This window comes from Mchenga conophoros, linkage group LG23 (genome assembly GCF_057382185.1).
Source record: "Mchenga conophoros isolate Kocher_MC1m ecotype Shallow Benthic linkage group LG23, M_conophoros_male_GT1.1, whole genome shotgun sequence".
NCBI lineage: Eukaryota > Metazoa > Chordata > Actinopteri > Cichliformes > Cichlidae > Mchenga > Mchenga conophoros.
The window spans coordinates 18,428,760-18,572,938 of NC_140547.1; the positions used below are offsets into that span (position 1 = coordinate 18,428,760).

The window sequence follows — 144,179 nt, forward strand, 5'->3', positions numbered from 1 at the left end:
GAAACAAGCCTTAAAAAAGAATGCACACATAATTTAGTTAAGCATGCTAGATGCAAAAACTGCTTTAACTGCTTAAAAATCATTATTTTTGTATGAGGTATATTTCATGTTAACCAGTGATAAGTAATTATAACAAATATTTATCACAGCACTACTAAATGTAGTCTATTAAGTGTGATAACAGAAGACAGAGGGGCGACATCAAACTAAAGTTGCTCAGTCTTTGTTCCTATTCTGTGCTAGTAAACAAATGGATGATAACGCGGTGATAACTGCATTAGCTATATTCAGAGTTAACGACAATATTGTCATTTTACACAACACTGCTACGGTTAGGTACTGAGTCTGGTGTTGCTCATAGACACCAGAATGCTTGTCGGAGCTGCTAGCTCAACTACAACACTAGTACTAAGAGCAATTTCTGAATACTGTAATACATAAATAAAGTAAATGCATAAATACATGAATAAAGTAATACATAAAAATACTACCAAAAACACATTAACACTAATGAAATATGGCACTAAAGCCAAGAACTAATACTAAAATTAAGGGTAGGATGTGTTAGCAAGACTGTTACGTTAAGGTTAGCTAGGTATAGTTAAGCAGTAATTAACAGTGCTTAAACTCAAAGCTCCTATTTAACTCATATATTTTATATAAATTCAGTGTTTCACATTCTTCCAGAAACCCGACATATTTTCAGTACATTAAGATAAACTGGTAAATCATACTTACTGTAAGGTCTGACAACATACTAGGCAACGTAACCTCCATCTTTGTCTCCTTTGTCTCAGTGGCGCAAAACGATAGCGCCCCCTTCCCGCCGCTGGTATGTCATGTTACTGGGCAGAATTTGTTTTAACACATCAAGTGTGTTAAGCTTTTTACACATTTTTCATGTGTTTACACGGCATGGGAGTCGGGGGCGCACAGGGATTTATTGTTGTTTGATTATTTACTTCACTGTAAATAAATGCAATGTCTTCATTAAAGAGTCCGGCCAGGGCTCTAGAGTGCGACCAATTTGGTCGCAAATACGACCAAATTTTTCAGTGGTGCGACTAAAAAAAAATATTTGGTTGCACCTGTGCGACCAACTGTTCGGGTAGCAAAAAAAAAAAAAAAAAAAAAAAAATCTGCAACCTTCCCTGTGGTCAACAACAGACACACATTATGCCCCTATCGTGGACTAAACCAATCAGAGATAGTAAGGGGCAGGACCTCTCTGATTGGCCGTGGTCCAGTTGAAAGTGCAGGTGGAAGTGGGAGGTGAGTAGCTTGAATAAAGCGATATCAATTCATTAAATCCTGAATCGACTTTTAAATATAACTGTGTTTTGCCAGAAACGTCAGATTCTCAGATTAAAGCTCACAAAACCATTTCAACAACAACCAAACAGTAAATGAGAGCAGGTACACGGATTCCACACAAAGACGTAAACACAGAACGGACCGACGCATCAGAATCAACTTTGTCTTTCTCGGCTTTCTAACCCGACGGCCCGTAGACGGACACGCTGTCGGAGGTTAGCGGTTCTGATGCGTCCGGTCCGCGCTGATTCTGAGCTGCAGGTTTTGTCTCTCTCCAACCAAAATTCACCGAGCCAGCAGCAAAAGAAGCAGCAAACTGCGCTTCACATTTGATCAATGTCGTCATGAATTTTGCCGTTTTGCTTCCATGACTATTACTCCATGCACAGCTAGCTCTCTCTCTATCTCTCTCTGTACTTCAAGAACAGTCTCCAATCTCTGTTTTCTGTATTATTCATTCGCTTATTACCCACCAGTCTACCGTTGTTTACAGCGCTGTCGGCTGCTGGCTTTTTCTTTTCTTTTTCTTTTTTTCACTTAAATGACCTCGGACAAGAAAGCCTATTTTTTCTGTTGTTCAATACTGAAGAAATTTAAACTTTATATGCAGAACATTGTAGAATATTTTTAAGGTTATCTGCTATAAAAAGCCAGACCAGGAAAATCTCCTTCATGTTTTTCTGTGTTTTATTCTCAGTTACTTTCACACAAAGGCATCTGCTGTGATGTTCACAATTCTGATGAAGTCAGTACTGATAAATGATCAGAATTATAATATTTCTGACTGTCTGAGGCTAAGTTGAATCGAATTGGGACTTTGAAAATCGGAATCGAATGGATTATAGAAATCAGTGATGATACCCAGCCCTAGTGAGCAGCCTAGGCACGACAGAAGTGGATGTAGCTGTAATAGGAAAAGAACTATTGCTAACTTTTCTGTTAAGGCCTGATCCTTCTGAAATTCATAGCCAGTGCTCTGACACGGTGTCATCAATCTTTGAATGCTGAAAAAGCACAGTGTATCCAGAAAAACACATTATATTATATAAATTATTATAAAATTTGTGTGCGCCTAACTTTTGTGCCAGTACGCCTAACTTTAAAAAGTTAGGCGTACCGGTACGCCCATGGCAAAAAGTTAGTCTAGAGCCCTGCCGGCGTTTGGGTCCTCTTTCCCCACATCTCCACGGTCTGCCATCGCATACGATAAAATTTTTACCAGTATTTCTAGTACCATGTTCGTCCACTGCAACATAATCTGTCCCGACAGAAAATCATCTTACAATAAAATGTTATTGTGATTCTGCTCTGTGAATATGAACGGAAAGAAATGACCAAAAATTAAAAACTTTTACCATTTCAAGTAACCTCTTTATTCTGAAGATTTTCCCTTGTAATACATTCATTGTATCCAGCTCTTCAGTGTTTAAAGTCACATTAATGTCAGATTATCTTCCTTGTGCAGCTTTATTTATTTCTTCAGTCTATTCAGTTTCTTTTCTCTGCAGCATGGAGGATGGCAGCACTGCTGTCTTTGGCTTCATGCAGCAGTTCTGACGCTCTCTTCTGGGTCTGCAGCAGAAACAAAAAAAACGAGTTATTCACAAGCAGAGCATATCAACAGCAACATTGAAGAACCTCATGGACACACTTACTGCTGCTCTGAAGGCTTCATCTGTGATGTCTTTGAGGTTGATCGTGACATTGTAGTATGCTCCAAAAACAGCTGTTTCTAAAGCTTTAGCTGCTACCTGAGACCAGAAATAAAACATGACAGGTGGGCTTATTTACAGCTTTGCTGTTGCAGGCGATGTTTGACAGAAAAGTGGGAGTAAAGACTAAAAGATTTAATATGCATTCATGTTTTAACACACCACTAATAAAAGACAAAGTTCCTCTCAGTTTATATCACCATGATGCTGAAGGTGCACTTTATAACCTTCAGAGAATCTGAGCAGAACAAGTAGAAATGAGTGTTTTTTCACACCTGAGCATCAGACTTGCAGCTAAAATTTCCGTAGACAACCATTTCTTTAAGAGATGGCCAAAGGATGCTGATCCTCTCAGCAAGAGCCAATGGGACGGCAACAGCTTGCTTCAGTCCTTCCTGCATCGCAGCTTCTCTCCTGATGAGAACAACAAACAAATAAACAGGAAGTGTTTCTGCAGCTGACAGAAATGAAATTAGTTTTGACCTTTTCAGCTGTAAAAAGAACAAAGTGAATATTTGATTATTTAAAAAAATGATCACAGGTGGAAACGTGGTTCTGAAAGTTACAAGGACATTTTAAAGACGTTTAAAAAATGTAACCTGACGGCATTCAGTCATTAGCAGTAATTGGTGGTCTTAAAGTCTTGAGTATTCACCTTTTCATTTCCTCTGCAGTTTTCTTTGGCATTTTCAGTGCTGCCTACAACATGAGACGAATATGATCAACTCAAATCTGACATGAAGACAAAACATAATCACACTCTGGTTACAGTGAAAGAAGTAAAGAGTGGAAATGGTTCCGGGTGCCTGCAGATGTTTCTGAGGCTCTGCAGCTGTTGGACCTTCCTCCTCACCATGTAGCTGTTGAAGGCGGAGGAGTCGGCATCCACCATGTCCAGCAATTCATTCATGGCCTGATAAAATGGAGGAATCAGCCTCCTCATCACACTGTCCAGATTCTCAAACTGCCTCTTCCCATACGTCATCTGACCAACCATGGCACCCAGTGCGGCCCCCTACAAGAGGGATACGAAATAAAATAAGTAACTAAAAGTAAAATTGTATCATTTTGTTATGAACCTAAAAGCTCGTACCATTGCACCAACTGCTGCAGAAACTGATCCTCCTCCGGGAGCTGCTGTCCGAGCACCAACGCTCTGAACAAACTGCCGCAGAGACAAAGACACCAGCTGTCCATCCTCCTGTGACTTCACCATGTACCTGCACAGGTGATACACACCACACCTACTTTTAACAAGATATCATCATCATTTATCATCTACTATATAATACTGACAAATAATGTTATATATAGCTTTTGTTTTATTTTAAAATATTCTGGGTTTGTCACAGGATTGATGCTGGATGTTGTTGAGGTTTAAATTTATAATCTTAAATGTTTATATGCTAATTATATTGCTTTATATAAGAAAGGCCTAACTCTGAGTACACTCTGTGCCAAAAGTGCTGACACGAAACTGCATGCTTTTGCAGAAGCATTGTAATTGCAGTAGAAAGTGAAACCAACTAGGCTGTTTGATCGAAACTTAAAGTGTGGTGTGACGTAGAGAGCAAGTATATAAATACCTAGGCTGCCGTTTGTGCTTCAGACCTGGGGTTGTGTGTTTTGTGTTCAGGTCTCATTATCCTGGATATGTAAAATAAAGATAATTTTTAAAGTAAAAGGACCACTTTTGAGCCATGTCTTTCTTGGCCCTAAAGAATCCAAAAGAACCGGAATTTAATACTTGGTGCCAGTGACCCGGATTCTTTTGCGGCTGAGGGGACTAATTTGGACCTTAAGGTACGATCTGATATGAGGTGGACAACAGACCACCTCATACCTATACAAAAGAGTATAGGTAAGCGCAAGCCTGTTGAAAATTGTGCACATTGGATGAATTCTAAATTAGTTGTCCACTGAATTGATGATTATTACCATTAAAGTGGCTCAGTAGTGGAAATTAAACTAAATTATAAAATCTATTAAGTAGATCTCAGGTGACATGTCCATGATACCTTTGGGTAATTAGAAATAAATACAGGTAAAGTTTGGGGATATTTGATAAAATTTATTGTGATTAATTTTAGGGTGAAGTTGAAAGTTGTTGTGATGTATGTTTGAAGTTGGTGTGTTATGTGTGTGTTAAGTCAGCCAAGAAAAGAGATTAGATTAGGACATTTGGTCAGGGAATTTTATTCCCACATTGATTATAGGGTGGGACCCGGGCATCAGATAATAAACTGGCGGTTATAGTCCACAGTGATGCTTCCAGAATTATTTAAAGTACTTAGGAAGGGAATTTGGACTTCCTAGGGGTGCAAAATGTTCTGAGGGTTATGCCTCCACTCTGTTCCGGACGCAGAACATTGTCCTTGGGCGAGAGGGTTAATTCAGCTGGCAACTGCGAGCACTGGGGACGCTCGTTAATAGCTAGTGGTCAAGCACCACTTTTCTTGCACCATTTGACCGACAGGGGTGGGGCCCCCGGGCGTGACCATTTTAAACGTGGCTCACATGTAAGCTTTACATAAAGCTTCAGGCGCCAGCACGACGCTGGGCATTCATGAGGTGGAGCTTCTTGTCGAGCTGCGTGAAGCTCTTATAGATTAAGATAGGACTTAGTAATCGGGCCGCTGTCCCGGACAGATAACGGCTACAATTGACCAGCAAGGTGGGTGAACCTGGGCTTAGATGCTTTTAAATTAGTCGAAATGGTAGGATGACTAGTACTAGAGGAAGATGAAGTGAAGATGTGAATATGGTAATGGAAATAATTTATCTTGGCAGTTACTGGGAGTCTTTTGTTATATATAAATGTGTGAATGTATAAGTGAAGTGTAAAATTGTCATTTGGAATGAATGATTAAAGGTGAACATTGTTTTGAGAAAAAAGTGTGTGTGAGACGACGAAGTTCAGGGAAGTGTGTAAAATGCTGATGAAAGTATTGCGTGAATGATGCTACAAAACTGAGCTGAAAGAATGGTGATATGTGTGGAAAATTGTTAATTGTCCTGATGTCTGAAAGAGCTTTGCTGGGCACGCTGAAGATTTGGTGTGAATGCTGGCAAATGAAAGAGCTTAGTATATTTAAGTGTGTGTGTGCGTGAAATAAGGGCACATTGTCTTTAGATCAAGACTTAGCAGCAGTGTTGGTCAAGTTACTTGAAAAAAGTAATCAGTAACTAATTACTGATTACTTCCCCCAAAAATTAATCCTGTTACTTTACTGATTACTTATTTTCAAAATTAATTAATTACTTAGTTACTTAGTTACTTTTTAAAAACACGATTTACAACCTGAAGAGGTAATAAAGCGATAGATCTTTCAGTCCAATTCTACTTTTTCTGCATAATCCATCATACAAAATGTAATCAAATGGAAAAGTCTCTTTTTTTTAACTTGTTTTATCAGTTTTAATCTTTTAACTTTATGCATCAAGCAAAAATTTAATTATATGCAACATTCTCTGAGTTGAATAAATTAGTTTAACATTTAAACCTATTTTCTACACATTCCAGCACATAAAATAAAATATTTTTTGTGTTTACACTCACTCTTTCAAATAGATGCAAGTAAAACACAGCAGAACATAAAAAAAGTCAAAGACTCAGCGGTCCTGTTGCTCTATTTTCACCTGTAAAGCAGGACTGCGGTAGGCGGAGGTTTACCCTGGTGCAGGTGTGCCGCGGTCAGTTGAAGAATCCGCGAGTTTCTCTGTGAGTTTCCCATTACATCGTTGCGCACTCGGTGCTTGCTTGGAAGTTTAGGAAGTTTTTTCGTTGTAAAAAGAAGTTTTCTTCCCACGCACGATGGACACTAATGTTTTTGTCACTTTTTATGGAATCAAACTCAAAGTAAGGTCAGTACTTCCACGCTTTAAACGCTGCACGCTCATACTCTCTCCCACAATCGATATGTGATCCATTGTTGATCTGCACACAGCTGTTGTCACTAACGGCGCACTCGCTTACGTCACTGTCGTGAGACATTCTCGCACGAAATCACGGTTTTAGTAACGCAGTAACACAGCGTTCCTACGGGAAAGTAACGGTAATCTAATTACCGTTTTTGCAATAGTAATCCCTTACTTTACTCGTTACTTGAAAAAAAGTAATCAGATTACAGTAATGCGTTACAAGTAACGCGTTACTGCCCATCTCTGACGTTCACCATATCACAACAATGAGGTTATACAAAACACACATATACAAAGGGTTACATGTGAAATTACTTTTGGGGAGAAGCAGAATTGAGATAGTTTGAATCCACAGCTCAGTGCAAAGAGGCATGAGTTAAACCTGATTATAAAATACATATGCAATGAAGAAGCAGCTTACACTCCATTAACATGACCACATAACATGAACGCAAGGAAGAACACGCTTACATTTATCAAGGTGAATACATGAAATAAATTGGTATTTCTGGCCGGAGAGAGAGAAGTGGGTCATTTAAGCACTCATGATAATAATGAAAATGTCTCAGTTTTGTTATTTTTAGGTGTAAAGCAGACCTGGATCAATTTTCCACATGCAGCGGTCGGAAGAAACTTATAGGTAAACATCACTGGAAACGTTCAGGCCGAGTTTCTGGTTGAATTGGCTGAAGACAAGGAATGCTGTTATTTAAGGTGGGACATCAAAATTTGGGTTAGTAAACTTGGGGAAGAGAAAACTGACTGCTTAAGTGGGAAAACACTGCAAAAAGAAACATACAAAATCACACACACAAACAGAAAATGCATTAACCTTACAACTACGAGAGAGCTCATGAAGATTAGACAGCATGTTGAGCATGTGAGTCTGTTTATTAGTGTTAAAATAGTGTGAATTTAACACACTTAAACTCTGAAGTTGAGGAATAACTCAGAAAAGCTCCATGACAAGAGAGTGACGTTGGTGAAAATGAAAAAGTGATTAAGAGCTTGAAGTAGTTTTAAAATAGTGAATTGGAAATGCTCTTGTGTCGATTGAGCAAAACAAGTGATTTTTCTAGGAAGGAATAAAATAATTTAATAATGTGGTAAGATTTAAATATGCCTTTCTCTTGTCATGGTAACTTCTTGAGATATGACTCAGTATGCAAATTAGCTGAAATGAGTGGTGAGAAAGAAGCTTCCTGTGTGGCTGTGTGTCTGAGGCTTTCAATGAAGGAAACATAGCAGAGACTGAGGAGGATTACTTGGTGAAAGATATAATAGCAAAGTAACAGGATAATAAATTAAGGTGGTCAGGTCTGTTCAGAAGGGCAGATTTGGACAAGAAATTTATAATTTAGTGATGACACATTGTTATAACGGGTTTATATCTTATGCTAAATCTATGTATGTTAAAGTGCTAAAAGGGGAACATAACTGTGTGGCTTTTAACAAGATTTTTTGTGTGTATTTAGCAGGTGAAATTATGTCAGTTGACCTCGGACTCTCAGGACGCTGTGGAATCTGAGGCCAACCACTGAGATATGATGTGGGGAAGAATGAACAGAGGGAGTGATTTTAAGTCTGATTTCAGACTATGTAAGTATTAATTAAACCAAGAGTAGGGCAAAATTTTTGTGGCCCTGAAGTTTTAATCTCCATAACATATTGATAGATTAATAAGCAACATTTTTGTGTGTTTAAGATTCTTGGGGTTGTTGTTTGAGTGATGGGTGGATTCTGTCAGTTAGATTTGGGTTGTTTTCTTATTTTATTAGAGGGAGTTTTAGTAAACATGGACATGTCTAGAATTGGGCCCTTTAAAATTGTAACAGTGCACTTAGAGAAAACCTGTCAGGTGATTATGTGTTGTGTTTTGATGAGCTAATAATCAGCTCTCTTTTTTTTCATTTTTTGTAAGCAGGCCTTCAAGATTGAATTAACAGCGCTGAAAAGCGCCAAGCAAACTACTGTTTTGGACGCTTGGCCTCAAATTAGGTGAACCACAGCCTCACAGATCTGGGACTATGGACCATACGGATCGGGCTCTCATTGGCATGTTTCAAATTTTTTTTTTTTTTTTTTGCCTCAGATGAAGACAGATGAACTGCTCCATCTACAAAGTGGAATTTCTGAGCACCTGAATAGAGAAACTCTAAATCCCCCAACAGGACCTTCATGAAAATCATAACATATTTGACCTCTTTTCTAGTGACGGCACTGCTAGTGAGAGACGTACGGTTTTTGATATTGTCATTGCAGAACAAACTGACATTGATACAAGATATCAGATATCACTGATACAAATATGATTGATATGGAACCACTGATATCAGTAACTACTGGAGGGACTACTATAAAAAAAAATAACTGATTCAACCAACAGATTCTGTCTGCCATGATTCTTTTTAAGACATGTCCCACCTTAACACTGTACAAGAAATGGTTCTCACATTTGTTGAAATATGGTCCTTAAAAGACACCAAAATACAACAGATGCTGGCATCATCTCAGTGGAAAAGAAGCATCCGACTGGTGTGCTAGGGTTCAGAAGTTCAGAAACATGATGTAAAATCTGGTACCAGAGACAACCTACTAACCCTCAATGATTATTAGGTGGGTTTGGCAGTTTTCTCAATCCACTCCACAAATGTTCTAGAGACTTTAAAAGGATTTATAATGTCCTTCTGCTTTCTGTTTATTTATTACTCACAGATAAAATGTAATCCTGTCATTATAAGGGCTGAATGTTCTTCGATGTTCTTATATATTTTTCGGGATATAAAGTATATAATGAATCAGCTGACTACATCACAGTTTGTAAATACTCACTCTATGATTCTCTCCTTTGGATTAAACAGACCGAGGGAGTCGAGGCCAAGTTTACTGATCACCTGACAACAAACAAACAAACAATCAGAGCCTATAATTTATTAAAATATCTTAAAAAAAAAAAAAAAAAGAGTCATCTGCTGACCAGTCGGACTTTATGCTCCTCTTTGATAATGAAGAGTCGTTCTCTCTGGATGTAAAAGTCAGCAGAGTCCAGCAGAGCCTTCAGAGGGATCAGGCCGACAATCTGAGAGCCGACCACAGGCAAGTTTAGGTCCTAAAAGACAATTTCAATAAAAGAAAAAATTAAGTCAGTAACAGTCTAAGGATTTGTTGGTCTTTACTTAACCCTTTAAGACCTACCATAGTCTGCCAGAGCTTATATTTATATTTTTACATGCTGTAGTTCCCTTTTTGGGAGCATTTTAAGTTGCTATACGTTAATACAACAGTTATAGCTCAAATTTTAATAATATGTATGCATTAAGTCCATAGTAACCACAAAAATTGCAAAAAAGTGCAATAAACCACAAAAGAAATTAAAATCGTTTTTAGTTTTTTTTTTTACATATATTTATAGTTAGAGAAATTTAACCTCTTAAGCACCAAGGGGGGTTTCTGAACTTCCTGCTCGAAAATGTAATGCCCAAATTTAATTGATTATTTCTCTCCAATTACAAACTCTGTCCTTACAATCTTGGTATCAAAATAAAGCTAACGCTCACCAGAGGTGTAAATATTGAAGCAGATATTACTGTGTCAAAGTTCCTGAGACTGGAACACAGGAAAAGTAAGTATATTTTATCCTCGCCTAATTTTTTTTTTTTTTTTAATTTTTAGCATATAACCCTTTTAAAAATATGCCTCAGATCACATTTGGTTCCAGGATTTCAGTAACCAACATATAAACATCATCTGTGCAAAGATTTATGTTTCTAAAGTGAAACAGTGAAAAATTATTGCCCTGTCAATACATCAATATCCAGACGTAGTACAAAAATGACCAAATTTGGCACATAATTGGACACCATGCCAGTTGAATTTTTTTAGGTATTAAAGAGCAGAAATTAATAAATTTTATTATCAGGCCTAAAAATGCTCTTTTTTAAAATATATTTTTGAAGAATTAACCACACATTTACATGGTAATGGCCCTTTTCTGCAGTGCGCATGAAGCGTTTAAATGGTCTCTGGCCCTTTAAACTCCGAGGGGCTGTAACTTTGGTTTCTTTTGGTCAATTTGCATGATTGACACCTCTTTTTAATTGTTTTAGACAATAGAATCAAAGTAACGATGCCACGTTCACGTCACTTCAACCAATCAGACGTGGGCCCAAATTTGCTGCATGTGGCGTCTGTCCAGTCACGTGTCTGTAGGTGGGTCTAAAATGGAGGTTGTTGACAGAAAACGGCTCTGATGCGGCTAGGTAGGCATGGTAACTACTGGTAATCACGTGGCTACCGGCTACCAGCGAAAATAACGGAGGAAATCGGGATGGTAAGCCAATCTCTGTCTTAGCGCATTTGCACCACTCTGTGTTTTAGTGGTCTTCTTTTGCGGCTCATTCAGTGAATTTTGGTCTGATCGTGGTGAAACTTGGTGTGTGGAGTCAGTGATAGCTCTGGAAGCTAACCAGCCTATCTTTAGCCGGTTACATGAAGTCTGGAGAATTTCCGGTTCAGTTTTGTTTGTTTAGCGGTCTTCTGTGCATTTACGTAACTGCTTGTTTAATCATGGCTTGTTTTCAATGTGTTTGGTGGTTGTAGAAATGGTTTATATGACATTTTAGCTGAGATTCTGAGGTTTCTGTGGATACCACACATGTCTGGACTTATATTTCTCATCCTGTGTTATAACTGATTAAACGAGATGTCCTCCTTTTTGCCCCCGGTACCGGGGGCGTGGGGCTTAAGTGGTTTTAAGAGGTTTATCCCTCAAAACTGTAAATAAAAAAAAGTTGTACAAAAAAGTTTCCAACAACAGGAAATTTATTTTGAGTGTCTTCATAATTTTATTTTTGAGATACATCAATTTTTATATACTACAGGAAAAATGAAAATGAGTATTATAATGCTAATTTGCAAAAAAAACAGCATGTGCATCAAAATAAACTATTTCCAGCAGTGTAATTTGAGTTCTAAGCATCCCAGAAACGACACAAAGTACACAGCTCTAACCTCCGCATCTCTGCAGATCTCCTCATACACAGCATGGAGGGGCGTCACCTCATAGTCCAGAATGTTGGTGGAAACCTGAGCAAGGTTAGCCTCATCCAGGTACCAACCAATCCCCTGCACCTTCTTCAGCTGCCCAGGCTTATGAACACAGAGAAGAAGAAAAAAAGATTTTAATACTTAGTTTTATATCAAGTCCTATTTAATTAAGTAAACCTTTCAAACAAACATAAGAAATTCAAAAATAATCGGAAATTTCAACAAATTCTCCAAAAAGTGGAAAATATTAGAAAAAAATTGATTTAAAAAAGAAAAATCTGAAAAATTCATCAACAAAACAGGAAGAAAGAAATCCTAAAAGGACATTTTAATCATGTCATGACAGCGAGCAACACCCACAGCATGAAAAGCTAAATAAATAACCCAGATTCCCAGGACGCACCTGGTCCTTCCCTCGACCCTGCTCCCGGATGTCCAGTGCTATGCGATGAGCCTGTTCTTTAGTGCTGATCAGGTTCACATTATAGGCAATGAGGAACTTACGAGCACCAGTTACTGTTGCGCCCCAAGATGGTACAAAGTCGGCGGGGCCAAAGTCAGGGGCCCATTCATCACGTTTCAACTGGAGGGAGAAAAACATTGTAATTGGAAATAGAGACAATTTTCTTGTGGTTAACCATATTTCAAGTTAAAAATTAAAATCAATCACTGACCCTGCTGTTACAAAGAAACCTTTTTTTTTTTTTTTAGAAATCATTCTCAGAAGTTAGAGCCACACAACACTAAATGAGCGAAGAAGAAAGGAGATAATGATTTGATGAGTCCTCACCTTTTCAGGCAAAGCTTCGTACTCTCCTGTTCGCACAGATGGGAGGCTTCTCCTGGTCTCTGTTCGAGCTGCTTCTCCATAAAGATACACTGTGGAAAAAGAACCTTATTTACTTCTTAATTTGAATTTAAACCAAAAACAGTGTATAGTAAGCTGAGACTTGAATCTCGGGTTTATTGCTGAGAGGGTGAAGCCTCCCTTTTGGTTCTAATGTAAAAACATTTTGTGGTTTTTAAAAATCAGAGCAGTCAGGAAAAACCCCCCAAATCATTTTACCTCATTAACCTTCCAGTTCTGTGCTCCCCCATCCCCCTTACTTTAGTGTTCTCATTCAAAATTGACCAGTCTGTTTTAACAGCTCTTAAAAGAATGACCAGGAATACAGTGCCACCCACTCATTTGCACTTCTGGAGTTTTGTTCTGGGCTCAGCATGCACTGGAGCTGACGTCCAAATGTTTGCATTTGTAGTGACAAAGTTGCTCTCTGACTTTGGCAGCAATTTATTGACAACTCAGTAAGAACATGGTAATAGTGTGGAGTGTGGCATAAAGGGAAAATAGTTCCATAATACCGTATACCACTATGCAATTACAATATAATAACTAGTAATAGCTTGTTTCATTGGCTTTTAGCTTTTGCATGCAGCATAGTAGAAATGGTAGTCTTATATTTAGTTGCACTGATTTATAGTTATTATATAAAAACTACCACACAAGTACACCACAGCATCAAATATAAAATATTTGAATATTATTACATTCAAACAAAGGACCCTTTTTAAGGTATATGGAAAATTCATTTCACATATAAATATTGTAATATTATCCTAATATATGAAAACACCAACGTGCATTATTATCTTATTATCATGCCATTACTACCACATCACTGTTATTATAAATGTATTCCCATAATTCTGCACAGAAATTACTATTTTATTGCTCACAGCTTCTCTTATTCTTAGAAAAATATTACTGTACTGTTACTAACAGCTTTACCCTCACAGGCATCATTATTCTATGCTATACATTTCGGCCAATAGTGGTCAACTAAAAATTACTTTGTTTATTATCTTGTATGTACATTAAAATTAAATAGTAATACGTAGTTCCCACTCTTTTATTGCCACATTATTGGCCCAGGATTATGTTATTATTGGGCTCTAACATAAAGTGTTTTATTTTCATCTCAGAAGTCAAGATAAGATAAGACTTTTGACTCAGTTAAGAAACAATAAATAAATCAACTTCTGACTCTTTGGCTTCATTTGAATGCGACAGGTGATTTTTTTTTTCATGTACTTGGTCTCTCACCACTGATACAACACTAGCATCTGTGCAATCGGTCTCCGTACAGCTCTTATAGTCCTGAATAACAAACCAAAACCTTCCACTTCAGTCTGATTTCCTCAGCTACAAAAGACATTAAATTCCAGACTTATTTACTTACAATATGAAATTCTGAATTAAGTAGCACCTCTGTCATTTACCTAACTCACACAAAAATTCTGGGCACTGATCAGCACCTTCCACAAAACAAGGAGACATTGTTGCCATCATTAGAAAACCACTGGGTGGAGAAAAAGGCTTAACAACAAAAACCTCACAACTGTGAAACATTGCAGGTTGTCATAAGTCTGTCTGTGTTACTTGCTTTTTGTGCTTTATGTCTCGTCTGTCTTATCCAGGTATTGCTGTTTTTTGTTTTTTTTTAGTTTTCCTAATAAACAATAAAAATTGACTATTTTTTTTAAATTTTACATTGGCATTTAGTTTTATAATTTTATTCTGTTTCTCATTCTTGTTTTCTTGCATGTTTGACTGCAATAAAGCTGAAGCTGTTTTTTTTAATGAGCCTCACCGGGCACATGCAGCATCTCTGCCAGTTTCTGTCCGAACACGTTGGCACACTGCACGCAGTTGTCCATGCTGACGTTCTGGACGGGGATGAAGGGACAAACGTCCATGGCCCCGGTCCGAGGATGTTCACCTGGACAGGAAACATGTTAATGCCTTGATGTTAGGAAGCAGCTCCCTGAGATGAGCTGCTGGGCTCAGACACACCTGAATGTTTTCTCATGTCAATAAGGCTGAAGGCCTGGCGGGCGGCGTTCAGCGCCCCCTCCACCACTGCCTCAGGAGAGCCCACAAAGGTGTAGACGGTGCGGTTAGTGGAGGCTCCAGGGTCGACGTCCAGCAGGCTGCAGCCGGGTGTGCTGGAGATGGCTGCTGAGATGGCATCGATCACCTAAACAGTTCATAGAGAAGTTGTAATAATGTGGCTCACCTGCTTTAGTTAGTCAAGCTCAAAGGAAATATTGTGTTAATAAAGAGCAAGAACACTTTGGATTGCGAGTAAGGATACTGTGGTGGCCAGAGTTTAGACTGTAATAATGGCTCTAATGAGCATCACAATGAAGTGAATGACCAGAATTTTATGCAGAATTGATTCTATAACTGTAGAAATTTACACTCAGCTGTCATTGAAATAAAATGGAAACAATTTGAAATGATTTAAAACCCGCATTAAACTGGAAATAGAACAAAGATAACATCAAAAAATTGAGAATTTGTGTTAGCAACAAGTATCAAAATCTTAAATTAGGAACATGTTTCTCGGCTCTATTTATTTATTTATTTATTTATTTACATTGTTATGAGGACACCAGTTGCTGCAGTTTGAAAACGACATACGTCCTTTCTCTTTCATAAAGTTGGGTTTCAGCTTCACCTGTTTTGTATTTTTGGTATCATAAAGCATCAGATGCTTTCAGTGAGTGTCCAATTTGGACTGTACTCTGGTTTGATTGGCAGCTGATTTTTTACAAACCAGTGCTGCTGGAATATGAGAACAGTGTAGTTTGTCAAAAAACAAGCATATTCTGTGGTTAAACAGAAAATCAGCTGATTATTTAATGTTCCCACTTCCGTGGAACTGTTTTCCTCTTGTGGGAACAGAGGGCAAAGGTCAGTACACAGCTTTACTCTGGAGTGAATCTTTAATGTCTGTTTAACGAATGTTTCAACAGATAATCTGAACTCAAGAGCACCTCACTCACACGTTAAACACATCAGTCTCCTGCAGATTTCATGTTGAGACATTTAAACTGTTTTCAGAGCAGTTTAAAGATATTTTGTTTGTTTAAAGATAAAAAGATTAGCTGTTTAATGTTTAATGACATATCTCATTACTCTAAACCATATCTTGGTCACTTTTTACTGAACCGCAGTTTTTGACAGTTTAAGTTATATTCTAGCATTTTATGCACTTCCTGTTCAGTAAAGATCCAGAAATCTGTCAATATTTTTATTTTAAATTCAAAGGCAAATGAAGAATGAAGTCTAGGATCTTGCTATGCTCTTCTTTTCTCTTTTCCTTTCTCCTCAGATGGCTGTTCCTCTGAGGGAGGCTACTTCCTGTAAGATGAAGTTCTTCCTCCCCACTGTCACCAAGTGCTGTTCACAGGGAATCATCCGATTCTCTCTCTCTCATGATCTCAAACTGCCAAAAGAGCCTAAAGTTTTTTCTGATTTTTTAAAATCATCTCAATGTCAAAGATGTATAAACTATTAAATCAAACACACAGATCAAAGCAGCAAATACAAACACTTGCAGTTGTAACTTTAAAACTAAAGTCAAACAGCATTTCAATTCACAATGAGCACATTTATACTTGAATCACATTTTGCTGATAATACTCACACACCTTTACTTATTTACTTTAAACTGTTTAAATGTTAATTAGGCAGAAAAGTCCTCCTCTCACCTCTTTGTTTCGGCCCTCGGAGAAGTTGGGGACACACTCCACCAGCCGAGCCATGGTGCCTGCTAACTGAATGAAAACCCAAAGAGTTCAGTTTCACCCAAGTCCAACCTCACATAGCCCCCTCCAAAAACCTCTGAACCCCTCAGACAGACACTGAGCAGCGGTTCAATCATTAACTGTGTGCAGCAGATCAGTATGTAGGTCACCTGACAATGATTACCACCTCTGCACACAGACACTCTTTCAAATGCCAGCAGATTTTTTCTACATAAGAGAACTCTGTCTCAGTTTCTGATCACAGGCTGCGCTCTTGAGATAGTCCAGTCCAGAAGGGCAGAAAAAGCATGTTTCCTTCTATTCCTAAATCCTTGACCAACCAATCAGCATACTTCAAGACATTACTGATGCTGAATTTGTGAAAACTAAAATAAAACATAGACTTTTCATTCTAATAATTTTATCCTTTAGCTCTATGTTCACTGAGATCTGTCTCGCTAGCGTCCTGTAGCTGAATTTTTGCCAATTTCAGTACAGTGTGAGACATATAAGGATAGCCATAAACATCTGGGCTCTGTGCTGTGAAACAAATTCAACATACTCAGAATAACTTCCAGTTACCTGGATTTATGGCTTTACCCTACCCTAACATCATCAGTCAGACAAAGAGGCCATAAGAAAGTAGGTATCAACATTAGGTTAAACCAGGTCAGTCTAGGTACAAGTGCTGTAAAATGACAAGGGTGGCTTTGGCAGCATGTGACCAATTTGCCACCTAGCCGAAAACCCGTAGTGATCACGTACGTGTCTGTAGTATTGGAAGAGTTGAGACACATTTTTTTATAAACACTGCATCTCTGTGGCTTTTAAACCCCAAAACACGCTGCACCAAAAATTAGCCCACTCCAAGAATCGGGTCTCCCGACACAAACAGAGTAAGATAGTGTACGCTGTTAAGTGCCAAGAGGATTGCCAGGATTTATCTATTGGAGAAACCAAACAACCTCTGCCAAAGCAGATGGCACAACACAGAAGAGCTACCTCATCAAACCAAGACGCTGCGGTCTATTTACACGTACAGGCCAGTGCACACTCTTTCAATGATGAGGATGTACACATCCTGGACAGGGAGGAATGCTGGTTTGAGTGCGGAGTCAAGGAGGCCATTTACGTGAAAAGGCGAGGAATCCAGGCGGGGGCCTATGGGTACATCTTTCACTATCTTACAATGCTGTGATTGCAGCCATTCCCCAGCTCTCTGTAAATGGTACTCATGGCCATTGATCAGTCGTCTTTGATCAGTGGTCTTTGATCAATGATCTTTGATCACTAGTTGTTGATCAATGGTCATGAGAATTTGCATAATTATGATGAAGAAACTAACCTCCCAGCCTACTGTTCCTTCAGTGGTGCTAGTTTCTCATTATACAAATGTACTGTTTATAAGATTGGGGAAACCTGCAGTCAGCTGAGACTGAAGAAGTCACTTAGATGAGTGACGAAACGTTTCTCCCACTGAAAACGCTACGTCCAGATGAACAGAATCAACTTTTTGGGACTTGGAGTTGATGTTCCTCACTTTTGCCTAATAATGATTTACATTTCAGGTGTAGAGAGGTTGACCCAAACATGGAAGCTTTTTTGTTCCATTTAACTCATAAGGAGCAGTGGGCAGCCACCAGCATGGTCAGCATCAGTGGTCATTACTTGTTTTCTCTGTACATTTGAATTCTGGGTTAAATTGTCCTAAAACAAAACTCCCCCTACTGAATAATTTACAGCCAGTCCCTGTAAACTGGCTCTAAATTATTAGAGTGGGTGTCAAATGTAAGGCTCGAGGCTCACAGTCGGCTCATAAATGTTCGATTTTAACTGTATTTTCATGAGTTTTACTGCTTGTCCTGCTGATAAAGACCTCCCCCATGTGCATTCATACCACACTAAAGTAATTAAGTAATAGATAAAAAGTTCAATGACAGAAAAGTTACATTTTCTTTGTGTACTATAGAAATCTCTCTGTTATTTATTTATTTATTTTACAATCGGCTCATAATAATAATAATAATAATAATAATAATAATAATAAAAAGGTAGAGGACAGTGCGCTACCAGGACGTCTCTGTAATTTTACAAAATGATTGTTTAAAGTTTAAACCCAAAGAGTCATGCTGACAGATTTCTTTGATTAACTACATTAGCATTTCTCTATCATGTAGAAAAAAAAGACATACGATTGTAGCAACACTTCTTTTTCCCGTATTAAGATATCTCATGGATTGCAGTTAAACTTCTGTACAGTGACAAAAAGAAGGGTTTCACTGGTCAGGACCACTTAAAGGCAAAGTGGGTGGTGCATGGTCCATGATGTAAAATGAGTTGGACATCACTGCTATACAGTATTATGGTGTTTCTATTATTTTGACCTGTTTTTGATGAACACGTGTTACCTTTACCTTCACTGCTGCTGACTGTAGGTCCTTGATCGTTTTACAATAAAAACAAAAACGACATTAAAAGTTTGCAGATACTGAGATTTACCAGTGACACTTCAGGTTTCACACTGTGCACCTTCCCTACGGTAAATCACACCATATTTATTGATTTAGCACCTTTTACGAAGGTGGACTGCAGTTCAAAGTCCTTTATAGGTAACATATGAGCAAAGACAGTCGATACAGGAACTTTTTCCTGAAAAAAACGTGCAGTAAAACAATCATGTGTTATATGATCTGGTGGCTCATTGTGAAGCAGAATAATGCAGCTGAATGGTTTCATGCAGACTCACAGAGTGGCGTCTTTAAATATGTAAACTTTTACCAAACCGGACAAACAGGAAATCTGATTTGCAGCAGCTCAACATCATGGATGGCTGGGTTTGGCTCGTTTTCACTCTGGGTAAGAACAACTGAGTTTATCTGATTGTTGCTGGCATTTCTGGAGTTGTTAGTGAGACACAGTGTGACCTAAGTCACATCATATGATACCATAAAACACAATTTCTACTGTATTTTTTCCTTGACAACAATAACTATTATTTTAGTCATCACTGAAATCTCATCTAAGTCAAACTTGATTTTTCTTAATTTTAGATAAATAAGGTTAAACTAATGTTTACAGTATGAACAGATAAGTTATGCATGCAATATATAAAATTATTTATATAATTTGTCTATTTTTTTTTTGCTTTTCTCAGACTTAACCCAACAATTAAAAACATCTCAGCAACAGAATGGAAAAACATGTCATTTTATTGTTTTGGTTAATTTGTCATTCCCCAAAAGTTGATTCTGTTCATCTGGACGTAGCGTTTTCAGTGGGCGAAACATTTCCTCCTAAGTCATCCAAGTGACTTATTTAGTCTCAGGTGACTGGTGGATTCCCCAACCTTATAAACAGTACATTTTTTTGTTTTCTTTAGGTCACGAGCAGTTGTCCAAGCATTTCACTACATATCGTACTGTGTATGACTGTGTATGTGACAAATAAAAAAAATTTGAATTTGAATTTGATTTGCACAATGACTGATACCAGCCCACTGAATGAAAAATGGGCTGGGAGGTCAGTTCCTTGATTGTTAATATAAAAATTGTGAGACTAAAGAAATCACTTTGATGACTGCTGTTTCTTCCACTAAAGATGCTACATCCAAATGAACAGACTCAAGTTTTTGGGATTTCCTTGCCTGGATGATTGAGCATGTATCAAGACTTTTCTTTGTCATTATCTTTATAACTAGCAAACTCTGTGATATATATACCTGTATATACACACACGAGTGCAGAATTTGTATTAATTATTTTTCTACATCATATAGATGTTGATGCTCACAGTGATCTATGCAGTGTCTGTTAAACACTTTTTTTTTCTATTTTTTATGTCACTGCTCGAGATTAATTGTTTGCAAAACTATGACTGTTATGTGTGTCCCATAATCATAATGAGCAGTGCCCAGCTATAAAACATAACAGTTCATCATAAAACAGCCCAGATTTTCTCTGTGGATCAAGCCTAGGCATCATTATCAAGTAAAGAGTTATTAATTAGTTGCAACACTAGATTGTAGACTTGTACTTAATTGACACATTGGTGTTTTTCTTAAAAAAGTTATAGAAAACAGAAGTGTTACACAATAAATCGTTCGCTATTACCTTTCAGGAGCTCCATATTAATAGATTTTAGTACTGAGTGCATTTTTGTCATTCAGACTTTTATTTCAGACTGAAAAAAACATTACTGGATATCAGGGTTCAGATGTTCATGTCCCCTCAGGTTGAAATTGAATGACCTGAGTAGTCCTGATTCTACCTGTACTGCTACCATCAGATCATCATTTTAATGTGCAGTACCTGTAAAACTATCTGTATCAGCCTAAGCTGTGCATTGTGTTTAATAACAACACACTAAAGTCATGGTAAGCACAGAAAATACTCTACATTTAATTTGTAGTACTTTTATAGTATTTGTTTTTTACATATCACTTCTGCTGACAATCACTAATTACAAAGCATGTTAACATTGCTAATGTCAAACTGATCATTGTAATGCTGATGCGTTTCCCACATCTGTTCCTTTAGCCTCCTCCACAGCTGGAGCAGAGTTGACTGCAATAACAGACATCCCTGATACTGCAACTACTGCACTCCTGCCCACTGCTCTTCCTGATCATTCTACTACCTCACAAAATATTACTACTACACCAAGCTTCACCGCTTCACAAAGCATTACTGCACCAAGCCTTACTACTACACAAAACATTAGTACTGCATCAAGCATTACTACTGCCACACAAAACATTACTACTGCATCAAGCATTACTACTGCCACACAAAACATTGCTACTGCACCAAGCATTACTACTGCTACACAAAACATTACTACTGCATCAAGCATTACTACTGCCACACAAAACATTACTACTGCATCAAGCATCACTACTGCCACACAAAACATTACTACTGCACCAAGCATTACTACTGCTACACAAAACATTACTACTGCATCAAGCATTACTACTGCCACACAAAACATTACTAGTACTACACAAAACATTTCTACTGCACCAAGTGCTACTGCTACTACTACACAACACATTGCTACTACTCCAAGCACTACTGCTACTATTACACAAAACATTACTACTGCATCAAGCATTACTACTGCCACACAAAACATTGCTACTGCACCAAGCATTACTACTGCTACACAAAACATTACTACTGCATCAAGCATTACTACTGCCACACAAAACATTACTACTGCATCAAGCATCACTACTGCCACACAAAACATTACTACTGCACCAAGCATTACTACTGCTACACAAAACATTACTACTGCATCAAGCATTACTACTGCCACACAAAACATTACTAGTACTACACAAAACATTTCTACTGCACCAAGTGCTACTGCTACTACTACACAACACATTGCTACTACTCCAAGCACTACTGCTACTATTACACAAAACATTGCTACTGTACCAAGCATTACAAATACTACACAAAACATTACTATTGCACCGAGCATCACTACTGCTACACAAAACATTACTACTGCACCAATCATCACTACTGCTACACAAAACATTACTAGTACTACACAAAACATTACTACTGCACCAAGCATCACTACTGCTACACAAAACATTACAAGTACTACACAAAACATTACTACTGCACCAAGCCTTACTACTACACAAAACATTACTACTGCATCAAGCATTACTACTGCTACACAAAACATTACTACTGCACCAAGCCTTACTACTACACAAAACATTACTACTGCATCAAGCATTACTACTGCTACACAAAACATTACTACTGCCACACAAAACATTACCACTGCACCAAGCATCACTACTGCTACACAAAACATTACTAGTACTACACAAAACATTACTAGTACTCCAAGCACTACTGCTACTACTACACAAAAAATTACTGCAACTACACAAAACATTACTACTGCACCAAATGTTACTACTATTACACAAAACTTTACTACTTCCCCAACAATTCCTATTACTACATCTAAAACTTACACTACACCTTCTACTTCTACTAGTACTACATCTCCAACTTCAGTTACCCCGCCTACCACCACTGCCCTGAAATGTGATAATGGAGGGGAAAACGTAAACGGTGTCTGCCTCTGTCCTGATGAATGGACTGGAGAGACATGCTCAGAAGGTAAGAACAAACAAACAAACAAAGAAGGTTGAATTTTTTGTTCACTTTTTAGATTTGCAGAAAACAGCAACTATGTGATGCTATTAGCCGCAAGCTGATGCTTTGTGTCAGTAATTTACTTTTATATTTGTTGTTACATTAAAGTTTACATAAATTACATTTTTTCTGTGATATAAAGATGTGGGAAACCACAACCAGATCGTTAACTGAAATAAATAACTAACCAACACTTTGAGCAGTCATTACATGTCCAAACTTAGGATCTTCGGGTCTTTACTTTATTGTGTGATCCAGCTTTTAAACTACAAAAATCCTGTCTCAGTTATAAAACAAAACAAAACAATAAGAGAGGGTTATGCAAATGCAATTTTAAAAGAACATGCCATTGGAGTCCGCTCAAATGTGATTGGTCAACAGTCAACAGCATTCAGATTGTAAATAATCACTGAAACTCAAATTCTTTCTCTAAACATGGATCATCGATTTTTTTCCACTTTTGTATTTTTATATAAATAACTAATTATATGTTTTTTCTGCCTATATTTTAATACCTTTGTCTTCTTAGTAAATTTCTGCGCAGCCCAACGATTTGAAGGATTCAGGTTCCCCCGTACACCCATTGGTTGGTTCGCATATTCTGATGAAATATGTGAAGTGGGAACAAGTGGCGGTAAGTCATCCCTTCAGTCCAACATCACTTTGTCAGGTACACCCCAATGTAGTGATGTTTGTCTTTCTATCCCCACTCAGCTGGAAAACCTCAGGCTTCAACCAGATGCTTGTTCATGAGCGAATCACCAGGTTTCAACACTCTACATATCTTCCAGTGTAACCTGACACTCAGTGATATACAACAAAATGTAAGAACTGTTTTTATTCTTCTGAAGACTTATTACTTGATGGTCTTATACAGTTGCAGCTTGAACTGAGTATTTTATGTAATCCGGTAAAAAGGCAGCAAGACATGCACAGGATTACACATTCATTTAAGGACCACAAAAAAAAAAGAAAAAACTTATTTCTTCCACTCAGCTGACCAGTCCAGCTGATTTAGAGATGCTGGCAACCAGCACTCAGATTCTGACATCCAACCCAGAAGAGCTGACGGCCGAAAATGTTACAGCAGCGGCTGAGATCGCCAACACACTGCTGCTGTCTGCAAACGCCACAGAGGTACAAACAGTCAACAAAACTTAAGAAAAAACCCTGCTGTAGCATCAGTAGTTACTGACTGTAGCATCCTGGTTCATGTTTGTGTTGCAGAGTGTCAGAGTGGCAGCAGTAGCAACGGTCAGTCAGCTGCTGAACACCACTGTATCAGATGACACAGAGGAAAACAACACAACTCTGGGGTGAAGTACTAAGAATAAAATATTAATCTATTAACTCATATGACGTCTTCAATTGTGTTTAGCTTAAATTAGCCGCTTTTCCTGGTTTAAAGCAACTATACTCACTAGGTACTTCATTAAATACACATTGATTGTTGCAGGTTGGACTGATGCTCTTTTAACTTCAGAACTGCATAGATTCAACAATTTGCTGGAAATGTTCCTCAAATTTTGGTCCATATTGTCATGATAGCATTGCACAATTGCTAGAGATTTTTTGGTTGCACACCCATAAACCCTTTTTCAGGCTGTTTTCTGTAAACTCGACATTTAAAGAGAACACCCGTTTTAAGCAAATATCCCAGCAGATCATCAGTTTCCAAAATACTCAGACCAGTGCATTTGACACCAAAAAACTACATTCAAAGTCCCAACCTGTCCCCATTCTAATGATTAGTTTGAAATCCAAGATGGTCATCTTGACTATGTCTATATGCATGCATGTACTGAGTCACTGCCATGTGATTTGCTAATTAGATACTTTCATTAATGAGCAATTTTGTAAATGTATCTAACAGACCAGTGAGTGTAAGACAGCCTGTTTTGTGGTTGCTTTTGTTTGTTATGTCCAGGCTGACGGTGACTCTGGACCAGCTCTCAGTGAACCTCAGCCTCAGTCTCAATGCATCTCAATCTCAGGTGGTTCAGCCAAACCTGGTGGTCCAGTCGGCACAGATCCCTGCTGCAAACACTCAGGGAGTCCAGTTCACTTCTCTTAGAGGTCAGTGAGAAACGGTGTTAAAGAAAAGTAATCCTCCAATTTTTTAATTTTTTTCCCCCATTTTACTGCTTTTCATCCCTTACATACAGTTTGGTTCAAATTTGACTAAATTTGACACTAATAAAAATACGCTAATAAAACTTTTAACATTCAAGGCATATCTGTTCAGATAGATATTAGATCCACCGGTGTGCGTCAAGTCAAGAAATATTGTGGTTTTAGGGAATCTTTAAACTGTAAAACTGTGTTGAAGTGGGGACAGTTAACAGAACTGTTTGTGTTCCCCCACAGTTGTCCAGGTTCTTGCATGGACAGGCACCCACAGGTCTCCTCTCAGAATATCATGATGTAGTGGAACAATTTCAATATTTGTAGCTTTAAGATTAAAGATCCAGTGGTAAGGTTCTGCATTTTTTATTATGTGATCACAAACAGCTCACTTCTTTTGCTGCTACAGGGACATCTGGCAGTTTTGTAGCTGAGAGAATTCAGCTGAACACAAATGCAACACAGGTTGTGGTGGAAAACAGTTTCATAGCTGATGCCCTCATTTATGTAAGATTCCCTCAAGGTGAGTTTTCTAGACTTACACAGTCTTACAACAGAACTTGTTAAGATGCTTAAGGTGTCACTAAGAGGTATTTAAGAGAGCTGTTTTAGTTTGTTATTAATAAAAATGGAGCACTTCTATTTCAGACATTGTCAGTTCTTGTTACACCCACACAAAAGTTTACCAACTGCAGTGGATTTCTTTCTCTTATGTCAGGCAAAGGTGTCAGAAGTCGTCAGACAGACTCAAACGTCTCTCTGGGTTTCGTTCTCTATCAGAACGATCGTTTCTTCCGTTCAAAACTCTACATGAGGCGACGGGCCACCATCAGGGTCCTGTCAGCCAGCGTCAGAGGGCAGGAACCCAACATGGTGCCACAACATGTGGAGATGATGTTCAGGCCAAGAGTAAGAAATCCAGCATTTCAAATTAAAGTCAATTTTAATATTTGTTGACCTATTTTAAGTCAGTTTTATCTTCAAGATTTCAGATAATGGTGACCACTGGACAGCTTTTCCTTCAATAACTTGTGATCTCACCTGACAATGTATCATGTTTGACCTTTATCTGCAGGTTTAGGGCACACAGATAGTGAGCAGTGTTTATGGTGTTTTTTATGAGACAGATAAATTAATAAACTTGCAGTAGCTGTAGCAGCTGTGATAATGGTGTAAAAATAGAACAATACCAATATACACATCACAAAGTAAAATATTCATACCTAACTTATGACCAGTTGTGTTTTTATTGTTAAAATGGTTCTGTGTTATTTTCAAAGAACTGCATATGTGCTATAAACTCTAAAAATGTGAAACATACCATCTGCTTTTGAAAGCAAATTGTATGTTTACATGTAAATCAGAGTTGTGGATTTCTGAGTAAGGCTGTGTATTTCTGTTTCAGAACATAAGTGGGACGTCTCTGTACGACTTCTCTTGTGTTTTCTGGAACTACAGTCAGAAGGACTGGAGCACCAGTGGCTGCTCTAAAGGAAACACTTCAGATGGACTCATGAGGTGTTTCTGTAACCACACCACCAACTTTGCTGCTCTCTGGGTGAGGGTCACAAGTTTTCAGGGCAATAGATGACGTTACAGTGTTGGGTTGCAAATTTTGAAGCCTATATGATAACCTTCAGATCCAATTAAAACCAAAACACTCAGAAAGATCCTCTGGAAAAGACTAGAATTCTTGGAACAGAGTTTATTAAACAGTGTCATATGAAGAGCAGAACAGTACATTTACAGCAAAAAAAAACACATGGAAAGCAAGCAAAGCAAACCCTGGGGTGTAGGGTCTTAAAGCACAAACAGCAACAACACACAAAATGACAAAAAGGAAAAAAGCAGCAGTCTGGGGCATATCGACCCTCCTCTTACAAAGGATCAGTGACCGCTCCTCCTGTTGTTTGGTAAATTTCCACCCAACAGCAGGAGGAGGAGCAGGAATTTCCGATCAAATCTACAAATGTCAATATTATCTCAATTATTGATACTTTTCTCCAATCCATTGTTAATCATACTTGCACCTTGCTCCTTTCTTTTAATCTTACACTTATGTTACATACCTTTCTGACCCTACCCCATAACTTTTCAAGCACCAGTCTTACATCCATCATTTTGAAATGTGTCCCTTCATCGGTTTTATGGCCAAAGTGATTCCAAAAGTTTGCAAAACGGCAGCTAACAGTTAATCAATTTGACAATTTTGTCAGGTGCACTTGTCAGAAGTAAACTGGTATCTATGCTAAGAAAGGGTTTTTCTCATCTTCTGGCGGCTGATGCGAGAAACTGAATCCCAGGTGCATGCCCACCGGGGCCAGGTTTGTTTACCGTATAGGTAATGAAAGGGCTGGACACAACGTGGAGCAAAAAAGATGAGCACGGAGAAAAAGGGTCCCAGGTGCATGCTTTAGCAGTGCCAAGTTTAATTAACCCTATGTTTGGACTAGTCACCATTGGCCTTAACACAATCAAAGGTTACTTACTGATCCTAATTACTACATTTTCAAACAGTATTGAACAACATGTGTTCATACAACAAGTGGCACAAACTTCATTAATATAATTAGAGATAATATTTGACTTAAATATGTGGGTCTTGTGATCTCGAACATGTGATTCCATTATATAAAATACTCCAGTATAGGTATATATATATATAAAAAAAAACACCCAGCACGCCCCCCTGCGGGCGGTTTATCCTTCAAGCTCGGGTCCTCTACCAGAGGCCTGGGAGCTTGAGGGTCCTGCGCAGTATCTTAGCTGTTATATATATATATATATATATATATATATATATATATATATATATATATACAGTGTTGGGAAGGTTACTTTTAAAATGTATTCCATTACAGAATACATGCCCCAAAATGTATTCTGTAACGTATTCCGTTACGTTACTCAATGACAGTAACGTATTCTGAATACTTTGGATTACTTAATATATTATCATGCTTTTTACAACAACGTGAATGTACTATTGCTGTGTGATTTATTACTATTACTGAAGGTCCGCGACTCCGAACTGTAGTAAAGGGACCTCTGACTAATACGGCGGGGTCCCTGTCAGCTCGTAGCTGAAAAATAGCTTTACTTTGTTGTGTGGGTCAACTTTTCTTGCGAGAGACAGAGAGAGGCGTTGAAAGGCTGCTCCAACGGAACTTATTGTTTCGGAGGAAAACACGAACACGGTGTACAGTCGAGTCTTCATAGCTTACTTACAACTGGGCTCGTCAGGCACTCTTCTTGGCTGCAGTGGTTATTATTATATTTACATGCTTCCAGCTCCCGTTTTTCCTCAGTGACAACTCGTACCTTTCCACTCCCCTTTTTCTCCCTCCTAGCGCTCACAGACCCCTAACGTGTATGGCAGTCCATTCTCCCTGCAACACGGAATACACTGCCCATGATGCTACATTCTTTAGAGCTATGCTTGTAGCATTCTGCCTGTTAGCTTAGCACAACAAAAACGAAAAGGCGCTCTCTCACCCAGGAAACACACAGTCGCAGAGAGAGAGAGAGAGCGTCGCCCGGTAACCATGGCAACCGTAACACTGCCGCCTGGAACAACAGAACGTAGCTGTCAAACAAAACCCAAACAGTCCTGACCCGCGACAAAATGAAACAGGAAAGTACCGCAGTGTAATCCATTTATTTCAACAAAGTAACTGTATTCTGAATACCACCTTTTTAAACGGTAACTGTAACGGAATACAGTTACTCATATTTTGTATTTTAAATATGTAACGGCGGTACATGTATTCCGTTACTCCCCAAAACTGTATATATATATATATATATATATATATATAGTGTATATGAGTATATATGATTACATAGTATATATGTGAGTATATGTCAAGTGTATACAGGTATATATGTCATATATATCATACAAAAAAACCTCAACAACAGCTTGTTAAACCTTGGTCATGAAAATGGTTCAAAATGTAAATCTAACTCATCGCAGATATTTTATGAGTTTAAATCTGAATCCTATTTTTCAGTCATACAGAGAGAACTACGAGTATGCAGAAGCTCTGGGTGTGATCTCCATTGTGGGACTTTCTCTTTCTATTCTGGGTTTGGTTGTGACGATCATTTATCACATTAAAGAAAAGTAAGTTTGGGTTACTTCACAGATAAGAAATGATGTTTAATTATGCTGCATTAAAATTCTCTCATCACATTTACCAAACACTTCTAGTTGTTATTTAACAAACTGAAACTTTCTTGGATGCAACAAATAGTTATTTTTATTTTACATTAATGCTTTGATTATTTTATTTGACCTATAAAGTCTAAAAGTAGTAAAATTGCTGTCTGTCTGTTTTTATATATATTTTTTTGTGGTGTTTTTCTTTAAGAAATACCAAAACTTAAAAGATATTAAAACTTCTTTGTTATTTTTCTCTCTGTAGCTTCTTCAGCAAGTCTCATGGGCAGCCAAGTAACTTGAATTCAAAGCTGGCTCTGCTGTGCATCTACCTCAGCCTGCTGGCCTTCATCATCACCTTCCTCTCTGGAGTCCAAAACTCCAGCAGACAGAACGACACTAAGGTGCAGAGTGATGATCGGATCAACAACATCTTGAACTCTGATGAACACATAGAACCAGACCGCGGCTCGTGTACGGCTGTAGCAGCTCTGCTGCACTTCCTCCTGATGGCCACCTTCATGTGGAACAGTGTATACAGCACTCAACTGGTGCTGCTGGTCCGGTCAATGCGCCGCAGCCTGCCAACACACTGGACTCCACTGAGTGTGACTCTGGGATGGGGTAGGACATTCAGAAAGAAAACAAAAATGCCAAATTTGAAATATTTTAGAAGAACTTTAAAGTAGTATAATTAGAAGGAAAAAAGTCATAACATTAAGGAATGCAGATACACAGCACTGTGCTAAAATCTTGAGCTTCTTATCATTTATTTTAGTTTAAAACAAAATTAAAATAAAAACTGAACATTTTGCAGTGATACACAGTTACATCCGCAAACCCCCGGCACATCATTTTCAGATCACCGCGGTCTTACGCTACTCAGGTTAAATTTCATTTTACTTAAACTGTTGTTTTGATTTGTTGTGTCCTGTTAGGAATGCCAGCGTGTTTCATGGTCATCACACTGGGGGTGAGCTACAGGGTGGACAATCCGCTGGGATATAGACAAGAGGAATTGTGGGTAATCTGTGAAATTCTCCACCCTACAATGACCTAAATTCCCAGTTTGGATTATAGAATAGTTTATATATTGTGAAATTTATGGAAGACCACAAAAGCCACGCGCATCAAAATGAAGAATTCTGTGCTTGAATAATAAATTGTAGAATAAATTCTGCATTTGCAAATTTATTTTTGAATTCCACATTAGAAAACTGATTTTTAAAATGTTTTTTAAAAAATTCATTTCAAAAACCTTTTCCGAATTCCAATTTAAAAAACTTATTTTCAAAATGCTTTTTAAATTCCACTTCTCATTTCAAAATCCATTTCCCTTTCCTGTTCGCTCACGGATTAGCTCAGGGATTTACATTTGCATTAGCAACTGGATTAGTAACTTCATTTTAAAAATCTTGCTGCAATACAAATTAGCCACACCGTGAGATGTAAGGAGCTCTCTGATTGGTTGGACAGACACAGGCTGCCAGCCTGAATTTTTCTTGCTCATAGCTTTGCCCTGCTAAGAGGCGTGTGTGCTTGTACAAAGGCCGTTCAGCCTCGGGATTTACACTCGGCTCGACACGGATATGTGAAGAATGAAGGGACCCTGCAGCGAAACGGAGAGCTGAACCTCTGACTGTGTGCCTCTTTACTCAGTCTGACCACCTGTTGAAGGTAACGTGCTAACATCGCTAATGCTAGCATCACCGCACGTATCCCTGTTATTTTAAGGTCATCTTAGCTTATGAATCTTTTACGTCGCAGCTGTACAAGCTAGCTACGTTTTTTTTACGCTGCTGTGGTCTTCACAAATAAAGCTTGAAGCAGCTCAGACTATTAGCACTGAGCCCTATTACATTTATACAGTGTTAGAGCATTAGAGCTGCGACCTACAGCCTTTAAACTAGCGATTAAAATGCTGACAGTAAACTCATCAGTCCAGATGTTACCAGATTACTTTATGATACTTAGAATTAAAACAACTAAGACAGGCTGATTAAAATAACAGCTGTCAGTTCTCTCATTCCTTATATCAAAACTGGAGATCACACTACTGATTTCAGTTCATTTAATATGTGAGTGCACAGATTCATTCTCAACTGGACATAAATGATGATCAAAGGTTGTATATATGATGAATTCATCAAATCCCAGCCTCTAACACAGTGTGCTGAATCTTAGCATTTAATGTCCAGTATATTCTAATCAGCACACTTTAAGCATTCACTGCAACTACAGTATCTACACCTCTGTGGCAAATGTGTGGTAAAGATGCAGATCACGACATGTAATTATTAATAAAATATGCATAATGAAAAACACAAGATGAAATTGATTGAGTACAGGGTGGGCCATTTATATGGCTACACCGTAATAAAATGGGAATGGTTGGTGATATTAAAGTCCTGTTTGTGACACATTAGTATATGTGAAGGGGCAAACTCCTCAAGATGGGTGGTCACCATGGTGGTCATTTAGAAGTCGGCCATCTTGGATACAACTTTTGTTTTTTCAATAGGAAGAGGGCCATGTGACACATCAAACTTATTGGTAATGTCACAAGAAAAACAATGGTGTGCTTGGTTTCAACGTAACTTTATTCTTTCATGAGTTATTTACAAGTTTCTCTTTGTTCTAAGCCATTGACATGTCGAAGAGGTTAACACGTGAGGAGTGGATCAAAATTGTGTTGATATCTGTTGAAAGCAGTAACCGGGTCATTGCAGCAGATTTAAATGCAAGACATCCTACGAGACCACCCATCTCCCATGCTACAGTTAGCAAACTGCTTGCTAAGTTTCGTGAAACTGGTTCAGTGTTGGATTTGCCAAAATGTGGACGCAAGAAAACTGTCACTAATGAAGAAACATCAGTGGCTGTCCTAGCTTCATTCAGCAAGAGCCCACAGCGTAGCACTTGCCGCATGTCACTGGAGAGTGGCATTAGTCGGATATTAGCTACTCACAAATGGCACCCTTACAAACTACAGCTACTGCAGCATCTCAACGAGGATGACCCAGATCGGTGCACAGAATTTTCAGAATGGGCAAAACAAAAATTGGAACAGGACCCTCAGTTGACGCACAAGATTTTGTTCAGTGATGAGGCAAACTTTTATGTAATACTTGCTCTTGACGAAGGCTGTCGCACTTTTCTCCTCTCCTCCTCCTCTCCCTTAGCTTCCCTGCTTAGCCTCTTGTGTCCTTGTCTAGGCTCGTGTTTTTTGTATTACTTTTCCCTGGAACACTCTCTCACAGTCTGTTCTCTAAAACCTAAAAGAGGAATTATGGATTTGATCAACTGGTCCTTGAATGCAATTGACACCCTTTTCTCAATGAGAAGTTTGGGCTCGGGTGAGCCTGAGTGCTGAAGATATCTACCTATTAGGAAGCATGATAACAGGGTTCTTGCTGATCGGAGCTGGCTTGGCCCTGACTTATCGAAGAATCAAGAAAGTGGAACCGGCTGTTTAAACCCCCACAAGGCTGTCCGCTGGGATTGAAACGATGGAACGAGGCGTGAGTTTCTCAAAATGGGCTCATTGAGTGCAGCACGGATAAGATCTTGGAGAAGCTTACGGCTGCCGTGAATACTCAGAATAAGACCTCTGAGCGCAAATTGGATCACATCTTGGAGAAGCTCACTGCGGTCATGAGTTCTCAGAATCGGCTCTTTGAGCACAAGAATGACAACATCACGGAGCGTAAGTTTGATAACATCATGGAGAAGCTCACGGCTCTCCAACGGGAGCTTGAAAGACCAGTGTCGGACTGTTAGAACAGCTTTGAAATTCTCATGAGTTGTTCGCACTAAAGTAAAAACCAGCATTACTACATGTGGATATCCCTTCAGCGCCAGCTGCCGTCTCAAGGCTGGAGCTGAACAAAAACACCCTGATAACGACTGTGTTTAGACTGTTCTTCCCATTCTATGCAAGGCTACCTGGGTTGGCTGGAAGACTGTTTACTTAGCCTGGCAGGGCGAAGGACACTGTCTCAGCTCTAGACACATACACACACACACAGACATATATACACATGCAGATGTACACTCATCCCCCCTCCCCCCTCCAAACGCCTTTGACGCTTATTCCCCTCCGATGCTGACAGTGGATCAAGGAGACCAGCGCTTATGCTGCAGGCCTGGATGCACTGTCTACATTGGCTGTCTCTCACCCTTTACCCACCCCTGTGTCTTCTCATGTGTTTCTTTGGTGTATTAAGAGTTTTTTTCATGTGCTATGTGCAGAGGTGTTTTTTTATTGTTCTCAAACTGATCTCCCTGTTGGAGCTCAGTCTGGGGGGAGTTATTTCTTTTCTCCTGATCTTTCCTCATGTTGTGCATTTTCCATTGTTATACCTCTCTGACCTGTCTTCCCCATGTGATGTTTGTGTCATGTATGTATGGTCAGAAGGGTAAGGTCGGCAGCCTTAACCCAATTTCCTTCGGGGTCAACCTTCAGGATCAATAAAGTTTTATTGAATTGAATTGATTTGAAAATTGAAGTTAACAAACAAAACCTCCGCTATTGGTCTGACACTAACCCACATTGGATGGATCCCTCCAAGACTGTTGGAACAACAAAAGTGATGGTTTGGTGTGGTATATGGGGTACATTCTTCATCAATGGAAACCTCAAGGCCACTGGATATTTGAAATTGCTGCATGATGATGTGTTTCCCTCTTTATGCACTGAAGCTGGCACGTTCCCTGAGTTTTTCCAGCAAGATGATGCACCACCACATTATGGGTGCCAGGTCCGAGCATTCCTAGATGAACAGTTTCCTGGAAAGTGGATTGGTCATCGTGGGCCAGTTGAATGGCCCCCAAGGTCTCCCAATCTGACCCCTTAGACTTTTATCTTTGGGGTCATCTGAAGGCAATTGTCTATGGTGTGAAGATAGGAGATGTGCAGCACCTGAAACTACGGATACTGGATGCCTGTGCTGGCATTTCTCCTGCGGTGTTGCTATCAGTGTGTGAAGAGTGGGAGAAGAGGGTTGCATTGACAATCAAACACAATGGGCAGCACATTGACCACATTTTATAAGTGGTCAGAAACTTGTAAATAACTCATGAAAGAATAAAGTTACCTTGAAACCAAGCACACCATTGTTTTTCTTGTGACATTACCAATAAGTTTGATGTGTGACATGGCCCTCTTCCTATTGAAAAAACAAAAGTTGTATCCAAGATGGCCGACTTCTAAATGGCCACCATGGTCACCACCCATCTTGAGGAGTTTGCCCCCTCACATATAGTAATGTGCCACAAACAGGACTTTAATATCACCAACCATTCCCATTTTATTACGGTGGCCCACCCTGTACTTTTCTCTGTATGCTCTGTGCTTATAAAGGCCTTGAATTCTGTGATATACACTGTAAATGATGTGAAAATTATTTTCACAGAGGTCTTAAAGTAGTTAAATCACTGCTGATAGCCTGGTTGTTTATAGTATCAATGTTTTTGTGTCTGTAGGTCTGTTTGATAACAATTTGGACTCCTCTGGGAGATGAGGATACACCCACATCTGTTCCATACCGCAGTCATGGATGGTGTTATGGCTCTGAGTCAGCTTTGGGGCATCAGACACACACACGGGGAAACCAGCACCTGGACTTCATGAAGGAAAAACTGCCTCAGTGATGACTGACTGGCTCTTTCTTCTTTAACACACAATTAAAATCACTCCAAAAGAGTGTAAACCTACTGAGGAAGTCTGTAACTTTTTACACATTTGTACTTTTACTTGTTTTATGAGTTATATTTAAGAAGAGTAAAGTTATTCACATAAAGTTTTTATTCTTTTGTAATATGTACCACAGTCATACTGAAGTTAGAAAAAAATATGTCTACATATCATATAAATATATATATATATATATATGTGTGTGTGTGTGTGTGTGTGTGTGTGTGATCTACAGTATCAAAAGCGGAGCTGAGATCCAACAGAACCAGAACTCTGTACTCTCCATCAAGATATCACTAGATACTCTAAGTAAAGCCGTTTCAGTAGAATGTAATTTACGAAAACCAGCATTTTTATCCAGGAAATAGTCAAGTTGTTCTACTACTATTTTTTCTAAAATCTTTGATACAAAGGGCAATTTGGATATTGGCCTATAACTGTTAGGAAGAGATGGATCCAGGTGGGGTTTCTTTAATATTGGTTCAACAACAGCTTGTTTAAAGAATCTGGGAACTGAGCCAGTATAGAGAGAAATATTTATCACTTCCACAATACAGGGGCTAATGGAATTAAACACGCTAATGAAAAGTGAGGCAGGTAGGACATCAAGAGGCTTGAAGTCTGTTTCATATGACAAAATAGGACTCTGATGTCCTGTAATGTGTAAAAGAGGACCAAGTATCAGAGCAAATTGTAAGTTTAATACTGAGAAGATGAAGGAGAGATATTTGACCTCATGGCAGTGACGTTATTTGAGAAATTGATTAATTGTCTTAATTGTATTAAATTGGAATTCGAAAATGGATTTTGAAATGAAGTTTCTAAAAAGCATTTTAAAAATCAGTTTTTTAATGTGGAGTTCAAAAATGAATTTACAAATGCAGAATTTATTCTACAGTTCATTAAGAACAGAATTCTTTATTTTGATGAGGGTGGCTCTTGTGGTCCTCCATAGAAATTACATCCACTGCCTAAAAAAAATGTCATTTTCAGTAAATAAAGTATTTATAAAATTTTGATCAACACGTAGACAAAAGTGTTTTTTTATGTTCTTTTCCTCTCGCTGTAGTTGTTGGCTGGCAGCGTTGGATAAGAACAAACATTTCAACTTTGGAAAACCGATGTTTTGGGCTTTCCTTCTTCCAATCGGCCTGATCCTGATTTACAACATCGTCTTGTTGGTTATTACCTCCATGACTACATGCAAAGTTGAACCCAGACTGACCAGGTAACATCTAAAGCTGCTGTTGTTTCAAAAAATATTTCAAAAATAAATTACCCAAATTTAAGTGGCTGTTAAAAGGTGCAATTCTCAGATATAAATATATTAAGAAAACCAACATTTAAAAATGAGAAATGAAAAAGAAAAACTTTGAACACAATTTAACTGTGAGCAAAACAAAATGGCTTTATTTCTTTTTGTTAATAATAACACTAATAACCAATAACAGTAATGCTCCATCTTTGTCTTCAGGAGAGGTGTATCAATGCATACACTCCATTTTCACAGATGTGATGAAAAGATTATGCAGAATCCTTTCTGACTAGCTTCCATGTGGATTTTAACTCTGTTTTTACTGTAGCAACAAGAAGTCATCTTTAAGCAGGAAGTTCCTCATTAGTTTATCTCTGGCGGTGTTACTCGGTCTGTCCTGGACTCTGGGATATTTCGTGCTGCTCAGTTCAGAAAAAACACACCTGATCTTCAGCATTTTGTTCTACATCTGTACAACCACACAGGTACGACTCCTTCCACTTCATTCTAGAACTGAGATTAAAGGTGTCATGAGCTTCTCAGACTTCAGGTAAACACATAAAATGCAAAAAAACAAAAACAAATGGGAGGTGATTGTTGAAAGTTTTATATTTAATTCATGGTATATCGAAGGGAACAAGGAAAACTGAAACATTTTAACTGAAGCAGTAGTAGTAATAAAAGTACGAAAATGCTGGTAACTCTTGCAAATATTAGGATATTAGAATAGAATAGAATTAGAATTCAACTTTATTGTCATTGCACATGCACAGGTACAGGGCAACGAAATGCAGTTTGCATCAATCCAGAAGTGCTTTAGTGATATAGATATATTACAATATATATTAGCAATAATATAGATATGTGAGTATATTACAGAATGGGTCTATTATGGTATGTTATAATGTACACGGTATGAAGTATGTTGTGAATATTCTATAACTATAAGTATGTACAGGCTGTAGTGAGTACAAGCTATGTACAGGATATGGACAGGATATAAATATGAAAAACTACAGAATATGAAATAAATAACTTTACAGAATCTGAGATATACAGCTATACAGAAATGGGAACTATGCAAGTTGTAAACAGTTGTAGGATTAAAGATTATCGAATGTACAGAATGATTATTTACACAGAGCTATACAGTAGTGCAGTTAAGATAAGTGAGGGTGTAGATAGTTTCTACAGAGGCTATATAAAGTGCTAGTGGTTGTGAGTGGTGGTTCAGTCCATGTTATTATTGTGTGTTTGAGGGTACAGTTGTCCATTGTGGGTGTGTGTATGTTCAGTCCATGAGTTTAACGTGGGTCAGATGTCAGGAGGCAGAGTTCAGGAGTCTGACAGCTGTGGGGAAGAAGCTGTTCCGGTACCTGGTGGTCTTAGTCCGGAGGCTCCTGTGGCGCCTCCCAGAGGGCAGGAGGGTGAAGAGTCCATGTGATGGGTGACTGGGGTCTTTGATGATTTTCCCAGCCCTTTTCAGACACCGCTTCCTGTAGATGTCTTTTATGGCAGGAAGTGGTGCTCCGGCGATGCGCTGGGCAGTTTTCACGACCCTCTGCAATGCCTTCCGGTCCAAGGCAGAGCAGTTCCCGTACCAGACTGTTACACAGTTGGTCAGGATGCTCTCGATGGTGCAACGATAGAAGTTCACCAGGATGTCTGAGGACAGGTGGTTCTTCCTCAGAGTCCTCAAGAAGAAGAGGCGCCGGTGAGCCTTCTTGATCAGCTTGGAGCAGTTGGTCGTCCAGGTGAGATCCTCGGAGATGTGGACTCCCAGGAACTTGAAGCTGCTCACACGCTCCACAGCCGTCCCCTTAATGTGGATGGGTGGATGTGGGTCAGCATTCCTCCTGTAGTCCACGATGAGCTCCTTGGTCTTCTCGGTGTTAAGCAGCAGGTTGTTTCTGTCGCACCACTCAGCCAGACGATCCACCTCCTCCCTGTAGGCGGCCTCATCGTTGTCACTGATGAGGCCAATCACCGTGGTGTCGTCTGCAAACTTAATGATGGTGTTGGAACCATCAGCAGGTCTGCAGTCGTGGGTGAAGAGGGAGTAGAGGAAAGGGCTCATCACACAGCCTTGTGGTACACCGGTATTATTAGTATTATATTAGTGACAAAGCCAAGAAAAACAAAGGTTCATCTCAGTAACCACAGCATTTAAAGAGGATGCCACACCCGAGTTTCAGTCGCTGTTGACAACTGACTGCAAGTAGCTCTGGTATCCAATTGCATCACCATTTTAAAAAGATAGCCTGGTGGGAGGCAACCTGTCTTCAAACAATCATGGCCTGACTTGAACTTCTGTTCTGCAGCAAGTACGTCACTATTTGTGGAGGAATTTCTATCATGGTACTGGGTCTGTGACCCAGTGTTTTGTGTTTGTTTAAGTTATATTCCTTGATTATTTGTTATTCATGACTTTGGTTTTCTTGGTGGTTTGCTGTTCATGTTATATTTGTAGTTCTAGGTCCTAGTTTTGGTCACTGTGTCTTCCCTGTGTTCCATGTTGCATATACAGTCAGTCATGTCTCAGTGTCAAGTCCTTGGCTGTATCCCAATTCAGGATCTGCATCCTTTCGCAGTCTTCGTGGGCCGGGTCCTCCAAAGACCGAGAAGGCCCGAAGTGCCAGTCTTGTCAAATGGGACCATCTAGCCTCTGTCACGCTGCTCAGGTTGCCTAGCAACCATGATACTAACCGCTGGAAACGTTTCATACAGCATTGTTTGACAGAAATGAAGGAGACATTTCTTTTGTTCATCTGTTTGTTTTTACATGAGCTTTGTTTGATTTGATAAGTATCTGAGGCTGAGACCACAGGACTGTAAAACATGATTGTTGGGCTTCATTTCTGTACTGAACAGTCATTTAAAGATTAGCTAGTAAATAACAATTAGCTAATGTTGTTCATGAGACTAAAGTCATCTCACTTTGGTAATGTAAATACAATATGGCCAATATTAAATTAACTATTATATTAATTATTATTAGGTATTACAGCAGTGAACCTGAACTCTGTATCAAATACTGGGCTTCAGTAAAGATTCAAGTTGCAGTTATTTATATTTCCTAAAACCTTATATCTTCACTCAAAGACAAGTATCTTTTACAGTGTATATATAGATGTATTATATATTGTTCTTTTAATATGTTGGCTGATAGGTTTGTAGCATAAACCTATTCGCTGGAACGTTCAAGACAATTCTACTACACAGCAAAGCAAGACACAAGCAGGCAAAGTTCTTTATGTTTCTCGTATACAAGAAAGACCAACTGGACAAACACCGTTCCTTCGCTTGACCCCAGTTGCTCTTGTCTGCTCCCTCGTAACGCTGCTCTTTTATTGCGGTTACATGAATATACATAGGCTCATTTACATAGGTACACATGTAAACAAAGAGTACTGTCTGTGTGTGTGTGTGTGGGGGGGTCAGAATGTGACCACATAAACAACTTCCCTAACCCTGCTGGTCTGGAAGTCCAGCAGTTCATCTAAACAAAAGGCACTTATACTAAAACAGATATAGATGTGTTTGCTGTACCATATATCAGTAAGAGAAGATACAAGATCTCTCATGACCCTAGGGTGTGAGTGTGTATGCCAGAACACTCTGGAATGCACACAAAGTCTTTGCAGACTACTAAGAATCACACATCTTATCACTACACAATCGATTATACACCTCTAAGGTCTGGTTAAATATTTCTAAGCATAAATGACAATCAACAATATAAACCTGACATTGGCATTAGTAAATATGTCTGAATCCTTACATATATGTGTAAAAAGAAAATGTACGACCTGTGATAACTGTTTCTGATAGAATGAAGAGTAGACTGATATATGAAATATTCCTTTATTGGGTGAGAAAATCAGACTATGTCATAACTGCTTTAAGTCATACAGAATAGATATCAGAGCCTTAAACAGGCTGACTTCTGCTAAATGGGTCAAACTGGGCACAAAGTATACAAACACATAACATCCTTATAGAATATGATGTAACACTATAGATCAACTTACCTCAGAATATATAAAGCATATAAACAATTACAGCAATATGATACAACAAACACAGCAGTGCTACTAATCCAAAATACTCAAAGCTTCATAGAACTGAAACAAACATTTTTTTTTAGGTCCATTCTGCTGCTGATACATACTTTAGGTTTCTGAATATTAAACTTGTTGCTGCCTTTCATAGTGTGTAACTTGAAGACCCTGAGTACTTTCCCCCACACTGAAAACATTTGAATGATAAAATTATTTTATCATTACCTAATAAGACTGATTCAGGACAGACAATTAGTTATTTTAAACTTTCCTAGCAGTCATTCACAAACAGGGAACAGTCTGTCTATTCCCTCCATCTGTCAGCTGCTGCTGGCTCTTCCTCACACACTGCTGAGTTTGTCCTGGTGGATCATCAGGGGTGCAATGCTGGACATTTGCAGTTTTCACACATGGAATTCAAATGTGTGATAAGCTGCAGGATTCAAACACAACACACAAGAATTTACAAAGTAATAAGAAAAATCTTGCAAAATAATTTCAGGTACTTTACTAATAACTATAAAGAATAATTTGTCAAACATGTCATCAAACATGACATTACTTACAAAAATAAAGAGAGTAACCATCATCTTCCCTTTCTGTTTTTTAGGGTTTACAAATTTTCCTCCTCTTCACAGCTCGAACACGGGCCTTCAGAGCCTCCATGTCACGGTCCATGCAGTACATTTCCTCAATCAACATCCCTCTGAACAACACAAAGTACAATCTGTGGAAGAAGTGGAATACCTGGAATATGAGCCAATCGGAGACCTACAGGGATCTGAGTGACATCGAAATGACCACCAGCAAAACCCTGTAGGACCTGAGGAGGACTTACAAAAAAGCCTCTTGCAGTAAAAACTTGTCATGTTGACAAGGATTACATGCATACATCACAATGAAAATTCATATTTTTCAGTGTAAGCTAATAGCTGGGAATATTGCTGAAGTCTCCTGGATGAGCTTCTGATTTTTTAAGTGTATTTTTGACTGACTGAACTGCATTTCCCAGAATTTCCAACATGCTGTTCTGCCATCAGAGGAAGAAGCGGTTGGATTTCCTGACTGCTTTGACAGTCTCTCGTTCTCTACATGAAAGACGACAGAGATGACATAGATTATAAAGACTGCTCTTCTACGCACTTTCTATCCAAAATTATGATCCTAAGTTGGCATTTTTCCTTCACAGCTATCTATAAGTTCACTGTATCTTGTATAAAAGACAATGTTTTGTTCATCACATAAATAGGCAACATAAATAAATATTTGTTGTCAGGTGGTAAAGTTCATATTTTATCCAATTCTTTACTTTCCACCTATAAATTAGAAATACAAAAATTGAAGGCTCTGAAAATGTGCTGAGGTTTGTTCATGCTTTTTGTACAATACTGATGCACTGTTATTTTTAGTGTTTGTTTTTGTGCTGTTATTTATGTCCAGCAGAAACTCTTGTTTCTGTATTCATTATGAATTCAAGGTGCTGCGCTGGTGTCCAAGCAGCTCTTCATACTGATCTGAAGTGATTAATGATGGTGAATGTGTCTTTTTAAAAACTGGTGACCCAGCTGGACAAAGCAGTGATCATTGCTGCCTCCAGGTGGTGACAGTTAGTTTGTTTTGACTTCAAAGTTCACAGCAGAGCTGAATGATAAACGTTTTATTTTACCAGAGAATAATGTTTATCATCATTTAAATTGTACTGGAAGCTTTTGAAATGTTGGAAATGTCACACCTTTTAATTTTAAAATTGCACTTTTTTCTTTAATGAATTACAGTTATTTGTATTTTAAGCTTTGGCTTGTGTCTGAAAACATTTAGCTGTCCACTAATTTCAGATTTGCAGCCTAAAAAGTATTATCAACACTTTGAAAGGAGCCAATCTGCATTTCTACTCGAAGTTTTGAGCCTTTAATTTGTCATTTTAATTTTAAAAGATTTGTCTTTAGTGGCGTATTGTTATTTCGTTATGTTGTCTACTAATCCAACAGCTTGTGGTTTAATATGAAATGTGAAGTTTTTGATATGATTTTTGTATTGAACAACTTTGTGACAGAAAAATGACACTTAATTGGAGAACATAGTTGTCTTTAAAAACTGATTTCCACTTTAAATAATTTTTTGTGTTATTTTGTTTGCTGTCTTTTTTATTTTCTTTCTTATACTCTAATGTGGTCTTCATGATTTAACAGTTCACTGGCATAAACAGGTTTTTCAGTGTTCTGTAATGGAAATGGCAGAAATATTCTTTTTTGCATTATATATTCTTATTTTAAAAGGTCTGAATTATTTCTAAATCTTCTAAAGTTATTACTAAAAACTTTATTTAAATAATTCCTCCACGGTGCTGTAAGACACATTGCCAGTTATTGCAAATGCTTGATTGCAGTTATTGCTTCTAAAACCAGTTATTAGGTGCAACTAGTTAGGTTATTATTATTAGGTTTAGGGGGCAATCACTTTTTCATACAGGGCCCTTAATAATAAATGCCTTCATTTAAAAACTGGATTTTTGTTTACTTGTGTTATTTTTGTTTAATATTAAATTTTTTGATGATCTGAAACATTTAAGTGTGACACGATATATACAGAACCTCATATGGGTATTTTGCAATCGCTACATTTATACGTTTACATATCACAGCAGTACTGCTGTATATCAAATGATCAGCGGATGTCAGTACATCATGCATTGTATGATTTACCTTTTGGTGGGAAAAAAAATTCACAGGCATTTATCATACCATCACTAGTTGTGAGAGTCCCAGTCACCAGGGGCAAGGGTTTCCTCTATCCACAGTTTCCAGTAGATGTCTGTAGACGATGCATGTCAGACATGACCACTTTTGTAACACTTTTATTCTTGGCTGCAGCGTTCCAGCTGCCAGCCACACATACACCAACAACTTCAGTCAGGACCCAGTACAGACTTAAATGCAGGGGAAGTGTGATGAGCTCTGCCTCCCCACAGCTGCGCCACAGACCCACCACAATGTCTTAAATAGAGAAGGTGTTGAAGCTTTGCTCTGATTTCAAAGAAAGTGTTATGACCCAGGTCATGATTTTGTGTGTTGCTTTTGCTCGCCACACCTGAGGGTGGCGTTGTTTGTTCTCTGTCTTGTTTGCTAAGAAACATCTCCAAACTGCGAACTTTGCTGTCTAAATCTGAGTTGGAAATGGTTATTCATGCTTTTATTTCATCTCGCTTAGATTATTGTAACAACCTTTTTCTTTGTTTGAGCAAAAGGAATCTTGACCGTGTCCAGTTAGTCCAGAATGCTGCTGCAAGGCTTTTAACTAAGACGCGAAAAAGAGAGCACATTACACCAGTGTTACGTTCATTACACTGGCTTCCAGTACATTTCAGAATTCATTTTAAAATCTTGGTACTGACTTTTAAAGCTTTGAATTGTGATGCCCCTGCTTACATTTCTGATCTTTTAGAACCCCACGCTCCCTCTCGCAGCCTGAGATCATCTAATCAAAGGCTGTTGGTAGTCCCTCGCACATATTTTAAAACCAGAGGTGATAGATCTTTTAGAGCGGTGGCCCCCAGGTTGTGGAATGCTCTCCCTCCATCATTACGTTGCCTTGATTGTATTTATTCTTTTAAAAAGCAGCTTAAGACTCATTTATTTAGATTGGCTTTTAATTAGATTTGTGCTGTGTGTTTTATTATTTATGTATTTTATGTATTTCTGTTTTATATTACTGTGAAGCACTTTGTGGTTTTTATCCTGTGAAAAGTGCTATATAAATAAATTGATTTGATTTTGATTTTGTGCTTGTTTAAGTTCCAGATGGAGACTGACCATTAGTGGAAGAGTGAGGCTGTGTCCCAATCCAGCGACCGCACGCTTTGGTGAATAGTAAATGCCAAGATGAATCTTGTGACACCTGTTGGAACCACATTATCGTAAATGCACAGTCCCGCAAATCTGTGAATCATTTTCCAGACAGAAGGCAGTATGAATAGAAGTATCACCACTACAAGTGTAATCAATTGTACCAATATTACCCTTCCCTGGCCACAAACTGAAATGTCAACATATTCCAGGCAGGAATGTAGCTGTGTACACACCAAATATCTGCGTGAGCCACCAAGACATCACATATTTGCAAAGGTTGTCACACCATCCATGTCAAATATGATAGAGAACCCCCTGACCTTAACCTAGAACCTTAAAAAGTAAATGTTTGGCCTCAGTTAGTGCTGCCCCTGTCCCACAATAAATCGTTTTACCTGACATTTCAGTTTGTATGTCCCACACAGCTGAATATGCTGAACATACGGAAAATAGGGAACTGATAAAACAGAAGTGCAAGATGGTCAGGAATGTAATCCAATGTCTTGCTGCATTCCAACGGCAAGGAGCAGACGGCCAAACTCATTCGACTCCGCCGTGAAAATGAGCACCTGTTCACCGGTGCAAAACACTCAGCCGCAGTGGGTTGGAGGTACAGCAACAGTATGAGGTTTCCAATCAGTGAGGCACAAGGGAGAGTGAACTGTCTGCCCTGCGGTCCTAATCTAGTACATTTTTCTGTGGATGCCATTCAGGGAATAACCTTATTTTCATGTTCTATCATATTTCGTCTGTCAGAGCAATCGTGGAGAAGGTGGACCTGGTAGGGAAAATCTCCCCTGTGCAGGCCAAACGAAAATGGGAGAATCTAAAAAGGAAATACAATGTACAGTGGTATTGACAGATGTATCTCCACACGGAATACTGCGAAGTCATCTATGTAAACCTGTACTGTAGCTGTTTTTGCTAACTGCCACTTTTGATGTACTCTGCCTTTAGGAGTGCAAGTATCCAGCGACAGGCAATAGTGCAAGTGGGAAGCCCACTGCTGCAACATGGCCCTGGTTTGGACCCATGGATGAGGTGTTAGGACAGAGGCCCTCTACCAGGCCTCCAGTCCTAATTTCCTCCATCCAGGAGGACACACCAGGGCCCAGTGCAGTAGTGGGCAACCCACTTCCTCACCAGGAAGAGCAGGAGGATGAGGAGCCGCTGGAGGCACGAGTGGCGAAAAGAAAGAGGGACGGGGAGGATGAACTCATTGCTCTAATAAAAGAGGACATGGCACAGCAACGTCAAATGGAGGAACAGAGAGCCGAGAGGATGGACGGGCTGCTAGGTGTCCTTGAGAAGCATGTCGAGCAGAAAAAGGATTGAGTCGTGTTCACAGACATCTAATGTACATATTTGCATACTTTATTTATGTTGGCGTCCCAACCTTTGTTGTGTACAAACAAGATGATTTAAGTTATGTAAATAAAGACATTCGTAACATCCCAACTGTATTTGCATGTTTGTAACGAACTCCATAAAACAATTTCTGAGGACCTGACCTATTGCATTTGCCAAACTGCGAAAATAACAACAGTACAACGAAAAACACAACAGGATTATTGGTAATGAAATGCCCATTGTGGTCCAGGATTAACCTGAGTGTCCCAGTATGCACAGGCATTGTTAACCAGGCCTGACATTTGGCTGAGCAGGGAGTCTCGGGCAGTGCTGCTGAAGTGCTGTTGCAGCCGAAGATAGCGTAGGCCCCGCTAGCTGTTCCCCGGCAGACCCCAAGCAGCTGGGGAAAGAAGCCCCAGGTACACCACAATCCCGTTCATGTGTCTAACCGTTTTCCCCCACTCGGCGACACACCCGCTGGGGGTCAAACTCTGGTAATTGGTGATTTTGTTCTCAGACATGTGAAGCTAGAGACACCGGCAACCATAGTCATTTGTCTTCCAGGGGCCAGAGCAGGCAACATTGAAGGAAATTTAAAACTGCTGGCTAAGGGTAAACGTAAATTCAGTAAAATCATAATTCACGTCGGCAGTAATGACACCCGGTTACACGGGAGGAGGTCACTAAAATCAATACTGAATCGGTGTGTAACTTTTCCAAAACAATGTCGGACTCTGTAGTTTTCTCTGGTCCCCTCCCCAATCAGACCAGGAGTGACATGTTTAGCCGCATGTTCTCCTTAAATTGCTGGCTGTCTGAGTGGTGTCCCAGAAACGATGTGGGCTTCATAGATAATTGGCAAACCTTCTGGAGGAAACCTGGTCTTGTTAAGAGAGACGGCATCCATCCCACTTTGGATGGAGCAGCTCTCATTTCTAGAAATATGGACAAATTTATTAAACCCCCCAAAATATGACTATCCAGAGTTGGGACCAGGAAGCAGAGTTGCAGTCTTACACGCCTCTCTGCAGCTTCTCTCCTTCTGCTACCCCCCCAGAAAACCCATCTCCATAGAGACTGTGTCAGCTCCCAAAAAGACAAAAAACAAACTAAAAACCAGCAACAAACAACTTAAACATAAAAAATCACAAAGAAGGAACAATACAGTATCCACATCTGAACCAAAGAGTAAAACAGTGAAATGTGGATTATTAAATATTAGGTCTCTTTCCTCCAAGTCTCTGTTAGTACATGACTTAATAATTGATCAACAAATCGATTTACTCTGCCTTACAGAAACCTGGTTGCAGCAGGATGATTATGTTAGTTTAGATGAATCAACACCCCCGAGTCATTCTAACTACCAGAAATCTCGAAGCACAGGCCGAGGGGGCGGTGTGGCAGCAATTTTTCACACCAGCCTATTAATCAACGAAAGACCAAGACAGACTTTTAATTCATTTGAAAGCCCGATGCTTAGTCTTGTCCACCCCAGCTGTAAAACTCAGAAACCAGTCTTACTTGTTATCATATATCGTCCACCTGGGCATTACACAGAGTTTCTGTCTGATTTCTCAGACTTTTTTTCTGATTTACTTCTCAGCTCAGATAAAATAATTATTGTGGGTGATTTTAACATCCATGTAGATGCTAAAAATGACAGCCTCAACATGGCATTTAATCTGTTATTAGACTCAATTGGTTTCTCTCAAAATGTAAAAGAACCCACCCACCACTTTAATCACACTCTAGATCTTGTTTTAACATATGGCATAGAAACTGAACATTTAACAGTATTTCCTGAAAACCCTCTCCTGTCTGATCATTTCCTGATTACATTTACAATAATTGATTACACAGCAGTGGAGAGTAGACTTTATCACAGTAGATGTCTTTCTGAAAGCGCTGTAACTAAGTTTAAGAATATAATCCACCCACTGTAATCATCTTAATAATAATGAATAATAATGGATTGCATTTATATAGCGCTTTTCGGGGCCCTCAAAGCGCTGTACAATTCCACTATTCATTCACTCTCACATTCACATACTGGTGGATAAGCATCTTCAATGCTTATAGAGCAGAGCAGCTATCTGAACACTACCCCATCAGAGGTCAATTATCTTGTTAATAATTTTACCTCCTCACTACGTACGACTCTGGATACTGTAGTTCATGTGAAAACTAAGGTCTCTAATCAGAAGTACCTGACTCCGTGGTATAATTCTCAAACAAGTAGCCTAAAGCAGATGACTCCTAAGCTGGAGAGGAAATGGCATGTCACAAATTTAGAGGATCATCATTTAGCCTGGAGAAATAGTTTGCTGCTTTATAAGAAAGCCCTCTGCAAAGCCAGAACATCTTACTATTTGTCACTGGTTGAAGAAAATAAGAACAACCCCAGGTTTCTCTTCAGCACTGTAGCCGGGCTGACAAAAAGTCAGAGCTCTATCGAGCCAACCATCCCTTTAACGTTAACTAGTAATGACTTCATGAACTTCTTCACAAATAAAATTTTAATCATTAGAGAAAAAATTACCAATAATCATCCAACAGATGTAATATTATCTACAGCTACTCTTAGTACCATTGATGTTAAGTTAGACTCTTTTTCTCCAATTGATCTTTCTGAGTTAACTTCAATAATTACTTCCTCCAAACCATCAACGTGTCTTTTAGACCCCATTCCTACAAAACTGCTCAAAGAAGTCCTGCCATATCTCTAATAATCGGCTATGTACCACAGGCCTTCAAGGTGACTGTATTTAAACCTTTACTCAAAAAGCCATCTCTACACCCAGCAGTCTTAGCTAGTTATAGGCCAATCTCCAACCTTCCTTTCATATCAAAAATCCTTGAAAGAGTAGTTGTCAAACAGCAAACAGATCATCTGCAAAGGAATGGTTTATTTGAAGAGTTTCAGTCAGGTTTCAGAGCTCATCACAGCACAGAAACAGCTTTAGTGAAGGTTACAAATGATCTTCTTATGGCCTCTGACAGTGGACTCATCTCTGTGCTTGTCCTGCTAGACCTTAGTGCAGCATTCGATACTGTTGACCATAATATCCTATTAGAGCGATTAGAACATGCTGTAGGTGTTACAGGTACTGCACTGCAGTGGTTTGTAGCTATCATATCTATCTAATAGACTCCAATTTGTGCATGTAAATGGAGCGTCCTCTTCACACACTGAGGTTAATTATGGAGTTCCACAGGGTTCGGTGCTAGGACCAATTCTGTTTACACTATACATGCTTCCGTAGGCAGTATCATTAGAAGACATAGCATACATGTTCACTGCTATGCATATGACACACAGCTCTATCCATGAAGCCTGATAACACACACCAATTAGTTAAACTGCAGGAATGTCTTAAAGACATAAAGACCTGGATGGCCGCAGACTTTCTGCTTTTTAATTCAGATAAAACTGAGGTTATTGTACTCGGCCCTGAAAGTCTTAGAAATATGGTGTCTAACCAGATTCTTACTCTGGATGGCATTACCTTGGCCTCCAGTAACACTGTGAGGAACCTTGGAGTCATTTTTGACCAGGACATGTCCTTCAACGCACATATTAAACAAATATGTAAGACTGCTTTCTTCCACTTGCACAACGTCTCTAAAGTTAGAAATATCCTGTCTCAGAGTGACACTGAAAAACTAGTTCATGCATTTATTACTTCCAGGCTGGACTACTGTAATTCATTATTATCAGGATGTCCAAACAACTCGCTGAAAAGCCTTCAGCTAATCCAAAATGCTGCAGCAAGAGTACTGACAGGGACTAGAAAGAGAGAGCAGATTTCTCCTGTTTTGGCTTCCCTTCATTGGCTTCCTGTTAAATCCAGAATTGAATTCAAAATCCTGCTCCTCACATACAAGGTCTTAAATAATCAGGCCCCATCTTATCTTAATGACCTTGTAGTACCATATCACCCTATTAGAGCACTTCGCTCTCGCTCTGCAGGCCTACTTGTTGTTCCTAGAGTATTTAAAAGTAGAATGGGAGGGAGAGCCTTCAGTTTTCAGGCCCCTCTTCTGTGGAACCAGCTTCCAGTTTGGATTCGGGAGACAGACACTATCTCTACTTTCAAGATTAGGCTTAAAACTTTCCTTTTTGCTAAAGCATATAGTTAGGGCTGGACCAGGTGACCCTGAATCCTCCCTTAGTTATGCTGCAATAGACATAGGCTGCCGGGGATTCCCATTATGCATTGAGTTTTTCCTTTCCAGTCACCTTTCTCACTCACTATGTGTTAATAGACCTCTCTGCACTGAATCATACCTGTTATTAATCTTTGTCTCTCTTCCACAGCATGTCTTTTATCCTGTTTTCCTTCTCTCACCCCAACCGGTCGCAGCAGATGGCCGCCCCTCCCTGAACCTGGTTCTGCCGGAGGTTTCTTCCTGTTAAAAGGGAGTTTTTCCTTCCCACTGTTGCCAAAGTGCTTGCTCATAGGGGTTCATATGATTGTTGGGCTTTTCTCTGTATCTACTGTACAATATAAAGTGCCTTGAGGCGACTTTTGTTGTGATTTGGCACTATATAAATAAAATTGAATTGAATTGAATTGAATTGAATTGGTCCCGCCAGTGTGCACCACTGACTGCCTCCAAACCAGTCTCCCCCTCATCTTTGGTATCATCCTCGGGCTCCTCATCTGGGGCCACAATGTCACCAGCACCAATGCAGATATTATGCAAATGGCACATGCTGTTATGACCTGCAACATATGTTTTGTCTTGTAAGCACAGTGTACATGCCAGATTACACACTACAGTTACCATTATGATTCGACAAACAACAATGATGATTGTATTAGACTGACGTACATGTGGCACAAAGGTCCAGCGCTTGCAGAAAGATGACACGGAACCTCGTCTTCATCATTCCAAAAGCACGCTCTATGACAGAGCATGCCCTGGAATGATGTGCGTTGAAGCGCTGGGCTCCCACACCGTGGACTGGCCTCTTGTAGGGGGTGATGAGGGGGAGTGGATGTTGGAAACATGGGTACCCTCCATCTGCAAGGATGAAATGCCCTGGGGGAGGGTTACAGACCTGTCGGTACAGTGGGCTGCTGCAGAGGACCCTGGAGTCATGCATTGACCCCGGCCAGCCCACATGTGTATTGACAAAGCGACCCTGATGGTTATATACCGTCTGCAGGATTATAGACGGGAACAACTTCCTGTTCCTGTAGCACTGACCATCAGGGCCACTGGGAGGCTTGATGCAGACTTGGCAGCAGTCAATTGCACCAGCAGCTTTCACAAAGGCTCTGTGTCCTGCCAGCTGTGCAAACCCATTGGACATGGCATCTAGGTCTTCTGGGGTCCGAGGGAGGTGGATGACCTGGTGGCGAGTGGCCACACCTCCTCTGTGACCATGTGCACAATGCGGTGAACAGTGGAACAGGGTATTACAAACACCCTGGACACGACCCTGTAGGATGCTACACTTGCCAGCCAGAAAAGGAACACAAGGGCCTCAATCGGGGCATCCCAACCATGTCTCCAAACCTGGTTAAGTTGATTCATCAGTGCTCTCACAGACTCCCTGCTGAGGCGAAAATCAGGCCTGGTGTCCTCATTATTGAAGAATCTGTCCAGGACTGGGACACTCAGGTTAATTCTGCAGTACAGGGGTCTGGTCTGGTGAAGGCAAATACAGGAAATGACAGACATTGTTTTATTCTTGTCATTATTCTGACTGTTGCTGTTCTTCTTTTAGCAGACAATGGACACTGTACTTGTGGAAACAGTATTTGGGTTTTTTGTTAATTGCACTTTTGTAGAATGTCCTAGGATGTACTGCTTCAGTGTGCAGGCTACGGGTGCAAACACTCCTATCTGGGACTCACATCTTCAATGGTATATATCAGGGTGTTACGCTAGTACACAGGTACACACGTCAAATATCTGAGGGGGGAGAAATGTCGACATGTATTTATCACTGTACCTGAACGTGGTTGTCTCGTAGTTGCAACAGAATCAGTCGTCTGTGACGGGTGGGTTGTTGGAGCTCTTCCATTAGCAGAGAAATTACACACGCAAGGATGTGGTCTGTATCCATTTTGCTGATCGGGAGGAGTGATATGGGAAGGTACAGCTGGTGACGCAAATTTGAAGGGTAGACCGTCCTATTTCACAAGCCTCTCACTTCTGCACTTCTTGTACTTCCTAGTACACACCGTACATAGTATGCGAACTGCGTGTACTCCAAAGTGTGCGGTCACTGGATTGGGACACAGCCTGAAGGCCTGTCTCAATATGCGTACTTATGCGTACTTATGCGTACTTGCGTTCTCGTGTACTCGTGATACGTCATCAGTCGGAGACCAAGTACTGTTACAATTCAAAGTGCGCATCAAGCCAAGAACGCTGTTTTATCGAACATGCATTGGTAGTGACTTGTGTGGACTTGGTACAGCTAAATATCGCAGAATGCATTTCGCCCAAAACTCAAATGCGGCAATGGTGGACGAGCGTGGCTAAAAACTTTTAAATATTACTCTTTCTGGGTCACAAAATAAACTTTTAAGTTATTTTCAAGCGAGAATGTAGCTGTGTAAACTTCAAACATCTGCTCGATTTATCAAGATATCATATATTTCCAAACGTGCTCCGACATTTTCTGAGACGTCTGTTACCCACCAGCTCCATAGCAGACTGGGAGGTCGAGGATTAGCCGGTGACAACAGCAGACTCCCGGCACATCGTTGTCAATCCCCCCGCTGTCTTTTGCTGCTCAGGATAAAATGATATACAAGTCTCTTAGGTAACTTCGAAATGTTAATTTTTGGTTTATTTCAGTGTTTTATTTTTTCCTGAGTAAATCATTTTGGCTGAGATATATTTCAATTCAGGAGGAAAGATTTTCACCTGGAACAAAAACAGCATTAATAATGTTAATACGTGGAGATTTTGAAGGCTGCTTCAAAATAATCAGATTATATTTTAAATATGTGTTCAGTTCTCTTCCAAACCCCAGCAGCTGTCTATTGTAATTTTTGAGTGTTCACTAAAATAAAAATAAAGGTGTTCTAACATCTCACCTGTTTCTTTTTATTAAGGCATACATGTACACTAGTTTTATTAACTGAGATTTCGCAACTGAGGTTAAACATGATATATAAGTCACTTAGATCTGTTAGATTTGTATTGTTGATTGTCATTTATGCTTAGAAATATTTACTTATATATGCTTAGAGTTTTGTAATTAGTTGTAGATTGGTAGAGGTTTTGATCCTTGATAGTCTGCAAACTTTGTGTGTATTAGACAGCACTTTGGGAGCATGAGAGGTCATACCGTGTCTTATTGTTTTATGGTAGGATTAACGTAGCTACGTCTGTTCTAGTCTAAGTGCTCTTTGTTTAGATGAACTGCAGGACTTCCTCACCGTGTTATCTAGGATGAACCATCTAGGGTGAGGGGGAGGCTACCCTCTTCCTGACCAAGGATGTTTGACCCTTTGATCAGCAACACACACACACACACACACACACACACACACAGGCAAGGTACTCTTTGTTTGTATGTAGACGTCGTATGTTAATGAACCTATGCATATTCATGTAACCTCAATAAAAGGACAGTGTTACGGGAGGACGGACGAGAGCTACTGGGGTCAAGCGAAGGAACGGCGCTCTGTCTGGTTCTCTCCCGTGCACGAGTACCATGAAGAAGTTTGCCTACTTGCGTCTTGCTTGCAGTGTAATTATATTGTCTTAACGTTCCAGCGAATAGGTTCAAGCTACAAACCTATCATTAATTGGTCCTTCGATGCCGGAGCCCTGGAATCGCATTCACCGAGGGGAGGAGAGGCACGCTGAAAGACTGACGTCAGCCAGGAAGTTCCTGTGGATTCGCGGTCTGTCTTTTCTCCTCGATGAATGACGGTCGGCGGGATTCGGGCTGATATTACACTCTAAGCAACGCCAAGTAAGTTTAAAGAGGCCGACTCTATAACCGTGTCATTGTGCAGTCTCCGCCACTGTGTGAGGCGTTGAGAAGAGCCCGACTCTATAACCGTGTGGTTGTGCAGTCTCCGCCACTGTGTGAGGAGTTGAGAAGAGCCCGACTCTATAACCGTGTGGTTGTGCAGTCTCCGCCACTGTGTGAGGCGTTGAGAAGTTCGCTACTTTGTGGAGCGATACCCGGGTTCCTTGCTACTTTGTGGAGCAAGAGGTTCCTCGCTACTTTGTGTGGCGAGAGGTGAGTTCTCCGCCACTTTGTGGGGCGTTGAGAAGTTCCGCGGGGTCCAGATTGTGCTGGACGGTAGGCCTATTTTGTGTTGTTGTCATTGTCGTCGTCGTTGTTGTTGTTGTTGTGTGTGAGTGTGTGCGGAGTAGAACATGTGGTCTGTGACACCGACTGTTGTTGTTATCATGGGTTTCTAAGCAACCAAGAGTGAGTCGGAGGGAGACAGACGTTTGTGCTGGACTTTGCTCCTGGCAGCACAAAGTATTTATGTAAAAAAGAGAGAGAGCGACGGCTCCACAGCTGCGCGGGTTCACGCGAGCGCGGTCACGCGGACCTGAGCCGTGCGGTTAATCGCAGGCTTATAAATGGAAGAGATTCAAATGTTAGAAGTTTTCAGAAAACACAACAGCCTTGGAGAGCTGTGGAGAAGGCCAGCCCACATCAGCAGCACTTAAGATATGCTCTGGTGAATGGCTTTCCCCCCACCCCTTGCTGACACAATGTTTATTCTTTAGCTTGCCCTGATCGACAGCAGCCTGTGTGCCAGACCATAGATTTAATTGAGGTGGATAGTTGTTAAAAGTAATCTACATTAAGCTTGTGGTTGCTTAAATTCAGTACAATGACATGTGAGGTGAAGTGATATAGGTAAATATTTAAACTAATGAAGTGCATAGAGGCACTTGACCTGTGTGAAAGACTGTCGTCTTGTTATGAACCATTGTTGAGATATGGAGCACACCTGTGAAAATAACTAATATGCTGAACCCTGTATGAAACATCTAAAAGTACATGATGGAGGAGCTGTGTTGAATATGAAAGTGTAAGACTTTGCCGCTGTGGGCAGAGCAACTACTGTGTGATGTTGCGTTGCAGTTTTTTTTCTGAGCTGATGAGCAAGCTACACGTTATCAGATCAAGAGCTGTCTGGGAACTACTCAAAGAGGGGGAAACAGGGAGTGTGCAGCGTTTCCGTGAGCAGTTTTCCTGCATCTTGACTTGTGTGTAGAGTGTTCATAACATCAGCATCATGTTTTTGATTATTTGTTTGTTGGGTTGAAAAATAGTTAAATAAACTGGTGATCATATTTACGGATCACCATGGCACATATCATCAGCCATGTGATTTATTTTTGCAGATGACAAAGTGAGTGTGAATGTGTCTGACGTCACAGTGTTTTTGTGCGCTGTGTAAAAGTAATTGCCTTTGATCGTGAGTGAGAGCGGTGATTCTGCAGATCACCAGCTATTGTAAAGAAGAAGAAAAAAAAGGGTGAAAAAGAGAATGAACTTATATTGTAGATGAAAAAGAAAAATCATAGGAAAAAGGTTTTGTGTTGATCAGCCAAAAACATCTACAATTTCATTTTCTGCTTTTAAGAAAAGACTGTTCACAAAAACACAGAGAGAGAGAGAGATGTGTGTTGATTAAGCAGTGATGATAATAATGAAATGTCTTAGTTTGTCACTTTCAGGTGAAAAGCAGACCTGAATCAATTTTCCACATGCAGCGGTCGGAAGAAAGTTATAGTTTAACATCATTGGAAACATGCAGGCCAAGTTTCTGGCTGACTTATTTACAGTGCCATGTGTTTCTCAACCTCACAAGCGAGCTCACTCCTCCCTGAAGATAAGGAATGCAGCTCCATGATAAAGAGACAGCAGCAAGTCCTGAGCACAAAAAGTCCCAGCAAAGCAGCAGCAATGTGGATAAACAGCAGCAGCAGAAGAAAGCAAACCCATCTTCCTGTCTGATTGGATGAATTCCACGGAGGGGCGAGCAAGATGGCGGTGGCAGCATGTTGAAATGCTCAAAAAGGACTGAGTGACTCGGGCAAGCCACATGCAGCTAGCATGCTGGCTAGCGACATGAAAGAAATGGACCCTTCATGATGCGTTCAACGTGCCAGCGCTGTGGTGGGAAAGGCTCCATCATAAACACGCCCTGCACCGAGGTTCAGGCCAAGAAGAAGAAGACGATGACTTCCAAGCCCAAGAAGGTCAGCCTCAGCGTGGGCGAGCTGATTGTGAAAGCCGTGGCCGCTTCCAAGGAGCGCAACGGCCTGTCCGTGGCCGCCCTCAAGAAGGCTCTGGCTGCCGGAGGCTACGATGTGGACAAGAACAAGGCCCGTGTCAAGACCGCCATCAAGAGTCTGGTGGCGAAGGGCACTCTGGTGCAGACCAAGGGCACCGGGGCCTCCGGATCCTTCAAGATGAACAGGGTTACTGAGACCAAAGCTAAGACGCCCGCCGCGGCCAAAGCCAAGAAACCGGCAGCAGCTGCTAAGAAGTCGCCCAAGAAGGCAGCGGCAGCACTTCAGACACTAGCACAAAATCAACCGCATCAGAGGAGGGACAGGACAAAGCTGAAGGAGAAACTGCCTGCTATTGGACTGTTGAAGTGGGAGAGGACAACAGAGTGAGAAGACTAGGTGAGAACACATAGGAATTATTTAATGTGGGAAATCAAAATTTGGGTTAGCAAACCTGGGAAAAACAAAACTGACTGCTTAAGTTGGAAAATTGAGACGGAGTCTGAAACATTGCGAAAATAGAAACATATACAAAATCACACACACACAAGCAGAACATGCATTAACCCTACTAACAATTCCAAACACAAAATGACTCATGAAGACTCATAGCACATTAGTTAAGAAATGATTAAATAATAGCAGAGAAATGTGTAGGAAAGGCAGCTTTAAGAACATGCTCTGCTGGAGATGCAGCTCCACAGACATGCATTAGACCTGCCTAATAACACAAACACCCATGCAATGAAAATTAGCTTGTTATCTTTCATCAGTGTTAAATTAGTGTCAATTTAGCAGACACTTGTTATTAAATACTGAATGTATCCAATGCAAAAAATTGACTCTCCAGGTTGCAGGACAACAGTTTAACTTTTGTGGGAAAAAAGATCCTGGTTTGACCAACCAGTGATCAGACAATAAATTTAGTTGTTAAAATGGTAAATTGGGAGAAGCTTCCTGCTTGATTGAGGCAGCACATGTAATTTACTGTATGAGGGAAATTGTCTTTTGTGATACTATTTTGAACATGCTTTTCTGTCGTCCTGTCAACTTAGTGGGTTAATAGCTGATATGCAAATTAGTTGATCGGTTTTAGATTAATGAAAGGTGACTGAATTCTAGTATGAGTGAATGAGATGTGTTGGAGTTGTTGTGTGTTGAGTGGAGACTCTAAAACACTGAGTTTCCTGCTTTGATGTGCGAGTGAATCCTGTATTTAGATACACAACTCTGAATACGTCAGAACAGACTGTTTTGTGAAGTGCATGACAGCATGTCACATGTTTTATGATGAAGGGAAAAGGAAAATTGAATAAAATAGATCTGTGGCCTAAATGAGTGAAGAGCACAGACCTGGTAATTAAACTCATAGCTAATAAGACATTAGGATTATGTTGTGTGTTGTGCAGCTGATGGTTGATTTGGAGTGAATCTAGCTGATGATTTTTCTTTTGTTGTGAAGTTGAGCCTGCCGATTAGTATGATGGTATGATAAACCATGCTAATGGTATGATTTACCCTCCTGAGATGAGGAGCTTGTGTCATGACTTAACAAGGCCTTTTTATTTTGATACTTTCACAGTGCACTGAAAGTTTTGTTTGATAATCTCTGTTCTTTAAGCAGATCTGCACGTCGGGAATTAAAAGCGCTACACGTCGTCGAGAAAATTGTGCCAAGTGAGTTCTCCACATTTAAATGGACTCTGGAGAAAGCCACTTATTTGGGACAATTATTAAATGACAGTCCCAGTCCAAAAGGATTCAGCGATGTAATCCAAACTAAAGTTCTTCTTTTTCTTTTTGAAATGACGTCATTTTGCTGAGAGTGGAAACTAAATGCGACGATAGGTTCCACTATCAGCAAAGAAAGAAAAAATGAATGCATGAATGAGTGAGTGAAAGGAAAACAAACTGACTGACTGGTAAAAGCTGACAAAAGCTGACAAGACTTTACTGATGTAACACGACTGTGTGAAGTTGACCCCCGCCTGGCAGGGGTGCAGATGAGTCTGTGTGTGCTTCCCTTTACAGAAGCAGAAAGATGACAGCAACACTCGAGGTTGCGTGATGATTTAACATTTTAAATGCCATTTTCTGTGTCTGTGAATTTACTATGTGTGTGTCATTCACTAGCTTGTGTGCTCACAGAGATATCTGTGACAAAGTATGCATACGCCTGCGCAAGCGCTAACATTTGCATTTTCGTTTTTACAGCATTACGGTTCTTCATGTGTTTGATCATGTGATTTATAGGAATACTGGCTAATGTTTCTCTACTACAAGATTTCTGGGTTTATGTGTGAAGAAAACTGTAGTTACAGGCATATGTTGATGGAGAAATTAATATAGTTTGAGACATACTGTGATGAGACCAGTGTTACTGTTTCCACAGCGAGTGTTAACTTTATGGTGTTTTATGGCACCTCTAGAATCTGTTGACCTGTGTCTGACCTCCGTCTGACCACAGTCAATGTGTATTGCTAATGTTTGTTTCTTTGAGAATGCTGTAGTAGATTCAGCTGAAGCGGACAAGTGACATGAGTAAAACAAATAAGAGATTACGGTATTTATGGAATAGTTTATTATGGGCTCATTTGCTGGCCACTTTTGAACCCATAATAATAATATATGAGTGGAGTGACTTTGCTTAAGAGAAGTCACTGATTACATTAATGTTAACAGAGTACATGGGATAATCCATGTCTGAGGTGAATTAGGGTAATAGTTGTAGTTACTGATTTGAGAAAACCTGCACATGACACTTGTCTTGCTGATGTTGAATGCTTATTACTCTTATGATACAATTGTTTACAGGTATGAAGTTTGATTTCACTTCCAGATTTTGCTTTCCAGGCCGTGATGGTGTGTATGCAGGCTCCTGGGAGAGCCAGGTGTTAAGCAAACTTAATATGCAACACACGCTAACATCTTTTATTGCAGGGTTACGGAGCTACTCCAGAGGAGATGCCCTGATGTTGCCTGGGACATGATCTAGCTAATCTTTTTCTTTAAGACAGGGATCCAGGTTTGGTGAGTTGACGCATGGGAATGTCCATGCGTCAAGAGGTGGAGTGCAAGGATTAACATTAAACAATGTTTACTATTATTGTTGCAGTGATTTGTGTGATTAGCCGTTTTATTTACAAATATTAAACCTATGCAAGTGGTGCATCCATGTTCAGATGAGGCTTTGATGGCCTATAAGTGAAGTTCACTGAACTAAAGAATGTGGTTTGATGATTGTTGACATGCTCTCCAAATAGAAGTTTTTCTTCTTAGCAAGGAAATACAGGTGCAGCAGTAATCTCCTGAGAAATCTTCAGAGGCCCAGTGAGAAGCGTGAACCATTCCAGGCATAGCTGACAGCCAGGCAGTGGTTGAGGTCAAAGGTCAAGCTGGTTGGGGCCCATCATGAGATCAGACCTTGGAGCCACAGCAAGGACCATGAAACTGCCTGCAAAATAGAGGAGAGGATCGTCCACAAGATGGGAGCTGAGGCCAGGAGAGAGGCTTCAGGAGGATCAGAGATCATCTTCAGCACAGCAGACATCACACAGAGAGCTGTGCTACTGAGTTTCCAGGAGATTTTAAATAAAATGAAAGATTCAATATTGACGCTGAGGAAGACAACTAAGGTGTACGACGTGCTCTGCCTTAAACCTTCAGCAGCGTTGGAACATGAAAACTCGTGGGATGAGGGGAGCGTGCCAAGCTCCATCGACAGCGCAGAAGGAGTTCGGGGATGACATCATGATTCTGTGAAAGCACAGGAACCAGAAGCTATGGTGGTGATGACAGCAGTTTCCTATGAACATCACCTAATGCTGTGCCACTATACTGTGCATACGATGACACTCTGAAGGCTGCTGGGATCATAACAGCAGTAAGATGACGGAACCCAGCACCCTTTCCACAGAGAGCTTTTTCTGCAGAGCGTGGACAATTAAGGAGTCATAAATATCCCCCTCACAAGACGAAGGTCTGAAGTCAGGTGATGGGGGCTGGTAAGAGGCCATAAAACTAGAGTGCTGAGAGGTCTGCAGCTTGGAAATAGCTGAGACCCATGTTGACGAACAACAAAACCAACTGGTATGTTTGAATGTCTATTCTACATACATTTGGACTCTGGTCCTATGGACAGTGATGGAAACAACTGGAAGAGACATTCATGACGCCCTGCAGAGCTTAAACCACTCTGCAGAGAGACATGTGATGTGCACACCCGGAGGAAGCACCACCAAGCTGAGATGTTTTTGAAAATGTTACTTTTTTAGTTTCACTATTAAATTAACAATTTCTTTGGTTGCTCGTAAGATGCAGTTTGCCATGAGATGAGCTCAATGAATGGGGTAACTGCTAATACATTTATTAAACTGTGTACCTTTCAGTAATTTAGGGTGATTTGACATATGCTGAGTATAAAAAGGTTTGCATTGAAACTGTCAGACATGAGGTATTCATACCTGGGAACTTTTCAAGCATAAAGGTCAAAAAGGGGGGAAATGTTAGATTTGTATTGTTGATTGTCATTTATGCTTAGAAATATTTACTTATATATGCTTAGAGTTTTGTAATTAGTTGTAGATTGGTAGAGGTTTTGATCCTTGATAGTCTGCAAACTTTGTGTGTATTAGACAGCACTTTGGGAGCATGAGAGGTCATACCGTGTCTTATTGTTTTATGGTAGGATTAACGTAGCTACGTCTGTTCTAGTCTAAGTGCTCTTTGTTTAGATGAACTGCAGGACTTCCTCACCGTGTTATCTAGGATGAACCATCTAGGGTGAGGGGGAGGCTACCCTCTTCCTGACCAAGGATGTTTGACCCTTTGATCAGCAACACACACACACACACACACACACACACACACACACACACACACACACACACAGGCAAGGTACTCTTTGTTTGTATGTAGACGTCGTATGTTAATGAACCTATGCATATTCATGTAACCTCAATAAAAGGACAGTGTTACGGGAGGACGGACGAGAGCTACTGGGGTCAAGCGAAGGAACGGCGCTCTGTCTGGTTCTCTCCCGTGCACGAGTACCATGAAGAAGTTTGCCTACTTGCGTCTTGCTTGCAGTGTAATTATATTGTCTTAACGTTCCAGCGAATAGGTTCAAGCTACAAACCTATCAAGATCACTTCTAAATGTTAATTCTTGGTTTATTTCAGTGTTTCCTTTGTTCCTGAGTAAATTGGTTTGGCTGAGATTAAAGTTAAGCTTCATAATATATTAATCACAGTTAAATTAGACGGGGGGGGGACTCCGGACCTGCGACATCATCAAGTACGCTGGTGTTCCAATTGTACAAATTGCGAGTCCGTGCTCGCGTCCTTGGCAAGTCCGTACTCCCGTGCATTCTTGGCTAGTCCAGACTCGCGTACTTGAGAATGTGGACGGGCCTTATTGTGGCCCGTCCAGACTGGCAGCCCCGCCTACATCCTGCTTCAAACGAGCTGTGCATTTAGCCCTGTGCCTTGTAGTGTGCTGTGTGAATGTGTTTCTGTGATGAGAAGAGCTTGGCTGCATTGTATATATTGTAAATAGTGTGAACAGACCTTTTTTGTTGATCTAGTAGCTGTAGGGGTGGGATGCAGTTTTCTTTTAGAACCTTTTTCTCCCGTTTAGGTTAGAGAGACAGGTAAGAGGCCTGTATTTTCTTTTGGGTTTCTGATTACAGGTAAGTCAGTTCCATTTCATGACTAGAATGTTTTGTTTGTTGTTTTGGCCATGCCCACCCCTGATGCGCGCTACTTTTTGAGTTTAATAATGCAAGAGCGGATTCAAAGGATAAAACATGGACTAATATAAGAGATGTTTGCTGGGTCCAGGTGTTTGAGTGCTCCGCTCACCAGGTGGAGGCTTCCGGTGATGAGGACGTGGATCTCGGCGGCCTCACGGAGGGGAGCAGCTTTGGCCGTGACACTCTGTTTAACCGGCAATGTCGACTTGGCCAGGTCGGCCAGCACAGAGTCCCTGCCTTGCGTGATCCACTGGAGTGCGCTGAGGATGCACAGGAACACCAAGGTGTCCCCTCTGTGCTCAGGTAAACGAGGAAGACTGTCCTGAATCAGCAGCTGAATAATTCAGTTATAAACATAGTTTAATTAGAGGTTCAAAAACTTTATAGTTTTCTACCTGGTTGTTCTAAATGTAGGGGGGACCTCTCCCTCTGAGCTCTGTAAAAGTTTCCAGGCAACAGCAGGAACACAACCAAACAGGTTACTATATAACAGGTTATTACATGTGTATCACACCACAAACATAACAGTTTCTTACAGAAGACAATTGGAAATCATAACATCCATCAATATGTCCGCAGGGGAAAAAGTATCTCGATGTGACACTGTCCTTTACTTATATTTGGGCTTCATTTTTTGTCACTTCTGATATGAAATAATCCAGTCAATGAGATGATGTAAATAAAAAAGATGCAGACTTAAGTTGTTGTTTTATGGCAATCCTTTCAAAATCTGAAATTTGAAACTCTTTTAACTGTTTAGTTCTTGGTGTGTGTGCCTGTTTTCATGGTTGAAGTAATGGATTTTAATGTCCACATGTTGCATTCAGCTAGAATGGAAAGAGAACAGCCTTTTAATAATAAATTAACAACAACAGCTGACATCTAATTTCATGTTTGCTGTTTATAAGTTCCTGATAAATCTGTGAGCTTCAGCTGTGGGAAACGGACACCAATTGGGTCATGACCAACAAACTGTGGACACCAGGGGGCGCTGTGGAGACAGCAGTAAACTCCAAACACAAACTGAGAATGAAAGGTTAAACAGTGATCAGCTGATTTGCTCAGTGAGAAATCAATCACTATGTCTCGGGGTGAGAATGGGAGATAAAAACACTTGCAGCATGTATTTAAAATAATTTATATTTTTCCTTCTCCTGCTGTAGAGTGAAGAGATATATTAGTTAGTGTTGATGGCTGATGAAACTATGTGAAACCACTAACATGGTCAGCATGTTTTTGCTGCTAACTAACATTACAAACCACTGAGTACTAGTTTATTGAATGTTATCTCTCTATGATAATCAGATAAGATAAGATAACCTTTATTAATCCCACACGTGGGAAATTTGTTTTGTCGCAGCAGAAAGTGGACAGTGCAAAGTTACATAGCAAAAATGAGAAAAAACACTGGAATAGGATAAGAATAAGATACTGTACACAATAGAATAGAATAAAATAAAACACTATATACAACAGAATAAAATAGAATACAAATGCTATATACAACTGTGTAAAGTACAACATTGTCAGAAAAAGAGTATTGCACTTAGTGTTATTGCTGTTGCACATATGTGGATGTGTGTGTTTGGTCAGTTGCGAAGTCTTTGTTGTGGAGTCTGACAGTAGTGGGGAGGAAAGACCTGCGAAGTCTCTCCGTCCCACACAGCAGGCTGCCACTGAAGGAGGTGCTCAGTGCTGTCAGTGTTTCCTGCATGGGGTGGGAGATGTTGTCCAACAGGGATGACAGCTTAACCACCATTCTCCTGTCACTCACCATCTCCACTGGGTCCAGAGGACATCCTAGAACAGAGCTGGCCCTGCGGATCAGCCTGTTCAGTCTCTTCCTGTCCCCAGCAGAGATGCTGCCACCCCAGCAGACCACACCTTAAAAGATGGCTAAGGCCACCACAGAGTCCAAAAGACCTGAGTGTAACCACGGTAACTTCTGACCCCACTTCCGCCAGTCCCTTTATTGTGGCGGGAATGAACCCTATATAAGTTCCGGGTCAATCAGCTGCATGTCCCTCCTCTGGCTGCTGTTGTCCCTGTGGTTGACGTACTTGTCAGATATCGACAAATTTTACACTGCAGACCAGTTGACAGCGTGCAATAACCCGGCCGATTCATCCATCTTTACACCACCTCACAATCGACTCAACGGTGAGTTATTTGTTTGTTTTGTCACAATTAATGAAAATGCGGAGCCCCGATCGAACATCCTAAAACGCCGGTAAGCTAATGCTAGGCTAGCGACAGTAAGTGCAATTACTAGTTTTATTTATTGAATATTGTTGTTTTTGTTTATTCCATTATGGCCGAATGTTGACTTAACGTATCTAGAGTTGAACGAGTGATTTGATTTTTGTAGTTTTGTCAGTTTTGGATGTTTTTGTTACTTTTCTGGTGAAATGCCAAAACGGCCTATGAGATTTTGAATGGAGTTAAATTCCATTGAGATTATTGAATCTGTTGCGCAACACCTGTGGTTAAATGAGTTTTGTAAATATACTTGAGTAACTTTGGATAATGTTTATTAGCTTTATTGCTGATATACTTTGATGGGACCCATGAGAATGTTTTTCTATAATAGTATGTTGAATGAAATTCATTATAAGAGATGGTTTGGTGTATGAAACATGGTATTAATTACTTGTCTTTGTTATTTATGGATTTATGTATTTATTTTGTCACAGCAGTAGAATGCTGTTTCATTTTCTTCGGTGAATGATAATTTATGTTTTTGACCTTGTTTAGGTCAGGTTTTTTTTTTTTTCCTCCCGCGATCAGCCCTGATCAGCGCGGGATGGCGAGCCACCCGACCACCGCTACGTTGCGGTAGGAATCGTAAACCTATGGACTGAATTTAACTATGACACATGACCTATCACAGGTCCATGTAACTAAACTAAATCTCATACTGGACTACACCTCATCCCACCTCCTTTTGGAACCTAATAAGCTGTTTTGTATTGTCAACATTATTTCTGTTTGTGATATATATGCATATTTTTTTTGTACATCTGTCTATACATTTCTCAAAACAAACATAATATATATATATTTGAGCTCTACTTTGGTTTCCTGTGTTTTATTCACACACTCAGGCTCCATAGTCGAAACTAATTCTGATAGCTCATTGTCTATGAAGTAGAGCTGGGCGATAGAACGATAACGATATGTATCGCGATATAACTTTTACTCGATAGAGAAATTAAACTATCGCGATAGACCTCGCCGCTCTTGTCCTCTTTAAAAAAAAAAAAAAAAGGTCAGCAATCCAAATTACGTAGCGCAGAGCCGAACCAATCACAGCCGCAGCGTCACGTCGCGTGACTTGTTACGTACAGCACAAGTGCCAAGCCGCACATGTGTATTTGTTTGGGAAGCAGCCAGCCACCGTACCGCCTGGGTAATGGAGGAAATGAGTGTGCCGACTAGAAAAATCAACCGAGCGTGACCGAAGGTTACCGAAGAGAAAACAGATGAGGGTTCCAATGCCGGAGAGATTGTCGAACGGAAGAGCCACAGAAGTTCCGTAGTGTGAAGGTATTTCGGCTATTTCAAGTCTGACAAAAAACAGAGTAGCGTGCACTGTAAATTGTGCTGAAAACAAGTCTGGAAATACAATAAACTGGTGCATGCGTCACACTGTGCGCCACGTTATTGTTTCGGTGAAATGAATTTCTACAATACTGTTACTGTTAATTCTACTCTCTGCAGTGTTTAAATGCTTACATATACACACAGTTACTGTCCATCCACACATACGACTCTGTTCTGCTTCTATGCCCCAGCTTTGTTTACTTTTTCCCACCGAGGCTTCTAGACTTCTGATTGGCCAACATTTCTGCACTGTTAGGAATCTAGCGCCACCTGCTGCTTTGGCATGTTCACAGCAGCGTTTTCCTTCATTTCTGCCTTTATGTGTGGACGGGATTATTTTTTTTAAAACGAAAACGGAAAATCTCCGTTTTCAAAAATACCCGTGTACGTGTGGACGTAGCCTCAGTCTCTGACTGGAAGCGCTAATTCGTCATTCGGCTTTTGTCAGACTAAAGTAACTGTTAAAACTGTTTGAAAAGCTAAGCTATACAACAAGGAGAGATTGAGAATTTCCTTTTAGTTCTCAGTTTATTTGATATTGACAAAAGTTAGTCAGTTTTGTCTGTTCTTCTGTAAAACAAACTAAGATTTATTTTTAGAATTAATATTTTGTTTCTAAGTGGAATTGACAATTTAGTCTATTTCGTTTGTTCTATTTTGAAACTTAAACGCTTTAGCGGCTGCCTTTTGTGTAGTTTGCAATATTTGCCTTTATTTATCTGAAAAGGTCTCATGTTCCTTAAGTACATCTACCCTGTTGAACTTCATCCATCCATTCGCGTCCGCTTAATGGATGAACTTATTATGGGAAATAAATATTTAAATAAAAACAAGCTGCTGATTATTTCACATTTAAATCTTACAAATATAGTTATTTGGCTTATATCGTGATAGATATGGTTATCGCCTGAAATGAAAAAAACATATCGTGATATGAAAAAATCTTATATTGCCCAGCTCTACTATGAAGTTTTAATATAAAAATAAAAACAATATTAAAAGTTTGGAGAAGCTTAGATTTACCAGTGACACTTCAGGTTTCACTCAGTGCACATTCTGTACAGTAAATCACACCATATTTATTAATTGAGCACCTTCTACAAAGCTGGACTGCAGTTTGAATTTCTTTATAGGTAACTTATGGACAAAGATAAGGAACCTTTTCTTGAACATGCAGTAAAACAATCAGGCGCTGTATAATTTGATAGCTTATTGTAAAGCAGAGTAACTCAGCTGAATGTTTTCACGCAGACTCACACAGTGGCGTCTTTAAAATATTACCAAACTAGACAAATGGGAAACCTGATGTTCAGCTGCTCATCATCATGGATGGCTGGCTTGTTTTTGCTCTGGGTAAGAAAAACTGAGCTTTTCTGATTGTTGCTGGCAGTTCCTTAATTCGTCACTTAAAACTGAACCAACTCAAATGCGACTCTCCTTAATTTTTCATAGATAAGTTTGAATTAATGCACATAAACAACTGCAATATATATACACAACATATCAAAAAACTTATGAAATGCATTGCCTTTCTTTGTCATTGTTTTTTCAGACTTAATAATACAGTTTTTAATGATAATTATCTCAGTAAAAGAATGTTAATAGTGGTAATTTCATTGTTTTAGTTCTTTTACTGTGTCATTGTTTTTATAATTAGTAGTAGTAGTAGTAGTAGTAGTAGTATGCTATGATACATTGTGCTACAACACATCACTCCAATCTGACATACCTTTTCATAGATACTTTTTGTTCCCACAATGGACATATTAAAGTCAAGAAAACACAACAAATGATAACTATACTATGAGAGAGTGCTGCAGTTATTTATTTGTAAAAAATGTTTGGAATCATGTATGATTTTCGTTCCACTTCTCACGTGTACACCACTTTGTATTGGTCTTTCACGTGGAATTCCGATAAAATAGATTCATGTTTGTGGCTGTAATGTGACAAAATGTGGGAAAGTTCAAGGGGGCTGAATACTTTTGCAAGCCACTGTATATACTTACAACAGTAATACCCCCCCCCCCCCCCCCCCAACCACCACCAAAAAAAAGCATTAAAAGAAACTGTAATTGAAAACAGTCAGTAATCAAGTAAGACTAACGTTGTTTCAAGAGGAAAGTGCAAATTACATTAATGAATAATATGCATCAACAGCTGCATCAAGGTATAATACAAATATATGTTTAGGACCTTATGCCTGACAGGTGTGCTCACCTGTAACAGAATGAAAAGTTGTTATGCAGATTTGTAGAAAATAGTAGGAATGATTGCCTGAAGTGTTCTTTTTTTGGCAGTGAGGTTGTGTCAGTCTGAGGGAGAGTGTGGAGTGCAGTGGGTGTGATGGTTTATCCATGATGGAGAGCAGTTTGTTCAGTGACCTCTCTCAAATGCCTCCAAATTCTAATTAATGATGTTTCCAAACTTGTGGATTTGTTTGTTGATCCTGCTGGTATCTTTGGCACTGATGCTGCCCACCCAGCAGACAACAAAGTGGTGCTTGTTTGAACTGTCAAATGTGCAAACATATAAGATCGTGACATTTGTATATATTATATTATTTTATACGGCATATAGATGTCGGCGCTCATAGTGCCCTAGGCAATGTTTATATAAAGTATCGTCAAGATTTGCCACTCGACTAGGAGGACAACCTACAAACATGCACTATGTCTATAACATTCATAGTTTTGTTTACAATTAATTTGGAGCAGTGACATCATACTGTAATGATCAAAGTATCTAGAACAGTGAGTATTTTTTTTATGGACTTCTTTTCCATGACCACTGACTGCACATAAAGTAATGCATCCATCACTCATCGTTTTACAGCTGCCTGCTATAACTGGAGAACGTTCCAGGATCTGGTTATGAAGGTTGACTTGAATGTTTTCCCTCTGTATCACATAAAAGTCAACACAAGTCTGTGAGCTTCACCGATGTTTGATGTTCTCCATTTATCACATTGGTGCTATATTTCCTTGTTTATAGAGGCCATTACCGTGTTAATCACTTTACTCTATAACATCCTGAAGGCACAGAAAGGACAGATAATATTGACCTCTGACAATATCCAGCTGCTGCTTGTGAGCACGACTCCAGGTATTGTTGACATTTAGGTCATTGCATAGACTACTCTGGTGTGGTTCAGAATGTGCAGCTGTGCTTATTTCCAGCTGTAGCAAGCCTGCTGTTTTAACCTGTGTTGCTGATCTGATTCCACTACAGGACCTTTAAAGTCAAAGTCAGCTTTATTGTCAAAGACCATATATACAGTCTGTAACAACCCTTATTGTGTTATAGCACCACTGTGCGGGGGGGCTGGGGGCTACTATTGTAGTAGTTGGGGGAGTCTCCTAGTGGGTGTGTGTGTCAGTATAGCGTGGCAGCAATTTCATGCAGCTCGTGTTCTGTTCACACTTGTAACGGCCTGGCGCCGGCGACTACCGACATGTATGTACGGACAGAGTAGAGCCGTGGAGACCTGGCTTGTATGGTCTTATGTTGCTGACAACGAATAAAGGTCTGTTGCTTGATTTAACTGACTGGCTTCGAGTTTTCGGCTAACCTCCACACCACACGCTCGCTCGGACCTGCTAGCCACTCCTTCTTCGCCAGTCTGCTGTTACAAGTCATACAGAGGAATTTGAAATTGCAATGCTACCATGGCTCTCTCGCTGCTCTCTCACACAAACTCGAGACCTGCATTCACCTCTTCCCTCTGAACCCCCATACAAAACTGAACCACCACCATTGGCTTTTCACTGACTGCCCCCCACCCCTCACCCCCACCCACTTGCACACAAACTTGCTCTTTATATAATTGTATAGTATTGTGTTGTACATAAGACTCCTATTTTATTTTTTATTTTTTATCTTTATATTGTTTTAGTGTACACTGAGGGCTATGTCAATTTCAAATTTCTGTGTATGGCTGTACATATGGTCTTTGACAATAAAGCAGAATTTGACTCTAGCTTGAACAACTATCACTGCTCACATGAAAGCCACCTGTAGTCAGAGTCCCACCCCTTAATCAAATATCGTCTGTCTCAGAAGAAGTCAATGAGAAAACTTTATTGAGACTGCAGGGGAGGAGAGTTGTGCCTAACCCATTCCCATAGTCATAACCAGCAGTGCAACGCTATAAAACATGAAAGGTTAATTTAATATAGTTCTGACTTTCTCCATTGGACCAGCCCAGGCATCATCATTAAGTAAAATTTTATTAGTTGGTTGCAATTCCACGTAGAAGATCTGAGGATCATTAGTCTCATTCTCCACAAGTTACAGTGACATGTCAGGGGCTCCACATTGACATACTGTGAAATGTAATGACTTGAGTAGTCCTGATTTTACCTGCACTGCCACCATCAGATCATTTTAATGTCCAGCACCTGTAAAACTATCTGAATCAGCCACAGCTGGGTATTGTGTTTAATACTACAGATGAGATGGTATAAGTTCATGCCAAGTACAGTAAATATTCTACATGCTAAACAAAAGCATGTTAATATCGTTAGGTTCAAACTGATCATTGTAATTCTGATGTGTTTCCCACAGCTATTCCTTTAGCCTCCTTCACAGCAGGAGCAGAGTTCACTGGAACAGCAGCCATCCCTGATACTGCAGCTACTGCACTCCTTCCTACTGATGTTTCTGATCATTCTACTACTACACAAAATATTACCACAGTACAAACGGTTAGAACAGAGGGTACAACTATAACAGTTCCTAACAATACCACTTTATGTAATATTTTTAATGTATGTACCAGTCCACCAGGCACTGATCCAACAGCTAACTCAGAGCATACTTTAATAACAGAATTTGTCACATCAGAACATCCACAAACTACTTCTGCTACCATTACCAGTCCTGCTCTTACAACCACAGATTTTACCAGCCCTTATACTATCTCTAACCCCATGACTGAGCAAATGCCTACTACTTACTATGCTCCCACTAATACTACTTCTAACACAGGTCCATACACTAACACTACTTTAACTCCTACAGCTAATACTACTGTAACTCATGAAAATACTACTACATACACCTCTCCTGATACTGCTTCCCCAACAATTCCCACTAGTGCAGCTAAACCTCACACTATACCTTCTACTACTACTACATCTCCAACTACGGTTACCCCTCTTAGCACCACTTTCCTGAATTGTTCTAATGGTGGGAAAAACCTGGATGGTGTCTGCATCTGTCCTGATGAATTGACCGGAGAGACATGTTCAAAAACTAAGAAAAAAAAATAACAGACTGAATTTTGTTACAAGGTGACAATAGACAATAACTTTGTCATTATTAAAAATATTTGGAAACTGGTTGTTGGCAATAAATTACCTCTTTTTTTGCAAGATGTTGTGATTTGTAAATTAAAAGTCCATGTAGTGTAACAAATTATATTGTGTTTGTATTTTAATCTCATTTATCCACAGCTTATGCTACAAAGATGACTCAAAATCCCTTCAGTCTGATTACATTACTGTCATCTTGGATTTATCTGCAGCCAAAGTTTTTCTGTTGACCAATACATGGTTTAATAACAGATCTGATATTTGTGAGAACAGTACCAATGAAGCAGTTTTAATATGTTGTTTCATTAAACTTTACATGAATTATTTATTTCAGTGATGTGAGGATGCAGGAAAACACCATCAGCTTGTCAACTGCACTGTCTTGACTTTATTGTGAGACACAGCTTTTAAACTAGCACAGACCCATCTCAGCTGTAAACAAACAATGACAGATGGTTATCTGAATGCCAATATTCTTTTGCTCTTGAGCATGCATCATCCATTTGTTGTGATTTTTTTTAAAAAAATATAAATCACTACGTATTGTTTTCTTTTCAGAGTCGGACATAATTCTCTAAAACACAGTTTGTATTTTTATGGATTTGTATTAGACAATTCCTGCAAAAAACAGACGTTAGGACAATTCACGTTCAACTCTACACTCAGTGGCCGGTTTGCATATTCTAATGGTTCAAGGTTCAAGGTTCTTTATTTGTCACATGCATAGTTATACAAGTATAACACACAGTGAAATGTAGCCTGACACGCTCCTCGACATGTGCAAAAATTGTGTGTGGGGGGGGTGTAGAGGAAGAACATTATATATATTTATATACAGACATATAGTATATACACTGGGTGAATGTGCAGTAGTAGCAGCAAGCAGGTGAATTCTGTACATTAATATGAATAGACATCTGACTATTTTACAGGATAGACAATATAAACATATTTAAAATTAAAGGAATTGAAATGTACATTGTGCCTTGGTTTAGAGTGTCTGGAAGAGAGTCCTGTCTCAGTCAATTATAGATGATGTGAGAGGGCGGGTGTGTGTGTTTAGGGCACGGATGGCTTGGGGATAGAAGCTCTTCTTGAGTCTCTCTGTCCTTGCCCGGAAGATGCGGAACCTTCTACCAGATTGCAGAAGTTGGAACAGTTTGTTGCCAGGATGGGACGGGTCCTTCAGTATCTGCGCTGCTCTAGTCCGGCATCTCCTGGTGTAGGTGTCCTGAAGCGGGGGGAGAGCAATCCTGCAGCAGCGTTCTGCTGTACGGATCACTCTCTGGAGAGCTTTTTGGTCCTTCACACAGCTGTTCCCAAACCACGATGTCATGTTCTGTGTGAGGATGCTCTCCACAGCGCCTGTATAGAAAATCCTGAGGATCTTTGGAGAGACCCTGAACTTCCTCAGTTGTCGTAGGTGATACAGGCGCTGCCTGGCCTTTTTGGTCTGGACCTGAATGTGGGCAGCCCATGTCAGGTCTGAGGAGATGTGGACACCAAGATACTTGAAGGACTGCACCCTCTCCACTGGAGCTCCATTGATGATGATGGGCTTGTAGTCTCTGTGCTGACCCCTTCTGAAGTCCACCACCAGCTCCTTGGTCTTGCTGACGTTCAGCTGGAGGTGGTTGTCCTGGCACCACGATGCCAGATTCTTCACTTCATCCATGTAGGCCGCCTCATCGTTGTTGGAGATGGCACCCAACACCACTGTGTCGTCAGCAAACTTCACAATGGTGTTGGAGCCATGGGTGGCCACACAGTCTGAAGTGTAGAGGGAGTAGAGCAGTGGCGAGAGGACACATAATGAAAAGTGTGAAGTAGGAACAAGTAGCGGTAAGTCATCCCCTCAGTCCAACATCACTCTATCAGGTACAGCACAGTGTAGTGATGCTTCTCTTTCTGTTACTATTCCCACTCAGCTGGTAAACCTCGGGCTTTAACCAGATGCTTGTTCATGAATGGATCAGCAAATTTCAGCCATCCACAGATCTTCCAGTGTAACCTGACACTCAGTGACATACAACAAAATGTAAGAAGTGCAGCTTTTTTCATCTGAAGGTAGATTGAAAGTCTTGTATAACTGAGGTTTAAGAATATTGCTTTGAGGCAATCCTGTGGAAATGCAGCTTTGAGATCCCATGCAGAGGAATCCAGATTGTCTTTCTTCTTTCAGCTCACAAGTCCAGCTGATTTAGAGATGCTGGCAACCAGCACTCAGATTCTGACATCCAACCCAGAAGAGCTGACAGCTGAAAATGTTACAGCAGCAGCTGAGATCGCCAACACACTGCTGCTGTCTGCAAACGCCACAGAGGTACAAACATTCAACAAATCTTAAGAAAAAAAAGAAATGAAGCTTTAAATCAGTGTTAACAAGGGTTTGGTCATGATTTATAATCATGTAACGTATTAATCTTAGTTCATATTTTTGTTTCTGCAGAACGTCAGGGTGGCAGCAGTAGCAACAGCTGCTGAATGCCACTGTGCCAGATGATACCAAGGCAAAAAACGCAAGTCTGGGGTAAACCAAACAAATAATAAAATCTATATTGATGGTTACAAGGTTCCTAAGTTCTCATGTCTCATCGTATCTGTGTCATCTTATCTTACTTATATGAAGCTTCTGTCATGGTTCGGATTTTGAGGAAGAGACTACGACTGGGATATAGTTTGGGTCAGCACAGATCAACCAAATTTCCTACACTACCGATTTACTGTCTGGCATCAAACACTTTAAACCGTATTGTCTTAAACACATATAACCTCTTAGCTCAAAATTCACCCCCAAAATAAACAGCAATGAATTTAGTCAGACTAATATGCCCTATTTTAAAACTAATTACTCAAGATCAGAACAGAACAGAAGCCCCACTGAGTGAACATTTAATTTAGTGTAATTTCCAATTCAGCACCTTTGGAGATCCATCAACAGGCGGTGCTTACCTCTCATACTTCGGGGCCCATCACTCAGTCGGCCTCCTGGCTGTCCGTCTGACACCACTTATACCCCAGCCAAGCTCCATTTGTCCCTCCTCAAACCGGGTTTTTCGGCACCAGAATTGTCATGGTTTGGATTTTGAGGAAGAGACTACGACTGGGATATAGTTTGGGTCAGCACAGATCATTTATTAAAACACACATTACAGTGTGGGAAGAGCCGGACTTCTTCTTCGTTTGCACAAAGACAGAAAGCTTTATAGTCATTATGACGTCACACAGTTAGACCTTACTGGCAATGATAACAGTTCCTCGCACTCAAAACGTTCTCCTTATATGGACATCAACTGCTACTTTAGAGAAAAACAAGTGTGTATTACATTGTGCACTTTGTGATAGTGTAGCTCTCAGAGAGACTGTCCTAAGACGACCTTTCTGTTCTTATTAAGTGTGTGTGTGTTGTTACAGGCCGGCGTACGTGCAGAACTGAACGCAGACAGGCCGGTGTCCAAGTACTGATCATCTGTATGCATTAATATTTGCTCAAAGTAACATAGATGTGATTCAAAGATTATTCTGTCAACTGATTCAACAATGGTAAATGATTAATCAATGATAGCTGATTATAAGAATACAAAATAAAATATCTCCTGGTCACACTTCCTATTGTGTTTGGTTTAAATTAGACCCTTTTCAATATTCTCTTTTTGTGGAACAATTGTTTAAACAAATACAGTCACTGGACACTTCATTAAATATAGCTTGATTGTACCAGGTTGGACTGTCTTAAAAACTTCATAGATTCCACAAGGTGCTGGAGATTTTGGCCCATGATGTCATGACAGCATCACAAAGTTGGTGAAGAGTTTTTGGTTTCACACCTTTAATGCAAATTCTAAAGGTGCAATATTGGTTTGATATATGGTGACTGTGGAGGCCATTTGAGTACAGAGAACTGAATGAATTGAGCTTTGCGCATTATCTTACTATAGGCAGCAATCAGAAGATGGGTACATCAGAATCAGAATACTTTATTAGACCTAGAGGAAACTATGTACTTGGGGTAAATGTGCATATTATGGTCATAAAGGGATGGTCATGACTAGTAGCAATACCAAACTCTGACCCTGCCATCTAAATGTCATCAAGACTGATCAAAACAAATGAGATCTTTCCAGCATTCTGTCGTCCAACTTTGGTGAGTTTTTGAATTGTAGCCTCAGTTTCCTGTTCTTAGCTGACTAGAGTGGCATCCAACATGTTCTTCTGCATACCCTGGTTGTAATGACTGGTTATTTGACTTCCAGTCAATTAAAGCAGGCTGGCCATTCTCCTCTGAGTGTAGGTCTGTTATACTGAAAGCCATTGCTGGAAAGTTTAAACAATAACCCATAATATATCGACCGAAAACAAAATTACGCAATTTTTTTTTTTTTGGGGGGGGGGATCTGTTTTAAAAGAAGTGATTTTTTTGTATCATAATTTGCTGATAGGATTCAAAGTGTATAGATATCTAATTTTAAACAACTGTGTTTTTGTTTTTTTGTTTTTTTGTTGTATTTGTTTGTTTATTTATTTTTTGTTTTTTAGAATTGCTAAAAATAAACCTGGTGCTTTAAAATGATTAAGTATTACATTTCAGAGGGACTGGCAGCTGAACATTAGAAATGACAATGCTTTTTGTATGTTATCTCCAGGCTGACGGTGACTCTGGATCAGCTCTCTGTGAACCTCAGCCTCAATCTCAATGCATCTCAATCTCAGATAGTTCAGCCAAACCTGGTGGTCCAGTCAGCACAGATTTCTGCTGCAGGCACTCAGGGAGTCCAGTTCACTTCTCTTAAAGGTCAGTGAGAAACTGTGTCAAAAAACCCAGCAAAGTGTGCTGCTTTTTTATCACAACATATTCCACTAGGTAACCCCAACATACAGTTTCGGTCAAATTTGACACATTCTGGCAGCAGTACGAATACCTTAATAAATTTAACATTGAGGGCATATCTGTTCAGACAGATTTAAGATCCACAGGTGTGTGTCAAATTAAGGAACAATTGTTGTTTTAGGGAGTCTTGAAACTGTAAAACTTTGAATGCCGTGTCTGTGTGTATTTTTTTATGGGACAGTGGTGACAGAGTTACAAATGGGGACCTTGATTTTGTCAAGTGTCGCTGTGACCGCCAGGCAGGATATAAATCAGACTCAACAGGCAGAACTTTACAAAAAACCACATCTTTATAGGTGGACAGAATAAATAGAAACTAAAGTGGGAAAACCTAAGAATTTCACTGACAAACAGAACAGACAGCCAGAGATGAGGGAGAATGTGATAATGAACAGAGGGAGATGCAGACACTAAATACAAGAGGGACACAGGGCAAGAGGAAACACCTGGGAAACACGGCTGGCAGCTAATAAATCATTTTGAGGTCAAATCGAAGTTTTTCTCTCCAACAGAATGCAGTTTATTTCAACTATTATATGTTAGTTTTTTTTAGTTTTAAGAGTATGATCATGCTAAAAAAATATCCAATGCTGGTTTATTTCTCACAACAGTAAAGAAAGGGGCTGGTCGATGTTGGATGACCTGTATACACTTTAATTCATGTCTTTAAAATGATGGTAGCACAAACAAATGTTTTATCAGCACAAACCAGCACAAATATAGCACAGTTGACTGACACCAATTTTGTTTGATTTTGTTGATATGGAGTGGCTGGTTGACCTAGTGTGACCAGCAGCAAGGTTTTCTGCAACTGAGTTTCCAGTTTTTCTGGATCTATTTTTGTAAAAATAGATGCAGTGAACCCCTCTGCCTCCAGGATGTCAGTCCCATCTATCTATTGTTTGCAAAAACAAAAAATTATGGACAATAGGTTGCCAGTTTGTCTATCCCTCCTTACCTAAATGCAGCAGCATGCTTTTTTGTCCCCTGAATGCCACGTTGTCTGCCATCTATCATTTGCCAAAAAAACTGCTCTACCATCTTTCATTTGCAATACGCAGCAGCAAATGGATGCCAGGTTCTCTTTCTCTATCCCTCATTCGCAAAATGCAAAAGCATGTTTTTCGACCACTGGGATGTTAATTTTCTCTGCATCTCTGCATTAAACTTTCTTTTTTTCTTCCCCTGTGCCATTCATTTGCAAATGCAACAGCGAACATTCCTTATACTGGGATGGCTACGATATTATTTCCTTCTTTGCAGAGTGCAGCAGCAAACCTTTCATGCACTGGCTTTCTGGTTTATCTGCCATTTGTCTATCATTTACAAAATGGAGCAACTATGAACATTACTGCCACTGTGCTGCCAGTTAATCACTCCACTAGCCCTTCTTTCCAATAAACAGCAGCAAATGTTTCTTGTCACTGGGTTGCCAGTTTCTCTGCCATCATTCCCTCCTTTGAAAAATATAACAGTTAATTTTTCTGGCATTGAGAGAGCAGTTTTCTATTATCATTCCCTCATTTGCAAATTTAGTATTTAGTATTTATTAGTATTTATTTATTTATTGTCATTGTCAGAGAACAATGAAATTGCATTTGGGACATTTGCAGCAGCAGTCCTGTTGGGACCGGGGTACCAGGGCAACTTCCAGTAACACATGGCTAAGTTTTACAGCTCAAGGTCCTTCTTTACAACCATATGGTCTTCATTCCTCCAAAGCTTCAGTTCAGAGTCAAGCCATGTCGCTATGTGATTAGGGTTCTCTCATCATCCGGAATTTCCTTTGATCTCTTCTCACACCATTCATTCCTAATTTTCTCAGCTCATCTGGTCCACTCAGCGGAATCCTTGACCACCCTATTGAGGCATGGGTCACTTATCATTGCAAGCCTGCCTACACAGTAAAAAACCAAGTGTCAATTTTACACTTACAGAGTTGATTTTAACTCTGCTTCAGATAACATTTGGTCCCACTCAAAATTAGAGTTAAATTTACTCTATGGCCAGTGTTAACTTTTCAGTGTTAATTGTACTCAATTTAGTGTCAAAATTAACAACAAAATGTGTAAAAATATTTAACACTGAGGGTTATTCACACTGTTCAGAGTAATTTGATTACACTTTATAGAGCTAATTTTACTCCAAATTTAGTTTAATAATAACACTCTATATTACTAAATAACTGTGATCTATCCTCCATTATGGAAATAACAACAAATATACAGGTTAAAGTAACAGCATTTATTATGTTTCTCATTTCAGTGTCATTTAATTAACGTAACAAACCTTTAACTGTATGATGTACCAAAGACATAATGGGCCCTAAAGAGTTCATCAAGGGCTCCTACTGAACCTGTAGCTTTACATGGAAGTGCATGATTCTCAATCACAATGAAGGTGTGAATGCTGCTTCTTGTGGATCCCTGAGTAAGAAGGTAGGGCTGACTGCTTTGGGTGATGTTGTCTAGATGCTGCTGTACACTGGTTCCAGCCTACAACAACACATTAAACAACAGTATTAAGTGACTATCCTCTGACAGTAGATTAGCTCAACTCACTGTCCATGAAAATAAAGGTGATGGAAAGTATATTTTAAACAACATACCTTTGGGAATTTGATGAGGTTATTGTCATGTCAGCCTCAAGTATGTTTCTCATCCGTCTTCTGGTTGCATCTCTCAGAGATTTGGTTTTTCCATACTCTTAAACTTTTCTACAAAATAGAAACATTACTTAATATTACTTAACATGTCATTAACATTGCTATCAGTTAATTTACACAAAATACATATTTCTTACTAAATAATGAGCAAAACTCAAAAGTAGTGTATGCCTTTGGCATTTGCTTAAAATAATATAAACTAATAAAGTTAACTTTATGGTAATGTTACCCACTTTTTCTGAAAGTACGTTCGCTTATGTAAGCTAATTAGCGATTATTAGCTTACTGATAAATAGTAATTTAGTTGTTCAAACTGTGCGATTTGACATGTGACAATGATATTATTTAGACAGCATTTAGAAGAAATACATAGTTAAAATGTTTTAGGTTCATATTAACGCAGTGAGAAGATAACGAACATCTGAACTTTTAGCAACTGCTAGCATGTAGCTACTGGAATGTCATTAAACCTATGGGTAAATGCTGCTAACATGTCCTCACTCGACATCAGTGAAACTATAAAGAGCTATTTAGTTTAAAAATACCTTTTAAACAATGTTACCAGTATGGGAATGTTAACTTCACTTACCTGACGTTGGCAGCTCTTCGGAGAAAATTCCCTGCGTATTAGAGCTCTGAGGCCGCACACGCCTGCGGACTGGTAATAATCCACTGTGTGGAGTTAAGTCTTCACTGCGTGACTAACAAAATTTACACTGACTTTTAACTCTGATGTTAGAGCTGGTTTACTCCTCATAGAGTTGTAAATACTCTATCTAGGTTAAAATAGGTTTACTCTGAAATATTGACACTCCATTTTTTACTGTGTACCAGTTATATTTTTGCAACCATCTTTGACCTTAGTAATGCACAGTCATTACTGCTTCTAGGGGATGTCTTATTTGGAGATGTGCCCAGCCTGGGAGCTTCTGCCAGTCCCCTCTTAAGCCTTCCCTAAACTGCAGCCTTAATTCATGTTCAAGCCATCTGCCTTCATCCATTGAAAATGCTGTCAACCCTAAAATGAGGATGTTAGCCAAGCTAGTGGAGATATTTCATTGGTAGTATTAAAAACAGTCACTAGCTGAGGCTGATTCAGATATACACTAACTGTATATTATAATGATGATCTGATGGTGGCAGTACAGGTGAAATCAGAACCACTCAAATCATTTCAGTACATTTCATTAGTAATGGTCAACGTTTTTCAGTCTGAAACAAAGATCTGCATAAAATGACAAAAATATACCCAATACTGAAATTTATTTGTGCAGAGCTGATGAAATGTCACAGCAAGAGATTCTTTGAGTAACACTATGATTTTCTGTAAGTTGTGGAGAACAAGACCAATAATTCTGCGGTCTACTATGTAGTGTTGCAACCAACTAAAAATATTTAACTTAACAATGATGCCTAGGCCTAACCCACGGAGAAAGTCTGAGCTGTATTATGATAAACTTTTATGTTTTATTGGATTGCACTCTGGGTTATTATGACCATGGGAAGGGGTTAGACACAAGTTTCCTCCCTTGCAGCCTCAATAAAGTTTTCTCACTGACTTCTTCTGAGACAGGCTGTATTTGATTAAGAGGTGTGACTCTGACTAAATGCACATGTTGTGTGAGCAGTGATAGTTGTTCTAGCTGAAGGTTCTATTCAAACTTCTGTTGTGATATCTGACAAGAAACCCAGATTAAAACAGCAGGCTCTTCTACAGCTGGAAATAAGCACAGCTGCGCAGTCCGAACAACACCAGAGTAATCTATGCAATGACCAAATATCAACAGTAACTGCAGTTGTGCTCACAACCAGTCACTGGATATCGTCAAATGTCACTATTATCGGTCCTTTCTGTACCTGTTGGGTGTTATACAGTTAGACGATTAACACAGTAATGGCTTCTACAAACAAGAAGACACTAGCAGCAATGTGATAAATGGAGAAGCTCATAGACTTGCATGATAGCAGTTAGTAAAATGTTCAATTCTAACGAGATGACTGTGAAAGCAAAAGCACAGTGTTGACTTCTATGTGAGAAACAGACAAAACATTGAAGTGTGACCTTCATAACCAGATCCTGGAATGTCCTCCAGTGATTTTTTTAAAGATTTTATGGGACTTTTTTTAATGATTTAATAATGATTTAAGGATATTTTATTGACATGAATGATTATTTAAGAATTGTTCTGAATTTCTGTATAAGGACATATATGTCTTGATGCATGCTCAATCATCCAGGTAAGTCAGTCCCAAAAGATTGATTCTCTTGATCTGGATGTAGCGTTTTCAGTGGGATAACATCACTCATTCATGTGACTTCTTCAGTCTCAGCTGACTGCAGGTTATGAGGTGCCGTAAGGGACATTATTACTGAAACACTCTCACGCACACTACTGAAATTTTATCTCCCACACACACTACTGAAACGCTCTCACACACTCCACTGAAAACCAAGGCATTTCAGTTGAACAGGAAGTTGTTTCCTGACAAGGAAACTGAAGGAAAAACTGGTAGATATCTTGATCAGGATTTTATTTACATCAAAATCACATTTCAAAATAAAGTCTAATCCTCCTATTTTATTAAACAAGGATCATGGGATGTGGAACCACATAGAGTCTGCCTGTGACAGACAGGATTTTAACTATTTAATTCTAAGGGTGCCAACCATAGATTCAAATTCTGGAGCTTTGATACCACCTTTATTGTATTCCTTCATAAGCTGAGATCTTTCAATGCAATGGGTTTTATTCCTCCACAAAAATTCGAAAATAACTGTGTTAGCCTTATTAATGTTTTTAGAGGAGATATATAGAGAGTGGCAAGGATAAATCAATTTGGAGATGCCTTTAGCTTTAGATAGGATGTTTCTGCCAAAGATAGTGAGGTCTCTGGTTAACCAGTGGCTAAGTGAGTTCTTCATCTCCATGTTACAGTTAGCAGAGAATACACTAATATTTCTAATTAGGTTTTTAGATATTATCAGCCCTATATATTTAAATTTAGATTCAACTCTAACCGAAGCTATTGAGGATTCAGAGCTTGCATGAATCGGGAGTAGTTCACATTTTTTCATATTAAGAGATAAACCATAAGCTTTAGAGAAAATTGAGTTTTCTCTACCACTGATTTATCTTTCAAAAAAATAGATGTATCATCTGCGAATTGACTTATTTTGAAGTCTTTATCAAAAATTGAAATTCCTTGTATGTCATTAGAGTTCTTGATCAATAGTGTTAACAGTTTGGTTGCCAATATAAAAAGCTTAGGGGAAATAGGACATCCTTGCCAAATTCCGTGTTGCACCTTGAATCCATTTCTGGATTCAAGGATGCTAATATATATGGTAAGTAAGTATGTTAAGTAATGCGGCTGCTTCACTTAGGCTACTAGCACAGCGGTCCCCAATCCCCGGGCCCTGGACTGGTACTGGTCTGTGAGTCGTTTGGTACTGGCCGCAAGAGTTGAGGCTCCGGTTTGACATTTATGGTTTTCAGGGTTTTTATAATTTTTTATCATTATTTTTATATCGTTTATATTGTTAACTCTGTTTCCCTGGGTCTTTTTCCATGTGTTATGAACAGAGATGGGCAGTAGCGTTACTGTAATCTGATTACTTTTTTCAAGTAACGAGTAAAGTAAGGGATTACTATTGCAAAAACGGTAATTAGATTACCGTTACTTTCCCGTAGTAACGCTGCGTTACTAAAACCGTGATTTTTTTTTTTGCGAGAATGTCTCACGACAGTGACGTAAGCGAGTGCGCCGTTAGTGACAACAGCTGTGTGCAGATCAACAATGGATCACATATCGATTGTGGGAGAGAGTATGAGCGTGCAGCGTTTAAAGCGTGGAAGTACTGACCTTACTTTGAGTTTGATTCCATAAAAAGTGACAAAAACATTAGCGTCCATCGTGCGTGGGAAGAAAACTTCTTTTTACAGCGAAAAAAAACCCTAAACTTCCAAGCAAGCACCGAGTGCGCAACGACGTAATGGGAAACTCACAGAGAAACTCGCGGATTCTTCAACTGACCACGGCACACCTGCACCAGGGTAAATGGTAAATGGCCTGTATTTATATAGCGCTTTACTAGTCCCTAAGGACCCCAAAGCGCTTTACATATCCAGTCATCCACCCATTCACACACACATTCACACACTGGTGATGGCAAGCTACATTGTAGCCACAGCCACCCTGGGGCGCACTGACAGAGGCGAGGCTGCCGGACACTGGCGCCACCGGGCCCTCTGACCACCACCAGTAGGCAACGGGTGAAGTGTCTTGCCCAAGGACACAACGACCGAGACTGTCCAAGCCGAGGCTCGAACCGGCAACCTTCCGATTACAAGGCAAACTCCCAACTCTTGAGCCACGATCGCCTCGTGGTAAACCTCCGCCTACCGCAGTCCTGCTTTACAGGTGAAAATAGAGCAACAGGACCGCTGAGTCTTTGACTTTATTTATTTTCTGCTGTGTTTTACTTGCATCTATTTGAAAGAGTGAGTGTAAACACAAAAAATATTTTATTTTATGTGCTGGAATGTGTAGAAAATAGGTTTAAATGTTAAACTAATTTATTAAACTCAGAGAATGTTGCATGTAATTAAATTTTTGCTTGATGCATAAAGTTAAAAGATTAAAACTGATAAAACAAGTTAAAAAAAAGAGACTTTTCCATTTGATTACATTTTGTATGATGGATTATGTAGAAAAAGTAGAATTGGGCTGAAAGATCTATCGCTTTATCGCTTTATTAAATCGTGTTTTTAAAAAGTAACTAAGTAACTAAGTAATTAATTACTTTTGAAAATAAATCTTCTTTTTTTGGTACCGGTACTGGTTTTATTTTATTGTATTTATCCGCGACACCTTAAAGGCCGATCCGTGAAAATATTGTCAGCCATAAATGGTCCGTGGTGCAAAAAAAGGTTGGGGACTGCTGTACTAGCAGGTTGCTGAGTAGACATCCTTGTAGTGGTTTGAAATGTACCACTTTTTCCGTTAGTTTCCTTGTCAGAAAAAAAACCTGTTCAGCTGAAATGCCTCCGGTTTCAGTGGAGTGCGTGAGTGCATTTCAGTAGTTTGTGTGAGAGCGTTTCAGTAGTGTGTGTGACTCTATATCAGTAGTGTGTGTGAGAGCATTTCAATAGTGTGTGTGTGAGAGCATTATGCCGATGACACCCAGCTACATTTCTACTAAACCCAATTCATCCCTCCCACCTACCTCCCTCTCAAACTGTCTTATTGAGATTAGATCCTAGTTCTCCTCCAATTTTCTCAAACTCAACAGTAATAAAACTGAAGTTTTACTTCTTGGTACACCATCTACCTTAACCAAATCCCACAGTTTTTCCATTAACATTGAAAATTCTCCTACCCTTCCCTCCCCTCAGGTTAAGAGTTTGGGTGTCATACTTGATAATACTCTTTCATTCCAGTCTCACATTAATTACATAACCCGGTCTGCATACTTCCACTTACGTAATATTAACCAACTCCGTCCCTTCCTTACTCTCCATGCTGCTGCCATCCTTGTCCATAGTCTTATTTCGTCCCATATTGATTACTGCAATTCCCTCCTATTTGGTCTCCCTAAAAGGTCCCTTCATAAACTCCAACTTCTTCAAAATTCTGCAGCACGGGTCATAACCCGTACTCCGTTAAGAGCTCATATTACCCCAGTTCTTCAACAGCTTCACTGGTTGCCCATAGAAGCCAGGATAAATTTTAAAATCTTGCTTCTTATATAGTGTATCCATAAATCCTTCATATTTGTGTGACCTGCTGCATATCACCACTGTTTCCCGCCCTCTCAGATCCTCATCTAATATTCATCTTACTGTTCCGTCCTCACGCCTTATTACTATGGGGAACAGAGCTTTCAGTCGCTCTGCTCCTCGGCTCTGGAACTCTCTTCCTCCAGCCATAAGAAATATTGACTCCCTTTCTGTATTTAAGTCACAGCTCAAAACACATGTGTTTAAACTGGTTTATTCGCTTTAGTGCTGATTTTATCTGTTGTCAAGCTCTGTTTTGCAATTTTAACTTATTTTATGTATTTTATGACTATTGTTCCTTTTTTTTGTTCTTTGTAAGGTGACCTTGGGTTTCTGAAAGGCGCCCCAAATAAAAAAAAAAAATGCATTATATCAGTAGTGTGTGTGTGAGAGATAAAATTTTGGTAGTGTGTGTGTGAGAGCATTTTAGTAATAATATCCCTTACGGCACCTCATAGCAGGTTTCCCCAACCTTATAAATAGTACATTTGCATAATGACTGAAACTAGCACCACTGACAAACAATAGGGCATGAGGTCAAGCAAATTGTCCTGACCATTGTCATGATCAATGACAATTTATCAATGGCATGAGTACCATTCACAGAGAGTTGGGGAATGGCTGTAATCACAACATTGTTAGATGGAGAATGATGTACCCTCAGGGCCCCTCCTCAATTCAGAGATGGTCTTGTCCTTTTCACGTAAATGACCTCCTTGACTTCAGCTTGACTCAAACCAGATTGACTCTCTGTCCAGGGTGTCTTTATCATTGAAAGAGTGTCCACTGGCCTGTAGGTGTAGACTTTGGATGCCTGGGCTGACAAGTTAGCTGTTCTGTGTCGTGCCATCCGCTTAGCCAGATTTATAGATGTATGTAATGTATGGATGTATTTATGGATGTACAATGATTGCAGCAGTTAAATACCGTCCTTCCTGCCATATCATAACAACTGTTCATAACTACTAATTAGAATCGATTCAACATTAATTAACATAAAAAACATTAAACATTAACATGTCTGTGAAGGTTCTCAGTCATCCAGGTCATTGTAGTCAAAGGAGCTTGCAAAGAAAAGCGTCTGGACTTCTTTAAGTTGCTTGAAGACGTTTCACCTCTCATCCGAGAAGCTTCTTCAGTTCTAAGGTCAAATGGTGGGGAGTCCCAGATTTAAACCTAGTGGGAGTATCCCCCCGCAGAAGGACAAAAAGGACCCCCTGATGATCCTCTAATCGCCTGAGCCACACCCAGTTTCATACCTTGAAACAACAGTTCTAAGACCAGTTGGTGGAGAGTCGCAGAGTTAAGCACTAATGGAACTGTCGCTTAATCCAATTTCGATCATCTGCTTACTGACATTTGCCAAGTTATGAAAATGGGTGTGGGTCATTATCAGCTAAGGTTCTGGATGAACCCATTGTGAGACCTTGCCCCACCCTATCGTGTGACTTACTGAGATCAAATGTCTCAATTGACTAGCTTGACACACATCCTCACTTTAGGTTTGGCAACATTTTTTTAGTAGATAAATGTAAATGGCTTAAACATGAATGAGCTGCAGTTTGAAGAAAGGTTTTGAGGGGATGGGTGGTGGCTCCCAGGCCTGGCAGATCTTGATGTACTACTGAGAAGTGAAGAAGTGAAAGAATGGAAAAGGGTCAGGGAGGGTAAGGTATGGAAATGAGAACGAACAGCTTGTAGAACTGGGTGGTCATATATAGATAACAACTGGAAGGGGCATGTTTCGAGGCGTGGTGCTGCTCCTGAAATTCACATAATTTATCTCCAATTCACTAGCTGGGCCAACGTCTTCATGTTAGAGTTGAAAGCATAAGTATAAGAAGTACATATAGGCAAATGGCTTAAACATGAATGAGCTGCGGCTTGGGGAAAGCCCTGAAGGGAACTGGTGCCAGCTTTTGGTGTGTCAGATCCCAAAGAAGGCATCCCTTAGAAGTACAGGGTGGGCCATTTATATGGATACACCGTAATAAAATGGGAATGGTTGATCATATTAAAGTCCTGTTTGTGGCACATTAGTATATGTGAGGGGGCAAACTCCTTAAGATGGTTGGTGACCATGGTGGCCATTTAGAAGTCGGCCATCTTGGATACAACTTTTGTTTTTTCAATAGGAAGAGGGCCATGTCACACATCAAACTTATTGGTAATGTCACAAGAAAAACAATGGTGTGCTTGGTTTCAACGTAACTTTATTCTTTCATGAGTTATTTACAAGTTTCTGACCACTTATAAAATGTGTTCATTGTGCTGCCCATTGTGTTGGATTGTCAATGGAACCCTCTTCTCCCACTCTTCACACACTGATAGCAACAGTGTAGTTTCAGGTGCTGCACATCTCGTATCGTCACACCATAGACAATTGCCTTCAGATGACCCCAAAGATAAAAGTCTAAGGGGATCAGATTGGGAGACCTTAGGGGCCATTCAACTGGCCCACGACGACCAATCCACTTCCCAGGAAATTGTTCATCTAGGAATGCTCAAACCTGGCACCCATAATGTGGTGGTGCACCAGCTTGCTGGAAAAACTCAGGGAACGTGCCAGCTTCAGTGCATAAAGAGGGAAACACATCATCATGTAGCAATTTCAAATATCCAGTGGCCTTGAGGTCTCCAATGATGAAGAATGGACCCACCATCGTTGTACCCCATATACCACACCATACCATCACTTTTGTTGATCCAACAGTCTTGGAGGGATCCATCCAATGTGGGTTAGTGTCAGACTAAGTTTTGTTTGTTAACTTCACCATTCACATAAAATTTTGCCTCATCACTGAACAAAATCTTCTGCGTGAACTGAGGGTCCTGTTCCAATTTTTGTTTTGCCCATTCTGCAAATTCTGTGCGCTGATCTGGGTCATCCTCGTTGAGATGCTGCAGTAGCTGGAGTTTGTAAGGGTGTCATTTGTGAGTAGTTAATATCTGCCGAAGGGATGTTCGACTAATACCACTCTCCAGTGACATGCGACGAGTGCTACGCTGTGGGCTCTTGCTAAATGAAGCTAGGACAGCCACTGATGTTTCTTCATTAGTGACAGTTTTCTTGCATCCACATTTTAGCAAATCCAACACTGAACCAGTTTCACGAAACTTAGCAAGCAGTTTGCTAACTGTAGCATGGGAGATGGGTGGTCTCAGAGGGTGTCTTGCATTGAAATCTGCTGCAATGACACGCGTTCACCAGAAATCAACACAATTTTGATCCACTCCTCACGTGTTAACCTCTTCGACATGTCAATGGCTTAGAACAAAGAGAAACTTGTAAATAACTCATGAAAGAATAAAGTTACGTTGAAACCAAGCACACCATTGTTTTTCTTGTGACATTACCAATAAGTTTGATGTGTGACATGGCCCTCTTCCTATTGTAAAAACAAAAGTTGTATCCAAGATGGCCGACTTCTAAATGACCAACATGGTCACCAACCATCTTGAGGAGTTTGCCCCCTCACATATACTAATGTGCCACAAACAGGACTTTAATATGACCAACCATTCCCATTTTATTATGGTGTATCCATATAAATGGCCCACCCTGTAGTAGTAACTGTGTTATGAAGGTCTAAAGATATCTGCACTAACCGGTAGGCAGGCTAGCGAAGATAAGTAGCCCATGGCCTCAATAAGGTGATTGAGAATTCCATAGAGTAGAGTGGATGAGCTTGGAAAATTTGAAATAAATGGCAAGAGAAGAGATCAAAGGATATTCCGGACAACAAAAGACCTTGATAGATGATCGAGGGTAACCCTTGATCAGGTAGCGACGTGGCTTGACTCTGAACACTGGTCACTATATTCTTCATTTCCAGTTAATACTTGTACAGCTGCTGTTATTGTGTATATATTTATTTATATTTCTTCATACATTCTTATATAGTTCTATATTGTGTATTAATTTATATATTTTATCTTATTCTTTCCCAGTTAAATTTACCCTTCATTCTAATTTGTGTTGTACAGTTATTTCCTTTTTAACCTTAATTTATATTTTATTCCTTCCTAGTAAAATTTACCCTTTTTAATTTTTCATATTTATTTCCTATCTTATTCATAGCCTTTTCCTTTTTTGTTTTCTTTAGGTCACGAGCAGTTGTCCAAGCATTTCACTGCATATCGTACTGTGTATGACTGTGTACGTGACAAATAAAATTTGAATTTGAACTGATTAGAGGAGAACCTCTTTCCATAAAGATAACCCACAAAACTGGCAGAGAGCCAAGTATAATGTCACAGTATGCAGAAGCAGACTGTATGTATTGTGAATAGTGGAGCCAAATGCAGAAACAAAGGAACGTGGATCAAAACTTGAATTAACAAAAAGCGAGATGTTTAATATGGCTGATGGAGAAATACAAAGCAATGCACAAGGCAAACAAAGACGAGACTAAACAATAACCGGGAAAGCTAAAAATAAACATAAAACCCTAAACATGAAACTTCATGTGGATACAAAGATACCTGTAACATGGAGACATGGCGCAAAACAGAACAGATGACCTGACACTGAGCAAAGGAGGACAAAGGGCTAAATACACCAAAGGGTAATGAGGGAAGTGGAAACAAGGGAAGTGAAAACAGCTGATTAGAGTGAACATAGTGACACCACAGGGGAAGCAAAACTAAACACAATGATCATGAGACCTTATAAAAATAAAACAAGAAACAATGAGAGACTTAGACATGGCACACAAACTTGACAACATGGAGTATGCAGACAAGAAACACATGACATATTGACACTGAAGACAAGAAAAGACTTATAAATCAGGAGTTATAGAAGAAGTAAAACTAGAAAAAAACTCAACTAATCTTAACTAATAGTGGCAACACAAGAACATAAGATATAGAAATAGAAAACAAATTCAAAACTGCTGGGTCACAGACCCAGCCCCTGACATACAATTCCACCAAGCGGCTGAACCTCATAGAAGATGATAATGCCATTTTTGATGTTGTCAGAACCACAAGTCACCTTTGAGAGCTGTCTTGAATAACTGTGTCAAGGAGGGAGGGTTTAGATGGCGCTAGTGAAAGCACATGAGAAGTGAAGGATCGCCTTGAGGAATTATGTGCACGGTGGTGTCGGGGGTCTGGGTCTGTGACCCAGCATTTTGAGATTATAGTCCTTTTGTGAACTCATTGTGTTTGGAATGTTTTAGTTTTTATTAGTTAGTATTTAGGTATTCTTTGCTGTGGCTGAATACTATTACATACACTTCTGATACTACTTCCTCAACAATTCCTAGTACACCTAAACCTTTCACTACACCTTTTACAACTACTACAATAGTATTTTGTTGGTTTAAAGCTTACATTTGGAATTTTAAAATTGATTTTATGTGATCACTAACAGCTCAGTTTTTTGTTTTGCAAAAGGGGACTCTGACAGTTTTATAGCCAACAGAATTCAGCTGAACACAAATGCAACACAGGTTGTCGTGGGAAACGGTTTCGTAGCTGATGCCCTTATTTGCATACAATTCCCAAAAGGTGAGTTTTCTGCATTTCCACTTACTGCATTCCTGGGAGAGAACAACAGAACTTTTGAAGAAGCTCATTGTATTAGTAAGGGGTATTTATAAGAGAGCTGTTTTAGTTTGTTATTAGTAAAAAGCTTCAAATTTCAACTAGTTTTTACTAACTACAGTGGATTTCTTTTTCTTATATTAGGCGAAGGTGTCAGAGGCCATCAGACCGATTCAAACCTCTCTCTGGGTTTCGTTCTCTATCAGAACGATCGTTTCTTCCGTTCAAAACTCTACATGAGGCGACGGGCCACCATCAGGGTCCTGTCAGCGAGTGTCAGAGGGCAGGAACCCAACATGGTGCCACAACATGTGGAGATGCTATTCAGGCCAATAGTAAGAAATTCAGTATTTCTATGATAATTAAAGTGTGATAACATTTATTGACTACTGTTTTTTTTTCTCTAGCTATGAGTTTGGTATTTCCTGGGTATCTCAGGAGGATTGCTTTAAGTCCAAATGTGTGTTTCTAAACCACATAACTTCCTTATACATGAAATAAGTTGTTTTTTTTTTTTCACTTCAAGCACTGTCATTGTCTCACATTAAAAACAAAACATTTTTCATGGTCTTTGGACCAACTGGTCTTTGATCCAGTAGTTTGAGTTTGTTCTTAACTTAGGATTTACAAAGGGGTTATATATACAATTATCTGTTTTTCAAGTATCTTTATAACTCTGTGTTACCTACATTATAACCAATCTGGTCCTTTTTGGTCACTTAAAATATGTTTACAAAACTATTGTTTTATTCGTTGCATTTTTTTCTGCTCTTAAAGAAGACATTTCATTTAACTGTATAAATAAAGGATATAATAAAGTCACTGCCAAAACTGACTGTAGCTTCTGCCTTGTGACAGGAATGTTGTTGGTGGTTCAATATGACTTGATATAATTCATGAGGGATGCATTTGACATTTTCAGATATTATAGACCAACAACTTATTTATAGTAGTTTAAATACAAGCAATCAGTTTATTGGCACAACCAGCCGGGTACACAGTGACCGTGACAACCTGATTCAATTTAAGGAACTGAATCATTGGTGCGATTTGTGCTGTATTTTGGTGATTTGTGCGAGAGAGCAAACGTATGTGACATAATAAGAGACATGGAGCTGGGAAGAGAGGACACTCTGCTTATTCCTAAACAAAAAGTAGTTCATCAGCAATTCTGCTCCCAGGTCAAAAATGTATATAAGAAATACACTATCCATATATATAGTTATAATTAGGGGTGGGTTTTTATAATCGTTTTATCGATTAAAATCTGGCTTGGATAACGTGAAATCGATTCATTAAAATCCTGAATCGATTTTTTTAATATAAATTTATTTTGCCCGAAATGCCAGAATCTCAGGTGAAAGATCACAAAATTTCGAATGAGAGCAGGTACACGGATTCTGCACAAAGACGTAAACACACAGCGCGGACCCGCGGATCAGAATCAGTGAGATGTCGCCTTTCTCAGCTGACGGCACGGACACGGTCGGGGCTGAAAGCCGACTGCTCGCTGATTCTGATCTGTTGGTGGGTCCGCGCTTTGTGTTTACGCCCTTTTTTCGCTGATTCTAAAGCTGTTGGTTTTATCTCTCTCCAAACAATATTGACCGAACCAGCAGCAAAAGAAGATCCAAACTACGCTTCACATAAACATCGTCATGAATTCTCTCTGACTTTTACTGTTTTGCTTCCACCACAATAAAATCACACTTCATGCACAGCTCTCTCTCTCTCTCTCTCTCTGTAGTTCAAGAACAGTTTCCCGTCTAAAAATCTGTTTTCTTCATTATTTGCTTGCTTGCTATCACAAGACTACCGTTGTTTGCAGCGCTGTCGGCCGCTGTTTTTTTTTCTTTTCGTTTTACATACTTCCGAAAAGAAAACCTAATTTCTGCTGTTCAATACTGAACAAATGTAAACTTTTTAAAATTATGCAAAATGCAAAACGCTTAGCCGTGTCTCTAATAAAACCGCTGTAACGTCATATGTTGATTAATGGTTTTCTTGCATTTTTGATGTACTGCAGGATATTTTTATAAAATCCCAGGCCAGGAAAACCACCTTCATGTTTTTCTGTGTTTTATCTTCAGCTATTTTGACACAAAGGCATCTGCTGTGATGCTCACACCTTTGATAAAGTCATGCGTGTGTCAGCTTCCTTTTCATAGATACAAAAATATGTAAATGTACTGATCTGAATTATAATATTTCTGACTGTCAAAATTTCCCAGATTCAAATCTAATTGAATTGAATTGAATCGAATTGAATCGAATCGTGGATTGAATCGATTCGGGACCTTGTGAATCGGAAACGAATCGATTCTAGAAATCAGTGACGATACCCAGCCCTAGTTATAATTATAGAAGTTATAGTATATTATATATAAACATGCCTGTCCGCTGGTTTATTACATAATCACGTGGAGGAAGGGGCACAGCTCAGCACAAGCATAATCCCAATCCATTGTGTTGTACATTATTATCTCTCTCGATAGATAGATAGATAGATAGATAGATAGATAGATAGATAGATAGATAGATAGATAGATAGATAGATAGATAGATAGATAGATAGATATTATTAGTAAAAAACATCAAGCAATCTAAAAAAAAAAAAGGAACACGCCATAGCACATGTTTAAAAAAAGTAAGGATCATTCATCACAGTGATTTACTATTAACACAGACATAACATTATTTTTTACTAAAAAATACATTTTCAAATCACATCAACCTGATATCTGACAGAACTGTCACATGATTTTAAACAGAAGCTAATGGCTCAGTTCTGTAGAGTGGGAAATCATAATGAAGAAGTTCATTATTAGTTGTAGATTCAAGCTACTCTCCATATTTTTGGCCACCAGATGTCACCAAAGAGAATTGTTGGCCATCACTAGTGTTAAGTGAGTCTCATGTTAGTGTTATCGCTTTATGCGTTTACGTCCTTCCCTGCATCAAGCTGTGTGTCTGGATTCTGGGTCTCTGTTTCCTGTCATATTTTCATAGTCTCTTGACCAGTGTGCATTGGCTTGAGCTTTGCTTCCCCTGGCGTTAGTCAGATTTAGCTCACTTTTGAATTGAATTTGAATAATGTGATGGATGATTGTTACAAACAAGCCCAGAATAGACACTTTGTAAATCAAAGTTGTAGATTTCTAAACCTGTGTGCTTCTGTTTTAGGACATCAATGGGACGTCTCTGTACGACTTCTCCTGTGTTTTCTGGAACTACATTCAGAAGGACTGGAGCACCAGTGGCTGCTCTAAAGGAAACACTTCAGATGGACTCATGAGATGTTTCTGTAACCACACCACCAACTTTGCTGCTCTCTGGGTGAGTATCACAAGTTTACAGGTTCACAGCTATAAGGCTGCTGCTTGCTTAACCTTGGTCATGAACTAGCTCCAAATGTAAACTATTTATATTTTATGGCATGATTAAATCCTGTTTGTTTTTCAGTCATACAGAGAGAACTACGAGTATGCGAAAGCTCTGGATGTGATCTCCATTGTGGGACTTTCTCTTTCTATTCTGGGTCTGGTTGTGACGATCATTTATCACATTAAAGAAAAGTAAGTTTGGGTTACTTCACAGATTAGAAATGACTTTAAATTATGTTGCATTTAAATTCTCTCATCACATTTACCACTCATCACTTCTAGTTGTTATTTCACAAACTGAAACTTACTTGGATCCAACAAACAGTATAATTATAATAACAATAAGGATTGATTATTTTCTTATTTTATCTGACTAATTAAAGTCCTAAACTGGTAAAACTGGTGTCTGTAGAGTTTGTAATAAAAGCAGTATTTTAAATTCAGGAGAATTTTGGGAGGGATAATTGGAGTATGTTTTCCCATTTGTAAGACCTGAAAACCAGTAGTAATCAATAATTTTTTATTGTTTAAGGTTAGTTTGTTTAATTATGAAAATAATTATATTATCAGCTAAAAAGAAAAACATGTTTGATTGATTTTAAGCCTTAATATCAAAGAAAGAAGTTATATATAGAGAAAAATATCTATAATAAGAAATATTTTTCATTACATTTAAAGCAAAAAGATGTGCTTAAAACCAAATGATTTTGTTGACTGTACGGGCTTTACAAATGGGCTTACATTTTTATTTTTATTTTTCGTGTTTTCCTTTTAGAAATACAAAAGTTTAAAAATATTAAAACGTTGTTGTTTTTTTCTCTCTGTAGATTCTTCAGGAATACTCATGGGCAGCAAAGTAACCTGAATTCAAAGCTGGCTCTGCTGTGCATATACCTAAGCCTGCTGGCCTTCATCATCACCTTCCTCTCTGGAGTCCAAAACTCCAGCAGACAGAATGACACTAAGGTGCAGGGTGATGATTTGACCAACGACCTCCTGAATTCTGATGAACACATAGAACCGGACCGTGGCTCGTGTACGGCTGTAGCAGCTCTGCTGCACTTCCTCCTGATGGCCACCTTCATGTGGAACAGTGTATACAGCACTCAACTGGTGCTGCTGGTCCGGTCAATGCGCCGCAGCCTGCCAACACACTGGACTCCACTGAGTGTGACTCTGGGATGGGGTAGGACATTCTGAAAGAAAACAAAAATGCCAAATTTGAAATATTTTTAAAAATGCATTAAAGCAACAAGGGTATAATTGGCTGTTTTTGACTACTTTAAATTTTACCTCTACATTTCACCTTTAAAAACGATTTGCTTTGCCTTGTTTGGTATCATTCTTTTCAGCACAACCTCGCATGTCTGAATTTACAGTTATGTTTCATTTTGACATACTGTATTAACACAATTGATCTAAAATCAGACAAAAAACTATTGAGGAAAAAACAGTGTCCACTGGCCTGTAGGTGTAAATAGACTGCAGAGTCCTGGCCTGATGAGGTAACTCTTTTGTGTTGTTCCATCCGCTTTGCCAGAGGTTGTTTGGTTTTCCTGATGTATAAATCCTGGCAATCCTCCTGGCACTTAACAGCGTACACAGTGTTACTCTTTCTGTGTCGGGGGACCTCGGTGTGGATTCTTGGTGTGGACCAATTTTTGGTGCAGCGTGTTTTGGTTTAAAAGCAACAGAGACATGGTGTTTGGAAAAAATGCGTCTCAACTGTTCCGATACTCCTGACACATACGGGATCACTACAGGCTTTTTCGCTTAGGCAGCGGTTGTCCTTCTCTCCTGGTTCGGCTGGAGCTTTCTTTAGGCGCCTTCCCAGCTTTGACAAAAGTCCAGCTGGGATAACCACATTTACTCAGGGCCTTCTTGATGTGGTGTTCTTCTGCTTCCCTGGCCGCTGTGTCAGTGGGGATGGTGTTCGCGCTGTGTTGTAGCATCCTGATGACACCCAGTTTATGCTCCAGTGGATGATGGGAGTCAAATCTTAAATACTGATCCGTATACATAGGTTTACGGTACACATCAGCTTTTAGATGTCCCTCATTACTGATGGAAATCTCACAGTCTAAGAAGGCTAGCCTGCCACTTTTCATATCCTCCCTGGTGAATTTGATGTGTCGGTCCACTAAGTTAATGTGATCTGTGAAATGTGGTACATCCTGAGATTTGTTTTTCACCCAGGTGTCATCCACATATCTGAACCAATGGCTTGGTGGTGTTCCAGCGTAGAATAACAAAGCCCTCTTTTCCACTGGGGAACCCATGGCACACCCATGTTTCTGCCCGTAGAATTGACCCTTGTATGTGAAGTAGGTGGAATGAAGACACAGTTTCAAAATCAAACACACTTGGTCGATGCTGAGAGCGGTCCTGTTGCTGAGGTTGGGATCATCCTGTAATCTCTTACGAACTATTGCCAACGCTTCAGTGACTGGGATGCAAGTGAAGAGAGATGTAACATGCCTCCATAATGACATCTCTCACCTTCTCAACAAAATCCAAGGTGTTCTGGATGTGGTGTTCAGAGTTGCCTACCAGCGGGTTGAGGATCGAGGCCAAAAACTTAGAGATGTTATAGGTGACCGAGTTGATCATACAATTGGTCTTAAAGGTGCCTCCTGTTTATGTATCTTCGGTAAACCATACAGACTTGGTGTAGATTCCCCTGGGTATAGCCTGTGTTATGAGGTCCATTCAATAGCATTGTCTTGTTCTAACTGCTTCAGACAGTCTATCACCATCTTCCTGTACCCGAATCCTTATTTGACTTATCTAAGAGTCTTAAATTTGGCACTGACAAATAACATCTATGTTTAATAATTCAAAATAAAAACTGAAGTGAGATGAAACATTTTCCAGTCATAAATCCTAAACCAAAACATAGTAAACCTACTCTTGAAGCTAACCAAAACAAAACTGATTTTAAAAGCAAACACTCTGCTGCAGGACAGATGGTGGTCTGCCTGTCTTCACCCCAGGGAAAAGGGTAAAGTCTTATGGGTCTAGGGGTGGATTGCCCTTTTGATGGCAATGGTACCTGGACCTGGGGTAGAGTGTGTTTGGGGAGTGTGTGTACAAATCAAATCAAATCACTTTTATTGTCACATCACATTTGCAGGTACACTGGTACAACAAATGTGAGTGAAATTCTTGTGTGCAAGCTTCACAAGCAACAGAGGTGTGCAAAATGCAATACAATAACATAAGAACAAGCAGAATATGAATATGTATGCTAAATATGTATATATACCTGTGTGTGTGTGTGTGTGTGTGTGTGTGTGTGTGTGTGTGTGTGTGTGTGTGTGCGCGTATGTGTGTGTATACATATATACAGTGGGGCAAAAAAGTATTTAGTCAGCCACCGATTGTGCAAGTTCCCCCACTTAAAATGATGACAGAGGTCAGTAATTTGCACCAGAGGTACACTTCAACTGTGAGAGACAGAATGTGAAAAAAAAATCCATGAATTCACATGGTAGGATTTGTAAAGAATTTATTCGTAAATTAGGGTGGAAAATAAGTATTTGGTCACCTCAAACAAGGAAAATCTCTGGCTCTCACAGACCTGTAACGTCTTCTGTAAGAAGCTTTTCTGTCCCCCACTCGTTACCTGTATGAATGGCACCTGTTTGAACTCATCATCTGTATAAAAGACACCTGTCCACAGCCTCAAACAGTCAGACTCCAAACTCCGCCATGGCCAAGACCAAAGAGCTTTCGAAGGACACCAGGAAAAGTATTGTAGACCTGCACCAGACTGGGAAGAGTGAATCTACAATAGGCAAGCAGCTTGGTGTGAAAAAATCAACTGTGGGAGCAGAAAATGGAAGACATACAAGACCACTGATAATCTCCCTCGATCTGGGGCTCCACGCAAGATCTCATCCCGTGGGGTCAAAATGATCATGAGAATGGTGAGCAAAGATCCCAGAACCACACGGGGGGACCTGGTGAATGACCTGCAGAGAGCCGGGACCAAAGTAACAAAGGTCACCATCAGTAACACACTACAACGGCAGGGAATCAAATCCCGCAGTGCCAGACGTGTTCCGCTGCTGAAGCCAGTGCATGTCCAGGCCCGTCTGAAGTTTGCCAGAGAGCACATGGATGATACAGCAGAGGATTGGGAGAATGTCATGTGGTCAGATGAAACCAAAGTAGAACTTTTTGGTATAAACTCAACTCGTCGTGTTTGGAGGAAGAAGAATACTGAGTTGCATCCCAAGAACACCATACCTACTGTGAAGCATGGGGGTGGAAACATCATGCTATGGGGCTGTTTTTCTGCCAAGGGGACAGGACGACTGATCCGTGTTAAGGACAGAATGAATGGGGCCATGTATCGTGAGATTTTGAGCCAAAACCTCCTTCCATCAGTGAGAACTTTGAAGATGAAACGAGGCTGGGTCTTCCAACATGACAATGATCCAAAACACACCGCCCGGGCAACAAAGGAGTGGCTCCGTAAGATGCATTTGAAAGTCCTGGAGTGGCCTAGCCAGTCTCCAGACCTCAACCCCATAGAAAATCTGTGGCGGGAGTTGAAAGTCCGTGTTGCTCTGCGACAGCCCCAAAACATCACTGCTCTCGAGAAGATCTGCATGGAGGAATGGGCCAAAATACCAGCTACTGTGTGTGCAAACCTGGTAAAGACCTATAGTAAACGTTTGACCTCTGTTATTGCCAACAAAGGTTATGTTACAAAGTATTGAGTTGTATTTTTGTTATTGACCAAATACTTATTTTCCACCCTGATTTACGAATAAATTCTTTACAAATCCTACCATGTGGATTCATGGATTTTTTTTTCACATTCTGTCTCTCACAGTTGAAGTGTACCTCTGGTGCAAATTACTGACCTCTGTCATCATTTTAAGTGGGGGAACTTGCACAATCGGTGGCTGACTAAATACTTTTTTGCCCCACTGTATATATCATTAAATAGAAATAAACATAAACAGAGGTCGGTTGTTGGAAATGTGCAAAATAAGTGGCATTTGTCTACAGTATGATGTGCATAATGTTGGAGTTCCAGTAAGTGAAGGTGAGGTGTCTATGAAGTGTTCAACAGTCTGATGGCCTGATGGAAAAAGCTGTCTGTCAGTCTGCTGGTTCAGGACCGGATACTGCATTACCTCCTGCCTGATGGAAGTAGTTTGAGCAGCTTATGGCTGGGGTGACTGGAGTCTTTGATGATCCTCCCCACTTTCCTCAGGCACCGCTTCCTGTAGATGTCCTGGAGGGAGGGAAGCTCACCTCCAATTATCCCTTCCGCACACCGCACCACTCTCTGGAGAGCTTTGCGGTTGTAAGCGGTGCTGTTGCCATAACACGTGGTGATGCACTCCCTACAGATTGTTACATGGAGAAACCTTTTGAATACAAGCGCGCTCATGCACACAGGTGTTGACACGGGTGCTCACAGAAACAAACTATTTCTTTCTTGGCTGCTACCTCAAAGCACAGCGTGTGCTGTCATGCACTTGGTGCTGCTCAATAACATTCAATATTTAGTATTTACTGTTAGTTACACTTATCTAGGTTATTGCTGTAGTCTCCCTATTGTGTTGCTCTGTTTTTGCTTGTTTGTTTATTTTTTTCTTTCAACAGGTGATCCAGCAGATTTTTTTAATGTCTTCTCTCACTGTCCCTCTTCCCCTCTGTTTTTCTTTCCCTCCCTTTCTTTCTTTCTCCCTTTCCTATCCCCCAGTCATGTCTGTCCCATCTGTAATAACTTAAAGTAAAATGAAATAATAATAATAATAAACCAATAACAAAGGTAAATCAAGTGGACCAATACGGCAAAGCTAGAATGATCCACTTGGTACAATAAATCCGTGGGCATCTTTCTTAGCCTTTAGAAAATAATTCTGATTGCTAAAATACCAAAGAAGACATGCAAAAAAATAAAATAAAATAAAATAAATAAATAAATAAATAAATCAAATCCAATCAAAACACCCCAAATAAAAGTTAGTTCTTTTTTCAATATTTACATAAAAATAATGAAAAAGTAATACATTTATAAAAAAAACAAAAAACAAAACATGAGTAAAAATATTGACTTTAATATCTGGCCCACTTAAAATGTTGAATTTAAATCTATTTCAACTGCTGTTTTGATTTATTGTGTTCTGTTAGGAGTGCCAGCCTGTTTCATGGTCATCACACTGGCGGTGAGCTACAGGGTGGACAATCCTCTGGGATACAGACAAGAGGAATTGTGGGTAATCATTGCTGTGATCAATTCTATTTATTATTTATCTATTTAATATGTGCTTTGATTACCAGTTCAGTCATTGCCTTGTCCAAATGTTTTTGACATTTCTATGAAATTTGCCACATCACAGTTTAATTTATAGAACAGTTTATTGTTGAGGTGTGATGTGGCGTTAGCATACCAGAGTACTAAAATTTTACATCTTCAGTTATAAAGTATTTGTAAAGTTTTGATCAACATAGACAAAAAGTATTTTTCTTAATGCTTCTTTTATCCTCTCATTGCAGTTGTTGGCTGGCAGCGTTGGATAAGAAGCAACAGTTCAACTTTGGGAAGCCAATGTTTTGGGCTTTCCTTCTTCCTATCGGTCTGATCCTGATTTACAATATCGTCCTGTTGGTTCTCACCTCCATGGCCACGTGCAAAGTTGATACCAGACTGACCAGGTAACATCTAACGCTGCTGTCGTCCTCTCACTGCTGACTTCAAGCTAATTACAAATGATTCCATGAAGAAAGAAAAAGTCAGAATATTAGTGGGCTTTTGAGTATAGACTCATGAAATACAAAATTTGCAAATACTTGGTTTTTTTAAATTGTTTAAAAAAACATGACACAAAGTTTTTTTACTTTCATATTAAGTTGATATTTTCAATATTTTTTCAAAATAGTAACACTGAAGAAATACATGAATACACAATTTTAAGGAAAAGAAATGTTTTTAAATGTTTGTAAACAATACCACTATAATGTTCCATTTTTGTTTTCAGAAAATGTATATTAATGCATTAACTGCATCTTAATAGGCATGATGTAAAAACTTCCACAGATGAATCATTTCTGCCATGCTTCAATTTGGGTTTTAACTTTTTCTGTTTTTACAGCAGCAACAAGAAGTCGTCTTTAAGGAGTAGGTTCCTCATCAGTTTGTCTCTGGCGGTGTTACTCGGTCTGTCCTGGACTCTGGGATATTTCACTCTCCTTAATTCAGGAAAAGCATACCAGTTCTTCAGCATTTTGTTCTGCATCTGTACGACCACACAGGTATGACTCCTTCCACCATATTTTAGAACTGAGGTTTCATGAGCTTCTCAGACTTCAGATAAACACATAAATTACAAAAAAAAACAAAAAAACAAAACAAACGAGAGGTAATTGTTGAAAGTTTCTTTAAACGTGTTTCTTCCACAGGAAATTTTTTTTAGAAATATATTATATATAGTGCCAACTTGATCCCCTAAATAGCAATAGGTTGATGAACGGTCCTGACACATCAGAGTTTCTTTGAAGTTAGCAACTGACTGTGAGTTGCTGCAAATCTGGTCCCCATCTTCAAAGCAGCAATTTCAAAGGCAATGCAACTGCACACGGATTTACTGCACATGGAGGCAACCATTTTTGTTGCACTGGGATGTCCAACTGTTCTTCTTCTTTAGTGCTAATGTAACATTAGGCAATCTGAAGTTGATAAAATGTATTATAAGAAAAAGCTGGTTTTATTAAATGTAATATTCTGAAAACATCTTAATGTATTTTGTAAAAAAAAAAATAACAGTAGTTTTTTAAAAGTCAAAATACTCCAAAAAATAAAACAGATATATTTCAAAAATAAACTATGACAGAAGCAAAGTGGTTCAAGTTCTACAAGAAGTGTGTAACTTTTGTTTATTTTTATATTTATTCTTATCAAGTAAAAATGAAAAAGCTAAAAGAATTTAAGAATTCCACCATCCTCATCATCTTCACATTCTGTCTTTTAGGGTTTACAGATTTTCATTCTCTTCACAGCCCGAAAACGGGCTTTCAGAGCCACAATTTCACGGTCCATGCAGTACATTTCCTCAGTCAACATCCCGCTCAACAGCAGACAGTACAATCTGCAGAGAAAGTGGAAGAACTGCAATATGAACCAATCAAAGACCTACAAGGATCTGAGTGACATCGAAGTGACCACCAGCAAAACCCTGTAGGACCTGAGGAGGATTTTTTTTCATGCAACAGGACAGAGATCCTAAGTCCAGCAGAAAATCTACAACAGTAAATCAAGCTGTTGCAATGGTTCAAAGTCCAGACTTTAAGTCGGCCAAAATTCCTCAAAGGTGATGTGAAGGATAGACAGTTGTTACTAAAAAATAGTGATTTAATTTTGTTTTTTTATTGCAATTATCAATGTTTTATGATTTCATGATTTATAAAGTGACGTGGAAGATTCCCATAATCTTTCGTCTTTTAAAACAAAAACAATTAAATTAAATTACTTTTACTGACTTTTACTTTCACTTGTGGAAACAAAGTGAAACCACTAACCAAATTTTTCAGTGTTCAAAGCTTAACGCAGAAAATGCAATTGAATCATTATTTTTGCTTTATTTTTAAAGATTGTTCATCTGTGTACATCATCAGTTTAACAGCTTGATGTTTGCTATCAGTAGCTGATACTGTAACACATTCATTGGATATTTAAACCTGTGTATGTGTCTGCCGTCACTGATCCACTAGAGGGCACCCAACTTCCACACAGTTTGCTCTCAAACAGACAGCAGTAGGGAACCATTTCACATTCCTTATTACTGTTAATTTCCCCCATTTTTTTGTATATGCTTGATCTTTGCTTTGGTTGCGTCATCTCTTACTGTTTGTTTCAGTGTGTTCTGCATTATTTTAATTTGTGTGAAGTTTTATGTCTAAATCAGCATCAGCAATTCCAACATTTCTATTCAGCTAAATAAAAATGGAAGATTAAGAACTAAAACATATGCAAAGTCCATGTCCAATCTGTGTTTCTGAAACAAGAGCCTTTCTGTTTGAAAAGGCTGATGAGGGTCTTTAATGGCTTTAACAACCACATGTCCATGTTTTATTATCAGTCATTAGTGTTCTCCTGCCTAAACTTACAGTGTGGACCCTCAGTCTGAGGAAAGCTACAACTCAGTGCTGAAAGTTCAGGAGGCTGAATCCTGATGCAAACCTTATGTTAAGATACAGCTTTAATATTTACAACGATTGAAGAAATGTGTGGAGATGAGCACAAAAATGGTGGAATAGTACTGTGAATAGTAGATGAATAATACTCCATAAATTCAGATGCAGTTATGAAAACTGTTTCCAGGGCTGAAGATTATAAAACATCCAACATGTGGGGAAACAACAGGTTTCCAGGAAGAAGCAGCAGCTGTTCATCCATCAGAGTGGCTGCAGCTGATCCAGAGTCACCTCTGATAAATCATTTTGGGAGGAATTAAAGAGTCCTTCAAATTAAATTAAAAAGGCTCTGTGGCGTCATAATGAAGGCAAAAAGAGTAAGGGTTCCTATTATTTCTTCTTGAAAAGTCACCAATTGATTCCTCATAATTCAACTTCTGCAAAATTCACATTTCCTTAGCTTTCCACAAAACGCATTAAAAACCACTTAACAGTTCCCAGATTCATGAAGAAGTAGAGGAAACTTAAAACAAGCCAAAGAGATTTAACAAAATAAGAAAGGTGTCTTTGCAAAGTTGTCAACAGACATTTGATAAAAGAATTAGTACCATCTGAAGAACCGAAACAAAGTTTTCCAACTAAACAATCATAATTTCTTTCTTACCATGTGAAAAGACTCATGAGTCTACAAGTCCAGTTGTAATCTGGAGCATTTTAATTTTAATTTCATTCACTGTTTTGGTTGAGTTAAGGAAAATATCTTCACCCATTTAAAAAACTGGCCTCTTCACAAGATTAAATATCTCAGACAGCTCAGTTTTTAACTCTTTGCTGTACAAAAATGAAATTTGATGACCTCCCCTTAATGACTCCTCAGTATATATCAGTAAAGATTTTGTTTGATTACCATTACAATTGGTTCTGGGCTTTTCCAAGGGTAGCCCTAGCAAGCTGCATAAGCAAAGATCACCCTCACCAACTTCTCATTTTGTTCTTGAAGAAGGGCTGAAATAAGGTAGAAATGACTCGGTTAAGAAAAGCTAAACGAGTAGCGAAAGCTTTACAGTTATCAGAGTTATGCATCACAGAGGTCATGACAAAAGGGTACATTTTACATTACCTCCTGAGCTCCAGGCAACCAAAGTAGCTTATCTACTAATTATCTACTAATTGTAGGCAAGTTGCTCTCTGATGCATCCACTGGAGTGTGAATATTAGATAGAAAGCACTAAGTAGAAAAAGAATAGGTAAAGGTTCTTGTATCAATGAATGAATGTAGCATGTTCCATAAAGCACAGCATATACAATCCCAAGCACTGAGTGCTCAAGCAGAAAACAATATAGAAAAACAAGTCCATTCACCACACAATTTCTCAGACAACCACTAGGGGTGACACTCAAAATGTGACTATAGATTGCAAGATTATGCAAAACACTTGTTTATCTTTGTTTGTTTTTGTTTTTTTTAGAGAGGGCATTGTTGAAGAGCAGGGCTACAACAAGAAGGGAGTGTTAGTCAGTTTTAGAAGAATCATATGTCAAGTATCTGGCTGGTCATTCTCATTGTTGATGGGTAACTGGTTGTTTGCAGTGTGGTTGCTTTGACCATGGTGATTTTTGTCATGCATATGTCCAGAAAAAAAAGAGAACATGTTAGGCTGTGGATATGCTGCATTAAAAGCAGCATTTGCTACTAATATAATCCTGCTTGATACCACAAAAACAAGAATGTAGCCCAGATCTCAATGAGTTGGACAGAATGACCTACTGCCTGTTAGGTAGATAGGTAGAAATATAGAAACCCATCAATCTGGTGACCTAACCAGCAATAACAAAGTTTTTGGGAGCCAATATCTAAATCAAAATGTCTTATTAAAGTTACTGGTTATTATTTGTCTTTTTTAATGTTGCCAAAATCTAGCAAACATGTTGCTGTTTTTCGTCTCCGCATAATTTTTTTTGGTCCCACAATCCTGGATGAACGTGATTGGTTAATGAATTTCTGACCATAACAAAACAGCCTACAGAGTCATATAAAGGTGGCTTTTTACAGAGGACATGCTGTTCTAGCTTTTGGTTTAATGACCGTATGTATTTCCTTCTATTTACCTGCTTTATAATGACTTCTGTTTGCATTTCTTAATCAGTGCTGAGCTGCAGTATCCAAACAGGCTTGAGAGAACAACAAGAACCCTAACATGCTGCTGCAAGTCAGTCAGCATTACACCATACACAAGTGACAATGAAGGGTCTTTGAAGGACATCACTTTTCTTTTTTACATCACAATGTGATGTAAAAAAGATGGACTAATGTTCCATTTGGAACCACATGAGTACAAATGTTTCCTGTTTAACCAGGACAGCAGAAACAATAGTGTTTTATCATCCTTTCTCCCTTATTGTAGAATCTGAGTCATCCTCAGGTCTCTGAAGGGTTGTGCACCAAAAGCTGTCCAACGAGTTAAGAGAAACAACAAGACCTCTTTACCTCATTCTCTTTGCCCAACTTTGAAAAGAATAAAACTTAAACAAATGGATCTGAATCAGATAAATGATCATTGGTCCCAGTGGTGTCATCTGACTAAAACGTTTCATTACTTAAGCTGTTATTCATCTCTGATTAGGTAAAACTCCTATGTTGCAACCCAAGTAAGATTCACCCACATGCGTCATCCAACAGGATGACCATGGAAACAGCCTGGCAGCATCCATCGACAGCTGATGACAAAGACAAATAAGCTGGAAACACATTTGGGTGTGTCTTGTGTGCTGGTCCTTTGGCGATGTTTGGTGAAGGAGATTCCCTAGTTCTGGACCAGCTGAGTCCTATCATGACTCATTGGTGTGGGAAAGTCTCAAGACTCAGAGGGGTTCCCACTGACTCACTGTTTGGCTCTCACTTTCTGTTTGTTGTGGATCCTCAGAGTTGGAAACACCAAACCAGCTCCAGCCAATCCACCATCAAAATACATAAGAAACCCAATTTCTTATGTTTCTTATGACAGGACAGTTTGTATGAATGGTGCTGTGAATAAATAATCCATGTAGAATTCTGACTAACACTCGTGCTCTGGAGGAAAATTCAAAGGCGCTTTATGAAATATCGAGAGTTTCTCTTTGACAGGGCCTCATCAAAATCAAATTATATAACAAGATCATTTCTTACCAAGCTAACATAATGCCAAGACACAGTGCAGGTATGTTTACCTGTTATTTCTTTTAATTTATTATGCGATCACCATTATAGATACATACTTTCCATATTAGCAGCTAATTTTTATGAGCTGTCTTTCATGTTCTGCAGAATTGAATGGTACTGGTCTGAGAGATACAGTTCAACCACTGCAGAGTGACAGGCAGCAATAGTTTGAATCAGTACAACAATGGAAGAAGATTCAGCCAACTGAGAAATGGTCCACAATTAGTCTGCTTTCATTTTCTCTTCTGTGTAGTCAGCAAAGTCGCTGTAAAGAAGTGGCTTACAACACAGAAATACAAATAACCATTCAAACTCACATTCACATCTATGGAAAATTTAGAACCACAAATTAACCGCATGCCTTTGGACTGTAGGAGGAAGCCAGAGTACCTGAAGAAAACCCATGAAGACACAGGTGAGTTTCTGTTTATGTTGTCCAAAAAATTAAAATTTTCTCTTTTCAGAAATGATGCAACCCTAATAATCTGCCCTCTAGTAGATTAAATCAGGTTGAGGAAATATATCTTTGCCTTTATATTAGCAGCCAAAGAGTGTTTTGCTCCACGCATATTCACTGCTGATGTTAATTTATAATAAGGCATTACATTATACGAGCAGTTTATATGTTTTGTAATGAATAAATCTTGGCATGAAATGAAAATACCTTAAGCAGCTGCCGAGTATTTTATGACACACATTTCATTTGCCTCTTCAGTGTGGATCGCCTTTACCTTCTGCCTATGTCTGATTTGGGTTGAATTTAGCATTGGGATAATGGTGAGGTAGCTGTCTGGTTAACACTAAAACATTTTTAAAATACAGAAATATGTGAATATTATGAAATTAGTGTTAGATATTTATAGTAACGAGGAGAAACAGATGATTTAAAAAGCTTTTTGCTTCCTGTTTGAATCTCTTGGTAACTGATTTCTCCAGAGTTTGCCGTGTTCCGTGAAGGCAGCAGCAGCTCTGACATTACACAGATGTCTCCTTCGAGGTGAGAAATGTTTGAAGTTATTTTGTTTTCTCACCACACATGCCTCCAACCCACTTCCCCATGTGACTGCACACAGAGGCCACGTGCCGACATTTTTACCACCAAACTGTGAAAGCTGAAGGAGGTCTGAGGCTGAAATTTCACAGCAGCCCAAGCCGACATTTCTCACTGCGGGCTCATCAGCCAAAAGACAAATCTGTGGACGATTTCACCCCAAAGTATTTCTAGGTTTAGAGCACATTTCATCTGAGTTTGGTTTTGTCATCAGCAGCTTCAATCTTGAGATGTCTAAAGTACTCAAAAATGATGTTTTTATTTCTTATTATTCAGTGAAAAACAGATACAAAGAATTTAATTTCTCCTCCAATCATCTGCTAGTCTTTAAGCATTATAGAGGTCCATCAACATCTGTTGAGTAGCTCAAAACTATTTAAAAGCATCAAATGTCAAAGGGAAGCTGAGAAGCATCTACCTGGAATGAACTCTAATACTTATAAACAGCTCAAAATGAAAAGAATATGGGTTGGAAATTTCAATCTGCCTTATTAGATGCTTGAAGGTCATATCTGCTGTTTCCTTACAAATAGGTCGGAATGGCAATCCTTAGTAAGGACACTGGGACCTGAGAGAACTCAGAAAAAAAGCGCAGAGATACAAAGTAACTGCAACTTAAAAGAAGAGGCATGCAAAAACCACAGAAAGTCACCAGGCAATCACAAAGGAACATGATGCAATTAAAGAGGTACCGGAAGACCTCAAGTAGGCATGACCTGACCACAAAGAGGCATGAAGCTACCACAAAGAAGGTGCACAAAATAACTGCAGACACACCAGAATCACAGTACAAACACAAAAAGGCAAAAAGGGACCAACTACAGATAAGCAAGGCACCAAACATCAAAATCATCCAGCTTGATGTTTTGTGTTTCCTTTAACAGAAATCAAAAGATGGTCTATTCACTAAAAAATAAAGTGTTATTTGCTAAATTTGACTAAAATTTGACTAACAGTGCCAGGGCTCTGTGTGCGGGCAGGCGGAGATGAGGATCCAAATGCAGGACACGGAAACTAAATGCAACTTAAAAAACCTCAACTTTATTGCTGGTAGAAAACAAAACATGAACAATGAATACTAAGAACCAAAACACACAGGTACAAATTGAAGATGAGCAGACATTAACAACACAACAGAGAGCAAAAGAAAACACAGGGCTTATATATACTGGGGAGTAATCAGGGAATGGGAAACAGGAGGGAGACACAGCTGGGAGAAATAGACTAACGAGACAGGCGAGAAGTAAAACTGCACACTCTGACATCAGACTGGGACTATCAAAATAAAACAGGAATACGGAACAAATCACAAAGACGCAGACTTGACACTGAGAGGCAGACTGAAAGAATATAACACATGGAACCCAGAGATGACAGAGACTTAAAGAAGAATTAACATCAAACTAAACTCATGACCAGAACCAAACTGAAACCTAGAATAAAAATAAGCAAAACAGCACATCTCAAGAATCAGAACCTAAATCATAATCTAGAAAAACACCAAAATATAAGAAACAGAAAATGCTGGGTCAAAATGACCCAGAACAGTGACAAAAAGTTGTCCTCTTTATATTCAGTTTAGTTCAAATCAACACATACAACCTCATGTACGTGAAAAGAAAGAAATTCTGGTTATGTTTCTGACCTATAACACTGAGCCCCACAGACTGAGAGTGCACAGAGTGTACATTACAAAGGAAAATACAACAGGTCTTTATGGTGGTTATGTAACTTCATCGGATCTGTAAAGTGCGTCATTGCTCTTTATACGAGCCATATGAAGCTCCAAATGGTCCAATAAAATCAGCAGAGCTGACGTTGAATGTAAACAACAAACAAAAGGGAACATTTAGTCCCAAATTTCATCCCTAAAATCCCCTTCTTTACGTCGTGTACCTGTAGATTCACACCAGCACACCTTTGCAGATCTGTGACATCTCTGCTTCATAATCCATCCTGATGTGACCCCTTTGTTGCAGGGTGGTTTGTTTCCTTTTGTGGGGGTGAGCAGGCAGGGCGGCTCGGGCAATCTGGAGCAGATTAAAACCTCCTCCATAGAAACAGTCTGGGGGATCAGATCAGACCTCCTCTGACTGGAAGCAGATGTGCGGTTGGGTGACTTCATGAGCCCTGTTCGCGGGGTTTTCCTCCAGTGCTGGACGTGAACTTGTTTGTGTGTGGAGTCGGATCACATTGAGTACTGAGGCCATTTTGACGAAGCAGAATTTAACCACACACACACACACACACACACACACACACACTGAACATTCAGATCTTAGCTCAGAAACAGATCTTCTCATCTGTCTGGTGGTTTTACTCAAGTTTCCACTAATGTGTGGCTCTGTTAAAGCTCAGAGACGTCTGAGACAAACTGGGATGTAAATCCAGCATGACAAACGATGCTCTTCAATTTTATATGAGAACATGTTGTTTACTGTCAAACAGCACATTTAGCACCCTTTGTTCTTGTTCTGCATCTCATTAACCTGCTTTTATCTGCAATGGAGTCTAGCCTATCAAGCTTTTGGAGGAACACAGGTCACCAGTCCAGTAAGGAGTTTAATAATAACTAGGGGCTCATTAGTGCTCTTTTATTTAAAAGTCTCCAGACAATATTCTTGATTTATTGTTTGTAAAATTGCTAACCGTTCAGTTCCAGTCTTCAAGCGTGCGCCATAAATCTTTTTAGGAGATTCATGGCTGCTTTTGGAAACTGAACATGTAGGATTTACACCAGGGAAAACCGGGATCAACGGGCCTGACGGCCTGACTTTTTAGGCTTTAATGCGCCCCAGAGAAGGCGTTTGCTAACAGATGGCTAAACTAGAGTACGACATTGTTCATTCCAAATATATTTAGAGCTTAATGTTAGCTTCCTACAGTGCTTCCAAAGAGGTAAGATTGATATCAATTTGCAACAATTATCTTGCTGTTAGCATCTCCTCTCTGTACTGTGTCATGGATATACAGCTTAAGTATCCCTAGATCACTGATACTGAAAGAAAGACACAGATTCTTAGGAAAGTTACTCCGTATTCTACAGTAGGTGTATTTCTTAAGGTTTATTTTGGATGTATATGAGAGATGGTAATCTATTCAAAAGTGAAAGTGACACAGAAGTTAAACATGACATGACACAAATTTAGCCAAGAGGTCACCAAAGTAGTGTATTTTAGCTCTATTTGCACTTCTGAGCTGCTGACTGCTCTACACAATGCGTTTCAGCAGATTGATGCTGATGGTTTTTCAAGAGGGCGATGTGCTTCAGCGTTGCCTCCTCCAGCCTGCTGCTGGTCGCTGGTTCCACTGATTAACGATGTGTGCCATGCTTGGTATGTAGGAATCTTCATACGCATTCCTGTGTGTCATATACCCCAAACTCCAGACTCTCAGCCAATCAATTCTGTGGCTAATATATGTGAGGGCCAATCGGCGGTGGCATTTTCCAGCCTGATCCCAGCAGTTTGGACCAGGACTGAGCTTGGCGGTGGCCTCCCAAGCTGCACAGAGCTCAGAGCTGTAATCTAATTTTCTCTCTAATGACAGTGATGAGAGCAGCAGATTGGAAACATGTGGAGGGAAGAGTGATGAGAGGGGGAACTGTCCATGAAAATAAAGACTGACAACACAAACACACTGCTCTCTGAGCAAAGAGTCATAGTAAGGTACTTCATTATGCTCAACATCTTTGTTAAGTCACTTTCTTCTTTCACAGTGGCAAATTGTTTATTTTTTTTATCTCATCAGTGTCAAATGTTTCTATCTGAGAACACAGAGGAGTCTGAAAACAAAACAGATCCCAACCATCTACAACTGTAGCACCATGACTGAGTGAGGTGTTATACATTTTTTACAATACAGGTTTTATCATTTGTACTATTCTTAGAATGTTTTCTAAGCAAAGTTCTTACATCATGGTGGGTACTTATATGGACATAACTAAACAGCTGGACAGGACTAATTGCTGATTGGCTGAAACTGAAGCAAACATTTGCATTGCTGCAGCTTTGTCAGTCATCATATTCCATTTACACATCTGTTTTGTTTGCACAAGCACTCACTCTGTAATTTCACCAACTCTACAGCAGCGTTATAGGTTCAGATTCTGCTACAAAACTTTACTGCAAGGTTTACTGCACTCACACAAAAAGTTTAGCAAGACATGCACACATTGCACAGCTGTAAACAAAGTCTATGAAATGTTGTGATTTTAAACAAATATTCTTTGGTGAAAAATTAATTTCACAATATGTTGTAAAAACCCAACAAACAAAAATGGAGGACAAACTTTATTGAGGCTGTTTCAAGTCAGCTGTAGTTTAATGGTTCAACACCAACCCCAGTGTCGCAGACACCATCAGTATTAAATGAATGACACTCACATGTCACTGTGTAACAGGGTTAGAGTGTAACAGTAATCATCAATAATGTCCAAAAGCTTCTAATATCACCAGGCCTTACAAATCATCAATCTGTCTGTAAAGTGTAATCTGACTGGGTCATCCATCCAGGCAGATTGTACACTTACAGGAGTCTGTGGTGGGATGAGAATGATCCAGCTTCCCAGACTGAAGCTGTGGGTCCCCACAAAAATTGATAACAGTAATATTAAAAATAATAATAATAATGAACAATGTTTTTCCTTGGAATACAGACTCATTTTTAAATGCTGAAATAAGAACTGAAAAACTTCTTAACCAGGGATTAAATGCTTATGGCCTCTTGCAAAAATGCTTATAGAATCTCTTGCATATGAATATGTAGAATCTGGGAGGAGGAAACTGTTGATATACAACACTTTCAGGTGTCCATTTGTAGTTCTTTTAACCAATCAGATGCATGCAGGTAAACAGACTGTATGCAGTTTGAAATGGATCAGATCACATAAGCTGTCATGTGATGACTATTTCTCAATGCACATAAAACCTAAAAACCTTAAATTATATTTCAATTCAATTCTTTAGATGGTGGAACGACACAACAAAATCTCAACAACAGTCACCTCCAGGCACTTTATATTGTAAGGTAGAGACTCAAACTTAAAACCCACATAAACAGAAGAAAGTGAAGAGAATGGCTTCCCAACTCAGTAACTCTGACTGAAGAATGTAGGTCAGGTTAGAGGTTAAAAGCTGGCACTTCACTGTGACATCTCTCAAGAAGACGGAGGAAGAAGACCCACAGGCAGGGCATCTGAGCCAGAATCTGAACACTCAGAACCTGAGGTGTCTCTATCAGCTGTACAAACATATATTCACACAGCTGTGTGTGGTCTGAGGCCTCACATGCTAATGGTATTTTAACTTGTGCAATGTGCAAACACATAGAGCATGCAGTGGGCAGAAATGTTATGCGTCTCCAGGTGAAATATCTGACAAACTTGAACGCATCAAGCTGCTGGCTCTTTGCCTCCCACCATCAACTCTACATGACAAAACGAAGCCTGAGGCGTTGGATCACAGCTTTGCTACAAATCTCTCCTTTGGCCTTAGAGTCCAAACCTCCCATCAGCCCTGCCAGGGATCTCAGAGCATCCCCACATTGATAAATCCCAGGAATCAGCCTCACGGCGGCATTACATAACCTGCAAACTGAGGTTAAAGAAACTGGTCCTGAGCTCCGAGCTTCACATCCAGACTCAGCAGGAGACTTTCAGCACATTTTTCCACATAAAGCAGGTGAAAAGGATCCGATGTGATTCACTGATTTCCTCTGAGGCCTCGCTGGAAAAACTGAAGCAGTTTGCTCACATTTTACACAGCTTTCAAACACACAAACTTATTTTTCTGGGTTTCATCTTTCCTGACACAACAAGGCCTCACTAAGCTGTGAAACCAGCACACTGACAAATAAATGAACTTTGATTTATACTTAAGAGGCGCTAGGGATGGGTATCGAAAACCGGTTCTTGTTGAGAACCGGTTCTCACTGTTTAAATTCCTTGAAATTGTTTGCCATTTTTGCAAACGATTCCCTTATCGATTCCAGTCGCCCCGAATGATGTCACCACGTTGCAGAGCGTCATTTACCTGGCAGGAAATATGGCGGCTCAAACGCTAAAAAGTTTGATTATACTTTACGAGAACGGATGACAACAGGGCAACTTGCAATACTTGCAAAGTGGATATTTCATTTAAGGGAGGAAACACTACGAGTATGCAAAAGCATTTGCTCACAAAACACACGATGACCTTAAATGAATGTTGTGTTTTTAATTCCAATTCTCAACCCAGCAGCAGTAGTAACGTTTGCACGTCCTCTCCCGTTAATGCGGCAGGTAAATAATCAACTAACAGTGCATATTATGTTAGCGCGATCTGCCTTATTACAAAACCTGCCATTACTGTGCATTTAGGTGACCATGATGAGAGACAGACAGAGTCTGGCTGGCTCAGATGCTGGCAGTTCTCGCTGCAGTCTACTGGTAGCGTCTCCTTTCAGGCCAGGATAGACGAATGTCACCGAGCAGTGACTAAGGTTGTGGTCAAAGGCTTGCACCCATTTGCCAGCAGATGCCCCCGATTTTCGGTAAGTGAATGTGTTTAATTGTAGGCAGGGACATTACTGGATATTCTTGTGTAATTGCTACAGAATAATTTATGTTATACTTTGTTATTGCAACAGAAGAATATTTATTTTATTATTTTACATTTACAATTTTTTTCCTGGGGACCCTGTGACACCCCACTGAAGAGCCGTAGGCTGTGGATCTCTTAAGATCTCACTGTTGGGTTACAAACCCAACAGGCCATGTTACTCCTAAATTTCTATCTTGTTCAAAGAGAAGATATAAAACAAAGTTCTAAGCTAATCGACCTTAGTGTTCTCCTTTTTTAAAAAGAATCGATAAAGAATCGAATCATTAAACAGAATCGAAAATGGAATCGGAATAGTGAAAATCTTATCAATACCCATCCCTAAGAGGCGCTGTAGTAAGGACAAAGGATTTTTTTCCGCAAAAAATAGCATCACCACTTTCTAAAATCAAACATTTTTGTAGAAAAACTTAACAAGTCATGCTTTTCTACATGACTAAACACTAAAATTTATGTCGTTGTCCTGTCTTCCTTTCCTAACCCCAACCAGTCTCGGCAGATGGCTGACCCTCCTTTCAGCTCCGTTCAGCTGGAGGTTTCTTCCTGTTAAAATTTAGGTTTTCCTTCCCATTGTCGCAAAACAGGGCCGTGCAGAGAGGTTTAAAGGGGCGGGTGCTCAAAGTTAAAAAGGGGCACATTGAACCAGGCTGAATAACAACAACACACATTCATCAAGAATCTAATATGGGCAACAAGGCAAAGCAAACGTAGCCGATGTTTTACCTGATGGGTACAATGTTGCTGTTGAGGGGTTTCTGCTGCTCCTGCTGCTGATAGTGCTGGAGGGCAGGGGTGTGTTGATCTGAGACTGTAGACATTAAAAAGTCCATAGGAGAGATGGTAGCTGATTAAACAAGTGTCATGAGATAATAACAAAATGCAAAGATTGGTGACAGCGCTTGGAACCATAAGGCAACAAAAAACTGTGAGAAATAATTTAGGCTCTGCCTGTGAATCACTCTTTGCTTCTCTTCTTCCTTCCATCCCATCATTTCATATATCACTCTCCACTTGCTGTCTATCTGAGAACAAGACACAACTTGCTATTGCAATAAACTATAATTTAATTATCCACACCTAACAACTCCAGCACTTAATCTAAAATAAAATGATGACAGAAAAATGTTATAGAACTGCCTTTAGTAGCCTCACACAGCTCCTACTGTTTCCTCCTCATGTCCTTACCAGGCATGTCTGGACAATGTTATATCATGAGTAATATTTTTTTTAAAAATCCATCTAAATAAAACACACACATGCACGCACACACAGGGACATTTTAGACCTTCTTCAGAGTACTGTATATACTATGGGCATCATGGTGCTGATCCAGAATCCTTACATTATTATTTATTACTAGAGCTACAATAATAAAGCAAAGAGGAGGGGGAAGTAATAAATATGAAATAATGTCATTATGATGATTCCATTTGTTTCACTATCCACTCTGTGCAGGGGCAAAGCTTATTACATTTTTAAACTGTAGAGATACAATAATTTTACTGCTGTAAAATCCAAATTTTGTCTTATTTAAAATATAAATCTAACATAATCTGCTTCTTAATGTATGTTCTTTAAAATACAGTGTGTGTTTTTTAATATATTATAATTATAATAATGCATAATTATGTGGACATGCATATTAGATCGTTTTTTAGTGAAATATAATCCCTCCAGAAAGGCAGGAAAAGCCCGGAAACTTACTTTAAAACTAAATATGTTTCTAAATACTTTAAAACTAAATATGTTCCCTAAAACGGTGACAGAGCTACAGACCCATGACAGCCTTACACAGGTAGCCAGCAGCTATGACCAGCACTACTTGTGCAGTTAATAAAAGGACAGGTAATGTTTGTGGCGCTGTTGCTCGTTTGTTTCAATTCATCAGTTGCAACAAGACAGCTTACCAACGTGTACATAATAAGCCGTGTTGGGAAGATTAGTCGAGTCTTAATAGCTTACAACTGGGCTCGTCAGGCACTCTTCTTGGCTGAAGTGGTTATTATTATATTTACATGCTTCCAGCTCCCGTTTTTGCTCGGTGACAACTCGTACCTTTCCACTCCCCTTTTTCTCCCTCCTCGCGCTCACAGACACATAACGTGTATGGCAGTCCATTCTCCCTGCTACACGGACTACACTGCCCATGATGCTACATTCTTTAGAGCTATGCTTGTAGCATTCTGCCTGTTAGCTTAGCACAACAACAACAACGAAAAGGCGCTCTCTCACCCAGGGAACTACACAGTCGCAGAGAGAGAGAGAGAGCGTCGCCCTGTAACCATGGCAACCGTAACGCTGCCGCCTGGAACAACAGATCGTAGCTGTCAAACAAAACCCAAACAGTCCTGAACTGCTACAATATGAAACAGGAAAGTACTGCAGTGTAATCCATTTATTTCAACAAAGTAACTGTATTCTGAATACCACCTTTTTAAACGTAACTGTAACGGAATACAGTTACTCATATTTTGTATTTTAAATACGTAACGGCGGTACATGTATTCCGTTACTCCCCAACACTGATAATAAGCTAATAATCCTGTGTGCTATACACTACAGTGTACTCTGTACACCTACTTACTGGTTTTGTCGCTCAGTCTGTATGGAAGAAATATAGTAAGTCTGTGTCTATGAGTTAATTTGTGTTTCTCCTACAGCTCCGGGCCGCAAAAAATGCACGTGCTTTTTGTGAGCTCGTTCCCGGCTCGTAACCAGCGCGTTCTGCCGTCAAGGGCGATCATTGGTTAAATGTGATCATGTGACTGATGCAAGCCAGATCCTTTTATTTAGCAAAACTGTGATTAATAGTTAAATATTATTGTTGAGGAGCACAGACAGGACTCCGCGCGCCCACACACATGAAAAAAATAAAAAAAATAAAAAAATTTTAAAAGTTGTTTCAACAAAGGGGCACTTCGGGCACTCATCAGGAAAGGGGCGGGTGCTCAAGCCCCTCTAGCCCCCCCCCCCCCCTCTGCACGTGCCTGTCGCAAAAGCATTTGCTCAAAGGAGGTCATCTGAATGTTGGTGTTTTCTCTGTATTATTTTTTAATATAATGTGCTTTGAGGCAGCTGCTGTTGTGATTGGTGCTATAAAACTAGAACTGAATTTAATTATATTTGGTGTGCTTTTATAGGTCAAATGCTTTGTTTGGCAGGTGCATATGCATGTGTGGGTTAAATGTACTTTTAGAGATGGAGATCACTTTAATGGTGAAGGGTTTTTTGTATTTATTTATTTTTTTGCTAGGCTATAAATTAATCAGAAAAGAAAAGTGCAGGAGCATTTCATGGTCCTGATGGGACTGACAGGAGTGGGGTCTTCTTTATATATATCTTTGATTCACTGATTGTTGGGGTTTAGGGTCTCCAACTTACAATATTCAGCGTTTTGAGGCAACTGTTGTCACAACATAAATAAAACTGAATTGAAAAGAATTATTTTATTGTGTGCAAGGTGCCCTCACCGTTCAGCTCCATATGTCATTGCGTAACATCAAACATAACCATAAATTGAAATCCCAGAGTCCTTGATTTCCCTAATATGAATATCCAGAACATAAGACAAAACTTAATCAAGCGAGTGACCTTTTGAGTGTGTTGGTTCACTTACCCACTGAGTGAGATAGAAAGTGTCAATAAGAGTAAGAAAATCCTTTGCTTGTGTATTTGCCTCACAACAGACATTTATATTAAAATCACCAACAATTAAAGCATGGTCATAGCGTAGAAACAGCCTCCCTAGTAAGTCAGTAAATTGGAGAATTAAATCCTTAACAAATTTCGGAGGTCGATACACCATGGCCCAAAGAATCAAGGGGGCACAGTTCAATTCCAGTAGTTGCACCTCAAAGCTGTTGTAAAAGACAGGTGGTAGTTCCAGAGTTTAAGTAACCCTTGAGGCGAACACGTATAACACCCCAATTGCCCCATCACCTTTGGCATTTCCTAGGTGTTAGAGTAACTGGGAGGCTGCGTATGTAATCAGGGATGTCTGTTAGAATCGAGAAAAAATTGCCACTTTAAATCAGGCATTTGATGACTCAGTGGCTGGAGATTCAGAATGACGATCATAGGTAATAAGATAAGATATGATAAGATAAGATAAGATAAGATAAAACTTTATTAATCCCTCGGGTGGGTTCCTCTGGGAAATTCGGTTTCCAAAAGCACAGCACCGACAGAAGTTACAGTTACAGAATATTATATATATACACACACACACACACATATATAAATACAGAGACATATATAAATAAAATATACGAAGGGGCTAAATAGAATAAATAGGAATAAAAATAAAAATACAAGTGAATTGCACATTTCAAGTATGGAGTCTATTGCACCGTTGACTATTAACAAAAGTATTGCACAAAAGGTATTGCACAGTGAGGTGAAGAGGCACTAAAGCTTAGTTGTTCCCCCCTCCTTTGTCCTCCTGTTTCCCCTCCCTCTCCCCTCCAGAGAGGAGTTAAACAGTCTGATGGCGTGTGGGACAAAGGAGTTTTTAAGTCTGTTAGTTCTTGTCTTGGGGAGAAGCAACCTGTCACTGAATAGACTCTTCTGGTTGTTAATGGCCGTGTGAAGAGGATGCCCAGCATTGTTCATAATGTCCAGCAGTTTTTTTAGTGTCCTTTTCTCTGCCACTGTCACCAGAGTGTCCAGCTTCATGCCGACCACAGAGCTAGCCTTCCTGATCAGTTTCTCCAGCCTGGATGAGTCCTTCTTTGCTGTGCTGCTCCCCCCAGCGCACCACAGCATAGAAAAGTACTCCAGCAACCACTGACTGGTAAAAGAAGCGCAAAGGCATCAGGATAACACTGAGAAAATAGTAAGAAAAGCTCAAAGAGACGGCTCGCTAAGCACACTGGCGTCATCTTGCTTCCAGGAAGTAAAAAACACAGTCTATGTGTTTTGTCGGACATGTCTGTGTCCTCTGTTTCATTGGTCTGCGCTGTGACTCAACCACTTGCACACTGTTGAGCTGATTTGGTCCTGACAACAAAACGCTGGAGTTTCTCCTCAGTCAATACCAGATGACAGTAGCTGTAGAGTGAAAGTGTAGAGGTTGGTCCACCTCAGGAAGGATAGTGAAACAGTTGTGGAGATTGCTGCCAGCCATACAAATAAATTGTTTGTTTTTTGTTTGTTTTTTTTGTTTTTGGCCTGTCCCGTTTGGATCTGTAGCCATCAGAATTGTTGTCTGAAGGCCAAGAAAGCTTTTAAAGCATACATGTCATTCAGTGTTTGAGCTGATAAATGGTAGGTCTGAATTTTCTAGATTATTACATAGTGCCTGATCTACATCTATCCAGGCTTCATCTAAGAAGCAGTGTTTTAACCATCTAGAGATGAACTGAAGTCTGTTGGCTAAAAAGTAGTGATTAGAGTTAGGCAGATCTAGTCCTCCTTTATCCTTGGGTATCCTTTTGTAATGTTTTTAAGCTGATACGTGGGGGTTTATCTTTCCAAAGGAATTTAGAAATATACAAGTCTAGAGATCTGAACCAATCTTGTGATGGCTTGAAAATAAATAGTTTATTTTTGGCAAAACCATCATTTTTATAGCGGTGAGCCTTCTCATGAGTGATATGGGTAGAGATTTCCATCTAGCCAGATCGCCTTCTACTGTCTTTAAAAGTGGGATGTGGTTTAATTTAGTTAATTCTGCAAGCTTAGGAGAGATATTGATACCTAAACATTAAATATTTCCAGATTGCAGTCGGGTATATGAAGAATTGTGGAAGGAGCAATTAATCGGAAGAACTGTAGATTTTGACCAGTTAATTGAATAATCTGATATTCTTGCAAAAGATTTTATCAATTCAATCACCCCAGAGATATTGGTTTGTGAATTTTGGAGAAAGAGTAACACATCATCCGCATAAAGGCTGATTTTATGTTCCACGTTCTTGCATTTTATGCCCTTAATTACTGAATTCTGTCTAATTGCTGCTGCTAGTGGTTCAATAAAAATTGCAAACAGTGAAGGGGAGAGTGGGCATCCCTGCCTGGTGCCCTTCAAGAGACAGAAGCTGGAGGATGTCTGGTCATTTGTTCTGACACAAGCTGTTGGGGAATTATATAATATTTTTAACCAGTTGATGAAAGAGGATCCAAAACCATCCATCCATTCACTTCCGCTTATCCTTTTCAGGGTCGCGGGGGGCGCTGGAGCCTATCCCAGCTGTCATAGGGCGAGAGGCGGGGTACACCCTGGACAGGTCGCCAGTCTGTCGCAAGGCTAACACACAGGGACAAACAACCATTCGCACTCACATTCATTTGCACATTCACACCTAGTGACAATTTGGGTTATCCAATTAACCTATCCCCACAAGCTGCATGTCTTTGGACGGTGGGAGGAAGCCGGAGTACCCGGAGGGAACCCACGCAGACACGGGGAGAACATGCAAACTCCACACAGAAAGACCCCGGCCTGATGTTGGAATTGAACTCAGGACCTTCTTGCTGTGCGGCAACAGTGCTAACCACCGTGCCACCGTGCTGCCCCGGATCCAAAACCAAATTTGTGTAAAGTTGCAAATAGAAATTTCCAGTTAACTCTGTCAAATGCTTTTTCTGCGTCTAAAGAGAATATTGTAGTTTCAATGTTTTTACTGTATGAGTAGTCTATCAAATTAAGTAATCTGCGTGTATTTGTTGATGAGTGCCTACCTTTTATGAAACCAGTTTGGTCAGGATGAATTAAGAGGGGGGTTATTTTCTCCAGTCTCTTTGAGAGAGCTTTGCAGATTATTTTAAGGTCTACATTTATAAGGGATATTGGATAATAGCTTGAGGGATATACAGGGTCTTTGCCTGGTTTTAGCAGGAGATTAATGTTTGCAGAATTCATATTTGATGGAAGTCTGCCCTTTTCTTTGATTTCCAACAACGTTCTGTAGAAAACTGGTGCTAGAATCGACCAGAATTCTTTGTAGAATTATGCTGGAAAGCCGTCTGGACCTGGAGCCTTATTATTGGGCATACTTATCAGGGCTTCCTGGAGTTCACCTGGTGTCAGTGGTGAATCCAGTGCCATTGCTTGAGTGTCTAATAATTTTGGAAGAGTTATGTTGTCCAAAAACTGATCAATTTATTTTTTAGATGGGTTTATTTGTGGTGAATACAACGTTTTATAGAAATCCCTGAAAATGTTGTTTATTTGTATCGGTTCATATATTGTGTTCCCAGATGAATCTTGAACAGCACATATAGTTGTTTTTTCTTTATTTATTTTTAGCTGGTTTGCTAGAAATTGACCGGATTTATTACCATGTTCATAATTTTGTAAGCGTAGTCTTTGTACTAAGAATTTTGTTTTTTTAAATAATTATCTCATTTAATTCTAGTTTTGTTTTGCGTATTTTGTTCAATGTTTCCTGATCTTGGTGGGACGCGTAGGCTTCTTCTAGTGATTTGATGTTTTTTTCTAATTCCTGAATATTTTTGTTTTCTTTTTTCTTTTTATGTGATGAGAAAGAAATTATTTTACCTCTCATCACAGCTTTCCCTGCTTCTCATAGAACAGAAGCTGATGTTTCAGGAGTGTCATTATAGTCTAAATATGAAGTCCACTCTTTTTTAAAATATTTAATAAAGTCTTCATCTTTAAGTAGTGATATATTAAATCTCCAGTTTTTACTTGGCGTAGTATTATTCTTGTGCATTAGTGTTAAAGATACAGGACCATGATCGCTGACAGCTATAGGGTGAATCTCAGTGTCTGAAATGTCGTTCAGCAGTGAGCTGCTGACCAGAAAATAATCCAGACGAGAGTAAGAGTGATGGACATGTGAGAAAAAAGTATATTCCTTACTGGTGGGGTGAAGGGAGCGCCATTCATCGCAAAGCCCAAAGTCGCTCATATACTGTTTGATTATATTTGTGGACTGCCAATTACGCTGAGTTCCTGCTGTATTGAGCCTATCCATGTCTTCATTTAGTCCAAGGTTGAGGTCGCCTCCAAGAACAGGTGTGTCATCTAAGTGTTCAGAGAGTGCACTGAAAATCCGTGGAAGAATGAGGGATCATCAACATTTGGACCATATATACATAGCTTTTGATTAAGTATTGATTAAATATAGATAGTTTAATGATTAGGAATCTGCCCTCTGGATCTATAACTGTGTCAAATATTGTGAAATTAATATTTTTATGTATTAAAATTGCTACTCCTCTTTGTCTAGAATTATAACAAGCTGAAAACACATTAGGAAACTCAAGTGTTTTAAGTTTATTCAAACCTGTGACAGGCATGTGAGTATTGTAATGAAACAATGTCTGCCTGTAGGTTTTTAAGTTGGTTAAATATCTTTATCCTTTTTTCTCTGGAGCCAGCTCTGTGCACATTCCATGTGACAAACCTTAGTGTGCCCATAATTGTGTGTGTATGGCGAATGATGTACGCTGTGTGTCTCACTTAAATGGGTGAGGAAAATGGAAATACATAATTTGTTTATAAATAAAGAGAAGAAAAATGCACGGCGAGAAGCTCCATAGGTCTGACTATGTGTGTGCATAAGAACTAATATGAGCAAATGTGAGCACGTCTGAGTGTGTGTGTCCTATATCTGTGTGCACTGTGAGGCTGTTGTAAATGTGTTGCCTTTAAATGCATGTGTGTGCGTGATCGTGCTGAGTGAGCATGTAGAAATAGAGGGTGTTGTTTGTGGATGGGTAGGGAAACAGGTGATCGACGCAGTGATAGAAAAGAGAAGCAAAGAAACCAAAGAGCAGGGTGAGCGATAAGAGAGAGAGAGGAAAAAGAGGAATACAAACGGAAACATTCAAATTAAGACATTGACAGACGGTGACGTTATACTGAATTAGCAAACTTATATTAACAGATGTTAATACAAGAGAGTGTGAGTAAATAGAATAGTGTAGCGGATTCTTATCTGTTGTGCGGTCAATACAGCCACAGAGTGGTGCTGGGGTCGCGGTAGAGCTGTCTGTCCCGGGAGCCTTTCTGGATAAAACTACATCGGACTGGGAACAAGACCTTGCGCCGTTCCAGGATCTCTCTGGGGAACTGGTTGTTCACGTTGAAATCTGTTCCTTTCAGCTCTATGCTACGACTCTTCACCTGCTCTTTCTGCTTGAAGTGGCCAAATTTGGCCACAATAGGACATGGTCTCCCGCTTCCTGTCTTCAGAGCCCTGATGTGATGCACTCTTTCAAACCCTGTGTTTTTCACCGTGTCCTCCGGCAGCTTTAATAAAGCTTCTCATGGTCATTTCTTCATTACTAGGTCGTGGAATGAAATCTTGGAGAGCGTCTAAACTCTCCTCGTTGTCCTCCAGGGTGTTGGAGATAGTGGATGTTGGACAGATGTGATTAGTTAACTGACAATTGATTAGTGTATTTGGAATACTTGAAGTTTAAAGTGTTTTTTAAAATTCTATGCTACCATTTGCTTTTTTCTGCCAAATCTCCGGCATCTGACATTACCTAGAGCATAATTTGCTTACCTTCTCCCGTCACTTCCATCACTTACCGTCACTTACCATCCTGTCCTCGTCACATTCAGGGAAATTGGTGGGCTGGATTATTTACCATACCATACCATACCATACCACCTTTATTTATAAAGCACTTTAACATAAAACCAGAGTTCACAAAGTGCTGTACATGCTAAAAGCATAAGTAAAGAAAATTAAAATGAGATAAGATAAAATAAATAACTAAAAAACTAAAATAAATTGAAACATGTCAAAACAAATTGAGTCAACCCCTCTAATCAATGCCAAAGGCTTCAGCGAATAAATATGTTTTAAGAAGACTTTTAAATTCAGAGAGAGAAGAGATTTTAATCGGTGATTCTAAATTAGCTGTGGGTGTGAATGATTGTATGTCTCTATGAACTCCACTGATCAGCCCATAACAGCTGGGATAGGCTCCAGCCTACCATGACTCAGAACTGGATAAGTGGAAGAAAACAGATGGTTGGGTTTCATTAATTAGCTGAATGCAACTAAAATGTACAGCACTTTGGTGCTGTGCAAAACATGCACACACAACAGATCAGCTTGATGAGATTTAGGAGTATTAGCAGTGCTGGAGGAGCAGGTTACACACGTGTCACAGCAGTGCAGAAAGTGGTTACACATTGCTCCAATCAAGTGATTGTATATTAGTTTACTTTTACACATGAACTCATTCTACATATTAATTTGACAAGCTGACATTGACCTGTTTTTATGAGAAAAGAATATTTTCTAATTGCAGGGTGTGAGATCAGGGTGTGGTGCTTTTATTTTACCTTCAGAGTGTATTTGAAGTGTAATCATAGGGATGATGAGTATGTTAGTATTTTCCATATTTTCCTTGGACCAAATTTTGTTGGGGGGGGTTGCTGTGGCTCAGGTGATAGAGTGGGTCTTCTATCAGTCAGAAGGTTCAACAATGCATGTGTTGTAGCATACTTGGACAAGACGGTAAACTCAGAGTTTCCCCAGATGCATCCATCAAAGTGTCGGTGTGAATAAAAGTGCTTGAACACTGATAAAGGAACCATATAAATATGTGTGTGCATGTGCTAGGATGTATGTAGAAACTGCTTTGATAGTTCAAATTGAATAAAAAGTTCTATGCATTCAACATTTATTCTATTGCTAGAGCTTTTTTTCTAGTTGCAAAAAGAATTTAAGAGAAATTAAATAATTTAAAAAATTGAAGACCAAAACTTTGTAGAATTATCCTTTAAGGAAGAGCCTGAAGCAAACAGCGTTGCACGTGCGCTGAGCCACGGTGGAAGAAATGTGTTATATGTGTTCGGCTGAAGTGTGAGTGGGTTTAATATGTTAAATAAAAATGAAAAGAAGTTTGTGAAATGTTTCAAAGCTGATGGTGATGATGGGGCAAGCTGCAGAGACAATCATTTTCCTTCGACTTTCTGCTTTATTAAACTCAGTGGTGACTCGGAGCCAGTCACTCGGTTGGAGAAAAAACATCCATCAGAGCGATGTAGCTGGCGGAGAAATAAAAACATCCATCTAAGGCTGAACACAAGTTTTAATAAAGTAGAAACTAGGCAGTACATCAGGTTTACGGAGCCACAAGCTGGAGGCTGCCATTAATCTTCATTTCAACTAAAGGAGTAGTTTACCTCAAAATAAAGTGTCACTCATCCAGAGGAAAACCCTCCAAGTTACATATTACTCGACACACAGATGCTGATTGGCTTCAGCAATGTACTGGTAAAAAAAAAAAAAAAAATCAGAATAAATCTCCAAAATCCAACAAAAAAGGACATTTATAGAAATAATGTTTAAGAAATTTTCTAAACCTAGTTCAAGAAACCAACAGATCTTTTTCTTCATTCATCCTGCAGGTCAAATCAGTCACAGAGTGTACTCCAGTTTTATGCTTAAGTGGGTCATGTTTCTGCACTGGATCAGCCCTTTTAGGTACTTTCAGTGCTAGCATAACACCAATATGTGCCTACCATCACTTCAGTTTAAGCCCCCTATTCTGGACTTAATTTCCCTTCCAATGTTAAACATCCTTTGTCCAGTTTAACTACTCTCCGTCCTCCACATGTCCAAGCCATCTCAGCCTTGTCTCTCTGACTTTTTTTTTTCTCTCAGCGTGAGCTGTCCCACAGATGTACTCCTTTCTAATCCATTCTGGTCATTCCCAGTGAAAATCTGAGCATCTTCAGCCCAACCTCCTGTTTCTTGTCAGTGCCACTCTCTCCTAACCACAGATCATAACAGGGCTTACTACCATGTTGTAAAACATGTAAAGTACTGTGCAAAAGTCTTGAGCCCACCTTCATTTCAATATATTTTTCTAGGAAAACGCAGCAATTTATTTAAACACTTGCAAACTCGGTATGACAATGAGATTGAAGTCAGTATTTGAGATGTCCATGTTTCTTTAAATAGTTTTCTGGAATAGTTCTACAGGCTCCTTGAAGTATATCAGAGCTCTTCTTCAGATGTTGGCTCCCTTTTCCTCCATTCTTTGTTGAAATGATGAGTCCCAAACCATCACAGAGCCTGCACCATGTTTTACATATCGGTGTAGACACTCACTGTTGTACTTCTCTCATTATCTTCTCTCTACTGACAATGATTTGAACTACAAATTTGAAATTTGGATTCATCACTCCATCAGACCTTTTGATGCTCACTTTCAATCCAGTTGTGTAATTCAGAATACCTCAGCCTCCCTGTTTCTCTTCTTGACAGCTACCCTTTCACCGAGACCATTTCTGATGAGAATTCAGTAAACAGTAGATGGCTCAACTGAAGGTCCAGGTGCATCTCTCAAGTCCTTTTTCAGGTCTTTGCTGGATATTTTCCCATTTCTTGGATGTGAATTTCAGATACTGTTCTTATCTCCAGAGCATACCTCCACCTCTCCAGGCCCTCTTCCCTGCTTTCACAGATCGCAACGTTGTCTGTGAACATCATAGTCCACAAAGACTTCTGCCTGATCTCATCTGTCAACCTTTCATCACCATCACCTTTCTGTTTGTTATCTAATACAATGGATGAAACAGGTGACTCAAGAAAGTCGGGAAGCTGCAGATGGTAAAAAAGGACAATGATAGTTGACATGTAAGGGACTGATAACAGCAAGTATGTCACGGCCTGAGGCCAGTGGGGAAAACGGGGGTGCAGGGGCGGGTCTAGCAATGTTTTGCCATGGGGTCAGGTAGGGCATTAACAGGGAGAGGGGGGCACAAAGAAATACTTTTCTTTCTTATCCTCATTTAAAATGTCTAGTTTTTAATAAATAACTATCTGAATCTTACAACCAACGTTTTTATCTGATGTAAAATGTAGAGATATCATACATATATACCAACAAGACAGTGTTCATCACTGTCACAACTGCGTTTGTTTTCATTCAAAGGCTTTATTGCTTTTCCTATAATACCTGGTGGGCCTGTCTCTAGTCAAAATGCCCGGGCTGATTTTTTGTCCTATTCCAGCCCTGTCCGGAGGTCTTCTGAGAGTGGAGAAAGTACAAACGTCAGGAAACACATGAAACAACTATGAACAGACGAAACTGTGGAAGCCCTGACTGACAAAGGTTTGCAGACGATCTGGCGAGGTGTGAGTGTGAGCGCTGGTCTTAAGAAGCTGGCAATTCCAATTACGCTCAGGTGCAGTCTGTCAGCATGATGTGGCAGCTCCGCCCAGGGGTGGAAACGCCGGCCCTGTGGGAAGGCCTAGCACTCACCCGGACCATGACAAAGTATTTAGAATACAATAACATCTCCTTTCAGACGTAAAATCTGTTTAACAAGTATCAATGCCCATTATTATATTCAAGGGGAGCACATACGGCCAGACACAAGGACATGAAAAGGAACCAAGGAAAACAGAGACGATAAATACACTGAGGGGTGATTAGTGAAGTGGAAACACAATGTAACACAGCAGGAACAAACTGGACATATTGAAGTGGGGGAAGCAAAACTGAACACAATGCACATGAGACGAGGACTTGCAAGCTTGACACAAAGGGAAGAACATGGGAACAGGAGGCAGCGCACCCAGACATGTCTGTGATGAGAGAGAGCCACAGAGAGACACGGGAGAAGATGGAGCAAGAGAGAAGACACAGAGAGGTAAATAAACATGGAAACCAGACAGAAACTAAACAACCTCGAATAATCCTGAATCGCCGGATAAACAACATAATCAGAAACTCATAAGCACAAGAAAACTAAATTTTAAAAAACAGCATCAAGTGCTCCTGTGTTACCACAAAAATAAACAGAAAAGACCTCCCCTTTCTCCTGAATAATACAGGAAAACCTAAAAATCTAGCAGCTCTAAGCTGAACCCAGGAGAACTCCATAACTAATTTTAGAGTGTCTCAAAAACACAATTAAGACCACTTTTAGATTTTCCAGCAAGAGTTCAGGTAGACCACATTGTTAAATCTTTGATAATCTCAGTGATATAAGTAGAACTAGTGAATGAGCCAGAACTCAATCACAAGAACAAAAACACCAGTAACATCACTAGAAGAACAATCCCATCAAAACAGGAACCAGACCTCAAACACAGGTCAGTAAGATTCCAGACATGAACCAGCTGTTACAGCTACTGTCACACACCAGGCAACTCACAAGATCACGAATGCCTGAAGCTGACATGCACCAGAAACACAATAATAACATGAGTTTGTCACAGCAGGAAGGATACAATGTCCTGCTGACTCCATTTTAAAAGATTATCACGCTCCAAACATGCTGAGAGGAAACCGCAAACAGGTGGAGATCCCCCAACATGTTTGGTATTACTAGGTCATTTTTTCCACTTACCAGCTGACACAGAAATCAAGACTGTTATATATCAACCTTGTATCAGATATCATATGATGTAAGATTTAATTCATATTGCCTCTTCGAAGTGATTTTTGTTCTTTTCATACTTTTACTGCACTACAGTAGGGGCGATCGTGGCTCAAGAGTTGGGAGTTCGCCTTGTAATCGGAAGGTTGCCGGTTCGAGCCCCGGCTTGGACAGTCTCGGTCGTTGTGTCCTTGGGCAAGACACTTCACCCGTTGCCTACTGGTGGTGGTCAGAGGGCCCGGTGGCGCCAGTGTCCGGCAGCCTCGCCTCTGTCAGTGCGCCCCAGGGTGGCTGTGGCTACAATGTAGCTTTCCATCACCAGTGTGTGTGAATGGGTGGATGACTGGTTGTGTAAAGTGCTTTGGGGTCCTTAGGGATTAGTAAAGCGCTATACAAATACAGGCCATTTACCATTTTACACTTACTCCTTTAAGGTTTGCAGCTGGACACTCATATCTGGTCAGATTTTTGAACCCAGGTGACTCTTTCCTCTGAAGCAGCCATGAGTGATGTGTAAACCCTCTGCCCATCAGCTGTCAGCGTGTCATCTTCAGGCTGCTTATTGGACGCCAGACTGTTGCATAACTGCTGTGCTCGCAGGGATTTTCCTCTGCTGAATGAGAACCATACCGAGCAGAGCCAGGCTGCTGCAGCAATTTAACTCTGCATTAAAATGTTGGTACAGCGGGCTCACGTGAGGCCTCACATGGCACAGAGGCCCCCAGGAAGCCAATTATATTTTAAAAGAGCTTTTTTGAACTAATTCTCAGAGCTATAAAGAGCTCTGTGTGCCATGCAGCTTGCTGTTGGCTGCAGGTTGATATATAACGTTGCAAAATAAGCTCAGGGACTGCATCCTCAAGCTTATATGTTTACTGCCCTCATGTCGTCTGATCTACCAGTTTACAAGCAAGAGCTGTATGGAGGCATCTTGTCAGAGCGACACAAACACTCCACGTAACTCCCCTGAAAGTCTAATTACAAGCATACAGACCAGAGCACAGCTGTTTTGGGCATGACTGAAAGCTCCACACAGAGCTCCTGCGTATCCAAAACCTTCGATTAAGATCATCCTGCAGGGAATTTCAGCCCGCTGAAAGCCACACCGAGCCTCGCTCACTGCTTAAACAATCATCTTTCTTTTTGGTTTTTTGGCGCTGCTTCATGTCTGTTTGAGTAATCAGGTTCCTGGACGGGGCCGGTTTGGAACAGACCCTGGTGGGAGATCCAGGGGCCAGCGCTGATTAAGTGATGTCTTTTGGACGAAGTGGTTGGTTCAGTTTCAGGCTTTTGTTTCAAACTCAAGAGGAAAATCACCATGAGAGCAGAGGGTGAAACATATACAGGAACAACTCAGCTATGACACATAACAAACACACAAATAACACACTGCACATTGCTGAGGAAAAGTAGTTAAAAATAAACTGCAATAGCCTCCTGCAATACTGCAAATCCCCCTGGGAGACCCCTGGAAACACAGGACAAGACAGCCCAAAAGGGCACCCATTCAATACCCCCCCCCCCTACCACCACCGCCAACAAAAAAAAAAGAAAAGAAAAGAAAAAAGCAATTTGCCTCAGGTTCTTATCCCCAAACTTTGATTTAATGAGTCAAAGTTTCAGATTTTTTTCTCAATTTTCAAAAAGTGGAAACTTGAGATGCCTAACTCAAAATTTTGAGATAACAACCTCAAATTAACTACAGATGGAAATTTATTTTCAGTGGCAAGAACAAACTTCCTTCAGATTCCTCTTGAGATGACACTGAGAAGTTAAAAGAAGCTAAAAAACATATAAACCATAAAGAAATGGCCACAAAATCTTACATTGTGCTTGATTCATTTTCACTCGTTTTATTATCTTTTATTACTACTTGCACCCAGTTTAGCCTTCCAGAAGCCCATTAGAGGTCCCTGACACCACACAGTCAGGCATTTTAGCTTCAACGTGCTTTATGCTTATCTTACTTACCTTAGTTTTTGCACTGCCTACTGTTATCCCATTCTTAGTCCCCCACCAACTTACCCAGTCCCAAGCTTAGTTTATTTTAACAACACCCTACATTATTTTTTATTGCTCATGTTAGTTTCTACACTGAACTTACTCGAATCTTTAGTGTTTTCCCATTAGCATGTTGTCTAATTTATCCTGTAATATTGTTTTTAACTGTACCAGTGAGTGAGATTTGTAATGCTGACCGATTCTTGCTTTTGTTTCCCAGGAGAAGCTGTTTATAACAGTTCAGGATTCAAAGGCTGAGTGTTTCAAGGGTTCAAGGGGTTCAAGGTTCTTTATTTGTCACATGCATAGTTATACAAGTATAACACACAGTGAAATGTAGCCTGACACACTCCTCGACATGTGCAAAAATTGGGGGGGGGGCTGTAGAGGAAGAACATTATATATATATATATAGTATATACATTGGGTCAAGAAGTTTCTGTGTATTTTATGTTGAACAAAGGCATTTTAAATACACTGCATTTGCCTGTAATGATTAGGGTCACGCTCACTGACTATCAAGGCTGCCGGGAACATTACATCAAGAATTTCTAAAGAATTCTGAGAAAAAAAATCAAACACCACAGAGGCAGAAATCGGTCCAGGCACGACAAGGACTCTCCCTCTGGATTCAAGTACGACTATTCCTGGACCCGGTATTTCCTGGATGGTGTAACTGAGTTTGATGGATACCGGTTCTGCAGTTCATGGACCAACATCTCCACAGGTTCTTTCAACACATGGACTTACTCCCAATCCATTTGTCCTCTAGTCTCCCTTCTAAACCTCCATGATAACAGCACCAGAAGTAAGCACAATTCCAAGGCACAATGATAATTCCAGATAATCTTGAGGTCAAATTGTTTATATTTGAGGTGAAAGTTGAGCAGAACGTTCATAATTTGGAGTAGACCAAGCGGCAAAAAGGCTTCTCAGTGGGTAAAATGGGTCACAGGATTTGGGATTGCGATGTTATCAAACATTTTCAGCTGATTTCTCCCACTGATCTGACTTCTTGTGAACATAAATTTAAGCAGTATGTGAGCACATACTTGAAAATGGTTTTATTTTCCAACCTGTTGAAGTCTGTCTTTATTTCTGCGGCATAAAAACTCAAACTGAGCCAATGTGACATAAATCCTTTCATCTCTCTGTGGTATTCTGGCTTCACCTTCAGCCATGTGTGACATAACAGCTTCTTCTTCTTCTTCTTTATTTTGAATGGCTCCATGTGTGCGTTGATGAGCTGATACGTCTCCGTTTTCCTGCTGTCTTCTTCTGGTTTACATTTAGCGTCTGTCAGCTTTGTGGTACTGATCAATTTAAACCAAATTCATCTGTTTGAGCACTGAAAATTATCTGAATGAATATTCACATCTACACTGCTGTCTTTCAGGTCTGCACTTCAAGATTGAGAATATAATTTACATTCTTTTACATTCTTTTTCTTGCATGCTTACAATAAGATACTGTTGCTTGTTTACAGCTCTTGAAGGCCTGAAGGACATACAATAACATTCAAAATGTAAATTCATTTTAATGTTGTAGATAAAAGATGTCACCTTTTGCTTAAGACTAGTATAAAACAGAGAGTTGATCTCTGACTCACCAGCAGCCAGCATATGAAATCAGTCTGCCTGCAGACAGAGGATCTCAAGGTTGATTTTATGCTTCATTCAAGCAAGAATACGCACAGATAATCATCTGAGCCTTTTATGGCTCAGAAGATGCAAAATGAGTCATAACAATAATGTTCAAACTCCTCTTTCAGGTCTCTTAAAGCTACTACCAAATTTCATCAGATAATACAAATATAAATATAAAGAGTAATAAAAACAATACAAAGCATTAGAAAATTTAATTTTAAAGTAAAGTTCAAGGAGGATGACTCCTTTATTATTGGACTTTTAGGAGTGAATTAATTTGCATACTCGCAGTTTGTCTGAGTTAAATCAGGTTTCCGTAACAGATGTAAGTGGTATATAATGGTTGACATTATATATGCGATCTATTTTGCTATGATTTCTTATAGCCAATGTAGTCATTCTGGTATTGTAAACTTGTAGGTTTCTGTTGATATCCTGACTTCTATTGACAAACCACATTTGAGCAGCACAGTCAGTGAAGAGGGCCAAACAGGGACTGTATTAGCTGAAGGGCAGTCTTAAAACTGCCAGCTACCATCTGACAACAATTAACTTATTTTTCAGCTTTTTAAAATTAATTCATCTGGATCATAAACAATGACCACCTCACATTAGAAGTCTTCAAATGGTTATTTGTTTTCCATCATGAAATCCACTGGCTACACCAGAAGCCCCCACATATTGGCCACTGTACGTCAGCAGCTAGAGAGGGAGTTCCCAGTATGTGTTTTGGTAAACTTTTAGAATCAATGTTTGTCAGAAAAATATGTCTGATAAAAAGGCTTTGGGGAAAATCTTCAAGATTTGGTTTAACCCTTTGAGGTTTAAGTCCTCAGTGTTGCTGGGAAGTAACCAAAAATACTATGATTTGTAGGATTTTTTTGTAATAATAGAAATAGTTTATTTTATGCATGCCAATCATAATGTTTATTTTTGATCAACAAACCACAACCCCAAGATGGAAGATCTTGTGTACTTCCCAATAACTGCATAAGATATTAAGCAGTGGAACTCCTCACCTGCAGCTGAGGTCTTAAGTCCCCAAGTCTCTTGCTGCAGCTGTATCCAGGGTTTCCCTGATTTTAACAGGCCTTGTCTTCATCATCATCTCCCCCATCCTCCCATCATCCACCTCCCATCATCCTTCCATCATCCTCCACGCTCAGCCCAGCCTAGTCTTATTTTCCTAAAACAAGGGAATCCCAGGCTGCAAAAAAAGAGGGATGAGAGGGTAGGAATTCCTCTGCATCGTAAGTCATCTGTCAGAAAAACTCAAGGGAGGAAGACATCAAAGAGAAAAGCAAGGAAACAAAGAGGGAAACATTTGGAGTCCAGATCAGAAAGTCTGGGGGAGTTCCAGAGGACAACAAAATTCAAAGATGGTCCAACTTCTGCTACAGCTTTCAACATGAACATTGGAGATTAAACACAGAGCCAGTTCAACAGTTTATTGACTAAATAAAATGAATCCATAAAAATTTCAAGTCTCAAGTTAGACTTAACGTTCTTAGATTCATATATCAAGGTCTTATTAACATTGAATTGCATAACTCAGTTCCACAATTCTGCCTTTCACTCATCACTTAATTTAATTTCAAGTCCCAAATCAGTTGAGTCAGAAGTTATCATGCCAAAGTTGCAAGTCTAGCAATTCAAGACCAGCAACTGCACATCAAGTGCTAAGTATCAAATCAAGGCAGATAAAAAACTAAATCTAGACAAGCTGGTCCTCTTTAAGCCGAAAGTCCTCCGATTCATGACTTGATTCAGAGTCAAAGCCATGTAAAACAATCTTGTACGTCAAAGGAAAAGTCAGATAAGATCTGTCAAAAAGGACTGCTAAAGTGTCAAGTCCCAAAGCAACTCAAATCCAAATTGTGTTTCGAATACATAAAGAGTGGAGTCAAGACTAACAAGTACAAAAGCTACTCTGTTGGTGGGTGTGTGCATGTTTGTGCGGCCTTAAACCACTTAATTTGGCAACAGGATATATTATCATTCTAATAAAAACACTATTTGGAGTGAGGATGATTCAGGTCAGGGACTGGTAACATTTAAAAGGAAGGAATATTAATTTGGAAACTCAGACTTTGGTCTTGATTCTGCAAAACGGACAAATGTCCTGAGGAACATTAATCACAGTATCCAAACATAGAGCACCATTCAGGGCCAAACTGAAGCACTGAGAAAACAATTAACAGTTTGACCCCTGCTGACGAATACCTTCCCATATGGAAGGAGGCAACACAGAAACAGTGATGGTACATGGTGGATGTTTCCAAGGGAAAACAATGTTGAAAAGATGAATGACTCACAGAGGACAGACTCAGAAGACTGCCAGACAGGACAGCAGGATGATCTGCAGGCAGGTGCAGGAGGGAAACATTCAGTACTTCAGTAGAGATGTGTGTGGAATATTCTCCTCCCAAAAGATTGCACTCTCAAAGGGAAACTTATACAAATACATATGCAGCAAGGTCAGACAAAAGAAGTGCCCTGAAAACATTTGCACTGTGCCTCTTAAGTTAAGTGGTATTGACAGAGCTTATAGAACACAGATTTGCACAGTGTTAGTGAATTTTGTCCTAAATGTGTGAGATAAAACATTATTATTAGCAACTGCAGAGAAGTGATGAGAAACTGAGTCAAACATTTGCAAACTAAGTCAAATGTGTGCAAACTGAAGGTCCAAAATTAAAGCTTGATGGTCTCTCATTGAGGTGGATTACATACATACAGGAAGCTCCACAGCAACCTTGCATTTCTCAGATGAAAACAGGAATTTCCAATCAGCATCTGCACCTATTTATACGGTTATCAATTGGAAAGCTGTCAGAGATTTACAGTTAACAAACGGTCAGGTGAATAAACAACACCGAGACACTTGATACTGATAACGTGCGGCACGGGTGAATCTCAGACAGAGAGACACACCGTACTGCAGCATTCGTTTATTTTTATAGGTTACATCGTCAATATGCAAATATAATCACATTTCCTGTTACGCAGGTCCTGATGCTGTCTGTGTGTAAGCTGTGTGTGTGTGTGTGTGTGTGTGTCACAAAGTATGTGTGTTGCAAGTCAATTTCTAAGAATAATATAATGCAAGTCAACTTCTGCGGATATGTATTTCTGTACTGGTCTCTTGCGGTAAATGTCAGTGTCACAGGGTCAGCTTCCTGTTTCTACAGAAAACTGTGTCTGGTGAAATATGTATAACATAACATTTGAAGCATAATCAAATAAAACAATAAAAACTCCCTAACAAAAGCTAAAGCTGGAAAGTGAAAATGCCCACAAAAGATATATATATATATTTATTTATTTATTTATTTTAAATCCCCAATCACCCCTGCGGGCGGTTTATCCATCAAGCTCGGGTCCTCTACCAGAGGCCTGGGAGCTTGAGGGTCCTGCGCAGTATCTTAGCTGTTCCCAGGACTGCGCTCTTCTGGACAGAGATCTCTGATGTTGTTCCTGGGATCTGCTGGAGCCACTTGTCTAGTTTGGGAGTCACCGCACCTAGTGCTCTGATTACCACTGGGACCACGGTCACCTTCACCCTCCACATCTTCTCGAGCTCTTCTCTGAGCCCTTGGTATTTCTCGAGCTTCTCGTGTTCCTTCTTTCTGATGTTGCTGTCATTCGGAACCGCTACATCGATCACTACGGCCATCTTCTTCTGTTTGTCTACCACCACTATGTCCGGTTGGTTAGCCACCATCATTTTGTCCATCTGTATCTGGAAGTCCCACAGGATCTTAGCTCGGTCATTCTCCATCACCCTTGGGGGCGTCTCCCATTTTGACCTCGGGACTTCTAGGTTATGCTAGGCATAGATGTTCCTGTGTACTATGCCGGCCACTTGGTTATGGCGTTCCATGTATGCTCTGCCTGCTAGCATCTTGCACCCTGCTGTTATGTGCTGGATTGTCTAAGGGGCATCTTTACACAGCCTGGTAGGATTTCTGGATGTCAGCCAGCTATCTGCCGGTGGTACCACAGTGCAGTGGCCTGTCCTCCCATGATGGTTCCTCGCCTTCCTCCTCTTTCTTGGGTTTCTGCTGCCTGAGGTATTCACTGAGCACACTGTCAGTTGGGGCCATCTTTGTGATGTATTCATGGATGTCCGTTGTCTCATCCCCAGCGCAGCTTCAGCTTTGTCACTGATTCCTGGACATTGGTCTCCAGAATCTGTTGATACTGAGTGGAATCCATGTTTCCCTCAACTTTGACAAGATTCCCAGTCACTGTACTGCCCACACAGCCCCACAGCATGATGGAACCACCACCATATTTTACTGTAGGTAGCAGGCGTTTTTTTGGAATGCTGTGTTCTTTTTCCTCCATGCATAACGCCTCTTGTTATGCCCAAATAACTCAATTTTAGTTTCATCAGTCCACAGCACCTTAATCCAGAATGAAGCTGGCTTGTCCAAATGTGCTTTAGCATACCTCAGGTGGCTCTGTCTGTGCTGTGGGCGGAGAAAAGGCTTTCTCTGCATCACTCTCACATACAGCATCTCCTTGTGTAAAGTGCGCTGAATGGTTGAACGATGCACAGTGACTCCATTTGCTGCAAGATGATGTTGTAGGTCTTTGGTGCTGGTCTGTGGGTTGACTCTGACTGTTCTCACCATTCGTCGCCTCTGTTTAGCCGAGATTTTTCTTGGTCTGCCACTTCAAGCCTTAACTTGAACTGAGCCTGTGGTCTTCCATTTTCTCAATATATTCCTAACTGTGGAAACAGCTTAAATCTCTGAGACAGCTTTCTGTATCCTTCCCCTAAACCATGATGGTGAACAATCTTTGTCTTCAGGTCATTTGAGAGTTGTTTTGAGACCCCATGTTGCTACTCTTCAGAGGAAATTAAAAGAGGAGGGAAACTTACAATTGACCCCCTTAACCTCCTAAGACCCGAACTCTTCCACGGCATGCATTTTTAATTTCTCTTTGATATTTGGGCTGATTGGGACCCAATGAATGTAAAAACAAAGAATTACCAGATTTTTTTTTTTTTTTTTTACCTTTTTTTGTTTCTAAGAAAAATAAGAGCCACATATGAGGATATTTGTTTAAAATTTGATAGAACAGTACCAGTATAATGTCCTCATGAGTGGACATCAGGCCCATGTAGAGCAAAATTGAGTATTTTGGTCTAAATAACCCAAAATGTGATGTCCACATATGTGGGCGCCAGGTCCTAGGAGGTTAAATACTCTTTCTCATTATTGGATTCACCTGTGTATGTAGGTCAGGGGTCACTGAGCTTACCAAGCCAATTTCTTGGCTTGGCTTCTCTAAAGGTTTTGGAATCAATAAAATGACAACAGTGCCCAAATTTATGCACCTGCCTGATTTTGTTTAAACAATTATTACACACTTTCTGTAAATCAAATAAACTTCATTTCAAATATCACTGTGTGTGTCTCCTATATGATATATTTAACTGACATTTTATATTGTAAAAACCAATGATTTATACAGGAAAATAATCACTATTAACAAGGTTGCCCAAACCTTTGCATCCCACTGTATATGTAATATTATATACAATATAAAACACAGTATTTCTCTGCAATTACAAACTGTGTGTAAGCAATCTTGGTATCAAATTGAAGCTAACATTTGTGAGACTTCATCAGAGGTGTAAATATTATGTTCCACTAATTGGAAGTTGCAAGGTGAAAAATACATGCGACGCTAGTTATGCCGCTCGTTCTTGTCCAATCAAATATCTGTAACTGGGCCCAAAATTTAGATTTTCAACAGAAAATGGCTCTGAGGCATTGTGGGAGATGCCGTTTCCTTGTTAACTTAAGTCGAATGAAGATGTGTGTTGTTTGTATTTTGTAAATTTTGCAAAATGATATAACTGCTCTTTTAATTGCTTGATTTTTTTGTATTAATGGGTTATATGTACTTCTAGCTGGAGGTTTAGTTGAAGGTTTCTGTGGATACCATATATGCACATATTGGCACAACGGACCTCGTGTCACAGCTAATGAAACGGAACAGCCCCCCGCCCCCCCTGCTACCGGGGGTGTTGGGGCTCAGGTTGATGTTGCCATAACTGAGACACACTCACTAACTTTTAACTAACAGTTTTAGTCTTGTTTTCTGGTGGACATCTATGCGCACTTGAATGTTTTTCTGTGAGTCAAGAAGTCAAAATCAAGTGGAGCGAATGAGTTTTAAAGCAACCACAGAGACTCTTCACCCAATAATGCTCTTAACTGAATAATAACAGATGTGCAGTTTTGCCTCCTGGACACTACACTCAGTGGAAAAGATGAAACACTCCAGAAATCCTTTTACAGTGAAAACATGTTTAATCAGAGTTTTTATGTGATCACATTATCAGTTTTTAAAGAGCTCTGAGACAATCAATTCTAGTGTTAGCATTGCAACTAGTGAGACAATAAGCAAGAGATTTCAATAGAAATTACTTCCGGGAATTACCCAGAAGTCCCCTGTTTGGCCTCAGAACAAGCTGTTCCTGGAAAGATGGAGGGCAACAGGGCAGGTGAGTGTTTCCAAGTGACTCCTTGAGAATGTTGTCACCAGCAGCAACACATTTTCCCAGTGTAGGTCTGAGAATGTTAGAATCAGTTTTCAGTCCTCTGCCTCATGTGGAACTAATCTGCTCTCAGAAACCAGGATCAAATTCCAGGGTTAGTCCATGAACTGCCTCATGTGTCCTCTGCAGTTTGTCTTCTTACTGAGACCTAACAGAAAAAGACTAAGGAAGTAGAAACATTTAGCGTTATATAAGTCTCTAAACAACTCTAATGCTCACCTGATCTCTGAGCTCATTAACGCTTTAGAGCCGATCGGAGCGGGCACGCTCTGTTTTGCGTAACTATTTTTAAATCCCGGTAGCACTGCAACCACGTAAGCTAGCGCAAAAATTTTTTTTGCATATGAAACCGGAGGAGTTGTACTTACATCTTATGCCATCAGCTTGTCCTAGGTCACGGTTTCCTTCCACATAAAGCTTTGCAAAAACTGCATAAAAAGCGCTTGCAGGAACAAAAACATAATATTCCAGAAACACGCTTTGCCGATCCGATCAACTGTTCATAACACTTCCTACGTTGTAATAGACGTCAGCGCGAACTTTTGCATTTCCGCCATTACCTGCCCGAAACCGGAAGTGACGTCATTTTCGTGGAAATGTAGTCTTTTTTACCATCAGGGCCTCAGGGCCTATACTGGTCTTTTTAAAAGTTATCTTTGACTTTATGACTTTCTCTGTCGTTTCTGGGATGCTTAGGACTCATATTGCACTGCTGGAAATAGTTTATTTTGATGCATATGCTGCCATTTTGCAAATTTGCAGTATAATATTTATTTTCGTTTTTCCTGCAGTGTATAAAAATTGGTGTATTTCAAAAATAAAACTATGAAGACACTCAAAATAAGTTTCCTGTGGTAGGAAACTATTTTGTGCAACTTTTTTGTATTTACAGTTTTGAGGGATAAGCCTCTTAAATTTCTCTAACTAGAAATATATGTTAAAAAAGCAAAAATGATTTTCAATTTTTTTGTAGTTTATTGCACTTTTTTGCAATTTATGTAATTACTATGCACTTAATGAATACATATTATTAAAATCTGGGCTATAATGGTTGTATTGATGTATAGCAACTTGAAATGCTCCCAAAAATGGCTCCACAGCAAGTAAAAATATAATATAAGCTCTGGCGGACTTGGTTCTATGGTAGGTCTTAAAGGGTTAAAGATTTTCCTGATGAGTGTGGTCTCAGTTGCTAGTTTCAAATATTATTAAATAAAACATGTTTATTTAGAAAAGTATGGTCAAAGAAGGTCCAGAATTCACTCATTACATGTAGTTTCAAAAAGCTTTAGTGAAGTCCCATTTAAAAGCCTAAGTTAATGGGTGACATGATGATGGATAAATCTGCTTTACGTGCAGTCTACAGTTTTCCTCTGAAGCTGCAAAGTAAGGGAAAACCAAAGATAGGAATCAAAGGAGCTTGCAAAGAAAAGCATCTAGACTTCTTTAAGTTACTTGAAGACATTTCACCTCTCATCCGAGAAGCTTCTTCAGTTCTAAGGTCAAATGGTCCACCTCTCCACCATTTGACCTTAGAACTGAAGAAGCTTCTCGGATGAGAGGTGAAACGTCTTCAAGTAACTTAAAGAAGTCCAGATGCTTTTCTTTGCAAGCTCCTTTGTCTACGATGACCTGGATGACTGAGAACCTTCACAGACACAAAGATAGGAATGATATTATTTAAAAGCAACATGACTCTCATAATATGGATATTTGCACTGACTGGGAGTTAATTTTTTTATAGCTTTGTTTACAATGTAATTACGATAATAGGCTTAACTAATTAAATCTCTTTTGGTCCATAAAAATATCACAAAATAGTGGGTTTTGAGGCATTAAGAGAAAAAGTCTATTTGGCAAAAACTGCAGGTAAAACAGAAAAATAACATGTCATGATCTTCAAATGGAAATTTTGGCATTCAAATACGCTTTTCATGGAAGTAGTAATAAGATGGCACTAGTCCAATATGGCGGCCAACCAAACCGGTTAGACAACCTGTTTGACCGGTTTCGTGTGTGTGCGCATGCGCATTCAGGTGTGCTCAGGGTATGCGAGTTCATGTGTGGAAACACACAGGGTGTCAGAGAGGTTATATGAGTTTATGTTTTTTTAACTGGGTTTTAATTTAAACAAACCATAGGGTTTTTAATTAAACTATTTTATCACTTTGGTGTGTCTCAACATTCAGTTATGCAGACATATGTGTTCTTAAGAGCAATTCTTTGTTTTTGTGTGGAATCGGTGGAAGCCGTTTTGCTTCACAGTGTGCATTAACAAAGCTGGAATGCTTTTTATTTACATCTAGTCAAAAGTGTTGGTAACAGTGTTTTAATCACACTAATTTTGTGATTCTGACAATGTCTCAGCATGCAGCGATTTTAAAAATGGCACAAATGAGAATTTCTTCTGAATGGGCAATGTCAGCCTGTTCACAAGTGTTTCATTTAATCAAACCACTAGTTTTTAATCTAACTAGTTTTTAGGCATCTACTGGGGTTTCTTTCACGGGTTGATGCGATCATTTTATTTAAAAATCGGGATTTCAGAGTGTTGAACTAAGAGGGAGACAGAGCCAGCTAGTTTTTTAACACAGTAAATGGTCACAAATAACATTCAGCCCTTTAGAAAATTAACGCTATTGGACTACTTCTAAAACACGTTGCACACGATGTCACCTTTTCCCCCAAAGCAGCCAGTATCGCTCTTTCAAACTAATTGTGTTTTAATCACACTCATTTTGTGATTCTGATGTCACAGCATGCAGTGATGCAAGCATTTTATTTATTTAAAAATGGATCAAACGGGAATTTCTTCCGTAAGGGGGTTCATGGTTTCAGAGTAGTTTTTAACACAACAGATGGTTGCAACTAACATTCAGCCCTTTAGAAAATAAATGCTGCAGTGATACTTCTAAAACCAGTCGCACAGACCCGCTCCATCTTTTCAACAGCCGGTTAATTGTTTGAAATTGTTCAGGATTGCAAAAGCCCAACGCGGGTAACATTTAATTGTTGTGATTCCATAGGAAGACAAAAGATAGATGTATTGTAGTTGTTGAGAGTACCATGCGAACAAGGGCCCAACCTATTGTTTAAAGTGGCCGGTATCGGCTCTTTTTGTAATTCCTCGAGAAGGTAAAAGCTCCGCAGATGTACCAGTCGCGCAGGGTCTCGTATATTTTCTGAAGTAGCCAGCAACAGCGGACCCTTAGGCCTATCTTGGCCAGTTACACCGGAGCTCAGCAACTGCGTGCCCCACCCTCATTGTTTTAAACTTGCACAGCAAGGTGATGCCCAGCAGGTGTATCGCCCCCAGACTTATCGGCCCCCCATCTATTGGTTTTGGAAGCACCCGGTCCTATATGAAGCGTTCCTCAGAGCGTGAGACCCTCGCTATTACGCGTCAGGACCAGCGCCGGTGCAGACCATTTTCTACCCACACAGAGCGTTTCTGACAGGCTGGCGTTGCTTATGCATAAGAGAAAAGCAACAATACAACACGGTTCTCTGCTCCAAGACATCCACAGTCCTTTCACACCGTAAGCATGTATGTTATAGCCGGCGCTTCATAAATGTCTGTTTGGCAGCGCAGGTTGTTCAAACTGTTTTTAAAACGTGACTCATTTGTTGTCCAAAAAACATTTCCTCTGAATTTGCAAAGTTACTGATTTAAAAATATATATTTTCAAATTTTTAGCTGGATGTCAAACATATGATAGACTCTTGAGCATATTTATAAAGCAAAATTCACAGTGCTATAACCATAAAAGATGCCCAACTGTGCACCATTGCACTCTAATGCAAGCCCTTAAACTGTATGCTGATAAGTGCATGAAGTATACCTTTACCTCTATAGCTGAAAAGAGTCTGCATCCATAATTTGTGGATCTACTGATTTGTTTTTAATGTGGCACTTTTTTTTTCACGAACTGCGGATGATGAAATCCTCTTTATTTAAGAAAGTGTCCCTAAGTTATTGCTGCTCATACTTACTGAGTTCCCTAGCTACTTCTTTACTATGTCAGTAAACTTTTTGAACAAGGCAGGCATCGTAGCTTTAAAGACTGTCACAGGTAATGGGAAAATACGGACTCAGTCGCGGAGCTCTGGATGAAAACGGGCTGGTCCGGACCGGCCTAATTTGAGAAACATGAAACACGCTGTGTACCTTCATGTTCCGCGGGAGGGCCAGCCGGACAGTTACTGGATTCAGGACGGCTTGCACAGAAAAGGGTCCAAGGAACCGGGGAGCCAGCTTCTTGGACTCGGTCCGCAGAGTGATGTTCCTAGAGGAAAGCCATACCTGCTGGCCCACCCGATAAGCCGGAGTAGGGACGCGGCGGCAGTCAGCCAGTCTCTTATTCTGTGCGCTCGTACACAGTAGGCCGCTTGAGTCGCCGGCCAGATCCGTCGACAGCGCCTCATGTGATGTTGGACGGAAGGCACGGCCACCTCTCCCTCTGTGATGGAAAGGAGTGGGGGTTGGTACCCCAGGGATGCTTCGAAGGGAGAGACGCCTGTAGCGGCCGACGTGCTGGAGTTATGGGCGTATTCGGCCCACGCCAACTGCTCACTCCATGACGACTGTTTGGAGGAAACAACGCAGCGCAGCATGGCCTGCAGCTCCTGGTTCGCTCGCTCTGTTTGCCCATTAGTCTGCAGGTGGAAACCAGAAGACAGGTTGACCTGGACCCCCAGCTTGCCACAAAACATCTTCCACACCTGAGAGGTAAACTGGGGCCCACGGTCAGAAACATGTCCAGAAGAATGCCGTGAAGGCAAAAAACATGCCGGGTTAGGAGCTGGGCAGTCTCTAGAGCGGTGGGAAGTTTGGTAAGGGCAACAAAATGGGCAGCCTTAGAGAAACGGTCAATGATGGTGAGTATAACAGTTTTACCAGAGGATGGAGGGAGACCAGTGATGAAGTCCAGAGCGATGTGCAACCATGGCCGGCTGGGGACAGGCAGTGGTCTAAGGAGTCCCGATGGAGGTGAGTTGGACGTTTTATTTCGAGTGCACACAGGACATGCGGCCACATACTCCTGGACGTCCTGAGAGAGAGAAGACCACCAAAACAACCTTTATAAAAAGGTGACAATTCGATTCCTACCTGGATGGCAGGTAAACCGTGCGGTGTGTGCCCAGTGGATAACCTTACCCCTGACCGCCGAGGGAACATACAATCTACCTTCCGGACCACCCTTTCTATCTCCCAGGTGAGGGTCCCCACAATGCACGAGGCCAGCAGAATGGGCCTCTCCTTCTCCTCAGGGTCTGTGTCTGGCGCGAACTGGCGTGACAAGGCGTCAGGTTTCGTGTTCCGGGACCCGGGCCTGTAGGTAATGGTTAGGCCAAACCGTGCAAAAAACAATGCCCACCTGGCCTGTTGGGCGTTCAGACGCTTAGCCGCTTGGAGGTAGGCAAGGTTCTTGTGGTCCATCCAAACGACAACAGGATGTTCGCTCCCCTCCAGCCAGTGCCGCCACTCCTCCAGCGCCAACTTGATGGCCAGAATTTCCCGGTCGCCCACGTCATAATTCCTTTTGGCCTGAGAGAGATGACGGGAGTAAAAGGCACAGGGGTGTAATTTACCTTCCTCGCGCTGAGAGAGAACCGCCCCAACTCCCGAATCAGAAGCGTCCACTTCCACCATGAATGGCAGGGCGAGGTCAGCCTGGGCCAGGATGGGGGCCGAGGCGAACAGGCTTTTGAGACGGTCAAATGCTTGTTGAGCTGCTGGAGACCACAGGAATGGCTGTTTGGGCGATGTAAGCTGTTTGAGAGGCAATGCTACCTTACTGAAGTTCCAGATGAAACGTCTGTAGAAGTTGGCGAATTCAAGAAAACTTTGCAACTTCTTCCGGGCACAGGCCACTCCAACACAGCTTTGACCTTAGCCGGGTCCACTCGCAACCAGCCCTGTTCACTGATGAAACCCAGAAAAGAGACAGTTGAGGCATGAAACTCACATTTCTCCGCTCTGCAAAACAGCCGATTCTCCAGCAGACAGCGCAACACCAGTCTCACATGCTTACCACCAAGGAGCTGGTGGTAGACTTCCGCAGGCACAAGCATTCTCCACTGCAACCACTGAACATCCAGGGTATGGACATTGAGGCTGTGGACAGCTACAGGTACCTTGGTGTTCATCTGAACAACAGACTGGACTGGACTCATAACTCAGACGCCCTCTACAGGAAAGGGCAGAGCAGGTTGTACCTGCTGCGGAGACTCAGGTCGTTTGGGGTGGAGGGCCCACTCCTGAAGACCTTCTATGACTCTGTGGTGGCTTCTGCTATCTTTTATGGTGTGGTCTGCTGGGGCGGCAGCATCTCTGCTGGGGACAGGAAGAGACTGAACAGGGTGATCCGAAGGGCCAGCTCTGTTCTAGGATGCCCTCTGGACCCAGTGGAGGTGGTGAGTGACAGGAGAACGGCGGCTAAGCTGTCATCCCTGATGGACAACATCTCCCACCCCATGCAGCAGACTGTGACAGCACTGAGCAGCTCCTTCAGTGGGAGACTGCGGCACCCACGGTGTGGGACGGAGAGATTTCGCAGGTCTTTCCTCCCCACTGCTGTCAGACTCCACAACAAAGACTTTAACTGAACAAACACACACACCCACACATGTGCAATAACACTAAGTGCAATAATCTTTTCTGGCATCGTTGTATTTTTACTCAGTTGTATATAGCATTCGTATTCTATTTTTATCTTATTGTATATTTTTATTCTATTTTATTCTACTGTATATAGTATATTATTTTATTCTATTCTGTACAGTTGTGTACTGTATTTAAGCTTATTGTATTCTAATTTTTGCTTCATAACTTTTGCACTGTCCACTTCCTGCTGTGACAAAACAAATTTCCCACGTGTGGGACTAATAAAGGTTATCTTATCTTATCTTATCTTATCTTAACGTGTTCAGCTCTGGATCTGGAGAAAATCAGAATGTCATCAAGATAAACAAACACGAAGTGGTTCAAGAAGTCTCGTAGAACATCATTTACCAGGGCCTGGAAGACAGCAGGGGCGTTTGTGAGTCCAAACGGCATTACCAGGTACTCGAAGTGACCCAGATGGGTGTTGAAGGCTGTCTTCCACTCGTCCCCCTCGTGGATGCAGACCAGGTGATAAGCATTGCAGAGGTCAAGTTTGGTGAAAAA

General features: G+C 39.9%; 2 protein-coding genes, 1 long non-coding RNA gene and 2 pseudogenes across 4 annotated transcripts; 4 read left to right on the top strand and 1 right to left on the bottom strand.

Moving 5' to 3' along the window:
* Nucleotides 1-2,663: 2,663 nt before the first annotated feature.
* Nucleotides 2,664-16,686, bottom strand: ftcd (formimidoyltransferase cyclodeaminase). Its single transcript, XM_085264044.1, has 14 exons — nt 16,551-16,686; nt 14,848-15,031; nt 14,645-14,773; nt 12,784-12,872; nt 12,397-12,576; nt 11,958-12,095; nt 9,925-10,056; nt 9,780-9,841; nt 4,120-4,246; nt 3,880-4,041; nt 3,682-3,725; nt 3,302-3,440; nt 2,970-3,065; nt 2,664-2,886 (listed from the first exon to the last, which is right to left on the bottom strand). Exons 1-14 carry the CDS (start codon nt 16,602-16,604, stop codon nt 2,803-2,805), a joined length of 1,620 nt encoding a protein of 539 aa, XP_085120170.1. The 5' UTR covers nt 16,605-16,686; the 3' UTR covers nt 2,664-2,802.
* Nucleotides 7,096-9,749, top strand: LOC146546978 (uncharacterized). Its single transcript, XR_014890651.1, has 3 exons — nt 7,096-7,661; nt 8,423-8,546; nt 8,872-9,749. It is a non-coding gene; the product is annotated as an uncharacterized LOC146546978 (long non-coding RNA).
* A 2,586-nt stretch (nt 16,687-19,272) lies between the features above and the next one.
* On the top strand, nt 19,273-42,905 carry LOC146546979 (adhesion G protein-coupled receptor G7-like). Of its 2 annotated transcripts, XM_085264017.1 has the most exons (16): nt 19,273-19,442; nt 21,122-22,741; nt 23,307-23,411; nt 23,492-23,601; nt 23,774-23,914; nt 24,005-24,093; nt 24,705-24,853; nt 25,311-25,424; nt 25,620-25,810; nt 26,307-26,459; nt 28,915-29,027; nt 29,329-29,687; nt 30,002-30,083; nt 35,828-35,986; nt 36,342-36,498; nt 40,685-42,905. In XM_085264017.1, the coding sequence occupies exons 1-16, from the start codon at nt 19,409-19,411 to the stop codon at nt 40,892-40,894; spliced, it is 3,786 nt and encodes a 1,261-aa protein (XP_085120143.1). In that variant the 5' UTR covers nt 19,273-19,408; the 3' UTR covers nt 40,895-42,905. The 2 variants fall into 2 exon arrangements, 1 of the variants encoding a protein (XP_085120143.1); XR_014890639.1 differs by lacking the exons at nt 30,002-30,083; nt 40,685-42,905 and having other exon boundaries at nt 36,342-36,477.
* An 11,456-nt stretch (nt 42,906-54,361) lies between these two features.
* Nucleotides 54,362-60,559, top strand: LOC146546980 (histone H1 pseudogene; annotated as a pseudogene).
* Nucleotides 60,560-61,391: 832 nt separating this feature from the next.
* Nucleotides 61,392-100,654, top strand: LOC146546981 (adhesion G protein-coupled receptor G7-like; annotated as a pseudogene).
* The last annotated feature ends 43,525 nt before the right edge of the window (nt 100,655-144,179 follow it).

Coding starts and splice junctions, on each gene's coding strand:
- ftcd (XM_085264044.1), bottom strand. CDS start 16,604: ATGGCTCGGCTGGTGGAGTGTGTCCCCAACTTCTCCGAGGGCCGAAAC. Junction 9,842..9,924: donor AGGAGCATAAAGTCCGACTG/GTCAGCAGATGA, acceptor GTTTGTTGTCAG/GTGATCAGTAAACTTGGCCT. Junction 4,247..9,779: donor CCAAAGGAGAGAATCATAGA/GTGAGTATTTAC, acceptor TCACCTGTGCAG/GTACATGGTGAAGTCACAGG.
- LOC146546979 (XM_085264017.1), top strand. CDS start 19,409: ATGGATGGCTGGGTTTGGCTCGTTTTCACTCTGG. Junction 22,742..23,306: donor TGGAGAGACATGCTCAGAAG/GTAAGAACAAAC, acceptor TTGTCTTCTTAG/TAAATTTCTGCGCAGCCCAA. Junction 35,987..36,341: donor GTTGAACCCAGACTGACCAG/GTAACATCTAAA, acceptor TTTTTACTGTAG/CAACAAGAAGTCATCTTTAA.